General features: G+C 34.7%; 1 protein-coding gene across 4 annotated transcripts; it reads left to right on the top strand.

Moving 5' to 3' along the window:
• The first annotated feature begins 41063 nt into the window (after nt 1-41063).
• Nucleotides 41064-118932, top strand: LOC145303512 (sushi, nidogen and EGF-like domain-containing protein 1). 4 transcript variants are annotated; one of them, XM_080144947.1, is made up of 7 exons: nt 41064-41185; nt 62230-62524; nt 88183-88479; nt 95068-95205; nt 100381-100534; nt 111951-112056; nt 117039-118932. In XM_080144947.1, exons 2-7 carry the CDS (start codon nt 62273-62275, stop codon nt 117247-117249), a joined length of 1158 nt encoding a protein of 385 aa, XP_080001073.1. In that variant the 5' UTR covers nt 41064-41185; nt 62230-62272; the 3' UTR covers nt 117250-118932. The 4 variants fall into 4 exon arrangements, with proteins under 4 accessions (XP_080001073.1, XP_080001074.1, XP_080001072.1 ...); XM_080144948.1 differs by having other exon boundaries at nt 41067-41185; nt 111951-112060; XM_080144946.1 differs by lacking the exon at nt 41064-41185 and adding an exon at nt 58031-58142.
• The last annotated feature ends 2964 nt before the right edge of the window (nt 118933-121896 follow it).

Consider the following 121896-nt stretch of genomic DNA (forward strand, 5'->3'; position numbering starts at 1 on the left):
TTAACTGTTCATGGAGAACATTTCTTTGTCTTAATGCATGCGTTGGCTCTATGTGAGATTGTTATGTTTGAACAGCAAAGAAAATTTCTTTTGTTAATATAAGCATACTTTTTCTTATATATATGACAGTAATAAGTTTATAAATAAGATACACACGGCAAACAATAAAACCAGAAGATTTTTTTATTTATTTTTAATTAAAAAATAATTTTTTAGTTTTTTTTTTTTTAATTTATTTTTAATGAAAAATATTTTATTTTCAATTTAATTTTTTAATCTTTATTTAACTATGGTCTTGTTAAAAAAATATCATTTAACACTAATACTGATGATTATATAACAAATGATGAGCGACATTAGAAAATCGGATAATCCCTCATTTTTTTCTCTTTTAGAAAAATTATTTTAACAGTTGATTATATTGAAGCTGTTAGTTTCTAAAATGGGTGCCAAATTATATCAATTAATTTTATTTGTTTTTGTTGGAGTAAATTAATCCACTGTATTTATTGTTCGATTTTTTTTTTTTTTTTTTTTTTCAGATTAAAAAAAAGAATTTTGTGAAAACAAATTTATCTGCAAAAAATCTGAAAATTAAATTTTATGGAGAAAAAATTAACTCATATGCGGGCTGTTTTTACAAGTACTTTAGAATTGTAGAAATAATAAATAAAAAAAATGATGCACAAAAAGAAAAACAACTGATAAAAAGTCAACCCTTCCTCAAAAAATGGTTATTGTTATAAAATAAGAGAAAAAGTGTTCAAATAGTTTCCGGAAATTGGTGATGACTAAGAAATGGGTGATAATTTTATGTTAAATTTATATAGGAAAGTGATCTCTCACTCTAAGGTCTAAACTATTGGGCAAAAAGTAAAAAAAATCAAATGGAATTCGTTGTAATATCATAGGTAAGTGTACACAGAAAAAAAGAAAAAAAAATTTAGTCTGTGGTGTGAAAATACTGAAAAAGCGCCAAAAAAATGTAATAAATTTAATTTTCAAAATTCTATAAAAATAAACAAAAAATGGCACCACAATTAGCTTCTTATCTATCTCATATATAAAAACTGACCCATTAAATTATTGCTCCATTAGCCTCCTCCCTCATTTTACCAAAATATTGGAGTCCATAATCAACCAAGCTCTAGTCTACCACTTCATAGCTACTAAACTTTTGTCCGACCAACTGTATGTGTTTAGACAAGCCGTTTTACTGCAGATATCCTAACTGTAATCTCTGAATGTATATACCATGCACTGGATAAAGCAGGGGAGGTTAGGGCAGTAATCCTAGACATATCTAAGGTCTTTGACAGGGTATGGCGTGATGGTCTTCTCATGAAAATCAAATCCTATGGTATTACTGGACGAATGCTTAACATAATGAAATCCTTCTTAAATAAGAGAATAATCCAGGTTGTCATCAATGGTCGTACGTCAAAACAATATGATATAAATGCGGGTGTACCTCAGGGGTTGACCTTGGACCTTTTTTATTCTTTATATTCATAAATAGCCTCCCTGATAAAATTGTCTCTAAGATGGGTATATTTACTGATGACCCTGCCCTCTATAACAGACATGAGGGAAAAAACGAATGAACATGCATCCAAGACAATGGCAGAAACATTAGAGGAAGACCTCCAGTCTGTAGTAGAATAGGGTAAAAAATGGATGGTCACATACAATGCTGCCAAAACTAAGCTTGTTTTCATTTAATAACTACAAAAAAACACTGCTCAACCACTATTAGTCATGGCTTAAGATACATTACCTGAAAGTACTTCGTTTAAACTCTTCAGCTCAACATTCACAGGGAACATGAGTCGGAACAAATACATTGAGGGCATTGCTAAGGCTGCTGCAAAGAAGGTGGGCTCTCTTTATTCTTCTAGAAAGGTATTTATGCCTGAGAGTATCCAGTACCTCTACAAAGCTACCATTCGCCCATGTATAGAGTATTGTTGCCACATTTGGGCTGGTGCATCTGCTACTAGTCTCTCCCTCTTAGAGTTCAAAAAAAAATTGCCAACCTAATAGGTCCTGCACTGTCAGCTAAACTTCAACTTCTGTCCCATCGACGAAATGTTGCATCCCTTTGCCTATTTTACAAGTATTTTAATGGTAGATGCTCCAACGAACTACAAGCCCTTGTGCCCCCTTGACGGAAATACCTCCGACAAGCAGCAAAATTCCACACCTACACAGTAGAGATCCCTAGATGTAAGAAAGCCTTCTACTCTAATAGTTTCTTCCCTAGGACTGCTAGACTTTGGAATTCCCTTCCTGGTCCCTGCTTCCCTCACTGTATTGATATGCAAAAGTTTAAGTGTAATGTAAACAGACATCTTGCTGCTCAACTCCCTACATAGTACCCCTACAAATTATGTCCCAGATAGTAGCCCCTGCATCAAAGTGGCACTGTGCCTTGTTTTTGGTGAAAATGCAATAATATATATAAATATATATATATATAAGTGACCATGTCTGTCTGTGTGAGGAATGATCTCTGCTGAACTAAATTTTTGGTCTGCAAACTTCATACTTGATATAGAGGGAATTTGGACCTGTGGAACAAATTCGATTTGGTCTTTAGCCAGTAAAAATATTTTCTAAGTATCAATTTTTTTTTAAAATTGGAACTTGGCAGGCATAAGTTTACTAACTATGTATCTTATACGCATGCAAATATACATTTATATTTTTAACAATGTTATTTTTTTAAGCTTTTCTGTGTATATGGATTTAGGTCATATGGTAACAAATAAAGTTGGAGTGCTAAATGTTTTGGTTTCGATTCTAACTGATGGCACCCAAGTCATATTTTTTTTTCTTTAAAACTTTTGAAATGTCTTCTATATATTGGGTACAATAAAATAATCAATAGAATATTGATTCTTTAATAATAAATATTGAATCACCATGAATTAAAATAATCAATAGAGTATTGGTTCTTTAATAATAAATATTGAATCACCATGAATTAAAATAATCAATAGAATATTGGTTCTTTAATAATAAATATTGAATCACCATGAATTAAAATAATCAATAGAGTATTGGTTCTTTAATAATAAATATTGAATCACCATGAATTAAAATAATCAATAGAATATTGATTCTTTAATAATAAATATTAAATCACCATGAATTAAAATAATCAATAGAATATTGATTCTTTAATAATAAATATTAAATCACCATGAATTAAAATAATCAATAGAGTATTGGTTCTTTAATAATAAATATTGAATCACCATGAATTAAAATAATCAATAGAATATTGATTCTTTAATAATAAATATTAAATCACCATGAATTAAAATAATCAATAGAATATTGATTCTTTAATAATAAATATTGAATCACCATGAATTAAAATAATCAATAGAGTATTGGTTCTTTAATAATAAATATTGAATCACCATGAATTAAAATAATCAATAGAATATTGATTCTTTAATAATAAATATTAAATCACCATGAATTAAAATAATCAATAGAATATTGATTCTTTAATAATAAATATTAAATCACCATGAATTAAAATAATCAATAGAATATTGATTCTTTAATAATAAATATTAAATCACCATGAATTAAAATAATCAATAGAATATTGATTCTTTAATAATAAATATTAAATCACCATGAATTAAAATATCATATTCAAGCGTATTTTACAGCCGGAGCCATGCCAGGGAGTCAATACTATATATTGGCTATAATATCATAATGAATAGAGAATATGCTCTATAGTAATAATAAATACGAAATCTGCATAAATTAAAATATCGTATTTAAGCGTATTTTATGACTGGGAAACACCAGGCTGCCAGCTAGTTATTTATAAACTCTAGTTTGGTCAAATTCAGTTCCTGATATTAAACTTCATCCATAATAAAATTTCCAGCAAGCGGTTCAATTTTCCAAATTTATTGTTAGGTGAAAGTATGGAATGATTAACAAAGCACCCCCCCCTCCACGTTAACAGTGGTTTTCTAAATAATGTCATTTTCTTTTGGCATGATCTACAAATTACAGAAAATTATTTAGAAAGCTGTTCTTAACATTTGGGGGGAGGGGGATTGTTAACTATTCTGTACTTTCACCTAATAATTTATTAAATAAACAAATAAAAATTAATACAAAATTTGGCAAACCACAAGAGTAAGTGCCCCAAAAAAGGAAATCTTTAATATTGGGAATTAAATCTGGACGAACATCATTTACTGCAAATTTTCAATCGGATGTTCTTATGGTTTGCCAAATTTTCTATTGTTTGGTAAGCGTTATCTGGAAGTGTAAGTCATGTTTAGTTTCAGAACAGTTTCCGATGGTTCGTTGTTCTACACAAGTCCTGAGAGGTGACTGGTTTGCAGTAGACAGTTCCACAGAACAAAATGTTCTTACCCTGTCGAGACGGAAAAAGCATGCAAAATTGCTACAGAAAAGGTTTAATATTTATGGAGCAATTCTGGTTTCTGATTGGTTGGTAGCAGAACGTGAATTAATTCGATTCGTCAGTTCCTAGCAGCATCGTTTATAAATAGAATCGTCCGACTGTGTGAGATCATACCCCATTACGAATCATTTGACTTGTGCGGTGCATTATTTTATCAACGATTTCTCTCCTTTCTGTCCTTTTTTTTCTTTTAATTCTATTACCGTCGGATTTTTCCTGCCTTTTTTTTTTTTTTTTTTACTGTTATTTCTAACAGTCTTGTGGACATTTTTATTAACCGTTTTTTAACAGTCCGGCTATGGCTGCTTCTGCGAGCCAGACGCCTATTGTCGTCACGATAGATACAGAAAATGTCACACTTTCTACGCCAAACCCCTGGACTAAACCTCCGAAAGTCGACATTAATGTCACAGAATTCATCGAAAAGGCAAAACAATGCCTGAACCTAGTTACCAAAACAGGACTTATTGTCAACATCCCGAAGCTGGAAGAGATTAAAAAAAGGTGCCTAACACTATTTGTAGTAGACCGGAAGACAAAAAAGGTTATCAGCGCAACAGCAGAGATTATCATCAACCTTTTGGCAACTGCAGGCCTCAGACCCTTACGCGTCATAAAGTGCAAGGGTTATAACACCTAGAGCGCACTCTTCAACTCAACAGAAGAATGCCTTTCTATTTCCCAAAAGGAAATAATCACTCAACAATATGTCCTGAGGACTGAATATTTGTGGAAACGTCACACCAGTCTCAAAGTTTAGAGAAATGGTCCACATAAAGGTCGAGTTTCATGGTGTGTGGTCGTTTGACATCCTTTTAGACAAGGAAGATTTTACAAACATCCCCTTTTTCCTTGAGGTAGGCGAAGAAAAACTGCCTATCATAGTGGTCGGCAGGCGACCAATCTGCTGGAACTGCAGCGAAATTGGGCACCTTACATCCGAGTGCCCCCTGAAAAAACCTCCAAACCTGAAAAGAATAATCGGCCAGCATCTGGGAACCAAAACACCACCAAGTCTTCCCAACTATCCTACCAACGAAACGACTACCAACTCGGATAAGATCCTCAGAGGAGAACCGTGGCAGATCGCCCCTGGAAAAAAGACGCCTGGACGCCTGACCCTTGACCAAATCAGAGAGGAAGCGATGCTGAAAAACGACCCCGGCAGAGAGAAATACATAGAGGTTGTAAATCTGAAAAAGAATTTGGACTTGAAACAGCAAACACCCGAATCACCATGCAAGTCACCTTCACCGAAACAAAGCCCCAAACACATCACTAACCCTATCACCCAGTCCCCCACAAAATCCAAAACTCCCTCCCATTTCAAAATGCCTCCTCCAGTCACAACTCCTGTTCCTCACAAAATGCCAAAACTGATACCCCTAAGCCCCCTTAAAAAACATAAATCCTCCTCTCCTGTTCCAGCCACCTCTGCATCCCCTCACAATACTCCTCCTGCATCCTCTACAAAGATCCCTGCAGACACACACTGACATGGACGTGGATAAAAACCCTTCAGAAAATAAGAAAAAGACCCTCTACCTCCCTGGCAAAGAAATCTGCATTATTAACACGGCAACAACCATAAAAACTTTAAAGGTACTGACCTCACCAAATTAATTGAGTTTAAGGAGGTAGGGGGAAGCTAATAGATATCCCCACCAATTTCCCCAAAGCTAAAAGAGTTCTCACAGTCATACGAAAACGAGAAGAGGCTAAGGACTTGTGGCAAATGCTAGAAGGGGCAAATAAAGCCTGTAATCTTTCCCCTCCCCTAGCTGTTTTTAAAGATTCAGACATTAAAAACCTAAAAAATGTTGTGTTGGGAGGGTCCCGGTAAAAATGCACCCCTCCCTGTATAGGATAACAAAACTAATCTATCCTTTGCATGTCGGCGGTATCTCTCATGACGGACTCATCAATACTACGATGGGTACCTATTCCCTCACGAGAGCCGTCAGCACGCTCACGACCACAATGTTCGTTTCTGATTCTCAATGCTAAGGCACAATCATGGATCTCAAGCTTGCTAGTGTGAATGTCCAACGGCTAAGGGCCGACTCGTGAAAATGGCGCTTGAGTTTGGACCTGCAGCACCTTGGAGTGGATATTTGTTGTGTGCAGGAAACATATTTTATTCCTGGTGACCATTTATATGCGCTGTCTAAGACCTTTAGGATTTACTCAGTGTACTATAATTCTCACTCAAGAGGGGTTTCCTGACTAGTTAAAAGGTCCCTAGATGCGTCGTGTGACCCATGCTACATGGATCCCGAGGGAAGACTATGTGTTTTGGATGTTACCATAAAGGGTAGGGCGTTTTGTCTTATTGGGGTTTATGCGCTCAATAGTTACGTGGAGTTGGCTGCCTTTTTTCGGCAAATCGAGCAATTCATGGATACTTCTCGAGCAGTTATCTTAGTGGGAGACTGGAACGCGGTCCTGGATTCCGATTTAGATCGATTTGGGTTACTTTCTAGGGGAACTAACAGAGATCAGGATGCTGTTTTATTTTGTGAATTTGTGGATAAGTTTGATAATATCGACAAATTCCGAAATGAAAAGCCTCGTGACTTAGTGTGGACTTGGACAGGTAGAGGCGGCTCCGGTCCAGTACAGCTCTCAAGCTATATCGATCGGTTCTTAGTTAGGCGAGTCGATGTAGGAGTATTGAATTGTCCAAATTTCCACAATATAGTTTACTCAGATCACAGACTTGTTCATGTACGGGTAAACTTAGATAGACCTAAGCCTAGATTAGCCGGTTATTGGAAGCTCAACACGTTGTTGTTCGATGTAGAGGGCTTCCGTGATGGGCTATTACTAACCCTACAGTGGGAATTGATGGGGCAATTATTGGGAATGAGTGGTTGGTAAAAATTAAGGAAGCCATTAGGTCCTTTTCTGCCAACTTTAGCAAAAGACTCAACCTAGATTCTAGAGCAGCTAAAGCGACACTAGAGTCTAGATTAGATCGGGCGGTGGAGGAGGAGGATAGTTCTAGCGTTAATGTAATTAAGGCTCATCTTACCTCCCTTACTGAAAAGGAGCACCAAGCTTTAGTGATTAGGGCTAGGTTAAAAAGAATGCCCCAGGAAGCAACAAACATGGCCGCTGAACTGTGTGCAGAGGAGTTTAGGCAAGCGGCCCATAGACACATCGCTCGTGTCACATTGCCAGACAGGCGTACCGTGACCACAAACCAGGGTGTGCTGGAGGCGTTTAGATCCCATTTCCAGGAGCTTTTTTCCATGGAACCTGGTCTGTCATTAGACAGTTCGACACCTATTTGGCTGACTTTTCTTGTCTTTCAACGACCGGTGGCTAGGTGCAAAGGTCGCATAACAGAGGATGAAGTCATTGAAGCCTTAAAGCGGGTCAGCCTTAATAAATTACCAGGGATCGATGGTCTGCCCTACAAAGTGTATTTGAGGTTTTCACACATCTTTGTCCCTTTGCTGACGGTTTTATTTAACTCATGGTTTAACGCTGAGTTAAAGATTTTGGCCAAGATTCTCGCAAATCGTCTGCAGCTTGTCCTGGCTTGTCTTATTAGTCCCAAGCAAACGTGTGCCATGAAGGGCAGGACAATCCAAGATAACTTGCACACGATACGCCTGATGATAGAAAAAGTCAACACTGAGGCAGTGCTGATAAATTTAGATCAGTCCAAAGCCTTCGATAGAGTTGACTATCGGTACTTGGAGGCTGTTTTGTCGGCGGCTGGTTTTGGCCCGCAATTTCGCTCGTGGGTTCATCTTCTCTATGCTAACCCCGCGGTGATGGTAGAAGTGAATGGGAAGAGGTCGAGACCCTTCAGTTTGTCACGTTCAATGCTTTATGTGCTTGCGATCGAGCCATTTTTGCGTAGGTTAAGGTTGAATCCAGTCCTGCGCGGAATCACTTTGCCAGGTGCAGATGCCCCAGTAAAGTACTCCGCCTATGCTGACGACGTAACTGTCCTTGTAACAAGAAGTGCTGAGATTAGTGTCGTTGGTGTAGAAATACGAATGTATGAAACGGTAACGAGCCAAAATCAACTGCGACAAGTCTTTGGGTTTGCGCATGAGTGCCTGCAGGGGTATGCCCCTTCAGGGACACTTTAGTTGGAGCAACGGGTCTTGCAAGATACTCGGCGTCTGGTTTGGTCCTGACCTCCAGCTGGAGAAAAATTGGTCGGAGGTTCTGAAAGCGGTTAGGTCCACAGCTGCGCTGTGGATCAGTAGAAACCTTTCATTAAAGGGGAGAGCGGAGGTGTGTAATACCCACATCTATCCAATCTTCATTTATCGTCTATCAGTGCTTCCACTTAAGGAAAGCCTCTCCAACACTCTGCTGTTGTCCCACAAGGCATTATATCGAGTGTTAGTGAGAGGATCCATAAGTGATGTTATTGGTGAGGGGCAGCTCTTCTCAATCTGGCCTTGGGCGCCTGGGTCGGGATGCCTGACTAACGACGAGATATCCTTGACTTGGCTGGTAATTCGGGATGCTCTCTGTGTTGGTAAGAGACTTTACTCAGCTGGCTTGGCGTTCACCTATTTGTAAACGGTGCAGTGATGAGGTCGAGACTATATGTCATGCCTTCATATATTTTCGCATCGTGGTGCCACTGATTGAGTCTGTTGCAGGTCTCATGGTCCGCATACTGAACACATCATCATTAACTTTGGCTCCTATCAATGTATGTAGCAATTGGGCTCCGACAATGGATAGGCTTAGAAAAGAATTGGTTTTGACCTTGCTAGCAGTGATGAGAGGTGTTATCTGGAACACACACATGAGAGTGGTCTACGGATATGAGGACCGCTCCCCTCGACCTTATCTTCCGTTATCATTTGAAGAGTCGTATCAAGGCCGAGAGAGTTAGACTCTTTTCGTCAGACTTTGTTGAAAGGTGGATGTCAGTTGCGCGTGTATGCGGTGTGAGAGGAGCAAGCATTGATTGGTTCTTGGATGTGCCTTGGACAAAGAATTTTGAGACCCAAAAACGAACGTCAGCCTTGTAATGTTTTTAAGTTAAGAGCAGGTCACACCTTTAGACTAAAGTAGGACCAATTTTTGTAGGCTTTTGTGTTCATAACCTAGCTAGTGTGTAATAGTGATCATTAGGCCCCGTTTTAAGTTCGTCCCCGTTTTTTTTTTTTTTTTAGCCCCATTCCCCTCCCCAATTAGGTGACAGATCGCTTGAGTTGCCAGAGATGCGGGTCCCCTTTCGATATTTTCGTAAGAGGTGTTTAAAATAAAGCGTTCAGACCCGCATCACCCTTTCGACTGGTGAATCAGCGCATCTGCCACAGTTTAACAACGGGAGGGGGGGTCTTTTGTTACTAACATTGTAAATACTTCATTTTATTTTGTATTATAAAATTTTTATATCCCAAACCCCACTTTCTTTCTTATTGGTTTTAATTAGTTTATCATGGTATGATGTTCTTATGGTGACTGATGAAGAATTTATACGCTGATGGATGTATAGTATGAATGTGGTATTATGGTGAAAGTAGAGTGAAAGTAGGAACTAGTAAGGTTAGATTAGTTAGCATTAGACAGCTAAAACCGTCCTCCCCCCTCCCCCCATGTTCGACCTTGTGCCAAATTTTTAAATTGCATTTTACTTTTAAATGAAAATAAATATTTACTCCATTATGAATCCAAAAATATTGCAACATCCCCCCCCCCTATTTTTTATAATGGGGAAGTCCCTTGTGTTCATTCTACTCAAAAATAAATATGTTTTTATATTCAATTATACATAATAAAAATTAGAAAGTATTTGGATCTTAAAATTTTAGCATGTAAAAAGACGCCATTTTTAATTGTGTTTGAATATCAAACATATGTGTACAGAGGAGAGAAATAAAAGAAATGGAAGGTATTTTTACCTTAAAAAGGGGTGGGTATGTGAAAAAGAAACCATTTTTTAAATTTGATTATGCAGTTTTGTTCACAAACGCATACATATAAATAAATATACATAAAATAGACATACATGCAATATATAACCGGTTAATGAGAGGGTTTTTTTTTTAATTTTTTTTTGTTAATTAAAACAATGCAAAAATAGGACATTTTTGAAAAATAAGAAAGAAAACTAATGTGCACAAAAAAGAAGTCAATTGTAATTTATGCGCACCTTAAAATAAAAGAAAAATCACACAGAAAATGTTTGCAAAAAAAAAATGATGCAAAAAAAACAAACTATTTGTCAAAAGGAAATTTACAAAGAAAAAGGTTTAAAAAAAGTGACTTTTTTTATTTCAGCAAAAGTATTAGTTACGCATTAGTAGGTTAAAGTGTTAATGCAAACAAAATGGGTACAGTTTAACGTCTTGTCCAGGACTTTTTTTTTTTTTTTTTGATATATAGAAATTTATATACATACATACATACAGGTCCGTGAAAAAATTATTCAAGTTTTGAAGAAAAACGCTTTAATTTTATTTTTGTTGCAGGTTTCGTGAATACATCAGCGATATTTTGTTCTGATATGTAATTCAAAATAATGGATTCCTTTTTCACCTCGTTTTTTATGAAATGGTATTTTATATCTCTATGCTTTGATCTTTGGTTGATTATCGAGTTCTGTGCTAATACTATATTGGCTTGATTATCACAATTAATTACTACAGGGCTTTTAGTTAATTCTGGCTCTAAAATAGTCTTTAGGATATTTTTAAGGTAAAGTGCTTCCTGGGTCGTGTGTGTGCTCGCGATAAATTCTGCTTCACACGTAGAGAGAGATACAATCTGCTGCTTTTTAGATTTCCATGAAATAATAGGCCCATTTTCTGAGAGGCTGAAACAATATCCAGATATACTTTATCGATCTTCATCATTTCCCCAATCTGAATCCAAAAATCCTTCTAATTTTAGGGGATGTTTTGATTTTCTAAATACTAACTTCTGTTTTTTAGTTCCTTTTAAATAACAGAGGACTTGTTTAGCTTTGTTTAAATCCTTCATTGTCAGTCGTGATAATTTTTGTGACAGTTTTGTTACTGTATAGCATATATCGGGTCTGGTCGCAGTCATTAAATATACAAGACTACCTATAATTTCTCGGTATAATTTATCATTTATTATTTTAGATTCTGTATGTATATTTTTATTAATATCATTTTCGACCGGTGTAGAGCGTTTCTTGCACTCTCCCATTCCAAATTTTAATAGTATTTTGTCGATGTATCTCGATTGATTCATCGTAATGTCCTTTGCTTTGAGTAAATTCTATCCCCAAAAACCAGGATATTTTGCCAAGATCGGTCATTTTGAATCTTTTACTTAATTTATTCTTAAATCGGTCAACATTATGTCACAATTTGATGCGATTAAAATATCATCGACCCACAAAATCAAAATCAGTAGTTCATTGTCTTTGTTTTGGGCATATAAACAGGGGTCTACAGCGATTGTCTAAATTGTTGTATAATCATGAAATACTGTATTCCAACACTGAACACTCTGCTTTAGACCATATAATGACTTGTTAAGTCGCTACACGCTATTTTTATTTTTCATTGTAAATCCCTCTGGAGGGGTAATATAAATTTCACAGTCTATTGGGGCATTCAAATAAGCATTTTTTTACGTCCACTTGATGGATGTTTAGGTCATATTGGGATGTGATTTGCAGTAAAATTCTGATTGTCATTAGATTTGTGGTCGGTGAAAACATAGAAACATATTCTATACCGTGAATCTGAGAGTATCCTTTAGCAACAAATCTAGCTTTGTACTGTTCAACGCCTGATGTAAAGACCCATCTTGTAGAAATAACATGTTTATCTTTTGGGAGAGGCACTACAGTATAGGTATCATTTTCGGTTAAAGCATCTATTTCTTTTTTCATGACAATTTTCCATTCATCACATTGTTCTGAATTAATTGCCTTGTTAAAGCTTTTTGGCGCATTTTCCATTGAATAGCAATAGTCGATTTGATAATCTTTTATATTGTCGACTACAAAAAATCGGGTCGCCTTCTATTTCTTTTGGGATATTTTTCGACTTTATCATCATCATCATCATCATCATGGATACTCTTGTTTCCGTCATTTTTATTATCTTCGTTTGTTTTAATAATTTGAGGAAATATAATTTCATCCTCTTCATATGACGGGTTTTCATCTTTAAAATACACCGTGCCTGTGAATTTTACACATCGGATTCTTTTTATTTTATTTTTCTCTGGAAAAAAATACTAAATTGGCTGGACTGTTTTTATCGTATCCAAGAAATATACCTCTGTCGGCTTTAATATTCAGTTTACTCTTTTTATCTATATATGCGAAGCAAGTTGAACCAAATATATACATTCTGCTTAATTTACCACAGAAAGATTCATATGGAGTTTTAGATAGTGTTTTGTTAAAGCACCTGTTGCGTATATAGGCTGCCGCCATAAGTGCATACGTCCAGAGGTTTTTAGGGAGTTTTGATTCAATGAGTAGGCTTCTTGCCATTTTAAAAAGTGTCTGCTACGCTCTTTCAGCAGTCCCGTTTTGGTGTGGCGATCTAAAAGCTGATTTTTCATGCTTGATATGATGGTTAATTAATAAAAGTTCAAAGTCTTTATTGGTGAATTCTGTACTGTTGTCAGAGCGAATACGCTTTACTTCACCATAGGGAGCCATGTCGGCTGAATATTTTTTAGTTGCTAGCAGGGTATCAGATTTGTTCTTTAGAAAGTAAACCATTATTAAACCTGAATGGTCATCTACGAAATTCAACACCTATCTACAATGTTCCCTGGCCATCTGTTCCACGGGACCATTCAAGTCACAATGCACCTTTGATAGGATTTTTTTGGCCTTCTTGTCTGGTATCTTGCTTTCATAGTTTGTCATTTTCCCTTGCGTACAGACGTCGCAGTTGAAGGTTTTTGATGTTTGTATTTTCATTCCATCAACTACGGTTGGCAATTTTTTGATATCAGGAATATTGCAATGTCTGAGAATTTTATGCCATGTCTGTAGATCATGGCAGGCGGTTTTCGATGGGACTATGCTATTTAAATAATATAGTCTTCCATTTTCTTTAATGTCGAATACAGTTCCATTCGGGTACACCAGTTTTGATTTATTGGGGTTAAAGTTTATATTTGCACCTTGTTTTGTGGCAGCTTGTACAGAAAATATATTTTGTTTAAATTTTGGGATTAGAAGAGCGTTTTCTAGAATACAGAAACACAGTTCACCTTTATTGTTCCTTAGCAAGATTTTAGCATCACCTCTTTTCAAAACGATATCATTTACTCGACTCCCGCCAGCTAGTTCTACAAAATGATTTTGTGGCTTAAAGTTGGGATCAAAATTGATAAAATCAGATTCCTTTGTAATCACATATGCTGTGGCCCCACAATAGACAAGAAAATTATTATTGTTTGTTGAAGCATTAAACATACACGAAAATAAAAATGTATGTTCGCTAACAGAGCTCTCCACATTTTTAATGGAGTCGCCATTTTGAGTCCTGTGTCTACATTGGAAACTCTTGTGATTAGGTCGTCCACAATTATAGCAAATAATTTTTGTACTTTTCTTAGGAGAAAAATTGTTTTTGGCAAAGTTGCGGTTTTTATTCCTGACATGGGTATAATTTAATTTTGGTGTTTTTATGTGTGTATTTTTAAATTTCATGATATTTGTGGATTTGTTTTTTTCTGTGATCATTTTTTTCAGTTTCCTCGTAACTTCTGAGTGCTACCTTGAATTGGCTAAAAGTCATGGGTTTTTCTTTCTGGGTTATCACGGTGGTAAATGGCTTGAAATCACTCGGTAATCCCTTAAGGACCATGGAAATTAACAGACTGTCACTTATAACTTCACCAGACATTTTTAAAGAATTGGCAGTCATTTTGGCTCTTATACTTTAATCAGTAATAGTTTCGGCTTCCATTCGTTTTAGAGAGGTCAGTTCAGTATATAAAGAAATAATTTTGGGTTTTCCTTTCGATAAATAATGCTCTCTCAATATGTTCAATGCTTTGCAGCCATCGTCCAGGGCTTCTCTCATTACCAGTGATAGACTTTGGTCATCTAAACACTGTATTAATTCCGCAAAGACAGTTGCGTTCTTTTCAATGAAGTCAGGGTCATTTCTGTTTTCAGGTTGTGTTTGAAGTACTTTGTGTAGCTTTTGGATTCGTAAATATCCTAGAAATTTAACTTGCCACAATTCGAATTTTGATTCGGATCCATCGAAATAAAGACGCACGCTGGGCCCATAACCTCTAGAAGTGTAAACCATGTTTAGTTTCAGAACAGTTTCCGATGGTTCGTTGTTCTACACAAGTTTTGAGAGGTGACTGGTTTGCAGTAGACAGAACAGTTTCCGATGGTTCGTTGTTTCACGCAAGTCCTGAGAGGTGACTGGTTTGCAGCAAACAGTTCCACAGAACAAAAGATTCTTACCGTGTTGAGACGGAAAAAACATGCGAAATTGCTACAGAAAAGGTTTAATATTTATGCAGCAATTCTGCTTTCTGATTGGTTGGTAGCAGAACGTGAATTAATTCGATTCGTCAGTTCCTAGCAGCATCGTTTATAAATAGAATTGCCCTGGTAGAAGAGCGTAGTTCTGATCTACGGACCTCTGCTACCAGGGCGATTCTGTTTATAAACGATGCTGCTAGGAACTAACGAATCGCCTGACTGTGTGGGATCATACCCCCATTATGAATCTAAAAATATTGCAACATGTTATTTGTTATTTTCTTGACCTCCCCTCCCCCACTTTATTTTATGTTGTTAACTATACTGCACTTTCACAGATTTGAGTGTTTCAAGAATGATTTTCTTTATTTTATTAACATTATTGGTGGGTGTGAGAAAGTTGGAAGGATCGACCTAACGAGGTTTGATCTCTCTGACAGTCTTCATGTTGTTTTCTTTGCTCAAACAAGGAAACATGTCTACGTGAAAGGCTTCTCTCCGACAACAATTTCGTTTTTCTTGACATTTTTCTTGGCAAAGATGATCCGAGTGTAGAACATAACGTAAGGGAGGGGGTGTCTATCATCAATGTGGACGATTGACTTGTGATCCATTGGTAGTTAGTGGAAACGATTTGAAAAAAAAAAAAGAAAAGAAAATAGTTTGCTGTTTGTTTTTACATTTACACTACAGAAACAAAATTTGATTCAATAAATTTGTCCCCACCCCCACTCACTCACAAAAAAATTGTTGCATAGGCAATGCCGGAAAATATTGGGGCCCCACAAAATCAGTTGTAAATTGGATTGCTGGCGATGACATCAATCCTACATTGCGATCGAAATCAGGAAACAATGAGAAATATTTAACTCTGGATTGAAATTGTTAAAAGTATTTCAAATTGAAGATCAAAATAAGAGAAAACAATGACAATCAGATGGAGAGAAGGAACAAAGCCATCGATACACTTCTATAGACCAACCCGCACACCATCACCCCTACTGACTCAAACTCTCTCGCCTATTGGATTATCATTTTGTAAAATAAATAAACTTTGTTGATTTAACAAGTTTTTCTTAATTACAAAAAAAAAAAATATGGTCGTCAGAGTGCATACATTTTGTAAAGGTGCGTCTATAAAATATTTAGATGACATATAACAATCAAGCCAGCATTCTTCAGTTGCCATGTAGAGAAATATAGAGTAATTATTTGAATATTCCTCACTTTTGGGATTGAGTTATGTTTAAAAAATAAACTAAACAAATAAACTTCCATTTTACTTGTTCTAATAAACGATTTGCTATTAATTCGCCGAGCAAACATTTTTTTTTTTACTAAGTTTCTATCTATTACTCTCATCTTCTCTCATTGTATTTGGTTTCATGGCCCTTCCCCGCTCTTATTTTATATACTCTCTCTCTCTCTCTCTCCCTTTCTCCCCCCCTCCCTGTATCTCCATTTATTAACAATCAAATGTAATAAAGGAAAGAATAAAAAAGATAGGAATAGTTCATTAGAAACAAAAGAAAATATTACCACAATGTAGAAGGAAAAAAGCGACGGGGTGAGGCAATATAGCAAGCAAAAAGTGACTAATTTTATCTTTTTATTTTCTATATTTAACTATTTTTAAACTCACTTTTTCATTATTAAAGCAATCTAATCTGAGTTCAAGGTTCACAGGGAACATGAGTTGGAACAGATACATTGAGAGCATTACCAAGGCTGCTGCAAAGAAGGTGAGCTCTCTTTACTTACGCCTGAAAGTATCTTGTACCTCTATAAGGCCACTATTCGCCCATGTATGGAGTACTGTTGTCACATTTGGGTAGGTGTATCTGCTACTAGTCTCTCACTCCTGGACAGGGTTCAAAAGAGAGTCGCCAACCTGATGGGTCCTGAACTGTTATGCTTCAACCTCTGTCCCATCGACGAAATGTTGCATCCCTCTGCCTGTTCTACAAGTATTTTAGTGGTGAATGCTCTGACGAACTACAAGCCCTTGTACTCCCCTCAACATAAATACCCCCAACAAACCTGACAAGCAGCTAAATCCCACCCCTTCACAGTAGAGATTCCTAGATGTAAGAAAGCTTTCTACTCCAATAGTTTCTTCCCCAGAACTGCTAGACTTGTAACTCCTTTCCGGAATTCTACTTTCCCAACTGTACTGACATGCAGAAGTTAACACATAATGTGAACAGACATCTTGCTACTCATCTCCCTTCATAATATCCCTGCAATTTATGTCCCCGATAGTAGCCCCCTACTTCAAAGTGGCACCGTGCCTTGTTTGGGGGTGAAAATTGATTAAAAGAAGAAAAATATATATATCTACACACACACACACACACACACACACACACACACACGCATAAATTTGTTGTTGTTTTTTATTTTTTATTTTTTTTACATAGGCATCACCACTTATCAAGGCCAAGAGACCACTCGAGGATAAGGGTTAAAGAGTGTACAGTTGAAATTGGACAATATAGTAATCGTTAGTAATGGAAATTCGGTAAATTTGTTAACTTATATGGAACGGCTCATCAAAACCTTGTTTACGTTAGACTTTTTTTTTTTTTTACACAGTGATCACCACTTATCAAGGCCCGGAAGCCACTCAGGGATAAAGGTTATTGCAAGTACATTACGTTAGTGTGGAAATTTGATGAAGTGTTTACTTAAGGGGGCGGTTCATTAGGAATTTGTTAACGTTGGACTTGAAGACATCCAAATTGTAGTCCAGTGGGAAGCAGGCAGACGGAACAGAGTTCCACAGGCGTGCAGTTCTAAGAAAGAAGCTTTGTTCATGGAATCCGTGTTTTGATTTAGGCACAGATATAGAGTGGGGGAAATTTTTCACAGTGGATTCAGCTAGACGGGTGTTTTTCGTGAAAGATTGCCGAGGGGGGACCAGAGACTGGAGTTCAGACGAGCACCTGCCATGGAAATAACGATAAAATAAGGATAACTATATTGTAGTCAGCTGGAAAGCAGGAAAACGGAAGACAATTCCATAGGTGTGCAGTTCTAAGAAAGAAGCTTTGCTCATGGAATGTACATTTAGGTTTAGGCACAGATAAAGAGTGGGGGAAATTAGTGATAGTGTTTTCTGCTAGACGGGTGTTTCTTGTGAAAGTTTGGTGAGGGGGGGACCACAGATAGGAGCTCAGCCGAGCACTTGCCATGAAAATAACGATAAAGCAGAGACAAACTTGCAACATCTCTTCTGTGAGAAAGAGGTTGCAGGGAAAAGTAAAGGACATCCTCTACGAGGCTACAAAGTCTGTTTTGAACTCTATCAAGGCAGAATAAGTCCTTTCTAGCAGCTCCTGCCCAGATGTGGCAACAGTACTCTATCCTTGGACGTATATGGCTTTTATATAGATAGAGAATTGCATCAGCAGTGATATATATACTGGATCGATAGAAGAATCCCACCGTTTTTCCGGCAGCCTTGGCAACGGATTTAATGTATGTGTTCCATTTAAGATCAGGAGTAAAGGTCAAGCCCAGAAGCTTGTCAATACATGACGCCTCTCCAAGACGAGAGCCATTCATTTCAATTGATGCCAGATGGGGATCAGAGTCTTGATGATGTAAAGATAAAAGCCTGGTTTTACATGCATTAAAAGTAACAAGCCACCTCTTTCCCCATTGTACCACTTGCTCAAGATTAGAGGAGAGAGAATCGGTGAGAACTTGGTCGTTTACTGTCTTAGATGTGCTACCATAGATAGTAGTGTCATCAGCATAAATGTTTATGAATGATGTAAGGATGTGATTTGGAAGATCATTAATGTAGATCAAGAAGAGAGTTAGGCCCAGGATGGACCTCTGAGTTGAAACGTAGTCCCTTATGTCACTGTTCATATTTGGCCAATACAAACATTCTCTAGCTCTCCTGCAAGGTGTGTAGAATACAGCTTTTCTTTCAACACTCCCTGCTGTGTCAGTAGAACCACTACCCAGTTTCCTCTGAAAATTAACCCATCTTGCACCGTTATTTCACTCCGCATATTAAAATATGTTCTCACCCCTGGGTCAAAATGTATTTTGTCTTCTGGCCATCCTTCCAGAATTACTTGCTGCAACTGCTGCATGCTTCTGTCTTCCTTCGTCACTGAGCGCAGTTCAAGCAGCCTTCTCTCTGTTACAGGAATATATTCTGCTTCCTTAACATCGTCCATATATTTACCGCCTAATCCATAGATGTATGCTCTTGATAGCGTGTCTGCAAGGAACATTTTCTTACCTGGATGGTACAGAACTGTAGCATCGTAAGCCTGTAGTTGCATCAGCATGTTTTGCAGTCGTTTTGGGCATTTCACCAATTCTTTTTTCATGATCGCTTCCAGTGGGCTATGATCAGTTAGTACTGTTATCTGTCGACCAAACGTATATTGGTGAAACCGTTCACATGTGTAGACTACTGCTAGTAGTTCCTTCTCAATCTGTGCATACCGAGTTTCTGTGTCAGTCAGTGCACGGCTGATATAGGCTAGCGGTTGACCCTCTTGCAGTGCAGACTCCGTTGCATCGCATTGAATGATCAAAGATTTGTTGGGGTCATAATATCTTAATACTGGTGCCTCACTCACTAACTCTTTAATTTTCCCAAAAGCCTCTTCATGAATTTGGGACCATGCCCATGGCACATCTGCCTTCACTAAATTTCTAATTGGAGCCATCACGTCAGATATGTGTGGTAGAAATTTTGCCAGGTAATTTACAAATCCAACCAATCGTTGCACTCCCTTCACATCTGTTGGGCACGGCATCTCTTTTATGGCTCTTACCTTCCCAGGATCAGGATGTAAATCATCACTGGTAATCATGTGTCCCAGAAAAGATATAGACGTTTGTCGGAGGTTCAATTTTTTAGCATTCCATCGCATCCCACAATCACAACATCTCTGCAACAGTTTCCTGAGTTAAATCTTTCCACCGGAACCTACCATATGGTGTAGAAAATGTTAAGCAACTGTTGGCTTCGTCTAATTTTACATGCCAAAATCCATCTCGTAGATCCAGGGTAGAAAATACTTTGCTGTCAGCCAGTTCTGGTAGTAAATCGTCCAGTGTAGGTAACTGAAAATGTTTCCTCTTCAAAGCTTTATTCAGTGGTCTTGGGTCTATGCATATCCGTAGGCTTCCAAAGCACTTATCCATGGTGTTGGCTCACTCACTGGCTCAATAAAATTCTTCTTAACCAGTTTTTCTAACTCGACTTTTAGCTTGTCTTTAAGTGCCACTGGTATTCTCCGTGTTGCTGCAACATTTGGTGTTACTCCTGGATCCACCTGCAAATGTACCTCTCCTGGTAATTGACCCAATTCTTCCTTGAACACATCTCTGAAGTCATTGATAATGCTGTCTGAGTACTGTCTGCTGGATTCATTCATTTAGGAAACTTTGGCGACCATTTTGAATTTGTCGTTATTGATTGTGACAATTTCCATTTTCTGGATTGCATTTGCTCCAAGTAAGGGATGGAAATCCTCTTTCACAATGACAAACTTGACTGCATATTTTTGTTCATTTTTGGAGTTTATCATTTTTACTCGACACTCTCCCAATGGCTTTACTTCTGCTCCATTCCACATGACAAGAGTCTTATTTGAATGTTCCAGTGTTTTTCCAATCACGTGTTTCTCATTCAATATGTTCACAGACGCTCCACTATCGAGCTGAAAGGTAATTTTTTTTCCTTTCACCATCATTTCCGCTTTTATCACCTCTTGATTTACAACATTCACCCTTTCCTTTATTGTTACGCTGTCTACATGTCCATAGTCTGAACAACCACTACTATCGTTTTCCTGGTCATAATGTTGGGTTTTGACAGTCTGCACCTTCTTTTTCCTTGATACTTTGCATTTCACGGGAAAGTGTTTTTTTCCCTTACATTTATAACAGGTTTTATCAAATGCAGGACATAACTCTTTGCTCGCTCCATGCTGCAATGCACACACCTAGCTGTCAGATTGTGCCAATGTCTTCTCCTGGGTTTACAATCAACCCTATTCACTCCTTCAGGCCTTAGGATTCTGGACTGGACTGTAGCATTTTCAGACAGCTTATAGATGTCAATACATTTTTGTAAGTCTGTCTTATTTTCAATAAATCAGCTTGTGTCTGGGGGTTGTGCATTCCCAGTACTACCTGATCTCTGAGTACTGATGAAACGCAATTGTCACAAAAAATGCACGTTTTTATCAACGTCCGAAGTGCCGTAATGAAAGATTCTACAGTCTCTGATTCTCCTTGCTTTCTAGAATGAAATACGTAATGCTTGTTGGTTTCATTTGTTTCCCCTATAGCATATTTATCAAATGCCTGAATAATTTCGATGAGTGTTCTTTTGTCCTCGGGTGTTGAAAATTGAAACTCATAGTAAACTTTCAGTGCGCCGTCTCCTAACGTATGAAGCAAAAGTGCCCTCTGATATTGTAATGACTGTTTCGTCAAACATGTAATAATGGCATAGTTATACAATTTCAGTTTAAACAACTTCCAATTCGCCACTAAATTGTCTTCCATACATAGGAGCGCCGGAGGCCTTATGCCAGCCACTGGTCTCTTTGTTTCTTCCATGTCTGCTTCTGACATTTTTTCCCCCCCGTCCACGTGACACACGTATAAATTACAATTCGAAACAAAAACAATAACGTTATTTATCTGTTTCTGCAAATAACTTTCCACTTCTAATTCTTTTCTACATCTTACTTGGACTGTTTCCATCCCACCACTGCCACCATGTGTCGTTATCTTATTGAGGATGTCAATGGATTAGAAATGACAGAACAATCGATCGGCTTTTACATAATAGCGTCTTTATTATCATTGTACACAAAGCAAAATGTACACCGGTAAGGGACGCAACTCAAGACGGTGAAAACTTTTATTAGTCCCTCATGCAACAGATACCATAAAATTTAACTTGAAAATCCTATCTAAAATATAGCATGGTGCGTACACTGCACAAGCACCATTATTATTGTTATTATTATTATTATCATTATTATTATTATTATTATTATTATTATAATAACAACAGCAATGAAAAAAAGGATACTTCACCGGGAACATAGACCCTGTGTAAACGGGTATTAATTTAATGGCTGTCCCCTAAAAAGCACATACGCAAAAGGTTTTTATTGGTTTATTTAATCACAAAAACGTCTTTGAAGGTACTATTTGATGCAAAAAAAAAGGCCAAAAGCATTATTTGAATATGTATGACAAAATAAATGTAACAAAAAATAAAAATATTAGTGTGAAAAATATAATATAATAATAAAAAATAAATTAAAATAAAATGAAAATAGGATAAAAAACAAGCACAAAATAAAAGCATGAATCAAATTTAATTAAAGAAATGAAAAAAAAAATTCAAAAAATAAAATACATGCTCGCTTACAAAAAAAGTGTACAAGATATATACAAAGAAAGTGAAAGAAAACCTCAGAGAGCAGCCATTAAATTAAAACCCATTTACGCAGGGTTCTCATTCCCGGTAAAGTGCCAAGGCAAAAAAAAAAAAAAAATACTAGATGACATCGACTGGCGCCACACCAACTAGTTGTGAAAGGTCAGGGAGGTTGGAAGGTCCGAGGTGGGAGAGTACTAACTAGATCTCCACTGGACGTGTACAGTTCGAATCTGGAACATAGGGAAGGCATTTTGTCACTCAAACCCCAGGAAACACCAATGACTGATGCCAATGAGAAATCAATGGCAAACGGCTATTGCGATAACGAGCAAACAAGCAATCATCTGCAAGAGTGGTCAAGAGGTGGAGAACATTGGAAATCTGGGGAAACTTGTCACTCGGTCTCCAGCGAATACCACAGGTTACTGCCAGTGCACGATCATTGATGATAGCCTGTAAGACAACTCCTAGTGAGTGAAATAGTAATAATAATGTCTCCTCCCAAATTCACCACGACCCTGATTTAATATTGTAGATGTTTACTATATTTTCTTCTTATTATAATTATGCATTCATCATATATTTTCTTAGTTTTTAACCAATGTTCACGTTATGGTATAATTGTCGTTTAGTAGTTATGTGAACTTCATTTCCGTATTCATGTATTCTGAACTGATATGAAAATGAAGACTATATGAAGCGGAGTATAGGATTCCTAACCATGTAACTGATGAAAATTTGCTACACATTTTGATGAAAAACATGGGAAAAATGAACATAGAAGAACAGAAAATCAAAACTTTAAATGTAATTTCTGTATAAAAAGTAATAGTTATTTAAATATTTCAACATATAATCTTGTGGGGAAATCCAACTCCCCAATAAGGGGCACTCTGGATATAAACAAAAATTAAAATTGTCTCAGTCATGAAGGATTTCTCCTCCATCGGCCGAAGACAGAAAAAGTGAATTGTAGCATCAGAACAGATACTACTACACTGTGATCTTGTCCCGAAGGCTAAGAATTGTTTGTGTTTTATGTTTGTTTGTTTGTTCCCTAAATTCATAATTCAGTTTTAGCAGTATTAGATTGTATATTGCTTTAAAATTACGTAATTTTACATAGATAATATTAATATTTTATATTGAATAAAGTTCAGTTTCATTATTAATCGGATTGGGTTCCTTTTTTTTCTTTTTTAACATGTTTTAATGCTCTTTAAAAATGCTGTCATATAGTATCGACAGTAACAGTTCAACAAAGCTTACCTACATTGCCTGTAGGCATTTTTCAGTTAACAGGCCTTCTATATCTCGGTGGCCGTGTTTATATTCCTTCTCATGACGTCATATTCGACGTCACATCTGCCCCTTCCTTTGTATTCAGATTGTTTTCCTCATCCTCTGAACTGCTGCTTGCATATCTCCGGGATTTTCTTATGTAGCGTCTTGCTCATCTGAGGGTGATCGGGAAGTCCGTTTCTTCCGTTTCTTCTTCATCGCTTTTTCGCTCATGTTCCTTCTCCTGTCTTTCAAGGTCGTTGCTTAAAGGGAAATTGTCATCCTCTAGTTGTTGACAGGTATTGTCTTTGGGGATTCTTTTCAGTTGCAACATGTGTCTTAAGATTAGTTTGTTGCCTTGCCTTATACTTGCGGACTCTCCTCTGCACTGTTCTACTATCCATGGTGTTGAGTGGTATACTGGAGTTAGTTTATTATATCTGTTTTGTTTAAGGAGTACTATATTATTATATCTGTTTTGTTTAAGGAGTTCTATATCTCTGGGTTCGATCTTAGACCATTTAGCTTTATGTTTTTGATCTGTGCGATCTTTCAATTTGCCTTTTTTGTTTTGTTTCTTTTTGCCGAGCTGTTCTCCAAGCCTGACTTTCTGCAGTCCTGGTAGGTTGCTGTCCACTTCCCTACCCAAGAGGAGCTTTGCAGGCGTTTTCCCCATCATGGTATGGGGGCTATTTTGGTAATATATTAGGAACTTTCCCAGATGTTTTCTCCAGTTTTTTCCTTCCGTGTTCATCGCTCGAATAGCTTTCAACAGGACTCCAAAGAACTGCTCTATTTCCCCACTAGCTTGGGTTATCTTTCTGTGTTGGATACCCCATTCTTTACAGAATTGCTTAAATTCCGATTATATGAACTGGGCCCCATTATCAGAAACAATGGTTGCTGGGATGCCATGTGTATAGAAACAGTTTTGGATTGTCAATACAATAATATTGACCCTGGTGTATTTTGTAACAAATGCTTCAGGCCATCTTGAGCTATCATCCACCATTCCAATGACGTAATCCCTGCTGGGGAAAGGTCCACATATATCAATGTGAAGAATTTCCCAAGGGCCTTTCATTTCGACCATATGAACTGGACAGTGGGTCCTCTTAGGGTCTAAGGCTATGCATGGAATACATAGACTTATAGTGGCCTCTATATCCTCGTCTATATATAGGCCACCATACTTTAGTTCTAAGCATTATACCCAGGTGTGTTTCATGTGCCAACTTCAAGATTCGCTTCTGTAGGTTTTCGGGTATGATGATTCTGGCTCCATGCATAACTATGTCCCGTTTGGTCGTCAATTCATTCTTCACGTGCTTATAGGGTTCTGTTAATTTACTGTTCCAGTCTTCCCTGTTGTATTGTCTAATTAGTTGCCGAGAGAGTATGTCTGCCGGGTTATTCCATCCATTAATATGTTTTTTGGCATAATCGTATTGTTGCAAGCGTAGGATCCAGCACAAAATTCGTGCAGAGGGGTTACCCTGGGGATTGAAAATAGTCATTAAGGCTTGATGATCAGTCATTATAAGAAAATTTTTCCGATAGAGATAAAAATGGAATTTTTCACAAATCCATACGATTGCTCGGGCTTCTTTTTCTAGTTGGCAGTAACGGTGTTTGCCCTCCATTATGGTTCTCAATATGTAGTTGATGGGGATGAGTATAGCTTTTTTGCTTTGGCAGAGTATTGCTCCTAGTCCTACAGAACTGGCATCTACTAAAACTGATGTTTCAAGTTTGGGATCCAAACGCTTAAGCGTTTTGCTTTGATTATTGTAGTCTTCAGCTTAAGGAAGCAAGATTCCTCTTCCTTTGTCCATCGCCATTCCGTGTTTGCCAGCATCAACCTTTTTAATGGTTCACTAAGTATCGCCAGTCGGGGAATAAACATTCTGAGGTAATTTATTAGACCCAAGAAGCTTCGTATATCCTGGACATTTTCAGATTTAAAAACTTTTTTTATTGCTTTTATCTTAGCGTCAATTGGTCTGATCCTCGTGTTAGACACGATAAACCTGTGGAACTCGATTTCTTCACTATGGAATATGTTCTTGTACTGTGCAATTGTAAGGTTGTTTTCTCTCAATATCTGCAACACCATATTTAGGGTCTTGTTATGTTCTTTTGTGTCTTTACCCCAGATTAGAATATCGTCGGTCCCATTACAGAAGTTTTGGATTTTCTGGAGTATTTGTTCAAGCAATCGCTGCCCTTTTTTCAGCAGCAGATATAATTCCCATAACCAGCACCTTGTAGATCCGGGATTTGCATGGAAAGGTAGTGATATCCCTAGACTCTGGATCCAGTTCTTTTTGGTGATAGTAAGAGTTTAGATCGATTTTTGAGAAAATGTTTGCGTTGCCGATTTCAATCAGTAGTTGTTCAACTGTTGGTATTTGATAGCGAGTGCATTTTCACAGCTTTGTTTGCAAAGGGTGGGTCGGCACATATTCTAATTTTTCCATTTGGTTTTGGCACTGCTACTAATGGCGAGACCCACGGTGAGTCCTTCCACTCGTTCAATAATATTCTCTAGCATTTCCCTGATTTTTCCCTCTACTGCTTATTGGATATGAAATGGTGTCCGTCTTGGTGGTAATGCGACCGGTGTAACGTTATCATCTAATTTTAAGTTGGAAGTTTTTCATCCTTCCTAATCCTGCTCGAGAATTTCTTTTGTTGATTTTGGGGTATTATTTTTAGTAATTGATTTCACCTGTGGGGTGCTAATAAGCCCTAGTTCGATGCTGGCCTGTTTGCTTAATATGTAACCCTCTTGGTATGCCTTTGTAACGAATATTTTGTGGGCTATTTTTTGGGTCCGTTTGTTAGCATTGCAAAAAATTCTCCCTTTAGTCGTATTGGAATATTCCCAAAGATTTTTAGTGTACAACTTATGTCCTTTAATGTTAATTTTGGCTGTATTTTAAGGATTCCTTTAAATGTTTTGCTGTCGATGAGGTTGATATCTGCTCTAGAATCTATCAATATTCTGATTGGTATATCGTTAATGTGGACGATTTTGCTCCCTGCTAAACTAATGGGTTCTACCTGAAAACCCCATGCCTGACTGTCTGATTTCTGTTTCGTTGATATGGGTTGGACATAGTTGTGTCCGTCTGCCATGTTTACTGTTGTTCTTTTTCTTCAAGCATGTTTTTTCGAAGTGATTCATTACTCCACAGTAATTACAGTTCTTCCCAAACACTGGGCATTTTGTTTGACCATATATGTGGTCTGAGCCGTTACAACTGTAGCATTTTATGAATGGTTTTAAAGCACTGCTGTTGTCCCTGAGTGGTTTCTATACCCACTGTTATGCTGTTGTTTGTAGTTGGTTTTAATTTGGTGGATATCCGAGTGCCCAGTTTCATTCCCTTCTATATACTCAGTGGACTTTATTTTGGAAGTTTATTCCATAAAGAAAATAAACAACGCACTCTTAAAAGAGAAATTACGAGTTTTTTATATTTTATTCGCAGTTTTGTGTTAGGGGTGCCAAAAATTCCCCAAGGAATTTTTGACACCCCTAACACAAAACTTGCCATTAAAATAACGATAAAGCAGAGACAAGCTCGCAACATCTCTTCTGTGAGAAAGAGGTTGCAGGGAAAAGTAAAGGACATCCTCTACGAGGCTACAAAGTCTATTTTGAACTCTATCAAGGCAGAATAAGTCCTTTCTAGCAGCTCCTGCCCAAATGTGGCAACAGTACTCTATCCTTGGACGTATCTGGCTTTTATATAGATAGAGAATTGCATCAGCAGTGAGATATCTACTGGATCGATAGAAGAATCCCACCGTTTTTCCAGCAGCCTTGGCAACGGATTTAATGTATGTGTTCCATTTAAGATCAGGAGTAAGATCAAGTCCAGAAGCTTGTCAAAACATGAGACCTCCTCAAGACGAGAGCCATTCATTTCAATTGATGCCAGATGGGGATCAGAGTCTTGATGATGCAAAGATAAAAGCTTGGTTTTAGATGCATTAAAAGTAACAAGCCACCTCTTTCCCCATTGTACCACATGCTCAAGATCAGAGGAGAGAGAATCGGAGAGAACTTGGTCGTTTACAGTCTTAGATGTGCCACCATAGATAGTAGTGTCATCAGCATAAATGCCTACAAATGATGTAAGGATGTGATTTGGAAGATCATTAATGTAGATCAAGGAGAGAGTTGGGCCCAGGATGGACCCTGAGGGACTCCAGCATTAATACTGTGACCTTCTGATTTCTGCCCATCAACCATTACTCTTATGAACCTATCAGAGAGAAATGATTTAATAATTGAGAAGACATTTTCAGCTATAACGTACCTGGAGATCTTGTGAAATAAACATTTATGCCATCCCCTATCAAAGGCCTTTGATATGTCAAGAGCAATTGCCCTAGAAAGGTAGCCTCCGTCAAGAAATTCGCTAATCCTATGAGATATAACTGTAAACACATCTCCTGTAGATCTAGCAGAACGGAAACCATATTGTATGCCACTAAGAAGTTTATTTTTGCTGAGATGGTTGATTACTTCTCTATTTAACACAGATTCCAGCAACTTACTCATGATGCACAGGAAACTTATTGGTCTGTACTAAAAGTGAGATGACCGATCACCTGAATTCTTAAATACAAGTCATACTGATGAGATTTTCCAGGATGATGAGAAGCAATTTTCCTTAAGACAACGTTTAAACAGTTTTGTAAGTACAGGTGGTAGTTCTGGTTAAAGTTTTTTGAGTACTATAATTGGAATATTGTCAGGGTCAGTTGCTTTACTGGAATCAAGGTTTTTGATTAGCTTGGCAATATAATGAACAGATATTTGTATATCACATAGTGTGTTTTCTGATACAGGATGAAATATTGGGGGTTGATAGCCTTGGTCACAAAGGGTAGAATTAGCTGCAAAGTTCTTGGCAAAGAGTTTGGCTTTGTCTAATGCTGACGAGATTACCTCAGGTCCATTGATGATAGTTGGGATAGAGCACACGCTTCTGTTCAGGATCCTCTTTGCTATTTGCCAAAACTAGTGGGAACCAAACTGCTGCTCAGCTACTTTGGACTCGACGGACTGAGCATAAAGCTTTCTTTGCGTTCTTTATTACTTTCTTACAGTAGTTGCTGGCAGTCCTGAAAGCGGCTTTAATCTCAGTACATCTATTATGTTGGAAGCAATGGAAAAAGTGATTTCTGTGTGCAATGACAGCAGCACATTCTGGAGAGAATCACGGCTGGCTGTTAGGTTTTTGCTGGAATTTTTTCGAGGGTATGAAACGGTCTATACCTACAATTAACCATTCTGTCAGGTCTGATACTATAGAGGACACATCCTTTTTAAACATGGAATGCAGAGGTAGATCTGATATAAAAGTATGGAAGCTATCCCGGTCAGCCATAGCATATCGATATACTGTATGATGGAGAGGTGTAGGGGACTAGGATATATAAATACCCCAATCCCGTTACAAAATAATAATGAAACGAATGGGAATTGAAGGAAACAAAGACACAATTAATGGATAAGATAAATGTCGTTTATTTGCTGTTGAAAGAAATGAACATTTTAGTTATAACATGTCCGCGCGTGGGAAGAGAAATAAATGTTGTATGAAAATTGAGAATGGTAGTCCAGCGTGTAGACAAAGGAGAGGATATCAGAGTTGTCATCAGTTAGTAGTCAGCGACGCGAAGGTGTTCTTAGTGGCCAGTAGTAGGTGGAAAGAGAAAGGGTGAGAAAGCCTTTAGCTCGTGCTCCATACATAGTAGGAAGTGGGCGTGAGGTGCGCGCGCCGAAACGGCGCGCGGCTTGTTCGCCCAACCTCTCTAGTTGAGAGTTGGTTCCAAAGAGAAAGAAACAGCTTATCACCTTGTTTTTATACTCGTTTCCAGAGTGTATTTTGCGCATGTGTATTTCCTTAGAAAGCGGAAGTGACGTCGTCCATGTGCGTGATCGTGTTCGCGTGTGTGAGTACATGTGTGTACGTAAGTGTGTGTGTATATATACGTGAATTTGAGTGTATGTACGCGAACGTGAATAAGTGTACATGTGTGGACGTGGGCGCGTATGTTTGTGTGCGCGTATGTATATGACAGCTTGAAATATGAATGTGTGTTTTGTGTGAGACTTGAAAAAGGCTCGTACAGAGGTACATCTGAGGACTTATTACATTTCATTTTTATCTTAATTAACTGATACAACAGAGTGGTCGGAAGATCCAAGTGGAGACAGAATGGAAACCGAACATAGTTCAGGGTAAGTTGTGAGAAAAAGGTCTAGGAGACTCGCATACTGACTGTCAGTATTGGCCACACGGGTTGGTTCGTGAACAATTTGAGTGAGGTCATAAGTAATGGAGAAATCATGACAGAACCTCCCCTCATCGTCTTGTTTGAGTGAGTTAACCATTTCACATTGTGAACATCAAAGTCTCCACAGATATGAATATTTGCTGAAGGATAAGCAAATAGGACGTGGTCAATTTTCTCAGATATGCTTTTAAAGATAGTAACTCCACTATTGTGGAGGCGATAGAGAGCAAATATAAATGCAGTAGTGTGAGCAAGTGCAACCCGGAAGCACATATAGGGTAAGTTAGGATCTTCTCTGGAGATGTCCCTGCCATATGGTAAGCCATCTTCAATATAAGCACATATTCCTTGCCCATGGCGATCTTAGGGGTCAGATTTGGAAGTTAAGTTAGAGTATCCTTTAATTGCAAACTCATCTAGGGAAATAGTTGGTCCAATGCCAGTTTTGCTTAGAAATAATAGGTATGGTTTAGCCTCCTGTAACTGGGTTTCAACCTTTTAAAGGTTAGAACGTAGACCCCTGATGTTCGAGAAGGAGATATGGTAGTGGGGGTCTACGTTAGAAGTTGGAGATCCGGGTTTAATCATGTATTTTTTTAAAAACTTATCATGATTGAGTTTTGGGATTTGTGGACTAGGTCGACAGACTTGCTTGAAGCAGGGCAGAGAGGGAAAGTAAGAAAGAAATAGCAATGAAGAAATATATATTTTTTTGTAGCACATGAAAAGGTAAAGCCGTAACAATTACCCACTAATATGACATCGAGAGGACATACCAGAAGCTACTACATGATCCAGAATCCATTCACCGAATGGCAATACAGCAACCCCAGTACTTTGCACGTGCTGATAGGACAGCCTCCTTAGTGGTTAATCCAAGGTTCGGGTCCCTGACTATCAGGCAGATAACGTCAGCCCCTGGTGGCTGTTCATGCAAAATACTGCCAACTTAGAATACAGCTTTTTCTTATCCCTTTGTCAGAAAAATCACTTATTAAAAAATAAGGCCTGATTTACAAATAAAGAGAAGTGAGAGTAATGGGAGCTGTCAATGCAACCACAATGCATTGTCTACTCTCCATTAAAAAAAACAAAATTATTAAGTATTGTAATTAATAAAAGTCCAATTGGCGTGTTTAAGGGAAGGTATGGTGAAAGATTCTCCTCTCACTCACTGAAAATGAATACAATTGCCTAATCTATTTATGCTATCAACTTGGAAGATATAATAAAACAACATTTATGGACGAGAAAATCTATTCTTAAAAAAAATAAATAAATAAAAACAATAAAAAAATATATATATTCAAAATGAATTTGCCAGATAAAATCAGCAAATGTTTTGGACGAGAAAACCTATTACACAATTAATAAAACAATAAAAAAATTTAATAAAAACAGAAAGAAACCGAAACAAGTGCATGCGAGTATTATGTTTTTTCTAAACAGTTTATTTCTTGTAAGTAAAAAAAAAAAATAATACTCGAGCTGAAATTGAAACCAAAAGCTAAAGACAGTGAGTCAAGTACGATAACCGTTAGGCAAGCTTGACACGTCTTTAAAAAGTGTTTTCAAACCTACTTATTCTTAACATATGTCATGTGAACGATTCATGCATGCACATTTGTATATATATTAACTAGTACATATTGCTAAGATATACAGAGCAGTCGTGTTGAAAAACAGAAAACGTTTCAGACAAGAGGCGCAAGAGGGCTCAAGAGATTGACACTGCTGAATCGTTAGAAACGAACGCTGATGAAACAAGCAGTCAAGACATCATCAATTCTCAAATTCAAATTTGGCATATATGAGGATATAGGGACCGAAGACAAGAAACGAAAGTCAAGGACTACGTGACTAAGGAACAGGAAATAGAATTTAAGACAACGTGAACACATGTGTTGGTGTGCATCATCATCATCATCATCATCATCACATTTGATTTAATTTCTATTTAACATGCTGGCATGTACCAAGCAGTTTTTAGAAATTGACTTTCAAATTCACTTAGCTTTTAAAAAATAGTGCTAGCACTTTCTTCATATTTTTCTTCTTTTTTTTGGATAGGAGCAAAGTGTAGTATCTGTTCTAATACTACACTTCATGTCTTCAGTCAGTAAATGGGGAAATACTTCTTTACTGAAACAATTTCTATTTTTGTCCCAATTAAGAGCGCACCTCTTTGGGGTGGAGTGTCCCCATAGTCTAATGACCCATTTATAGCGCATGCCTATCAATAATTCATGTTTCGTTTTCTTTTTTTCCTTTTTGTAATGTTTTTTTTTTTCAGCACACACACACTCTCTTTCTCTCTCTCTCTCTCTCTCTCTCTCTCTCTCTCTCTCTCTCTCTCTCTTATTTTACCTACAGCTGTTTCCATAGGTTTTTGTTAGTTCAGTTGTTGACATAAAATCAACTTGGCTATCAACTCCCGTTACTGTCCCTTTATCAAATATTATACACTTTTTTTACCGAAAAAGACACAGCATAATGGTTCCCTAGCCTCTTCTGTATAATAAGATTCTCAGACGAGATTTCTACAGAAATTCACGTACAAAACTAACTTTTTAAATTAAACTTTTTTAAAAGTATGTTGTTATTTTAAGCAATTTTATTCAATTAATATGACTATCAAATGATACCTCAAGTAATCCAATTTAATGTGTAAAAAATTCGATTTTAAGAAAAAAAAAAAGAAAAGAAAAATATGACCGGCATGCAACAGCTGTTTATTTATTTATTTTCATACCATGTTTATTTCGTTATTAAAGAAAAAAAAAAACTACTTTGGCAATTTAAATTTAATATTTTGTAAGATGTCCTGTCGATTTTATTGTAGAATCGACATTTTTAATTACATATTTCATTTAATTATCTTCATTTAATTATCTTTCTACAAAAAATCTTTTCTTACAGGAAATTAATTAAGTATATCCAAAAGTGAAACAAAAATGAAAGTAAAAAGTTTTGTTTTTTTTTCCAGGACATTATCATAAAATAATTTCTCATTTGTGTTGTCATCAGATGATTTCTCTGCAGGCTACAATATAGCCATCTTCAAATCAAATGTCATAAACCGTCCTTATAAGTCATAAAATTTTGGATTCCATTCATTATTTCCGCTCCTATCATGATATTCTCCACCATTCAATTGACAATCTATTCATCTAATAACCTGCTATCCTGAAATGGGTTTTAGGCTTGATAAGTTGAAACGCATTAATAAAAAAATCTTTATTTATATAATAAAATTGTTCCACAACATATGTACGTTATTACATAATAGACATTTTTTTTTTTTTTTTTTTTTTTTACTGCAAAGAAAGCAGCATAATGATCCTGCCTTTAATGATAAAAAAGGCAGCTTAGGTCCTGTGGGGGAGGAGGAAGCCAATGCATAGTGTGCATCCTGGCTTGGATATAGATAAGGTATAGACGGCGATTGTTTTTGAAAATGTACTAAAACCTACACTGCCAATTGAAATGAGAAAATGGATAAAAATAATGGTTATAAATAAATGGATCACTATTTAGAAAATTCTAAAGTCACTAAAAGGATGTTGTGAATGAATACAAATATGGTAGATGAATAAAAATGTGTGTGTGTGTGTGGGGGGGTAATCATTTACTTGAAACGTACTCGGTTTGTATATACCAATCGTAATGGGTTAAAAATCATTTTCATAAAGATTTTTATAGTGAAAAAAAACTTTTTGTATATAAATTTGTTAAAAGTTGGGGGAAAAAAAAGCCCAAGCTCAATAAATGCCTTTTTTATTGGGCTCAAGAGCATATATAGTATAATAATTCTCCAGGTTCCAAATATCAAGTTTTCTCAGTTGGTCATTTATTACTTTTCAAAAGGCAGCGAAAAACAGTGCTCGACCCTAAAAGGGGGCGGGGGAAGCGTATATAGTCATCTGCACACAAACTGTTTTGCTGTATCACAGCTTTTCAGTGCAGCTGGACTAGCACCTCTCCTTAGCCAAGGAGCGACTGTTCAACCATTGTTGGTAGATCTATACATTAGGCCAACAGGAGAAATTTACAGTGCAAAGGTGATATTTTGATTGACTAAATTGTTTGTTTGGAAAAGTTCTTGTGTTTGTAAAATTTTCACAGGGTGGAAGAAGACACAAATGTCAAGAGTGGATATGCTTGTTTTCTGTCAGATTTTTTTTTTTGTTATACAGCCTTTGTCATCGTGTGAATATGTGTGTGCATGTTTAGGATACATTGTGCAGGTGGTGAGCGTAGTATTGTTCAGTGTTCTATCTTGTTTCATACGTTTTTTAGACTCTCTCTCCCTCTCCTTCTTTTTTTTTTTTTTTTTTTATTACATTTTCACCTCAAACAAGGCACATTGCCACTTTGGTGTAGGGGGCTACTATCAGGGGAAACAACTACTTGGGTACTATGTAGGGATTTGGGCAGCAAGATGTTGGTTCACGTTGCACTTGAACTTCTGCATGTCAGTACAGTTGGGGAAGCAGTGACTTGGAATGGAATTCCAAAGTCTAGCGGTTCTAGGGAAGAAACTACCGGAGTAGAAAGATCTTTTACATCTAGAGATCTCTACAGTGTGGGGGTGGGATTTTGCAGCTTGTCGGGTCTGTCGAGGGTGTTCACGTCGTGGGGGCACAAGTGCTTGCAGTTTATCAGAGCATTCACCATTAAAATACTTGTAGAACAGGCAGAGGGATGCAACATTTCGTTGATGGGACAGAGGCTGAAGCTTAGATGCCAGTTCAGGGCCTATCAGATTTGCGACTCTCTTTTGAACCCTGTCAAGGAGCGAGAGACTAGTAGCCGATGCACTAGCCCAAATATGACAGCAATATTCCATACATGGGCGAATGGTGGCCTTATAGAGGTACAGGATACTTTCGGGTGTTAGTAGTTTTCTAGCATGGTAGAGAGAGCCCACCTTCCTTGCAGCGGCCCTGGCAATGCCCTCGATGTAATTGTTCCAACTCATGTTTCCTGTGAACGTTAGGCCAAGGAGCTTGAAAGACGTACTCTCAGATAAAGAGTCGTTGGCCATTGCTATAGGTGGTAGAGAAGGTTTCTTGTAATTATTGAATGAAACCAGTTTAGTCTTTGGCGGCATTGAACGTGACCATCCATTTTTGTCCCCATTCCACTACTGATTGGAGGTCATCCTCTAGTATTTCTGCCATTACTTTAGATATATGTTCATTTGTTTTCCTGTCGTGCCTGCTATAGAGTGTGGTGTCATCAGCATATATACCCATCTCAGAGGCAAATTTTTCTCCTCCTCCTCCTCTCTTTCTTCCCTTCTCTCTCTTTTACTCTTTTGGATCTTTAGTTGTTGCATTGCTGTTTTCATAAAAAATTGATATTTAACATAGGTTCATGAAGTTTATTGTTTCAAACGAGCTGGGATCATTTTCAAGAAAGAGAGTAGCTAATACAACTTGGTAACGTTTTACGTTCGTTCGCATCGCATTTGCACCTGAGCACAATCCTACTCAAAATTAATCTTTCTGTAAGGTAAAATAATATTTGCCATTTCGTTTTGTTTTTCTCTTCCGTCTATTTTACAGATCATATTGTTTCAAGAAGTTGAATATATTGGCTGAAATTTTCAATCGTTCATACTTACATAGAATACGAACCGTATAAAGCTATTACCTAGAAACCTTTTTTTAACATTGGGAGGGGAAAGAGTTTTTAACTATCCTGTACTTTCACCTAACAATTTAATAAACGAAAGTTATCATAACAATTGAATTTAATTTGAAAATCATATTGAAATATAGCACTGTCTGTATTCTGCAAAAGTAAAAAATTATTTTTCGATCCTCTCCATTTTGTCAGGAAAAGTGTTAAATCTTTCACTCTGTCAAAATTGCTAAATTTATGCAAGAAGAGACAGTTTTTACTTTTTAAATGGAAATCGCTCCAGACAAGACATGGAGCCACTTGATCCAAGGAGCTAAAAAAATACAAAAATAAAAAATGAATACTTCACGATCCCAAGCTATTTAACAATAAGTGATGGATGGATAGATTCTGACTCAGAAAGCAGTAATCTTTACCCCTTTGTCAGAAAAATCGGTCATGGAATATGAGGTCTTAAGTGCAATATAAGGAAAGTGAGACATACGAAACTACCAAAAGCAAACCTAGGGTCTATTTTCAACTCTGCTTGATGTTAGAAGATATTGCATCTATACACTGTTCGAATGTTGTCCAAGTTGACTTTAAATTTGGATATGGTAGGAATCAGCACGATCTCCTCTGACAGGCTATTCCAGAGAGCAGAAACACACATAGTTGATAAAGGAATAGAGATGAAACAATTATAAGTATATAAGCAATAAGTTATGAAAATATATTCATTACAATTAAGCTATTGAATCGTCAGGCTAAAATCTGTCATGTTATCTTGAAGATTGCCTACAGTCAAGAAAGGCTGAAGCCTCTGTGTAGCTTAAATGTTACCTTACAGACAGATGCTTCCTAACGCCTTGGAAAACCTCGATAGTCTGTTCTGTATTTGAAAATACAGGGGATGGGATCGGTCTTCTGCATTCCAATACAGACCAATCAGCCTCTTGTGCATCATGATCAAGTTGCTTGATATACAGAGAAGTTGTCAAACACCTCAATAAAAACAACCTATTCAGTGACATACAATATGACTTCTGTTCTGAGATATCAACAGCCGACGTGCCAACGGTAATATCATGCAGGACCAGTGAATCTATTGATGATGAATTCGTTTCTAGAGCTCTTGATATATCTAAGGCATTTGATAGGGTCTGGCACAAAGGGTCTACTTCATAATATTTCCAGCTACGGAACCGCTGGAAATATCCTCTCAAATATAAAATCCTTTCTCTCTGAAAGATCTATCCAAGTGGTTGTTGGGCTTTTCTCTGTTATGATGTTATATATGTCTAAAGGAGTTAAAGTTGCTTTTGTAATAGCACTACATTACTGATAGTGGTTACCTTTGTAGTAGATTTCTTCCTCTGCATTGTCTTTGATCTGTGCTGTTCATATTCATTTACCTGTATTTGGTCTGTTGTATTTTGTTATCCAAAATAAGAAGGATCAACATTTGTAAAATGCCGAAGATCTTATGTTGGCTATCTAAAAGAGCTTTGTCGATTATGATGCTCAGATCCTTACTTCTGAGCCCAATGCCATTTTTATATGTTTTTGCTGATGTATGTGGCAACACCAGACCCAGGCTTATTTTACCTGTGAGTCTGTCATAGGCATAATGTTCATCTATTTCAGGAGTCTACAAACTATGGCCCAATGGCCAGATCTGGCCCGCCAAAGTCTTTAATCTGGCCCGTGGAGCTCTTATGGAAAACATAAAAATATTTAAGAAAAATTTTTTAAATGGAAACGTGTAAAAAATAGTGCGGTGGTTTTTCTTTTTGTTCAGAAAATGATTTAAAAAATGAGGTTTTGGAGAACTAGTTTTACAAAAAAAAAAAAAAAAAAAAAAAAAAAAAAAAAAAAAAAAAAAAAAAAAAAAAAAAAAAAAAGCAAAACAGTATAAAACACATCCAGGTCATTTTTTAGCTCTAAAAAGTCAGCAATATGCCCCACCTCTCGTTCGAAACTTTGGAGACTCTTGATCTATCCTATATGTAAAAATAAAAATTCACTATTACATATCTTGTATGTGTTCTATGATAATAAAAAATGTTGAATAGCATTTATTTCAATGGAAACCACGCATTTTCAGATTTTTGCTTATGATGACATTATAATTATTTACACATATCTATCTATCTATCTATCTATCTATCATATAAAAGGAACTGTGTGTGTGGGGGGGGGAAGTGGAATTCGTTCTATAGACTTCGAAAACGACTGGGTCGATTTTTTTAAATATCACTCAAAGGTACTTGATGTGTCTGGGAGTGTTCTTACATAAGGTTTCAATCGGAATGCATCCGATAATTATCGTAAAGGAGGAAGTCCAATTCTTATCAAAGTTAACACTTTTATACAACCTAACATCACAAGTGCATTTGAGAAGTTTTATCACAGCACAAGCAGGAAGGCCCAGCTTATAAAATCAATTGTTATAAGACAGGGGCGCATTCGAAATGAATGTTTCTTTTTAGAGCACAATTGAACCATGATACTTGACTTTTGTACGTTTAACTTTAATTCAAGTATTTATGTAAGAATAATTTCATAAAATCAACAGTTGGTTCTTTGATAAGACAGGGGCGCGTTCGAAATGAATGCTTCTGTTTAAAGCAAAACGAAACCATGCCACTTGACTTTTGCATTTGAAACTTTAAACAAAGCCATTATTTACAGATAATTTTATAACATCAACAGTAGATTCTCTACGGTGCAATGCATTGTGGACTAAATCACTGTGGATAGGCATGTAAAACTTCCTCCTGGTACACTGTGGGGGGGGGTCCCTACTAGAGCAGGTAATCAATCGATTTCATTAAAAAAATAGTCGATTTCACTGATTTCGATGACAATAAAAATAAGGGAGGGTGGAGCATTTGCAGATCCCTATTCAATCCCGGACAACGTCGGATCTCCCTGCTAGTAGAACATAATCCCAAAGGTTTTGGCGTCAGTTTTCCAAACACTCTGTATAAGTTGGAGAGGGAGAGGAAATTGTTAGAAAAGAAAATTCCAAATAAAATCACAAAAATATCCTATTTTATACAAATAATTTCTATTGCATCTTTTTTTTTCAGGTGTTTTTAATGACTACTGCGAGTATTGCTTTCTTTCTAATAGCTTTATTAAGAGATTGTTTGGGAATATTATCCGGCCTTCGAGTTAGGATCATATTTTTATCTTGAAAAAAAAAACAACCGCACTTTCAATGTCCAAACTTATTTTATTTCCTACCACTTAAGTATCACTCCCACTAAGAGATCGACCTGTTTGCTTTCGATTAAAAAAAAAAAAAAAAAAATGAAAAACAGTAGGTGATCTACTCTTATAAAAGGTTGGGAGGTTTTTATTACCCAGCCCTTGATTTTATTTGCTGGATCTGTTTTTCTTTCTATTTTTTTTTCTTTTTTCTCATTTTCCATTATTTTTCATGTAGCTTTTATAAATATTTTTTTATAAATATCTTTTGTAAATATTTTTTGTAAATATCTTTCATAAATATTTTTTTTATAAATATCTTGTATAAGTGTTTGTTTTTTTTAAAATAAATATCTTGTATAAATCTTTTGTATAAATCTTTTTTTTATAAATGTCTTTTATAAACATTTTTTGTATAAATATCTTTTAGAAACATTTTTTATAAATATCTTTTAGAAACATTTTTGATAAATATCTTTTAGAAACATTTTTGATAAATATCTTTTAGAAACATTTTTGATAAATATCTTTTAGAAACATTTTTGATAAATATCTTTTAGAAACATTTTTGATAAATATCTTTTAGAAACATTTTTGATAAATGTCTTTTAGAAACATTTTTGATAAATATCTTTTGTAAATATCTCTTATAAATAAAGTTAATATTAACTTTAAACCACTGGAGATATTTTAAGTGGGTCAATCCATGAAGTAATGTGGTATTGTAGTGACTGCTAAAGTGAAAATGATGGGCAAATCATGAAAAAAAATCTAAGGAATAGTGCTTGTACAAATTGATCAAAATGTATCTAGCTATGAGTAGGATAGACAGAGGACGACCATTTTGCCTACTTTGATGGCCTTGTGCCTTACTTGTAAAATTTAAAAAAAAAATTTAGCAGATAATATTTTCAAAGTGTAATATAATGTGAAAGGAAGAAAAAGTCCTCCTAGACTGATTTTTTTTTTATTTTTTATTTTTATTTTTTTTTTTTGTGTCCTAATTTAAGGTGCTCGTCTTTGGGGAAATGGATTTTCCCCTCATCTTAAAAACTAACATTGTGTCTAACGTTGCCCTCATGAGGTAGAAGCGAGTAACTGGGGATTGTTTTGGAATACACACAATAACCTTTAAAGTGTAACATGCCACATTCAATGTAAGTTAACTATGCAACACAATCATGCTTTGGCTTTTCGTTGTTTTCACAAATTCTCAAAAAAGAATTTGGGGCATTTTTAACAATAAAACAAAAAAGGATTGAAAAAAAAAAACAAATATAAAAAAAATAACTGTTAACAAAAGCAAGATAAATTACTTTTCTACCTACCTGGGTAAGATATTTTTTTTGTGTTTGAACTTATTTTAAAGGAATTTTAATTCAAACCAAACTATACAGTATCAGTTAGAATGGAAAAAAGATAGTTAACATTAGATGGTCACTGAGTGAATCTCTCTATCTTAAGAATCGAAAATGACACAAAAATACTAGTAATAAAAAATAAAATTCAGTTGAACATTATATTTTCGGCACAATTCAGCTGTGATTCTGTTTAATTTTCGATTTTTGAGAGTCTTTGTGACCGTCTAATATAAGCCATTTTTTTTCGTGCTAACTTAACAGAGTTGACACTAGTTTTGTATTGAACTAAAACGATTTAAATTAAGTTCAAACACACAGAAAACTAATGCAGGAAGATAAGAAAGTAATTATCTTACCTTTTGGTAACATTTATTTATTTTGTCTTGTTCACCCACACACATTTTTTTATTTTGTCTCTTGCTAAAAATCAACAATATCCCCCCCACACTATCAATGCCTAAATCTAAACACAAATTCCATGAACAAAGTTTTTTTCCTAGAACTTGTCTGCCTGCGGAACTCTATCCTGCTGATCTGCTTCCCAGATAACTACATGGTCGTCTTCAAGTTCTAGTTTAACCGTTCCTTTAAATAATTAAATTCTACCAAATTTTCACCACATGATCACTGCACTGCTGTCTCCTCAGTGACCACCGTGCACTCATTAACCCTTATCCTCAAGTGGCCGTTGGGCCTTGATAAGTGATGACTCTCTTATAAAAGAAATGCTACAATTGTCCGATGATAATTCGCATAACAGCTAAAATGAATTTAACACCTCCCAAATTGGTAAACATTAACTTACTCCATTTTTATAATTAACTCCCACCACCTTATTCTATGTCAGACATGTACACAATGTCTCTTCTCTTTTCCCAGTTCCCCACCCACCACAGCCTCTTTTTCCTCACCCACATTCTCTTATAAATACCCAAACTCTGATCATTATCTCAACAGTTACTGTTCATTTTGGCAAGTTTTACTCATCGAATGAAGAACCGGTCTTTTAAATCGTCAATGGAAAAACTAAGGTAACATTTCTTGTATTATTCAAGCTTTGCAATTTATATTCTTCACTTTTATATTTTAAAATTTAGAAAAAAGGAGGAATTTTATAAAATCGATCCCATAAGGTGATTTTTGGCGGTTTTATGTTTTTTGTAATGCCCGGAATATGGTACTGGATATTTGGGGGCGGGTTTAATCCACTGCGAGAGATGCACCCTCAGTAAGACATGCATCTAGGAGAAGGGAAAACCGATGTAAAACCTGTGGTCTACTGTTTGTTCTGTCCTGTTGCTAAGACTGAGATTAGCAGTTAGAATACCAAAAGTGTGGTTGGTGCTGCACAAAGCCTTCACTACCATAAACTAAATAATCCACGTGGATTTCTAAACAACTTAGTTGCTATATATATTATTCCTTAATTGGAAATCATTTTTTTTTAGATGAGCATTATATATATTAATTTATTTTTATTTTGGACTATTAGTCTCATCTATTAGTTGTTGTTTTTCATCTTTTATTGGTTGTTGTTTTTTACGACGTTTCGGCCAACTATTCCTCTGGTCTTCGTCAGGTGGTAACCGCGACCGACGGATAGCTGACGAAAGCCAGAGGAATAGTTGGCCGAAACGTCGTAAAAAACAACAACCAATAAAAGATGAAAAACGACAACTAATAAGATGAGAATAATAGTCCAAAATAAAAATAAATTAAACTTAGTTGCTGTAGCAGGCCTCATATGTCAAAATCAACAGGAGTATCACACAGTGTTCTGAGAACGATTTAGGCGTTGAGCCATTAACATTAACGGGCCAAAATATGTAGGAAAAACCGGTTTGGATCCATGAGTAATTTTTATAAAAGTGAACATATATTTTTTTTAACATAACACTAACCCTAAAAAAAATAAACATTAGAGACGGGAGAGATTCTATAAAAATACCCTCAAAAGTGAACATATATTTTTAACATAAGAAAAATATAAAAAAATGTATAAAAAAAAAAATAAACATTAGAGATGGGAGTGATTATATAAAATAACCCTCAGAAGTGAACATATATTATTTAACCCTAACAAAAATGAAGATTAGAGACGGGAGTGATTCTATAAAAATACCTCCAGAAGTGAACATATTTTTTTTAACTATACAATAACACTAAAAAAATAAACATTAGAGACAGGAAGGATTCTATAAAGATACCCTCAGAAGTGAACATATATTTTTAACATAACACTAACCTTAACAAAAAGTAGCATTAGAGACGGGAGTGATTCTATAAGAAAATATCCTTCAAAGTGAATATATATATTTTTTAATATAACACTAATCCTAGAAAATACATTGTAGACGAAAGTGAGTCAATAAAATTACTCTGCCTCACAAAAAAAAAAAAAAAAAAAAAAAAAAGCAATCATTACTGAAGACATTAACCCAACTTGATGCTAAATATTTTCCAGGATCCAAAAAAGAGTCTCTTATCTAATAAGTCCGGCACTATCAACTAAACTCCAAACTCTGTCATATCGCTACTATGTTGCATCTTTGTACCTATTGTAGAGCTCCCTAGATTCTGGAAAACCTTTTATTCTAATAATTTCTTCCCCTGAACTGATAGACTTTGGAACTCCCTACCTATTTCCTACTTCCTTGACTGTACTAACATGCAGTAGTTTAAATATAATGTGAACAGACATCTCGCTGCTCATCTCCCTACATAGTGTATCTGTAGATATGGTCCCAAATAGTAGCCGTTTACGTCCAAGTGGCGCTGCTGTGCTTTATTTTGGGAGTGAATAAGAGTTTTAAAAAGTACTTTTCATTTAGAATTTAAATTGTGTATTCAATGTTGTTTTAAACATTTCCAAGATGTTTTAACAAGTTTGACATTCCATTTTTTTCTTTTCGTTAATTTTTTTTTTTTTTTTACTTTCATCTTCTTCTGTTACGTAGAATCAATAAAGTGCAAACAAAAAAGTCCCCATTTACACCCACCCTCCCGTCACGAAGGTAGAGTTAGACACGAAGACGGTTTTTAATGTAGAGAAAATCAAGATCATCTAAAAAAGAGTGCATTCTAGATTGGAATACAAATTAAAATTGTCTCAGTCAGTGAAGGATTTCTCCTTCAACGACTGAAGGCAGAAAAGATGAAGTGTTGCATGAGAACAGACACGGCACTTTGCATCATTTATTTGCAAAAAAATATATATGTATAATTTAAATTTTAAACAAATTAGGCACAAGGCCATCAAAAATGTGTGAAAAGTGGGAGTTGTTAATCATCATATGTCTATCTTATATTGTCTATCCTACTCTTAGCTAAAATCATTGCAATTACCGAAATACCACATTTACTCTAGTAAACCATCCTACTTAAAATACCTGCAATTTGTTGAAAATTTAATACATCATTCAAACTCGGTAGTGTTTAAATATATGGTTAAGTGGCAGTTTTAGTCATTTAGAACTGCTTTAAAGCTTCACCGCTCACTCATTTTTCAACCAAATTTCAGACAATTATTACAGTTTATAGATCACTTTCTCATCTATATTATGAAAAAAAAATTTCAATTTTCGTTTAGTAAAACAAAAGTTATGATGAATTTTTTGGTGTTCAAAATCGTAAAAATATGTAAGGAGGTGGGCGACGCGTTTTATGACTGGTTTCCATAGCAACCACGTTGCTTCAGCGACTACTGTTGCTACTAATTCACTGCTGTCACGGAAACCAAGTGAAACGGAGAGAATTGAAAGCATGAAAGGGAGATAATTGGAGGGATTTATTGAAAACAGAAAAGTGCCGCACATTGTTATTACATATGTGTTTATGTGGACAAAAAAATAAGACTGAAATTCAACAAAGAACAAGTGAATTTACTGAAAGTCTGGAAAAATCATGGATTACAATAGAAAAATATGAGCATGAAAAGTAATAAACATGGAAAAGTAAAGGACTAGTTGTTAAAACCGGAAAAGAAAAGGACAAGATATTCTAGTAAAAAATATAATAAATTTATAACTTCAACCAGAACTAGCTCCCATACTTACAAAGCTGTTTAAGCATTGTCTTAAAGAAAATTGCTTCCCAACACCCTGGAAAATCTCATCAGTATGCCCTGTATTTAAGAATTCAGATGATTGGTCATCTCCCTCCCAGTACAGGCCAATAAGCCTCCTGTGCGTCATGAGTAAGTTGCTGGAATCTGTGTTAAATAGAGAAGTAGTTAACCACCTCAGCAAAAATAAACTTTTTAGTGACATACAATATGGTTTCCGTTCTGCTAGATCTATAGCAGATATGCTTACGGTTATATCTCATAGGATTAGCGAATTTCTTGATGGAGGTTTTCTTTCTAGGGCAGTTGCTCTTGACATATCAAAGGCCTTTGTTAGAGTATGGCATAAAGGTCTATTTCACAAGATCTCCAGTTACGGTGTTGCTGGAAATGTCTTCTCAGTTATTAAATCATTTCTCTCTGATAGGTTCATAACAGTAGTGGTTGATAGGCAGAAATCAGAAGGTCACAGTATTAATGCTGGTGTCCCTCAAGGGTCCATCCTGGGCCCAACTCTCTTCCTGAGCTACATTAATGATCTTCTAAATCACATACTTAGATCATTCATAGACATTTATGCTGATGACACTACCATCTATGGCAGTACATCAGACTGTAAACAACCAAGTTCTCTCCGATTCTCTCTCCTCTGATCTTGAGCATGTGGTACAATGGGGAAAGAGGTGGCTTGTTACTTTTAATGCATCTAAAACAAAGCTTCTTCATCATCAAGACTCTGATCCCCATCTGGCATCAATTGAAATAAATGGCTCTCATCTTGGGGAGGCTTCATGTTTTGACAAGCTCCTGGGCTTGACCATTACTCCTGATCTGAAATGGAACATATACATCAAATCTGTTGCCAAGGTCACTGGGAAAATGGTGGGATCCTTCTGTCGATTCAGTAGATATATCATTGTTGATGCAATTCTCTACCTATATAAGAGCCAGGTACGTCCACATCTGGGCAGGAACTGCTTGAAAGACTTTATCCTGCCTTGACAGAGTTCCAAATAGACTTTGTAGTCTAGTGGGGGATGTCCTTTTCTCTTCCCTACACCTTTCCTACATTACTGCTTTATTGTTATTTTCATGGTAAATGCTTGTCTGAGCTACAATCTATGCCCCCCCCCCTTACCAAATGTTCACGAAAAATAAACACTCATCTAGTTTAAACCACTATCAATAATTTCCCTCACTCTTTATTTGTGCCTAAACCTAAATGTAGATTCTATGAACAAAACTTCTTTCTTAGAACTGCACACCTATAGAATTTTGTTCCATTTGCCTGCTTTCCGGCTGACTATAATGTGGTCTTCAAGTCCAATGTAAACAAGTTCTTGATGAGCCGTTCCCCTTAAGTAATCCAATTTCCTAAATTTCCACTAGCAATTACTATGAAATTGTCCCATTGATGACTGTATGCCTATTAACCCTTATTCTCGAGTGGCCTCTGGGCCTTGATAAGTGGTGACTCCTTTGTAAAAGAAAACCCTTAAAATATTGCAGCATTAAGATTTTTTTTTTAATTCAGTTTATAACATTATATAATCAATTCTTAATGCTGCAATATTTTAAGTTATAAAGTTATTATATTTTTTACTAGAATATCTTGTCCTTTTCTTTTCCAGCTTTAACAACTAGTCCTTTACTTTTTCATGTGTAAGCTAAACCACATTACTTTTCATGCTTGTTTTTCTATTGTAATATATATGTAGCCATCCACAAACAGTACTGTTTTGCTGTATCACAACTATTCAGTGTGGCTAGACAAGCAACTAACTCAAGCCAGGATTGAAACTTGACCACCGAGACAACAGTCTGCACTTCTAACCGTTACGCTGTTCAGCTGCTGATATGACAGGCATGTGAATTAACAATGTTCAAACATTGTCTAAATGCCTAAGCTCCATTTGTTTACACAAAGAGCATCGCTTAATACACTAATCGTAGTTTGTTTTTCACTTCCCAATATGATCAACCCAAGGTAGGGAGCATTATAGTCAATATATATATATATATATATATATATATATATATATATAGTCTGTTTATTATACAAACGTTATTGGTTACACATGTGCATACATGTTTCAGTAGAATCCCAATTCAAGGATAACACCTCATCAGACCAAAAAAAATAATTGATATTAAAAAGGGAGTCAAAATTACATTAGTTTTTGTTATATCGTAGATTATATGAATAACAAGTCATTACTGGAGTTGTACAGAAAGGGTTTATTTAGGTAAAAAGGTACACACATTTCTAAGCGTCCATTGACAGCTTAGTACTAAATTCTGTCTCCCAAGTGAGGAGAGTTTGCTTGTCTTTTTATAGACGTAACAGTCCATTCATTTGAGGGGTGTTGGATCAATCCATTATATCACCTTCCTCCCAAGCTAAATTCTTCCCTAGAATTTCGCTTCACCATTTTTTTTCTTTTTTGACTTTGTCCAAAAAATTCAGTTCTTTTTCTTTTTCTTTCACTTCTTAAAATTTGCGTTTGCGAATTTTTGGATTTTGGAGAGTGACTTGTATTTTCAGTTACTGGTGCTTCCTTTTTTGGAGGCTCTATGTGAAAAATGCCATACAGTACTTCCATCGGTACTTCATTATTTTTAACTATTTCAATATATCGGGGTCTGAGTTGGTTTATGTTTTTTTGTGGGAAAATGTCTGACCTTTTATAATGTAGACCATTCTTCCAATTCTTTTTGAGATTATGCCTTCTTCCCAAAAACTCTTCCCTGCCCGATAATTTTTGAAAAAAACTTTATCCCCGTCCTTGTATATCTTGTATCGTCCATTATCTTTTACACTTTTTTTTTACTTTTTTACTCGGAATTAACCGGTCAAACACAGAGCGCACTTTTCTGGCAAACATTATTTCCGCTGGGGATAAATTTGCATTTGTATTCGGATTAGGCGTTATCCTATACACTGCTAAAAATTTCTGAAGACTTTTTTCTTCAGTGTCGATGTTATCGTTCTTTTTTAACGCTCGTTTAAACATATCGACAAATCTTTCAGCTTGTCCGTTAGATCGAGGGCTATAAGTTGGTGTTGTGACATGCTCTATGGCCAGTGACTCACAGTAGATCTTAAATTCTTGACCTTTGAACATGGTGCCATTATCACTAACAATTGTTTTTGGTACGCCAAAACGCCCAAATACCTCGTCCAACGCCTTTATTGTGTTTGCCGCTGTAGGAAGGATGTTTGAATTTAAAAATTTCTGGCCATTTCGACATGCTATCTACTATTACCAGGTAATAATATCCTTTTAGAGGTCCTGCGTAATCTATATGGATCCGCGTCCATAGTATATCTGTTTTAGGCCAAGGTTGCGTGTTAATGGGCGGTGCTTTTGCTGCTAGTTGGCAACCCTTACATAATTTTATCATTTTTTCTATGTCCAGATCCATTCCAGGCCAGTACGTATATGCTCTCATTAGTGCTTTCATTCTGGAGATTCCAGGATGTCCCATGTGGAATTCTTTTAAAATTCTCTTCTGTAATACTTGAGGTATTACCACTCTATCTGCGTTCATCGCACTTTGAAAATGGAAAAACTGTTAATCCTTTCCTCTTCTTTTCTTTTTGTCCCACTTGTTTTTTTATCTTGTTAATGTATTCATCTGTTCTTGCTGCTTTCTTTATTTCCTCAAGTGTTACCGGAAGTTCCCTAACAGTATTTATTAATATATCTGTTAGTTCATTTTCTTCTTTTAGTGCAGCTATAACAGTTTCTTCAAGTAATTCAGTTTTATTTGGGATCAACCTGGACAACCCATCTGCGTGTGCAATTTTGCTGGATGCTAGGTGTTTCATTTTAAAATTGTAGCTTAACAGAATCATGCTCCATCTTTGTAACCTATTAGCCGTATGAGTAGGAACCCCTTTTTTGGAACCAAAAATCGATAACAAAGGTTTGTGGTCCGTTTCCAAGATAAAAAATCTTCCATGGATGAACCTATGAAATTTCCTCATGGCGTATACAATTGCCAGACCTTCTTTTTCTATCTGACTATAATTTTTTTCTGCGGGTAGCAAAACCCTTGAGGCATGAATAATTGGTTTAGTCGATCCATCTTTGAGTCTGTGTAGTAGCACAGCATCTAAACCGTATTCGCTTGCATCTGCTGCTACAATTAATTCTTTTTTCGGATCGTAGTGAGCTAGTGCTAAATCCGATAACAGACATTTTTTTAATCTTTAGGAATGCTTCATCACATTCTTTTGTCCAGAGCCATTTTTTATTCTTTTTCAATAATTCGTTTAAAGGTACTCTTAGTTCATGCATATTTGGGATATAAGAATTATAATAATTTGCTAGTCCCAAAAATGACTGTAGCTGCACTATATTTTCTGGTCTAGGCATGTTTTTGATTGCTTCAGTCCTATTAGGATTAGGTTTTCTACCATTTCGATCAATCACTTGTCCCAAATATTCAATTTTGTCCATCCCAAAATTACATTTTTCGAGAGCCACTTTCAATCCATAGTTTGATATTCTCTTGCCAATGTGGATTTTATGCTCTTCCACATTTTTACTTCTTATAAGGAAGTCATCTAGATAAGCCATAGCAAAATCCAAACCTGCTAGCATTGTATCCATAATTTGCTGGAACAAATTTGGGGCTACTTTTAAACCAAAAGACAAACGTTTTAGTGAAAATAGTCCTTTATGGGTATTTAATGTCAGGTACTTAGCACAATCTTCCTGGACTTTTACTTGCCAATACGCTTCAGACAAATCAATTTTTGTAAAAATTTTTCCTCCGCTTAACTTCGAAAAAAATTTCCTCTGGGGTAGGAAGCGGGTAGTTATGCTCCTTGAGACAATCATTTAGACCTGTCGAAAAGTCCGCGCATACCCTGATTTTATTATTTTTCTTCTTAACGTAAACCGTGGGTGAAGCCCATTCAGAGTAGTCCACTTTTTCTATTACTCCAATATCTTGAAGTCTCTTTAATTCTTTCTCTATAGTTTTTAATGCTGAATATGGAACCTTTCTTTTGGGTTTGAAAACTGGTTTAGCCTTGTCCTTTAGTTCAAATTTCACCTCCGTTTTCGTGCAGCAACCCAAACCTTCAGAGAATACCTCTTTAAAATCTTTTTTTAATTCGTCAATAAACTTTCCTGGTAGTTTAGACTTTTCTAAACCCGCCAGACTTACTTTATTGCAAAATGAGCTTATGGGTTTTTCCCATAAATTAAAAAGAATCATTAAGTCTATACCGAACAAATTAGAATTTTTCCCCGGTACGACATATAACTTGGTTTTCACAGCATTCTCCTTTAGAGATACATTGGTAAAAAATTCACCCTTAAATTTTAGTTTATTTCCAGACACACTTCTGGTAATTTTTTTTGTATTTTGTAACTTTGGAAACCCAATTTTCTTCCAAGTTACTTCGTCAATTATACTTATGTCGCTTCCCGTATCTAGAAGACAGTTCACATTACAGCCATTAATTTTAATTTTAATATATTTTCTTTTATCACACCTAGACTCATTTTTAGAACCAATGGTCTTTATTTCTGCTTTTCGGTATTTTCCTTTCCTGCATACCATTGATTTATGGCCTTCTTTATTACATTTGTTACATATTTTGTATTTAAAGTAACAATCTTTAGTGAAGTGGTTTTTTCCCCCACATGTCTTACAGGATTTTTCGTGTGCACATTTCATCACCCTTTCCATTTTTTCCATATTTTTTTCTTCAAAATTTTTTCCTTCGATGCTTGTATTGTCCTGCTTTAAATTTAGCAGTTTCTGACACTCTTCCATAACTTTTTGTAACGTTCTTTCTGTGTCTTGGTTCATAATGGATAATATCCTTGAACGAATATCCTTATCTTTAGAGGCTGTTAAACCTTGCACAAAGATTAGACTTTTAAACATATCCTCTTTGAGGTCTTTTAATTTAAAGGATTCACAATGAGCATTCACTTTCCCTGCATATGTAATAAAATCTTCGTCCTCATGCTTCGTGATATTTAAACATTTATAACGTGTATAGAATAGACTATCTCGTTCACTGAAAATGTTTGACAATATTTTTATTGTTTCACTAAAAGAAATCTCTTCAGGTTTCTTTGGCAGGATAAAATTCGTATACTTTGTATTTTCCTGAGATCCAAGTTTTTGAAGAAGAAGGATAATCTTCTCTTCGTCTGTCCAAGACTGACATCTCTTAGCAAAAATATTTTCGTATCTCCGAAAATATGCCAGAAAAGTTAACCCATTTGTCGACTCGTATACAAATTCGGATAAAGAATTTGCTATTCCTTCAGGAGTGAAACGACAGTCTTTCTGCTGCGTTAAAATACTCTGTAGTATTTCGCTTTGCTTCAATTGCTGTTGAAGTAATTCCATTTGTTTTTGTTGTGCAAACAATGCCGATTGCATAGTTCTAGTGAATTCCGCTAATTGCTCCATGTTAAAAAAAATTTTTTTTTTTTTTTTTTTACAAAACCACACAATTAAACAAAAGATTAGCTCATATGTCCTATAAATTCAATGAATTAAAAGCACAATGTCTTTCCGAAGAGAAGAGGAAGAAAAAAAACACTTCCAGCCGAATAAAACTTGAAATGGGCACTTTTTTTTTTTTAAATTTCTTTTCAAAAAAATGTTCGCTTCAAAATGTCAATCTTTTTTTTTTTTTTTTTTTTTTTTTTAGGATTGTAACCGACTGAAACACTTACTTTTTAAATGTTGGCTCTGTCGAAGTTTTTCCTTTCTTCTTCCTTCTTTGGATTTCTTTTGTTTTCTGCTCGTTAATCTTCTTGTGTGCTTATTCCTTCGCTTTGTTTTTTAGTGAGTTTCGTTCGAATTCTTCGTCGCCAGTTGTTATATCGTAGATTATATGAATAACAAGTCATTACTGGGGTTGTACAGAAAGGGTTTATTTAGGTAAAAAGGTACACACATTTCTAAGCGTCCATTGACAGCTTAGTACTAAATTCTGTCTCCCACGTGAGGAGAGTTTGCTTGTCTTTTTATAGACGTAACAGTCCATTCATTTGAGGGGTGTTGGATCAGTCCATTATATCAGTTTTATAAGATACTAGCATGGGTACCCAGTGATGCCCGGGTCGACATGAAGTTCTGTTTAGAACAAACCTGCTATACTAAGAATGTAAATCATTTTCATCGTGGGCAACGTCGATATCCCACAACAATTTCAAAAATAAAAGAACGGATAAAAACATGTAAATGTAAACGCTCCAAAAAAGAAGTACCTAATACCCTCGCCACCAGATATTTCGGCAGAATGGATACAAAGAGAAGAAGCTATGTTAGAAAATGAATTGAGAAAGAGAGGGAGGTGTGTAAATTATATTGTAGACACGTTGACAGGAAGTGAGGGTCAGCTGATCGGATGCATGTGTCATGTGATCAGGTTAGCTGAATCGGGGAGATTGGGTTTTGGACATAGAAGGCAACGGACGGCTTAACAGTTGTCTCCTCCCCTTCACTGGGGGGGGGACGCTGACGTGTGTGGAAATGAGACCAAGAAATGAAACCATGCAGGCCAGAGATTCACTTCCATCCTTCTGCGGTCGACATCTGGAAGAAGAATAAAAACTATTAAACCAATTCCTTGTCTTGGAGTGAATGAATCTTCATCCAAAACAGGTTCCCGTCTCCCCTCCAAGACACGAGATGATTCCAGGTAGACCAACATCCACAACGCATAAACGTATGTCCAAAAATACATGTACCACACACACACACACATGCACACACAACGGCATATAAGCATTTAAATATCATTTAATAGACAGAACATTTAGACGATCACACACACGTCCCCCTTTTATGATACAACAACACAACAGCTATTCTCCAGATATTGAGCACTTTTTGTTGCTCGTGTGCTGAACCCTACCCCGCCAAAATAAATAAATAAATAAAATAAAAAATAAATGAATCAAAACAATTTTTGTTTCAATAAAAATAGCTGCGAGTGCCGGAGCGACTGAAAAAAAAATAGCCGTGTAGGTAGACTCCAACCTGAAAAGCAAATAAAGGGAAAAGCTAATTTACCCACTGTAGAAATAATAACGTTATAAACATTAACGCGTTTGAAAAGTTTAAGAACAAAATGGAATTCCTTTTATTGGCTTGTTTCTTTTTTTGTTTTTTTTCACGGGCTTTTTTTTTTTTCGTAAATAAAAGAAATTTTCAACTTGTTTCTTTTTTTTTTTGAGGGGGGGGGCGGATTCAATTCCCGAATGCTCAAAGATTCTGTATAGTTGTTTCATGAATAATAATAAAAACAAACAAATGAGATCTTTTCGTTTATTCGTACGTGTTTTATTAATTAATTAATTTATTAATATTAAAAAATGAAACAAGTATTTAAAAATAAAACAAAACATCTTTCTGTCTACACGAAATTATTTTTTCACGTTAGAAACTTATTGCGATTAGCAAATTATTTTATGTGGGGAAGAGTTTCTTTTTTTATATTTCTAACTTCGGAACGTATAAAAAATTCGTCTGGGAAAATAACTCTACCTATTTCTAAATAACAATCTTAAGTAGAACACTTAAAATAACTCTCGCTAGAAATTTAAACTTGACAGCTATTTAATAAAATCGATTTTCCTTAATATATATGCAAATGAGGTAACCTCTAATTGTATATTTTGAAAGAACTATACAATATATAAAAATAAATTAAATATTACATTAATGGACCTTTTGTATATATTAATCAAATTGTAAGCAAACAAACAGACAGGAATACGAATTTATATATATAGATTTAGGTGTGGTGCTGAAAGAAAGTGACGTGTATACTTTGTGAATGTGAGCATAAAGTTTTTTTGGAGAGAGGTGTGATGAAGGAAGAGAGTAGGGGTGCTGGAGGAGGGGGAAGTACGATTTTGTGTGGTTAAGTTGTCGAAGTGGAGAGGTGTTGGTATTTTAACTTGGCGGTTATTTATTGGTCTAAGCTTTCGTTTTGATCTGAAGTCATATTATACTCTTATCGTTGATACTTCCCTATATTCAGTTTTTATGGTTGTTTTTTTTTTTTCTTTTCTGCCGGCGACTTTGAAACTAGAAACAAATGAATGGATGAAAAAACTAGGAATAGAATAAAAAGAATAAATAATTAAACAAAATAAATAGAACAATAAATATATGAATAAATAAATGAATAAATAAATAAAACTTACCAATAGGAAAATGAAGTCGCCACCAAAAAAGGAAAAACAACCAGAAAAATCTAAGGTAGGAAAGTAGCAACAATAAGAGTATAATATTACTTCAGATCAAAACAAAAGCTGAGGCCAACAAATAACCGCCAAGTTAAAAGTATACCAACACCTCTCCACTTTGACAACTTAACCACACGAAATCCATACTTACCTCTCCTCCTTCACCAGCACTCCCTTCCTTTACCACACCTCCCTCCAAAAATCCTACTGCTCACATTCACAAAGTATACACCCCACTTTTTCCCAGAAGGTTAACCACACCCAAATATCTAATAAAACTAAAGTAATTTTGACTCTCATTTCAATATCGATTCTTTTTTTTTTTTTTTTTTTGTCTGATGATGTGTTATCTTTGAATTGGGATTCTACTGAAACATGTATGCATATATGTAACCAATAATGTTTGTATAATAAACAGACTATATACCAGCTGTCCTGCATTGCATCTATCTATCTATCTATCTATCTATCTATCTATCTCGCTCTCTCTCTCTCTCTCTCTCTCTATATATATATATATATATATATATATATATATATATATATATATATCGACGAATTGGAAATGAAAACAAATGTTTCTGTATAACTCACTTTCTATAAGTATCTATCTACAGGGGTCGTTCTAAAAGTAAAGCCTCCTATTTTTTAACTTAAAAATTTGAAGAGCTATGAAGACGGCAGTGGTACCATTAAAAACAAGCGATCTTTTATTCTTCAGAATTTATTTTTCTACATAGTCACCACCATTCTTAAAAAGTAAGGTTAATTCTCTTAATGTAAGGAATTCATTCATAAATCAGATAGGAAATAATTAAGCTGCATTATTTTTCTTTTGTTGAAGATTCCGGAACCAAAATTAAGCTGGCTACTTTATCCTATAGGCGACGTTGTTTAAACATTCCAAATGTGTGTTGCTATATTTGCAGGGAATATACATTGTAACCCAACAGGAAATGGATCAGTGAATTTGTGAAGTGGGCTTATCTTGCTTACTTCAAAGTAATACTGGGCGATCATAATAAAGCATGGCCACCCCATATTGTATGCAAGCAATGTGTTGAGCATCTTTGACAGTGGACAAAAATGGATAGAAAGTTACTCCCCGTTGGGATTCCAGTGGTCTGGCGTGAATTTAATGATGCAGGAATTTAATGGCACCTCACTGTTCCTGACACATGTTTTTTTTTTTTTTTTTTTTTTTTTTTTACAAAGGTGTCACCACTTATCAAGGTCCAGAGGCCACTCAAGGGTTAATAAGTGTACAGTGGTCAATGGGACAATGTTGTAGCAATTGTTAGTGGAAATTTGATAAATTGGATTACTTAAGGGGAACGGCTCATCAAGAACTTGTTTACGTTGGACTTGAAGACGACCATATTATAGTCAGCCGGAAAGCAAGCAAATGGAAGAGAGTTCCACAGGTGTGCAGTTCTTAGAAAAAGGCTTTGTTCATGGAATCTATGTTTAGGTTTAGGCACGGATAAAGAGTGGGGGAAATTATTGATAGTGTTTTCAGCTAGAAGAGTGTTTCTCATGAATGTTTGGCAAGGGGGAACCACAGATTGTAGCTCAGACGAGCACTTGCCATGAAAACAACGATAAAGCATAGACAGGCTCGCATTGTCTCTTCTGCGAGAAAGAGGCCGCAGGGGAGAGAAAAGCTGCATTATTTTACTTTCATTGAAGATTTTCAGAGCAAAAATTAAGCATGGCTACATTATCTCCTAGGCGACGTTGTTTAAACATTCCAAATGTGTGTTGTTGTGGCACTAGGGTACTAAAATGAGCTCTCGGTTGGTTTAAAAAAAAGTAGGCCAATGCTGGCAGCTGGTTTGGCTGCCCCATACCCAGCGTTACAATCTTCAAAGGGAGAAAATTAAAAAAAAACAAAAAAAAAACAGAAAGCATAAATGTAGGTGCATATGCTTCTAACACTTGTAGTTTTGCTCACTATAAACATGTGTCATGTGTCCATGACAGTGGTTGCTTTCTTAGAGTCGCACACCGTCAATATCTGCAAAATGAGTGCTTCAGAGCATAAATGCATTAGTTCAGTCATCATAACAATGCAATTTGCAACCCCTCTGAGTCATTTGATCAGAATTAAAAAAATAGGAGGTATTACCTTTGGAACGCTCTTTGTGTCTATGTATTATGCATATGATTTATTAACACGTATCCTGTCGACTATAGAATTGATTTTTTCGATTTTTTTTTTTATATCAGTTTGTCCAAGCTTAGAGGCTATATAAATACTGTTTGAAGTTTATGTGAAAGCAATATTCATGAACTCTGAAAAGAAATCAAATTAGTTTAGTGCAAATATGTGATAAAAATGGAAATTGGAATAAAAGTATGAACTCTACATTACTTCAAAAATTATATTCCAGCTAAGGGACAATGGTAGGAAAAAAGGTTATGAAAATTTCAATTCTGGCTCATGAAAAAGTAGGAATTATACTTGAAGATAAACACTGAGATTTGAATTGGGAGAGGCAGCTTTTAAAGATAAGGGATGACAACAGTGTATATTAATTGAACTATTCTACTTGAGCAATTCAGTCTAACTGACGTAGTGAAAGTTGGAAAAGAGGCTGAAGCCCACAGTGTTTGAGTTTATATAGACTAGCTCACATGATCCCTAAAAGGACAATAATTGGTTTACTGTTTGGCCAATCCATGCCACTCTTAAAGGATTATAGCGTGGATCCTGGTTTTGATAGGGTATAGACGATTGTTGCATCTTTAAAAATGCACAAAGACACAAACTGGCAAGTGAAAAGCAAGAAATAGAAATGAATAAAAAAAATGAATGTTGAATAAAAGAAGAAAGCATTGTTAATGTATGCAATATATTTATACTGGTAAGGTTACCCGGCGTTACCCGGGGCAAAAGTAACCTATTTCTATTAATACTTTCATCTCTCTACCTCTCTCTGTCTCTCTTTTTCACTCAACATTTTTTCTTCTCTTCTTAGCCCATTCCTCTCTAGCTGGATGCAGATGTTCACACACGCACACATACATGCACACACACATGCACATACACACGTATGTACATGCGCACACACGCATAATCATGTACACACATATACACATGCACACACATATGCATGCACACCCATAGACAAACACACACACATACACACATAAATCTCTTTTATATAATAGATTTCTTGAGTAATGAGTTGGTATTTTCTTTCCAAATAAGTACATAATATAATAACACTGAAAAAAAACGACTTCCCTGACGAAACCCGGTCCAGTTGACTTCAGGAGAATGAATAAAATTTTTCTAAATTTCAAATATTATTCCTCTGGGACAACGCTGATCAAGAATATATCAATATCGTGGGTGTTTATTTTGTAGTTTTTTTTATCTTTAACTGGAATCACAGACACACACACACACACACACACACACACACACACACACACACACACACACACACACACACACACACACACACACACAACTGCCCTTTATATAATAGATGTAAAAAATTTACAGATAATTCAAAGCTATTTTTATGTTATTAAATTGTTTATTTAAAAAAGTTCAATGTTTATAGTGAGCAAAACTACGAGTGTTAGAAGCGTATGTGTTTACACGTATGCTTTCTGTTTGTTTTTGTTTTTTATTTTCTTCCTTTGAAGATTGTAACGCTGTGTATGGGGCAATCAAACAAGCTGCCAACATTGGCCTGCGTGTTTTTAAAACTAACCTAGAGCTCTTTTTAGTATCCTCGTTGTTCCCTTAAGTGTAGTTATCTGGATCTCTTTTGCAATTGGTTCACCAGGAATATTAGGTAAGACTTCAGGTTCTTCTTCATAAGCCTTGTGGCACCTATAATAACTGGTATGATTGATATCTCTCTAATATTCCAGTTTCTTTTCATATCATACATGAGACCTTGATATTTGGTCTGTTTCTCCCTTTCAGCTCTGTTCAGACATCAATCATTAGGAACACTCACTTCAACCAAGGTTGCAACTCTCTCTGACTTATTTCATATAACTATGTCTGGTTTAAAAGTAGCATTTTCAAGATAGGTGGCTTTCGGGATTATATAGCCGTGAATATGCGTGTGTGAGAGGATATGTAACTGACTTCAGTAGGCATTATGTGTGTGTGTGTGTGTGTGTATGTGTGTGTGTGTGTGTGTGTGTGTGTGTGTGTGTGTGTGTGTGTGTGTGTGTGTGAATTAAGAATAGTCATTTACTGTTCTCTAGCCCGAGCATAATATCATGGGAATGACTTGTCTTGTCTCTGGCTCAACTGTGTGGTATGTTTAAGCTGTGTGATCGGATCAAACTGTGAATTTCCTTTTGTTGCCAAAAAAATGATTTTCAAGCAAAAAATGAATGATTTTTTGTGTGTAGAATTAATGACCACTATTTGTTTTTTTTAAATCAATATTTCGCCGCAAGCTTCTGTTTGCACGAAAATTTAATTGTATTTTTCTAGAGTGTCATGGGGCATGGTTTCTTTGTTTTCGCACACGTCATTGATCAATGACTCAATAGGATTGGGATACATAAATAACTGTCTCTAGATTATTGTATATATATATATTATTTTTTTATTTACGATTGCTCTTCACTGCAGCTAGACCAACAAATGTTTCATGCTCAGACTCAAAACCCAACCTCTTGGTCGGAACTTCTTACCTCTTCAAAGTAAGAGAAATTATAATATATGTTTAAATTTGCAGTATGCTATTATTCATTATTTTATTAAGTGTAATGCTTTATGTTAAGTGGAGGCCATTTATTCCCTTTCTAGAGCGATCAAGTCACGAGCGCAAAACAAACATCTCATGATATACACCAAGTCAAATGTTGTCCTGGTGACTGAGATTAACGATTGGAAGAAACGGTATTTAAGATTTCACTACATAAAGCAGAACTGAATGCAATAATTCCCGGTCAGATTTTAGCCTAATTTATCTTTGATGTCTGTAAGATATATGCACACTTTCATTTCTGGTATTTATGTGGTAGAAAATAAGGTGTGCATATATCTTTGTTGACCCTAAGATTTATGAAGATTTGAAGCAGCTTTTTTAAAAAATAGTTCTCCAGATGAACTTCCCAAACATTCGCCCTCTAATAATTTAAAATCAAAGTCAAAATCAGACAAAGAGATAAGCATTTACTAATCTATTAGTGTCTTACAAATTCCAACATTTAAAATGGAATTTAAACCCAATCTGATATCTCCAGGAGATCTCTACAGCTTGTGAGGCATTAAGCCATAAGTAGTTTGTACCTAACTATTAAATTTGAAGAATTAGCAATTTACAATTATATTTGAAACGCTATTCATCGATAATCTACTTGAAATTTCAACTTGTTGTCACCTCATCAGTAGGATTTGCTTGTTCATTCTTTATTTAATCTGACATATATGCTAGAAAAGGTAGCATAAACATACACACTAGATTAGTATTCTAATTTATGATATTAAGAAAATATTAATTTCATTCAAATAAACTATATTTAAAGATTATTTATCTTATTTGACTAAAAAAATTCCATTTCAAAATTAAACAAATAATTTTTAAATGTAATTTACATTTAAATATGATTTTAGCTTATTTGTCTGAAAAACTTACATTTCAAAATTATTTCCATTTTTTTAGTAAAATGATGTTAACAAAATTATTTATCTTATTTGGCTAAGATATGTTGAAATATGATTTGCCTTTTTTGTCTGAGCTTAAAAAATTATTTATGTTATTAAGCTAAGAAACATTATATTTAAAAAAATATTTAGCTTATTTGTCCAAATAAGAAAAATGTATTTAAATGATTCACTGTGTTTATCTTTAAATGACATATACAAATTATTTTCTCTTTTGACTGCAATATAATGATATACATAAATCATTTATTTTTTATGTTAAAATTTTATAGTTCTGAATTTTTGAGATGAGGATTTGTTATTCGTATTATTTGGATTCTTCGGACTACTGTTCTCATCTTGAGTGTTATTCACACAATGTTTCTATTGATGTAACCTCTAACCTTCTGCAGATGTATTTTGTCGAACTTGAGAATCTGTGTGCAAACTAGGATATCTGAACAGAATTTTTTATTTCATTCACGAGGGTTGCATATTTTGTTTCATCAGCCATGGCTGGGTAGAAGTCCTAAGTAATTCTCAATTGTATTTTTAAGTCACTCGCACTGAAGATTAAATCTTCAATCTTCAGATGAGTGTAAATTTTACAACTGAATTTTACCAAGTACTCTATCCACTGCGCCATGAGTCCTTGCAGCTTTTCTAGAAAATCATGTTTGTTAAAATAAATAAAAATTTATTTTAATCCAAGCCATCAAAATAAAATAAATTATTGCATAACAAAACAACAATAATACAAAAAAAGTATTGTATCCTATTTTATAATTAACTAGCAAGACCTGTGTGCCAGTGTTGCTCGGTGGAAGTATGCCTACCACCTCACCCGTAAACATAAAAAGATTAAACTATGGTTATTAGTGGTAGTGACTGGTAGCTATAAAATAGCGGGCACTGGCGCCCAGGGCCAAAATGAATGTACTGTGCCGAAGTAACAATGTTAGTATCTATAAATCCATTCTTAACATGAGAATTTTATTATGTGTTCTGATTATTCTGTGCTCTCACCTAACATGTTAACACTGTGTCACGAGGAAAAGAAACAACCAAGAAACATTGCTGCAGATCAAAACAATGATTCTCCTAACCTTTAAATATTTCCTATCATGGAGTACAAGCTTAATTTTCAAATGAATAAAGAAATTTAAGGTAGTATTTTTAATGACTGTAAAGTCGGGGATCAATTTGTAATTATAACGTTCTAATAAATGGAACACACACTTTTTTGCCATATCAGTTGTTAATACTGCATCTAGCCGTTAAATATTTGCCTTTTCTGTCGGTAAGGTGTATACGAATTTTTCCAAGTTATTTTAGTAACGTGAAAACTAAGCGTGTAATCTATGATAAGCGCCATAGAGATGTGAAAAAATTGAAAATGGAATAATCTAAATGCTAGTGGCAGCATTAACAACGGGAGTGGCCAAAAAGTGTACGTTCACTGTAGTAGAATGTTATTATTCCAAACTTAAGCATTTAAGCGTTGATAATCGCCTGAAACATTTACAAATAAGTGAAAAATAAAACAAATTTAAATAGTAGGGGCAACATTATTCAGGTCCACCAATTCTTTTTTTATTTTTTTTATTTTGCAATCTGAAAGTTATGTGTGTTTTAAAAGTTCTAAAAGGGTAAACGTGTCCAATAGCTGACCCTAATTGGGCTGCCATACTCTACTAAATATTTGAAGCCAAATATTCAACAAAAAAGGCCAAATTGATAACTATGGCTAGATTTTCTGCAAACAGAAAAGCCAAATTGAAAAACAAAGAGTGTGTGTATAAATATATAAACATTTATGCATTTTACACGCCATTATTGTTATTTTTTGTGTGTTTTTGTGGATTAGTGATGTTTTAAACCGATACTTTTTATATATATTTATATAATAAAGAGTTCAGCTCCCAAATAATCACATATTTTTTATTACAAGTTGTGTCGAAATAAAAAAATAATTACGGAGTGTGTTAAAAGAAATATGTTGCTAAAATAAAATTATTGGCAAAAATAAGTTTGTTTTATTTCGTTTAATAAACTTCTGTGTTTTTTTTTTCAGCATAACAATAAAACAACGCAAATATTTGGGGGCTAAAACTTGATAGCAAGGGCGGTTTAATTTTATTGTTGCTATGACGAAGATATCATAATAAGTCTCTTAGTGATGTCATATTTTAGTGTTAGTAAGCATTCGTTTATAAAACGTAAAACTGGATTAAGGAATATGAGAATTTTCAGAGCTCAGCCAATCAGAATCGACAGACTTTGACGAGGGAGTCTTTATCATTTATGAATAGGAAATTGGAAAGATTATGTTAGGGCTATGTATTTATGAGCCAATTACGGTCAGTGTAATCACAGAATCTGTGGAACGTTCGTTCTGGTGACAACTGGTGGCAGTGGTAGTACTATATATTTAAAGAGAAAAATAAGGACTCCTTCCTCTAAAGATGTTGCGATTATGATGGTGTTGTTCGTACGATGCAAAGTAGTATTTTATTATCATGATTGAATGTGTCTAAAATGTTGTTCGAAAGCTACATAAGATAGAAACTAATAGCCTAGATGTATTGAATTTGTATGTGGCATATGTTATTGCAAACCTACGATACTTTGCTTTCGAGGAGAATTTCGGCAATCATTTGGAGAAGATATTTTTTATAATACTAAAACAGATCCAAAACATTGAAAAACATTGTATTCTAAATAAAAACAAAATAAAAACACTGTATTCTATTTTTCTAATAAATACAAAGAAATTAAAGACTATTTAATAAAGTAATATATTTTTATAATAATAAAAAATATTCAAATCATTAAAAAAAATTGTATTCTACTAAAAACATAAACAGCATTCTATTTATTATTTTATGCCAAATTTAATTCAGTATTACTTATTTTTGTAAAATATACGTAAAAAAAATGAAATTGTGTACAAAAGTTTTGCATTTTCTTATATGCTAATTTGTTTATTTGTTTTACAATAAAAACGGAAGTCCGATTTGGTAACCGGACCATTATTTGTTCTACTCAAGGTTTTCACCTGACACTGATATGGTTGGATCTAGGGTTGCCTATTCTTTCATTACGCCTTTATTTTATTTTATTTATTTATTTATTTTTCAGATTATTTAAAAATTATTGGAAACTCATTTACTTTTAAGTCATCATGAGCAAATCAAAAATGATGAGAAAAGAAGAAACAAGTTCGAATAAAAGGAAGGCTTTTTGTTGCTTGATGTGGATTACGTTGCTGGTTCCTCTGACCGGGGCCGAGCCTGATGTGGAATCTCTGACTCCATATGGACAGGCGGAAAAAGATGATGTCGTTCAAGTCGAAAAACTGAGTTCCATGAATCCTTTCGTTGTTCACCTGAATGCCCAATTCACATTCACGGGCAATACGTATGACGAGGTTTACGTAAGTCACTTTTAGTTCAATCCTTTCTGTTATTTTATTGCAGATACTTTTGTCAGGTAACAACAGTCAAAGAATGGTGGCTGTAACAGCCAAAATGAAAACAAGAATACTCAAAGATAATGATAAAATATTTTTTACTCTCTGAGAGCATATATATGTATGTGTGTATGTGTGTGTGTGTATATGTGTGTGTGTGTATTATATTCCAGATTAATATAATATAATTCAGAGGTAAAATATCCAATCAATTTAACGAGGTTTATACAAGAGTACTCAATATCAAGATAGAGCAATATATACTTTTTATTTATTTTTACATATACATGAGATTATATATACACTCTTGAGCAAAAACAAAAAAAAATGGGGCAAGCGTGAAAGAGGGAAGAAATCGATTTTTCAATATTTTTCCATGAACTTTTGTTAATTTTCACTGAAAATTTCTATTTTAATCCTAAAAATGGTAAGACATCGTTTTGGTAAGGACATAAAAAACCGAATTGCAGCATTAAGGCAGTCCAAAATGACTTATAAGCAGATTTTTGATATTTTAAGAAAAGAGAATGTGAAAATATCTCTTTCTGTAGTGACGTGAATTGGTCAAAGGTTCGAAATCGAACGTTTGGTAAAAGGGAAATCTGGATCTGGTCGCCCATGAGTACCCACTTTGAAGGACGACTACTTAACTGTTTTGAAGGATCGAAAGAAAACTTATGTTGACTAAAGCAAAGAATTCAAAACAGGGGCTGGAAATTCTCTTTCTAGATATGCAATATCTAGACCAATGAAAGAAATGGGGTTTTCCTCTAAAAGGTATGCAAAGAAGCCATTTTTATCTAAGAAGAATATCAATGATAGAAAGAGATTTTCCTCGGGTTATGGCAAGAAAGATACAGACTGGTTAGATGAATCAAGATTTTGTCTTGTTAGTGATGCTCCCGATGCTTCTGAACGGTGCAATAGAGGAACTGGAGAAGGATTCTCGCCAAGTTGCATAAAATCGACAGTTAAACACGGGAATGGAGGGATAAGGGTATGGGGAACTTTTACTGCAGCAGGAGTTGAGGAACTTCTTAGATGTGAGAAGTCAATCAATGCAAACGAATACATTCGAATATTAGAAACAGGACTGTTACTAAGTATTCAGAAGCTGAAAATATCCCAGAACATTATTTTTAAACATGATAATGCCCCTGCACGCACTGCCAAAGTCACAAAAAAATGATTTTCTGATAATTCAATTGATATAATATTTTGGTCAGGTCAAAGCCCCGATTTAAATCCAATCGAGAATATTTGGTCCATAATATTTTGGGTATTGGCTGGAAAAACTTTTGAGAACAATGACAAACTGTGGAAAGCTATGCCAAGCGAATGGAATAGCATCTCCTCTTCAGTGTTCCACTTTGGTTGAGAGCATGTCTAAAAGGATTGATCTTTTAAAGAAATCAAAAGGGAATGCGATTCCATCCTAAGCATTTATTAAAGTAAATGTCTTGTTCTGTGTTATTAGTCTCATTTAAGTTTCCTTGTTCAATTGTTCTTTGTTCAATATAGCTTTTAGTGCAATAAAATGTATAAAAACTTTTTGCTCACGAGTGTATATATATATATATATATATATATATATATATATATATATATATATATTATTATTATTATTATTATTATTACTATTATTATGTATATACATAAAATTTTATGTAAATTTTTTCAGTATTTACTTTGACAGTGCTCGATACGTAAGTAGAGCTAGGTAGAAGTGGCTGACTAGCAAACTCAGTACCATGGGGATATATAAAAATATGAGGCAACATAAATTTCATGCAATAGCCTGACAAACTCTCACGACGATAAAACGTGGAAAATTCTGTGTAGCTTATGTATATATATATATATTTTTAAAACTTACTACACACACACACACACACACACACACACACACACACACACACACACATATATATATATATATTCCCAGCTCGCATTTAGGTAAAAATGCGCTTTCGTAAATAATTGAATTCATTCAAAACATATCGCTAAAACCAAAACAAACAACATTTAAGTAAATCGCGATATATCCAGAAAGTTGGTGAGATGGGTCAGAGGTAAGGGCTTAGGCTCATTACCGTGGGATCCCGATTTCGAATCTAGCTATATTCAGCCACTCTGATGAGTCGTAGACGACGAAACACGTGTCAGTGGATTATTACATTTTAAAAATAATATATATACCGCTCCCCATGTGGGGGTACTAAATTGGTTAAAGGGAAAATTATTCCCAGCTCGCATTTAGGTAAAAATGCGCTTTCGTAAATAATTGAATTCATTCAAAACATATCGCTAAAACCAAAACAAACAACATTTATATATATGTATATATATATGAATGATATAGATTTCAGAGGTAAAATATATAATCAATTTAACCAAGTTTATATAAGAGTGCTGAATACCAAAGTAGAGCAAGATATACTTTTTATTTCTTTTTACATAAATATTGAGGTATTGCTACACATTCATGAGTATGTTTTAGTCAACTAGTTATAACTAACTAGAGACATTATCAGGAGATGTTGTTTACAAAAGTCCAGTCCTTAATGGATATTGGAAAAATTTCACAGACGTTCAAGTCTGGAGAGCAATAGTAAAAATTAAAATCAATTAAAAATTAAGATAACCCCGTTTAATTATTGAAGAAAAAAATATAATACAAAACATTAAGACATTAAACAACAAAAAATAAACAGCAAAAAAAAACATAAAATCAAAAAAAAAAATGAAGACTAAAAATTGACAGAGTAGTTTGACAGAGACCGTTCTGCACATACACAGATAAGGTCACACACACACACACACACACACACACACACACACACACACATATATATATATATATATAATCATCCACATACAGTACTGTTTCGCTGTTTCACAGCTCATCAGTGCGGCTAGACAGGCAACTACCTCAAGCCAGGATTGAAACCCGACCGTTTATACGGCAGTCAAGGCTTCTAACCATTACGCTATTGGCGGCTGCTTGAACGAGTAGTGAGTTTAACGATGTTTTGATATCGTCCGAAAATATATATATATATATATATATATATATATACATATATATATATATATATATATATATATATATATATATATATATATATATATATATATATATATGTAATAACATTCCAAGTTGATGTTTTAAATGTTGGGTTATTGTAATTTAATCACAGTATTTATAAAGAGCTCAGAAAATGGAGTTCAAAATTGTTCGAATTATGTAAATATCTCTGGTGTTTCAAATGTTTTGAGAATTTAAAGCTCAGAATTTTGGAGTTCAAAGTTAACATTATATACAAAAATTACCCGAAATCACAGAGCAGTTCTAAACTGCTGCATTTGACGAGAACAGAGGATATCCTTACAATGAATTTATTATATTGGTATGGTTTTGTGGAGCATTCATTTTACTGGATATCCACTGTAGAACTATGGATACCTTAATTTGCAGGAAGTTTCGTCATCTAAATAACTTGAAAGCGACTGATTAGGCAAGACCACACAGAGTGGAATCTGGAAACAGTTGACCCATTGAACCATGAAAGCAGAAGAGTGAGCTTGGGTAATATCAGAAAACGTCTGGCCTCTGAACAAGGAAAAAGTACCATTAAATGCGCTTGATTGCACTTGACATTTCAAAGACATTTGACAGTGTGTAGCATTATGGGCTTCTACGCAAACATTAGGGCTATGGTATTGGTAATAATGTTCTTGACATTATTGTCTGTTCTTTCTGATCGAAGCTTGTGAGTAACTCTGGATGGTGTCTCTTCATTCTTTTTTTCTATCAATGCTATGTTCCTCAACGTTCTATTCTAGGCCCAACACCGTTTCTTCTCTAAACCAATGATTTTTCAAATAATATTCTTCAGAAAAGTAACATTTACAACATACCATGACTATTCTAGTGCTACTTCTCTCCCATCTGCAATTCAACTCATCTAAAGGTTGACCTAGGTTCAGTTATTGACTGGGATACAAAATACAAGGTACCTTCAATAAGTTTCCAGACATTTTTCATATTGGCTACTGTTATTGATAGTACATACATGAAACTCTAGTCCCCTTTGAAGTAATATCCTCTGGCTGCAATGCACTTGTGCCATTCCAATAATTTTTGGAAGGCCCAATGGAAGTCCTCTTGTGTGAGTATATCAATGACCCTCATCATAGCCTTTTTTTCTTCTCATGATAACCTTTTTTTCTCCTCATGATAACCTCTAAGGTTTCCCGTGAGAATAACCAATAATCGCAGGGAGCAAGGTTTGGACTATAAGGAGGGTGAGTAACTGTCTTGATACCCATCTTGGTCAAATAGTCTTTGACAAGGATGGAGCCCCTTTGGGATAAACTTTGCGCAAATCTTTCACATTTTCAGTTCCTTGCTAATAATTGTGTGTACATTTCCCACACTGATATCAAAATGTGCACTTATTGTCTTTATAGACACACGACAGTCCTTATTCATGAAATTCTTTATTTGGCCAATCAACTCTGGTTTTCTAACTTCCTTACTCCTCCCACACCTCTCATCATCTTTCATAGACTTCTTGTCTTCCTTAAATCTCTTATGCCACTCAAAAACTGATGCTCGATTCATGCAATATGATCCAAAAGTAGTCTGAAGCATTCCATATGTTTCTGTGGCATTTTTCCAAGTTTAAAACAGAATTCATTTTTCTAAAGTATCCTGACGTCCAGATTACATTTTTGAAATTCATCAGCTGTGACAATCAGGCTTTAGTAGAGTGTATTCCAATTGCTGTTGTAGCTGTTCATTTGAACCTGAAATCATAAAAATTGGTCAGTCATCTCATAAGATGTATAACAATAATAACATATTGAATTTTCAAGTGTCTAGGACAGTTTTAAATTCCTGTACAAAAAAGTCTGAAAACTTATTGAAGGCACCTCGTGGCTTATTTCGTTTAATCCTATCAAGACTCAGCTTGTGTCTTTCAATTGTAGGTGTGTCCCTGTTTTTCCTGGGATTCTTATGAATGGCTTTGTTTGTGAGAAGAATTCGAATCTGAAATTTCTTGGTCTTTCTTTCTTATAAAATCCTTGAAGTTCATATATTAGATCCATTGCTCTTTCTGCTTCTCACAAAGTTGGTTCTCTCTATCGCTGCAGCAACATCTTTTTTACATCTGAGGTTATTCTCTATCTCTAAAAATTTACTATCAAATAGAGTGTTGTTGCTATATTTGGGCTGAGGCATCTCCGTCCCATTTGAAGATTCTTGATAAGGTGCAGAAATTTGATTAGCCCCCCCCCTTTTCTTCTTCTCTACATCCTCTCTCTCTCTCACAGACGTAATGTTGCTAGTCTCAGTCTTTTCTATAAATACTATTATGGCATATGCTCTTCAGAATTGTCTGATTTATTCCCTGCTTCTTTTGTTCCCGCTTGTTCGTCTATTGGTCTCCATCATTTCATTGTTTTATTACCTCATCGTAATATAAATTCCTATTCCATTAGCTTCTTTCCAAGAACTGCAGACTTTAGGAACTCTCTTCCTGATGACTGTTTTCCTCCTATGTACTGCCTTAATCTTTTAATACTAAGACAAATAAGCATCTCCTGTCTTTGCAATATTCATCTTTCGTTCTTGTCAACTCTTTACATCAAGTGACTTCATGTCTTGTCTGGGTCGATTTTCATAAAAATAATAAATAAAAGAAAAACAAGAAGGAATTATTGAATTTCCTGCTGTTGTTACTCTATTTCTCAATCATTTTTTATAACTTGGCATTTTTGGATGTTCTTTCTGATTCTGCATTCAAATTTTTTTATATGTAATCCATTATTTTATGTATAAGCCATATAGTTAGTATGTTTTATTTTAAGTTGACTAAAAGATTTTTCAATATTTGGATTTTAATACTGCTAATGTAGTATAAAGTATACTTATGGCAAGTAAGCTAAACAGAAACGTTTGCGTTTTATTTCTGAAGGAAATCATCAGGGTAAATCCATGGATTTGCATTCTAAGATTGTTCTTAAAGTTAAAAAATGTCATATTCCAACTTCCAACCAAATAGAGTTCTTGATTTTATTACCCTCTCACAATCTGTTCGTTGGTTGGTTATTTTTGTTTTACAGCATATCAACCCTTTTCAGGTTATTTAATACCTAATCCAGTGATTTTGAAGAAAATTTTTTAATAGAATATATTTTTTTCAAGTCGGTTTTTAATTAGCCCACATTGAAAAGAACGCAACTGTCTTTGTGGAATTAATACAGTGTTTAGATGACTGAAGTCTATCACTGGTAATGAGAAAAGCCCTGGACGACGGCTGCAAAGCATTAAACATATTGAGAGAGCATTATTTATCGAAAGGAAACCCCAAAATTATTTCTTTATACACTGAACTGACCTAATCACAAGAGTTTCCAATGTGGATACAGGACTCAAAATGGCGACTACATTAAAAATGTAGAGAGCTCTGTTAGCGAACAAACATTTTTATTTTCGTGTACATTTGATGCGTCAACAAGCAATAATAATTTTCTTGTCGATTGTGGGGCCACTGCACATGTGATTACAAAGGAATCTGATTTTATCAATTTTGATCCCAACTTTAAGCCACAAAATCATTTTGTAGAACTAACTTACGGGAGTCGAGTCAATGATATCGTTTTGAAAAAAGGCAATGCGAAAGTCTCGCTAGGGAACAATAAAGGTGAATTGTTTCTGTATTCTAGAAAACACTCTTCTAATCCCAAAATTTAAGCAAAATATATTTTCTGTACAAGCTGCCACAAAACAAGGTGCAAATATAAACTTTAGCCCCAATAAAACAAAACTGGTATACCCGAATGGAACTGTATTCGACATTAAAGAAAATGGAAGACTATATTATTTAAATAGCGTAGTCCCATCAAAAACCGCCTGCCATGATCTACAGACATGGCATAAAATTCTTGGACACGGCAATATTCCTGATATCAAAAAGTTGCCGACTGTAGTTGATGGAATGCAAATACAAACATCAAAAACCTTCAACTGCGACGTCTGTACGCAAGGGAAAATGACAAACTATCAAAACAAGATACCAGAAAAAAAAAAATCCTATCAGGCAGGAAACATCAGCTCCTAGATCACCACACCAAAATGGGACTGCTGAACGTGCGTGGCGGACACTTTTTGAAATGGCAAGATGCCTGCTCATTGAATCAAAACTCCCTAAAAACCTCTGGACGTATGCACTTATGGCGGCAGCCTATATACGCAACAGGTGCTTTTAACAAAACACTATCTAAAACTCCATATGAATCTTTCTGCGGTAAAAAAACAAATTTAAGCAGAATGCATATATTTAGTTCAACTTGCTTCGCATATATAGAGAAAAAGAGTAAATTGAATATTAAAACCGACAGAGGTATATTTCTTGGATACGATAAAAACAGTCCAGCCAATTTAATATTTTTTCCCGAAAAAAAAAAAAGAAAAAAATCCGGTGTGTAAGGTTCACAGACACGTTTAATTGTAAAGACGAAAACCCGTCATATGAAGAGGATGGAATTATATTACCTCAAATAATTAGAACAAACGAAAACAATAAAAATTACGGAGACGAGAGTGTCCATGATGATGATGATGATGATGATAAAGTCGAAAGATATCCCAAAAGAAATAGAAGACGACCCGATTTTTTTGTGGTCGACAATATAAAGGATTATCAAATCGACTATTGCTATTCAATGGAAAATGCGCCAAAAAGCTTCAATGAAGCAATTGATTCAGAACATTGTGATGGATGGAGGATTGCCATGAAAAAAGAAATGGATACCTTGGCCGAAAGTGATACCTATACGGTGGTGCCTCTCCCAAGAGATAAACATGTTATTTCTACCAGATGGGTCTTTACAAAAAAGAGTACAGCATCAGGCGTAGAACAGTACAAAGCAAGATTTGTTGCTGAGGGGTGCTCTCAGATTTACGGTAAAGAATACTTTTCTACGTTTTCGCCGACCACAAACCTAACGATAATCAGAGTTTTACTGCAAGTCGCATCACAATATGATCTAAACATCCATCGAATGGACGTAAAAAAATGCTTATTTGAATGCCCCAATAGACTGTGAAATTTATATTACCCCTCCAGAGGTATTTATAATGAAAAATAAAAATAGCGTGTGGCGACTTAACAAGTCATTATATGGTCTAAAGCAGAGTGCTCAGTGTTGGAACACAGTATTCCATGATTATATTATTAAACAACAATTTAGACCATGCGCTGTAGACCCCTGTTTATATACCCAACACAAAGACGATAAACTACTGATTTTGGTTTTGTGGGTCGATGATATTTTAATCGCATCAAATTGTGACATAATGTTAACTGATGTTAAGAACAAATTAAGTAAAAGATTCAAAATGACCGATCTTGGCAAAATATCCTGGTTTCTGGGGATAGAATTTACTCAAAGCAAAGGACTTGTTACGATGACTCAATCGAGGTACATCGACAAAATACTATTAAAATTTGGAATGGGAGAGTGCAAGAAACGCTCTACACCGGTCGAAAATGATATTAATAAAAAGTATACACACAGAATCTGAAATAATAAATGACACACAATATCGCGAAATTATTGGTAGTCTTATATATTTGATGACTGCAACCAGGCCCGACATATGCTATACAGTAACAAAACTATCACAAAAATTATCACGACCGACAATGAAGGATTTAAACAGAGCTAAACAAGTCCTATGTTATTTAAAAGGAACTAAAGAACAGAAGTTAGTATTTAGAAAATCAAGAAATCCCCTAAAATTAGAAGGTTTTTCGGATTCAGACTGGGCAAACGAAGAAGATCGCAAGAGTGTATCTGGATATTGTTTCAGACTCTCAGAAAATGGGCCTATTATTTCATGGAAATCTAAAAAGCAACAGATTGTATCTCTCTCTACGTGTGAAGCAGAATTTATCGGGATCACACACACGACCCAGGAAGCACTCTACCTTAAAAATATCCTGAAGACTATTTTAGAGCCAGAATTGATTACAAGCCCCGTGGTAATTAATTGTGATAATCAAGCCAGTATAGTCTTAGCACAGAGCACGGTGATCAACCAAAGATCTAGGCATATGGATATAAAATGCCATTTCGTAGAAAACGAGATAAAAAAGGAATCCATTATTTTGAATTACATATCATCAGAACAAAATATCGCTGATGTATTTATGAAACCGGCGACACGGATAAAGCTACAACGTTTTTTCTCAAAACTTGTTGGTGAATTCGACTGAATAATTTTTTTTTTTCTTTCACTGCCCTGTATGTATATAGATTTCTATATATTAAAAATACAGACTAGCGAAGTTTCACTTATGAGAAGGCTATTACTTTTTTGCATGAATATCAGCGGAAAACCCTAGGGATAATGCTCAGTATATAGATTTCTATATATAAAAAAAAATATAAAAAAATAAATAAATAAAAATAGTCCTGGACAAGACGTTAAACTGTATCCATTTTATTTGTATTAACACTTTAACCTACTAATACTTTTTGCTTAGGAAAAAAAAAAAAAAAAAAAAAAAAATCTTTGTAATTTTCCTTTTTGACATTTGAACACAATTAAAAATGGCATCTTTTTGAATGCTAAAATTCTAAGACCCAAATGATTTCTAATTTTTGTTATGTCTAAGTAAATATAAAAATATATATTTATTTTTGAGCAGAACAAACACAAGGGACTTCCCCATTATAAAAAAATAGGGAGGATGTTGCAATATTTTGGAGTAGTAATGGGGTAGATATTTATTTGCCCACATCAGCAAAATGTGGCACAAGGCCGGAAAGTGGGAACCCCGCAGGCTCCCCTAAAGAAGGGGCACTGCTGCAATTTAAAAATTGCCTGAGTAACCCCGTCGGTATTCCCCGATCGGGGCGCCTCAGGCAGCAAGCAATAAACTTGCCCCACCGGAAAGCCCGGTGGCAAGGCCTGGGAGGGTGGACCTCCTAGGTATTACCCAGGCGGTGTACCTCAGTCCAACAGGGCTGAGTGTCAAGTGACGAATCCTTGACCAGTACTACCCTGTCTCCCTGCAGCCGAGGCCACTAGGAGACACATTCCATCATCCCGGAGGAGTAATGGGGTAGATATTTATTTGCTGCCCACCTCAGCAAAATGTGGCACAAGGCCGGAAAGTGGGAACCCCGCAGGCTCCCCTAAAGGAGGGGCACTCCTGCAATTTTAAAAATTGCCTGAGTAACCCCGTCGGCATTCCCCGGTCGGGGCGCCTCAGGCAGCAAGCAATAAACTTTCCCCACCGGAAAGCCTGGTGGCAAGGCCTGGGAGGGTGGACCTCCTAGGTATTACCCAGGCGGTGTACCTCAATCCAACAGGTTCTGGACCGGTTCCCGGCCCCTCACCTGTTGGGTTGAGTGACGAATCCTTGACTGGTACTACCCTGTCTCCCTGCAGCCGAAGCCGCAAGGAGACACATCCCATCACAATGGAGGTGTAATGGGGTATGATCCCACACAGTCGGACGATTCTATTTATAAACGATGCTGCTAAGAACTGACGAATCAAATTAATTCACGTTCTGCTACAAACCAATCAGAAACCAGAATTGCTTCATAAATATTAAACCTTTTCTGGAGCAATTTCACATGTTCTTTCCCGGGTTTCGACACGGTAAGAATATTTTGTTCTGTGGAACTGTCTACTACAAACAAGTCACCTCCCAGGACTTGTGTGTAACAGCAAACCATCTGAAACTGTTCTGAAACTCAAAATGGCTTATACTTCTAGAGTTGAGATCCTAACAAGTACAACCACCCCGGGTCAGAGTGGACCTGAGAGCAATGGCAATTAAAGGGTGGCTCCACACTCCCCGAAGCCCGCAAGCTGGGGCCTCACCATCGGATATAGTTTAAGGTCGTATCCAGGACCCACAATCTGTTCGTATTCTTTAACCAATTCATACATGCATGCATATATATATATATATATATATATATATATATATATATATATATATATATATTGTATGATTATAGTTAAATTCTGTGAAGTAAAAATATAGAATTCTTCGGATAAGAGACAAGAGAAGAAATTAAAACTGTAAATGAAAATTTACGATTAACTTTATTGTTCGACAGAATACCCTTTCCCCCCCCCCCAAAAAAAAAACAATTATCAAAGTCCTTATTCAGCGTGTGTGTTTTTTTAAGAATTCTTTTTCATTTTTCGGATTTACTATTGAAAGAGTTTTTATGCAGGCTGGAATGTTATTCCCAATTTATTTTTTGTTCCTTTCCACATTTCCTACAGTTTTTCGCATTTTTTTTTAACTGACATGAACATATTTTTTTTACAATTTCTGACTAAATATCATAAATTGTGGTTTTATTTAATGCCCTAACCAGCAAATTCTACTGCAAGTTTTTCTTTAGTGATTCTGAATTAAGTAGTTCAATTTATATATATATATATATATATATATATATATATATATATATATATATATATATATATTGAACTACTTAATTCAGAATTACTAAAGAAAAACTCGCAGTAGAATTATCTATGTGGATTAATGTGGATGATCTGCAAATAATTGTAAGCTCAATACCATATCAGTCCCACAAATTAAAGCTGTTGTGTTATTATATTGTGTAATGATATTATGTAATTACGTTGTGTAATTATATTGTGTTATAATACTATGTAATTATGTTATCTAGTTATATTGTGTAATTATATTATGTTACTATACTATGTAATTATATTTTGGAATTATATTGTGTTCTTATATTGTGTCATTATATTATGTAATTATGCTGTGTATTGTATTGTGTTATTATATTATGCAATTGTATTCTGTGATTATGTTGTGTTATTATGTTGTGTAATTATATTAAGTAATTATGCTATGTAATCATATTGTGTGCTTATATTATGTAATTATATTGTGTACTTATATTATGTAATTATAGTATGTAATTATATTTTGTTATTATATTGTATAAATATATTATGTAATTATAGTGTGTGATTTTGTTATGTAATGATATTGTGTAACTGTTAGGATTGAAAATACGCTAAAATCAAATTTCAGAACAAAATAATCTTACAAGTCTTTTATACATGTTTTGGATCATTTATTTTGGTTTTCACAAAACTTTTAAATTAATAATCATGGCCACATATAGAACCCTCATGTTTTAAAATTTCAAATCTCCAAACTGAATTAAGCAACGATTTTCTTATTATAGATGAATGCTTTTATGTAAAGCACGAACACAGCAAATTAATAAGTTCAATATTGCTATTGTGGTAAAATAATATTTTATTATGGTAAAAGAATAATTTCATTACTACAAAAGAATAATTGATAATAGTTAAGAAAAAGTTCATTATGATTAAAGGATAAGTTCGTGATGGTAAGAGAATAAGTACATAATGGTAAAAAACAAGTCGATAATCGTAAAAGAATGACTACTCTATGATAAAAGAATAAGTTTATAATGATAAAAAAATTGGAGTGGAAATCGCAATAGACAATTGCTCTTGGTGCAACCACCTCAGCAGAAATAACCTTCTTAGTGACATGCAATATGGTTTCCGTTCTGCTAGATCTACAGCAGATGTGCTAACGGTTATATCTCATAGGATTAGTGAATCTCTCAAAAAAGGCTTCCTTTCTAGGGCAATTGCTCTTGACATATCAAAGGCCTTTGATAAGGTATGGCCTAAAGGCCTACTTCACAAGATTTCCAGCTACGGTATAACTGGAAATGTTTTCTCAATTATTAAATCATTTCTCTCTGATAGGTGCATAAGAGTAGTGGTTGATGGGCAGAAATCAGAAGCCCACAGTATTAATGCTGGTGTCCCTCAAGGGTCCAACTCTCTTCCTGATCTACATCAATAATCTCCCAAAGCACATACTTAAATCATTCGTTGACATCTATGCTGATGACACGACCATCTATGGCAACACATCAAAGGCCGTAAATGACAATGGTCTCTCTGATTCTCTCTCCTCTGATCTTGAGAGCGTGGTATAATGGGGAAAAGGTGGCTGGTTAATTTTAATGCACCTAAAACCAAGCTTCTATCTTTACATCATCAACGCTCTGATCCCCATCTGGTATCTATTGAAATGGATGGCTCTCGTCTTGGGGAGGCTCCATGTTTTGACAAGCTTCTGGGATGGACCTTTACTCCTGATCTGAAATGAAACACGTACATCAAATCTGTTGCCAAGATCGCTGGAAAGATGGTAGGATCCTTCTACCGCTCCAGAAGATATCTCACTGCTGATGTAATTCTCTATCTGTATAAAAGCTAATTACGTCCAAGAATGGAGTATCGCTGCCATATCTGGGCAGGAGCTGCTAAAAACAGCCTATCCTGCCTTGACAGAGTACAAAATAGACTTTGTAGCTTAGTGGGGGATGCCCTTTTCTCTTCTCTGCAACCTCTCTCCCACAGAAGGGTCGTTGCGAGCCTGTCTTTGTTTTATCGTTATGTCCATGGCAAGTGCTCGTCTGAGCTCCAATCTTTGCCCCCCCCCCTTCCTCACCAATCTTTCATGAAAAACACCCGTCTAGGTGAAACTACGGTCAGTAATTTTCCCCACTCTTTATCTGTGCCTAAATCAAAATGTAGATTCCATGAACAAAGCTTATTTCTTAGAAGTGTACGCCTGTGGAACTCTCTTCCATTTGCCTGTTTCCCACCTGACTACAACTTGGATGTCTTCAAGTCCAACATAAACAAGTTCCTGTTGAACCGCCCCCTTAAGTAAGACACTTTATCAGATCTCCATTACTAGCGATTACTACGATATTATCCCATTGATTACTGTATACGCAATAACCTTTATCCCCTCTGGGCCTTGATAAGTGGTGACTTCCTTGTAAAAAAAAAAACTCGAATGAAAGATGATTATAAAGACAGAAAATACTCATTGACATTAGTCATCGAAAAATTCAAGGTTATAGCTAGGAGGAAAACAGTCAGCAGGTGAAGAGTTCCACAAGTCAGCAGTTCTTGGAAAGGAGCTACTGGAATAGGAAGCTGTATTGCAACAAAGTATCACAACAACGAAATGATAAAGACCACTAAACCAACTATGATCTACGGACCCACCCTCTAACAAACGGTTCAAATTCTTGTAATGCAGAGCTAACTCTTTTTTAACTTAGTAGTAAAAGAAGCCTGTTCCCAACCCCCGAAGAAGGTCGCAGCTTGCAGCAACCGAAACGTTGTGCTAATAACACATGAGATGAGAATAATAGTTTGATTAATCAACATAACACAAGTCAAACGAACTAGGAGAAAGGAAGCAACAGACTAGGGGGAAAAAATGAAGGAGCACTATACTGTCTCCAGGATGCGTTTGTTTAGAAACATACAATCCTAAAACAGTTAGCATTAAACGCATGCTAGCAATCAAAACTCTGAAGACAGGAAATCCTATAAACAGGTTTATTGAAGGTACATATGGTAAAAAACTGAAAGGAACAAAAAAAAAACATTGTTCAGAGTACAGAGAGAAAAAGTCCAGAACGAGAAGTTATAAAAGGGCTGAATCGGGGAGTCGTATGCGTAAGGAAATCGACGACAGCTAGAAATAAGGAAGCCGAACACGTGGATAAAGAAAATATACAAAGTTCGTAGTTAAAATGAAATAATATAAAAAATGAAATTAAGGTATTAAAGAAGTGTCTTTAAGAAGGGGATAAATAATGTTTCTTACCGGAGATGGCTTAAAACGGCGAAGGATAATGGGAGATAAAAAACGAGCCATGTGGCTAGAAAGGCAGCAAGAATTAGGGGACAAAACACCGGTCAACCTGCCAGTGTCAAGTCAGTGGAAACTCTATAAGAAAAATGTCCGGCCAAGGGAGATAACTGTTTAAGAGACAAAACTAAGCGACATAATAAACACATATCTAAGGAAATGGCTAAAACTCATGAGGAAGACCTTCAGTTCATAGTGGAATAGGGCTGTAACTGCATAGAAACATTCAATGCTGCCAAGACTAAGCCTTTACCCTTTAATAATTGCAATAAACCTTCTCAATCACTATTTGCCATGGTTAATGGATACACTGCTTGAAAGTACTACCCACAAGCTCCTAGCGTTAACATTCATAGACAACATGAATTGGAGCAAATACATTAAGGTAATTGCTAAGACTGTTGCAAGGAAGGTAGGCTCTCTCTACCACACTAGTAGATTACTCACACTTGAGAGTTTCCTTTATCTCTACCACTATCAACTACCTCCACAATAGGGTCATACTTACTCCTGCCACTAAATCGTTTAAATAACATTTTTCCCGATTCACAAAACCAAACAGATAATGCAGTGCTAATGGAAGAGCACCTTTCAAAATTGAACATGTGTTCATGTGGTGTGCATAGCAGAGAGCGAATAGCATGTACATAGCACGTAGCATCTCCCTCCTAGTACAGACCAATAAGTCTCCTGTGTGTCATGAGTAAGCTACTGGAATCCATATCAAATAGAGAAGTAGTCAACTACCTCAACAGAAATAGCCTTCTTAGTGACATGCAATACGGTTTCCATTCTGCTAGATCTACAGTTATATCTCATAGGATTAGTGAATCTCTCGACAAAGGCTTCCCTTTTAGGGCAATTGCTCTTGAGATATCAAAGGCCTTCGATAAGGAAAAAAAAAATATATTCTATAGAATGTTAATGGGAAACCGTTGAGATTCCAAAGCTAATAAGATAGTGTTTCATATAATTCCATTATAGCGCTCCCATTGACTGTTACCTCTTGTAGTGTTACCGAATCCAATCTCAAGTCGTAGCAGAAATTGCTTGAATTCTCCCGACAAAAATGAAGTTCCTCGATCAGAATGAATAAATGAGGGAAGTCTGAACACAGAGAAAATAGTTATCATACACTGTATCGTGGTTTGAGAAGAGCAATCATGAGAAGAGAAAGTGAAGGAAACAACAGTATGTAATGGCAACCTGACGAAGAGATCCTTTGTAATCAACAGAAATACGTTGAAACGAGGCAGTAGAACAGATAAGAATATAATTAGAGGAATTAAAGAATTGGGGTTTTATTTTGGCACAAGTAGAGCATTCAGAAGTCATGCGGAAATGATTTTAGTTCCTTCAAGGAAAAGACAGCAGCCACACATGTTCGCCATAATGTATCATCAACAAAATTTTCATTCCATGGATGGTGTTTTATATCGTATGAAAAAGAAAGAAGTTCCATTTTCCACCGTATAATTTAGGTATCCATTTTGCATATTAGGCAAGCATACGAATACACCTGTCGAAAGGGAGAGGTCCCAAATGCTCAGGATACGATTAAAGAGTTCTATTATAAATTCTATATCCAAGTATGTTAATAGAACAAAGTGAAAACTTTGACTTTTCCCGGTTTATTTCGAGGTTGTATGTTGAAGCAGCCTTTAAGAAATTCTCCAAATTTACGTGGTACTCCTCCTGGGTCCTACCACAAATTGTTATGTCATCCAAATAAGAAGAGGTTCCAGACAATCTGTTATCAGAAATAAAAGACCTCATGAAAGGCTGAAATGCAGAAACCCTATTTGTGACACTCATGGGTATTCATTTAAATTGATACAGACGATCTGCAGCTTTAAAGGCTGTATAGAGGCGATCTGCAGGGCAAATTTCAATTTGATAGTATACTTTAGACAAGTCAATTATGCTGACTGGGCTATTTTGTTTATAATATCTTCGATTTGTGGCAAGAGGTATGCATCAAGCAAAGTGAATTGACTAACAGTTTGGGAGAAATCGACTACTAATCGTTTCTTTTTATTAGATGAAGAAGTTACAACAACTTGAGCGTGCCATTGAGAATAACTTGGTTCAATTATATCTTTCTCAAAGTAATTTTAGAATTTCTTTTCCAATGAACCGAACATCCTCAGCACGGTAATAGCGAAACTTAGTAGCAATAGGTTTGCAATTAGGGGTCAAATTTCTGAATAATTTAACGGAAGCACAACTGATCTTAGTTAAAGCGTAGATTTTTAGAATATCCTGAGACCCTCCAAAAGAAATACTAATACTCTTGTGCAGTTTTAAGAAGGACACTCCGAGTATGATATCCATACAAGAATTAGGAAGTTCCGTGAAGTCAAGTTTTTATATTCGTTGAAGGTGATGTTGTCAGTACAATACGCAGATAGCCTGATAATAATGGTGGATGATGCCATGAAAATTATGGAATCCTGTTTCAAAGTAGCCAAGTTCATTGTTTTCGCAATACAATTACTGATAAAATTATTGCAAGTGCTTGTGCCAATAAGAGCTATTAAGCGTTTAACATTTAATTTCACAATTTCAGTAATGGGAAGCGATATACCACCATTTTTAACATATATACACCCGAGGCAGAACCTGAAGGTGTCGGTCTTGTAGAATAACAAAATGACCAAACTTGCCACAATTTTGGCATACACGGGCAAGACAATGGCAACAATCATCCTGAAGGTGACAATTGCAGCATCTGTCATGAGTAAGAAGGGCTGTAGACAGTACAGACTCAAACTCCATATGAGAATCAGCGGAGTCAATGAATATGCATTTAGTCATAGTAGCAGTGACAGCATTGGTAGAATCATTTTGAGTTGGAGTAGAAGCGGCAGGTCCAGTTGGTCAAGACGTATGACTCAGTACGAAAATGAGCTTGTACTAATTCCCTAGCACATTGAGTAGCTTCCTTGAGATTCAGCATATTATTTTCTAGAAGTCTGGCACATATCATGGAAGACCAAAGGCCACATATGAAGGCATCGCGGACAGTTTCATCCCTGTAAGTAGCAACAGTAACATCTTTGGAGTAACAGTCAGCTCCAAACGATTCCAAGCCTGAAGGTACTGGTCTAAAGACTCATTAGTAAATGTCATGTGGATAACTTTGGGGGGCTTGTCGTAAACAGCTTTTAGTAGTTTGATAGCATGTTCGAACTCAGAACAACCTTCGATAATGTCAGCAATGGTAGCAGTAATGTTTAGATAAAGGACTTCAAGTTTAGCAGGATTTAAAGGAGCGATAGTGGATAAATAGTAAGTAAAATTATGATACCATAGTTTCTAGAACTTGCTAGCCTGAGGGTCTGCAGAAGATACATCAAATTTGTCCAGTCGAATAATTTTATCCATGAGATAAAATTAGATTTTTTAAAATTCAGTTGAATAAATTGTAATGTAATGAAGACGCAAGCAGAAAGACCTTTTTCCAAGTCTTTATTCAACTGAATTTTACAATGACAAACATGGCAAGAGGTCAGGAATGCATATTAATAAAATTAAAAAAAAGAAAGAGAAAATATTTAGATAAGAAAAGAAAGAAAACGGCAAACGGCAAGCTCACGTGAAAAGAGATATGCAAAAACAGAAAAAAAATCACTTTAATAAGAAAGTTATTATAAGAAAATTAGGGTTTGTATTACTGTACACACAGATTCGAAAAAGTCGTCAAAAAACAAATATATAACAAATAAATGTTATCAAAGGCAAGATAAGTTACTTTTCTACCAAACTGGCTATATTTTTTGTGTTTTTATTCAATGTAACATATTTATTCAGCTCGAAAAACATGCAGTAAGTTCGGGAAAAATAAACTAGACAAAATACTATTAAAAAAACACCGAATATATGTTACCCTATGTCACGGTAATATATATTGAGCGAATTTCTAACAGTATTTTGTCTAGTTTATTATTTATAACACCTTTTCCCGAACTTACCGCGTTTAAGAGAGAGTCGGCCGCCATTTTGAATTTTCCAATACATCGGTAAACACTGCATGTTTTTCGAGCTGAATAAACATGTTAAATTGAATAAAAACACGTGAATTATATCCAGTTTGGTAGAAAAGTAACTTATCTTGCGTTTGATAACATTTATTTGTTATATATTTGTTTTTTTGACAACTTTTTCGAATCTATGTGTACAGTAATACAAACCCGAAAATTATAACAACATGCCATAATAGCATTTATAGAAAACACTGAAACTAGTAACATTATGTCTGTGAGAGAGAGGGTGCGGAGAAGAAGAAAAGGTGGGAGCCAATCAAATTACAGATAAGTTTCTGCATCTTATTAAGAACTTTCAAATTGAGCAGAGATTCCTCAGCCCAAATATAGCAACAGCACTCCATATATGGTTTGACAGTAGATTTTTAAAGATAGGGAATGGCTTCAAGTGTAAGAAAATGTCGGGTTAGTGATAGATAAAACTTTTATAAAAAACAGAAAGAGCAATGGATCTAATTTTAAAATCCTAGAAAGATTTGACGAAAAAGAAAACAAAGAAGCTTTATAATGGTAAAGAATAAGTTTATAATGGTAAAGGAATAATTATTTATAGTGGTAAAAGAATAAGTTTATAATGGTAAAAAAATAAAAATTTATAGTGGTAAAAGAATAGGTTTATAATGTTTTTTTTTTACCTAGGCATCACCACTTATCAATGCCAAGAGGCCACTCGAGGATAAGGGTTAAAGAGTGTACAGCAGAAATTGGACAATATAGTAATCGTTAGTAATGGAAATTCGGTAAATTTGTTAACTTATATGGAACGGCTCATCAAAAACTTGTTTACGTTACACTTGAAGACAACCATATTGTAGTCAGAAAAGAATAATAATTTATAGTTGTAAAAGAATAGGTTTGAAATGGTAAAAGAATAATAAGTTTTAGTGATAAAAGAATAGGTTTATAATAGTAAAAGAATAGGTTTGTAATCAGTGTGTAGTTGTTGATTGTGTCTCTTTGCGAGTCATCGAATCGAGTGTATCATGTCGACTGTGTGCTTGCGAGTTGTAGCGTCGAGAATATGTTTATTAGTCTTTGCGACAAATGAGTTTCTAGTGGGTTGTGTCTGTCTCTTTTTTGTAGGTAGGAACTCTCGTTGGTTCTCGACAGCATGATTGAAATCCCACAGCCAAAATATCGCTCCCCTACAGGTTTATAATAATAAAAGAATAAGTTTATAATGGTAAAAGAATAAGTTGTTAATGTTTAAAAAAATAAGTTTATAATGGTAAAAAAAAGTTTATGATAGTAACAGAAAAATTTATAATGGTTAAAAGAATAGGTTCATAATAGTAAAACAATAAGTTTAGAATGGTAAAAGAATAAGTTCATAATAGTAAATAAATAAGTTTTTAATGGTAAAAAAATACGTTTATAATGGTAAAAGAACAGGTTTATAATTGAAAGAAAAATAAGTTTATAATGGTAAAGAATAAGTTTATAACGGAAAAAGAATAAGTTTATAACGGTAAAAGAATAAGTTTATAACGGTAAAAGAATAAGTTTATAACGGTAAAAGAATAAGTTTATAATGGTAAAAGAATAAGTTTATAACGGGTAAAAGAATAAGTTTATAACGGTAAAAGAATAAGTTTATAACTGCAAGAGAATAAGTTTATAACTGCAAAAGAATAAGTTTATGACGGTAAAAGAATAAGTTTATAATGGTAAAAGAATAAGTTTATAACGGAAAAAGACTAAGTTTATAACGGTAAAAGAATAAGTTTATAATGGTAAAAGAATAAGTTTATAACGGTAAAAGAATACGTTTATAACGGTAAAAGAATAAGTTTTATGATGGTAAAAGAATAAGTTTATAACGGAAAAAGAATAAATTTATAACGGTAAAGGAATAAATTCATAATATTGAACAATAATTATTCTTATTCATTTGTTCGTTTTTTGATTGATAAAAAAAAACGTAAGAAAATCGTTGTATCCATTCAGTTTACAGTTTCAGACCTTCAAAACTGCTGAGAAAACTCAATACTGGACGAAAGTTACCTGTTTAAAGGCGGATACAACACATAAGCAAAATATTGAGTTTTTCCTTTTTGCTACTTCAGTAATTACAGTTTTCTTCTGGGTAGTTTTTCCAAGGAAAATAGAAAATTGACCTTGAGTTTACTGTCAGCAGCCTCGCAAATCTTGCTTCTGTTATTTTTGTTCTTTAGTTATCGCATACCATGAACGTTGTTTCTGACAAAGGGGAAAGAATTGCTGTTTTCTGGGTCGGAATCTATCTATCTAACACTTATCATTGGCTATCTTTTGAACTTGAAGTAGTATTTTTTAGTTCATTACATCAAGTGGTTTCATGCTTTGTCTGAAGCAATTTTTATTTTAAAAAAATACTAAATGCTGTGGTGAAAAATAGAATCGCAATAACACTTGAACAATTGTATTGACGTTTTATTTGGCTGTAATATAATATATATGATACGGGCATCTATATAATCGGTCGACTTGTTTTCATCTCTCACCTTCTTTGCCCTTGATATTCCCTTGATAATTAGTTCACTTTGCTTCTACAAAACGATTGGTAATGCTTTCCTCATGTTTTATGAATGAAATAATTAGAGACAATCAAGCTAAAAAAAATAGAATCAGTATTACTTACACGAGCTTAAATGCATACACATTTATCATTAATTATCCATAAAAATGTCTATTAGCCAATCCTTTGTTTCTTGGAGACCAAATTAGCTAAGCTTAAGTAAGTCAGAAATTATTTGTAACAAATTATTCAATAAAAATCGTTACTAAATTTATAACAATTTTCTTCCAATTTTGACCAAATTCTCTCCTAATCATACTCATTATCTTTGCTTGTAGAGAATAAAAAAAAAACCCACCTATTTTTTGTTGTATTATTTGGAAGTTTGGTTCATGTAAATTGTTGGAATTGTTCTGTTTCCCCTGTAAAATTGAAACAAAAATAATGAGTATATTCCTCTAACAAAAAAATGTCAAATTATATCATTTTTTTACTCTGAGACTAACCAAAGGTTGATAGTATCAGCCTGACTAGCTCTAAAAAGTGACAGTGTACACGCACAAATCTGACACTTACTCAATAATTGTCCAATCAGTACATTAGGAGTGAAGGAAAAACGTTTCTCTGACGTTCTATGCGAACAGCTATAAAAGATTTCACTCAGAAGACCAGGACAGATTTCCATAGCAGACAACCATGAAACTTCCCATTTCCTCGTTGAATCAAACTCCCCCCACCCCCGCCACGATTCACAAACTTCGAATCTCTGGATCTTTGTGATAATAAAAAGTATCAGTTTCAGCTATCCATGCAAAACTTGCAGCAGCAAGCTAATTCCAGCATTTCACGTATGGTAGCTGAAACAATCTCCATTGATCTTGTATGATAGATGAAACGATCTCCGCAGTTCTCGAATGATAGATTAAACGATCTCCACAGTTCTAGCATTTCACTTGAACAAACTAGCACTGTCGACATACCTTTATTATTGCACACACATGCACAAACTCTAACACTCTCTCAAACACAAATTTGTATGCACATTTACTCACAACGTTTCATTTAAATAAACATCCCTGAATAATACGTCATTGTTATATTGTCTTTCTCTGTTTGCTTATTATATATGTGTTTGTTATGATCTTCTGAGACTGATAACTGGACTAATACATAAGGATGTTTCTATAGGTATAGCCCACAATTCATGGTTGCCTCTTATGATACAGAATCCCACCCCTTCCCTTTAGAGGTTCTTAGTTGCTTGAAGGTTTTCTTCTGTAATAGTTTTCTTCCCTGTACTGATCACCTTTGAAATTCCCTCCCTGCATATTGTTTCTCAAACGGTACCAACATGCAGAAATTTAAATGTATATTAACAAACACCTTGCTGCACAACTTTCAGCTTAGGATACCTCCGTAGGTATAGCTTTTTACATTTCAGTGACAATTTGCCTTGTTTGGGGTGAACCAAGGTAAAAAAAATAAATAAAAAGAAAAACAGGATGAAGCCTAATTTCTAACATTTATATCAACTTTATTGGCCATCTTTGTTAACATGTGATAATAGAGACGGTGTTAGTAATAGAAAATAAGTCCATGAGTCTGGACGAAGAAAAAGATTTAAGAGTCCATAATAGGAAGGATAAATATTCTGTTTATAGGGTAAAAGAATTCATAATGGGAGAATGTTTTTAGAATAAAGCCTGTATGTATGTAGGCGTTAGTTTAAAGGTAGACTGAGTTTATATATGACTTTTAACTTAGTCTGTGTTAAAATGGTATAAGTATTAGTCTATGTGTCGCAGATCAGCCATCTTGGATATTGAAGCCTTCTTGTCAACACTGATAACTTTGTGGGTTTTGGTTTGCATCCCAAGAAATGAATTTAGCGTTTGAAATCAGCAATGTGGGTTGATTATACAGTTAGCTAAAGAGATAGAACAATGCCGAGCACTTCCTTAGGACCAGTGTCCAGCTCGCATGAGAGATTGTTTTTGATTGGTCAAATATGAACCAAAATTAAAGTGCCTAGCTTAGTAGTCAAGAAGATAGTTCAAACATTGTGGTATTAATTGTTTTACAGAAAATTATGAGAGAACATATGAGAACATCTTATTACCCTAAACATACAGACAAATGGAACTTTTATTTTGGTTGCTAATCGATTTCAGAGACATATGTGGCATAACAGAAAACTAAATCATTAAAAATGAAGGTGATTAGGCAATTCTTATCAATTACCTCCTCTACACTTCGATGTTGGAATCAACAAAAAATGAGCCTTTGAGTCGCCTTTGACTACAGTCAACAATTTTACCTTTTAAACTGTTGAATATGTGATATTGTTTATAGCAATGCACATGTCAGGTATCTTTTTGCCATTTTGTGTTTTCCATCCTCTTAAGGATGTATTCAATGAGTCGGAATGAAAAAGGTAAAAGATAATAATAAACGAACAGTTTGATTTAAATGTACACGCATACATTCTCACCACAGACAGTTTGTGAAAAACAAACGTAAAAAGGACATACGAGATATGATACATAAAATGGTAAAAAGCGCAGATATAATTACTAAGTGAAGAATACATTAATGTCCCAGTATAATCATGGGTCAAGGAATAGAGAGAGATATGTATTCACAATGTATAAGTACTGGGTGGAACGATAAAAAATGTCGCCCTAAAGAAACAACACTGCAACTTTATTTTAAAACTTTTATTGAAAAAAAATCAATTCAGACAACTTTATTATGTAGTAGAGCTGACATCTATCCATTGTAGCCACCTTCAGTCAATCACCACCTCGATACGGGTTTGGAACTGGGAGCATGCCTTTTCCACGAGCGCTGGCTGGAGCTTGGTGAGCACTCAGTGGATGGTGGCGATCAGGCTGGCTTTGGTATTGTTGGAGGTCATGTTGGTGATGTTCTCGACAAATGACCAGACGAATTAGTTCAGGTTGGAGGATGAAGGAGGCCAGTGAGATAAGGGTACAAAGTCATAGCACTCCTTCTGAAGTCAAGCCTGGGTCTCTTTGATTTGAATTTTGAGGGTGTTGGCAATGGTCCTGTTCTCATAACTTGGATTGGTAGAGAGCATGAGTTGTACAACAGCACATCTCCAATTTTACTTGTTGAACATTGTGTCACTTTCAAACATGATAGAAGGCTCCTATCACTCTTGGGATTTGTACACAACTGACCAACTAGTAGATGGTCTGCAACAAAAAAAAAGAAAACCGGTTTTTATCAAACGGAAATGGAATCATGCCATCTTTTCTATGACAACAATTTTATCGTTCCATGCTGTAAATGTGGCATGTTTAGTTGTTGATGTGGCTGTGACCGGAAGGGAAGCAACTTTTACTGGTGTGAGTGTAAAGCATGTCTAGACAGCGGATTGAATCATATCCAATAACTTGTGCAAAATGAAAATGATATTTGAGTTTATATTCCCCATGTGGATGGAATTATATATTTTTCACTTCTAGTAGAAGCGGGTACATTCTATGCTGATTAGTATGATTCAAGGGAGATAAATTAGTTGTGATCCAAGGGAGATCATTATGGTTAACTTTGAGCCAACATTCCTTTGCTACATGCTCCAATTCGACTGGCTCTCTATGGTTACAGCTTCAAAGTGAAATAGTTCTGCACGAATGTATTCTTATTACTAAAATGGTCTGTTCTCACTCACTGAAACCAAAAGTTATCACCCCATATCTGGAATACCAAGTGTCACGTGACTGTAATCAGCAGAGTCTCAGATTATTTTGTCAAATATTCCAACCTTGAGAAAAAAATTTGCAGTTAGTTTTTCACTCACCAATAGCAGAACTACTATTGGTGGGCTAAATAGTAGTTCTGTTTTAACCTTTCAAAATTTTACCTTTCAGAATTTAACCTTTCAGAGTTTAACCTTTTAGAGTTTAACCTTCCATTCATTTTCTTGAAGTTATCAACCACGATACTGCTTAAGTAAATAGCTGAAACCAAATTTTGAGAAAAAAAATGCTTAATATCTACTTTGGAACTAAAGCAAAGAAACACGATTTTTACAAGAAATATATTTGACCCATCATCTTGAAATCAAGTTATCTAAGAAACTCCATGGTTATAATATATACTTTGTGAAAGTTTTTGAATATGAAATTTATGAGAATAAAATAAAAATAGTTTGAATGGTGGCTAAACTGTTTGATTTTTGAGTGATAAAAATATGAAGTTAATAAACCGGTTAATAATTCTGATTTGTTTCTATTTTCTTACCAGCTCCTAAAGAATGGCGTGATTACATTGGATGGTGTTCATTCTGGGAATCAACAGGAGTCTTTGAATCCACAGCCCTTACCCCTTCCAACTGCATACCCCCTAATTGCACCATTTTGGACCGACGGACAGATGACCCTGCAGGGAAAGGTGTGGTTTCAACAGACAATGAATATGACCAAACTTGACATTGTAAAGCATAAAATTCAGCGTCTCTACTCCGATGATAAGGACATTACTGTGAAATGGGCTTTGGTAGTAACTTGGGAGAATCTGACTTTTGTTACAGATTTAAAAAAGGTGATTAAAATTTTTGCTTCTTTAATTCTGGAAGATTATTTTTTTATTTACATGTTTGGAATGATTAACTTAATTTCAAGCTTGTCCACACACAAAACATTTAATGCAACATTTCACAACATTTTTACCTTTGCATAATCTTTAAAATGAATGACATCTCAAGAAATCTCTGTGCAACAACAGAATTAGATAGTATATTGTTGCAATATTATTTTTTATTTATTTAATGAGAGTATGATTAAAGAAAATTCGAAGGTTCTACTTATAGACACTGGCAATAGGAATTGACCAATCAAATGGAGCCACGTTCTGCTAGTAGCCGATCAGAAACTGGAATCACTCCATAAAAATAGTTGGTCTTTTAGAATCCACATACATAATTTTTTATATCCACACAATAAAGATCTTTGCAAAATTTTAAAATCCAAGACTTATACAGATCAGCTAGCCACCAAAAACTTTTTTCATCTCCAAGACGTGCACAGATTAGCTACCCATCAGAAACTCTTCTGAAATTAAATATGTCTTTCAATTCAAAACATATCTTTCCCATTTTATTTTCATTTTATTTTCATCAAATATTCGGTTTAATGTTTGTTTTAGATGCTGACAATGCTTTATTAACTCCTGCCTCTTTTGAAAATTTCAAGGGTTAGGGTTAGGGTGACCTGCATCTTTGGTCAATCAAGCAATTTTCTGTTACTTAATTTAGGGAGAGAATTATCAAAAAAAAAAAAAATTTTTTAAAAAGACAGAAAAAGGTACAATGAAATTATACGTATTCTAGCTAAATTATGACTTTAAAAGAACAAAAATGGGTCACCCACTCTAGACTTAACCATATCATAATCAATATTTGATTCAGTAACTCAATATTCCGCTCAAGACTATCCCATCTCACTTGACACAATTAAAAATTTCACCCACGTATTACCATTAAATTTCACAGCAGCGATTTTCACGGTCCCAATGCACATTTTCATGCAATGTTTGAAAATTGGAATTAGGCTAAAAGAGGAAAAGGTCTCATCTCCATAAAATAGTTTCATATGCATCAAACATATTATATCCTCATAACTACGACTGGGCTCAAAGCTATATAACATTTTTCCCTATCTATTGTTGGAGTCAATTGTTACTGTTGCTAAGACAATAAATGAAGGCCTTACTCAGATTCTTGACCCTGCAAACGCACCTAAGGCCAAACGACAAATCCATCTGGCTAGTTAAGTCGTTTTTTGCCCAACAACTATTTCAACCAGGCAATAGCTATCTCATTGTAATTAAAACACCCTAACCTGAGCACCTAAAACCAGATTGAGCAAATTTCACCTTTCATCAAACCAAACCCCTAAACTCCTATTAACACAAATGTATCCCCTTACCCTAACCCAATATAACACCTTTCAAAGCAACAGCTGGGTGTCAGAAACACTTTTTTTTATTAGTAAGAGGAATCTCAGCACTTGTTGCCACTCGCGATAAAAGGACCACTGACTTCAAGGAAAATGTGGGTTCTACCCTAATTGCAAGCGTATGCTTTCTAAAACCGGAAAAGCTTTCTTATTGTCTTCTTTACGAAGTGCACATAGTTGATCCAGATAGTAAAACTGAAGCATATGCTTGGTATAACTAGACGGCCTTCAAAAGGTTGCCAATAAAAGATCTATCTATCTGCATGTTTTAAAGATCGTCTATCTATTAGGGACTCTATAAAGCCACAAAAATCTTAAATAAAAGGCTCCACCACAAATTAAGCAGGATGATCAGATAGATGTGCAAAATGCACACTCTTTAATAAAAAATTTCTAAGGATCGATAATCAAGCCCTGATCACTTCCAATATTTCCTACCAATTTTTCTTCAGCTTATAATATCCATCTATCCAGCTTAACCCTAACCCCATATAAAAACATTCCCCCAGGCAGCAATGCACAAGCCCACAGTGTGCAAGCCAACAGACTTATAACAGTAAGAGTTTATCTTGGTGGCTGTTAACGTTTCATACATTCTGATTTTATTGTGAACAATTTTTAATTTCAGCACTACTCATTACAGTGCTTGCAATGAACAGATTGAAGGGCTTCTACTAATTACAATTAAAACAAAGAAAAGTGGAAAAACAATAAAATAAAATATTACTTGCCGTAAGTTTCATGAATAAATAGTTTTATTTTTTTGTGTAAATAAGTAGAAACATTTGTATGTGTGTGAGTGTGATTAAAAACTAAGGTACTATTTCGCCTTACGCACCGGTTATTTTTATTTTATTTGTTTATTTATTTAATTTTTTGGAGGGGGGAGTAGGGATAGGATTTGGGGTTAAGGTTACAGTTTGTTTTTGGGGTAGGGGTTAGGGTTAGGGTTTGTTCAACTCCAATCGAAACCATTGCTAATAAAAGTTCGCTTTTTTTTATGCTACACCTCCTGTCACATGTTCTGCGCCTCAATTCCGAGGGTATTAATTTGTCTTTTAACAATATTTTAGAATTTGCTCCGGCGTCTGTAATATTTTATATTAAATTCATTGTTGTGTGCTTTATTTTTATGACTGCGTAACATTTTTCCTTCCAATTTATCAAAAGTCGTCTGTTTTTCTCCGTGTTGGCTAACCACAATTGTTATCGTCTTTTAATTGACTGATCAACTGGATCAGCACTCGGCATATTGCAGCAGTTTGCATCAGCTTCTGGTTGAGCCTAGCAGATATTTACAAGAATCCAGTTCTTAAAATGCAACTGTACCAAATCTGTTTCTAGATCCAGAGTTAAATGAAAAATTTATCCATAAGATCAAACAATAAAAAATAGAAGGTTTTACTTTTAAAACGTCCGTCGTATATGATCAAACATTGTTAAAATCATGAAATGCTATAGCAACTGAATCTAGATTAAATGTAGTTCTGTAATCTAAATCAGGATCCAGGACTGCATGATAACTGTTTGAGAAAAATTCATGATCCAATCGATTTGCTGAAAAAATGAAATATGGGCATTTGGTTCATAAACTGCAAAGTCTGCAAGAACCCATGATGCAGTGATTAGAGTACTTGCAAAAATCAATTGTAAAACTGATATTCTTCTGAAGGTTGAAGGTTCAATTCTCAGTGTGGACGACCGAAAAATACAATTGTGATTTACTAAGGACCTCTATCCAGTCATGGCTGACTGAACAAGAACATTCTACTCTCGTGAAGTAAATGAAGGACTCTGTTTGTAATTCTGTCCAAATTCTCGAGTTCAACAGAAACATTCCATGGTTCGACAAGATACACCTGAAAAAGGTCGGATGTTACATTGAACAAAACGTTGTCAAATAACACTCAAAATGAGAACAGTAGTCCAAAGAATCCAAATATTAGGAATAACCAATCCTCATCTCCAAAATTTGGAAACGTAAACCCCCAAAAGATGAAACGCCCTATCTTTTATGGCAACACAAAGTCTCCTTTCCAGATCCAAGAGGCAAGGATCATGCAACACATCTAAAGAGTGCCTTACTAACCATGCTACAGATCTTGAGTGAACATTGAAGTATGATAAATAGATATTAGAGTATCTACAAAGCACACTCCTATAATCCCTGTGAATAAAATGAGTCTCCTGTAAGAAGCATATATTCACTCCGAGATGCTAAAAGTTGTATCAACCCCAAAGTCTACAGGAATCGGCTTTTCATGCTTCAACCATTCAAACTTGCTAGGTTGAATGCCATTATTTGGGATTAAATAAACGAATATCAATGAGGTAAGGATGCCTATTGCTCACCAAAAAGACTGAATACAAATGAGCTCATCCTGGAAAATGTCATCTACATTCAACAGGAAGGTTTATTTTTCTGCCCTATACCGAGAGAGATGTAATTTGATGCGGACCTTCCCAAAAAGAAACTTCTTTTTATTTTTTCAAGTTCCCAAATATAGCTGAAGAAAGTGATAAGTTGAATGTGGAATTTGCCTCCTCCAGCATCTACCATCCTTTTTTTTTATCACCATTAAAACTTGTGGAAGAGGGAAGTAAAGGGATTCTTTACCAACCTTCCCTCCACCTCTCGCTTTTTAAGTTACTTAGTTTATGATTTTTTAACTACTTCTTGGCACTTAGCAGAGAGAGAGAGAGAGAGAGAGAGAGAGAGAGAGAGAGAGAGAGAGAGAGAGAGAGAGAGAATGTTAAGATTTTCCTCCCCTCTTTTTATAGGGGTTGAGAGACTCTGGCGCTTCTTGCTGTGCGTCAGAGAAAAAGATGGAAGAGACATGTTTGTTTTCATGGGGGAGGAGTTATTTTGGATATGCTTGTATGATGGAAAAACAGGCACATTCTGTGATTTGGCTAGGGATAGAGGAAGGTGTGCATTAAGGAATATTATTGTACTTAAAAAAAAATTAACTTATATTCTCTTTCTTTTAAGAGGGCTGAGACAGGTTTGGGCCAGTAAATGTGTAAATAGAGTTTTAGATGGAGGATGGGAGCTAAACTTGGGATCATTTTCTGTTAATGTTTGTAGAGGGGATGCAGGGTTGGAAGGCTTTTGAGCTTGTAAGTTCTTTTAAAGGTTTACTATTTTGACATATTTCCAGCCTTGGATCTTAGATATTTTGATTTAACAAAGGTGGGCCTTCCAGGGGTCCTTTTTCAAGGAAATCCTCTTTGGATGTTGTGATAGATTTTAGAGAGACTTTTTTGCAACGGCTCCACAACCTTTGGTCTTGGGTGTTCCCCCACCCTGTTTTTTTTTTTTTTTTTTTTTTTTTTTTTTCATGGCTGTATCTGCTTTCGTATATTGTGAGCATTCAAGGGTCAGGTGCTCCACGGCATCGCAGATCCTCTAAGAAGGCTTCCTCCCTGCGATAATCACTTTATTTTTGCAAGCCTCTGTGAGCCGCTAAAGAAATATAAAAGGCATGGAGACCTTCTCTCATCAGAGAAAGGGATAACCGACACCAACAGCAACGCTCGCTGAGTGAAATTCAGTGGCTGAAATGACAGCTTTTCTAGCACGTCAAAGAGCGGGAGAGGGCAGAGCGGTAGCTCTAGATATATCTAAGGCTTTTGACAGGGTATGGCATGAGGGTCTCCTCAGGAAGATTAGATCTTACGGTATCACTGGTAGAATACTTAACATAATTAAATCCTTCTTAGATAAGAGAAAAATCCAGGTTGTTCTCGACGGTCGTACGTCTAAACAATATAATATAAATGCCGGAGTGCCCCAGGGATCTATCCTTGGTCCTCTGCTGTTCCTGATATTCATAAATGACCTCCCCGATAAAATTGCCTCTGAGATGGGTATATATGCTGATGACACCACACTCTATAGCAGGCACGACAGGAAAACAAATGAACATATATCTAAAGTAATGGCAGAAACACTAGAGGATGACCTCAAATCAGTAGTGGAATGGGGACAAAAATGGATGGTAACGTTCAATGCCACCAAGACAAAACTGGTTTCATTCAATAATTACAGGAAACCTTCTCTACCACCTATAGCAATGGCCAACAACTCTTTAGCTGAGAGTACGTCTTTCAAGCTCCTTGGCCTAACGTTCACAGGAAACATGAGCTGGAACAATTACATCGAGGGCATTGCCAGGGCCGCTGCAAGGAAGGTGGGCTCTCTCTACCGTGTTAGAAAACTTCTAACACCCGAAAGTATCCTGTACCTCTATAAGGCCACTATTCGCCCATGTATGGAGTATTGCTGTCATATTTGGGCCGGTGCATCGGCTACTAGTCTCTCTCTCCTTGACAGGGTTCAAAAGAGAGTCGCAAATCAAACTTGCATCAAAACTGTCGCAAATCAAACTGGCATCAAAACTTCAGCCTCTGTCCCATCGTCGAAACGTTGCATCCCTCTGCCTGTTCTACAAGTATTATAATGGTGAATGCTCTGAAGAACTGCAAGCACTTGTGCCCCCACGACGTGAACACCCTCAACAGACCCGACAAGCTGCAAAATCCCACCCCCACACTGTAGAGATCCCTAGATGTAAAAGATCGTTCTACTCCAGTAGTTTCTTCCCCAGAACTGCTAGACTTTGGAATTCCATTCCAGGTCACTGCTTCCCCAACTGTACTGACGTGCATAAGTTCAAGTGCAACGTGAACCAACATCTCGCTGCCCTAATCCCTACATAGTGCCCCAGTAGATGTTTCCCCTGATAGTAGCCCCCTACACCAAAGTGGCAATGTGCCTTGTTTGGGGTGAAAATATAATAAAAAAAAAAAAAAACATTGCTTGACTCTCTCTTACTCTCACTTCGCTACAACACATAGTCGGACTTTTACTGTCACGCTGTCAAGTCTTTACTTTCTTCCTCCCTTCCTTCTTTCATACCGACTGCCACCTTTGCACACACTAAAAAGTAATTTCTTTTTTTTTTTTTTAACGAAAATAAACAAAAGTTTATTTTACATTATTTGGTAGTGTATTTCTTTTTATTTATTTATTTATTTCAGGAGATTTATGTAAGTCCCCAACAGAAGCGTGATTTGCGTATATAAAATAAATAAAAATGTATGTAAAAATGTACTTTTATCCTTTTCAATAAATGACAATCGTTTAATAATCCTTGTTTTTATATTTCAGTTCATAAACACATTTCAACTTGTTTTGGCAATCACAGAGGATTCTTCATTCATCCTTTTCCAATATAAAAATTTGACCTTGGACAGTTGGCAGATAGCTGATAATGAAACTGACAAAAATCGGACTCAATCAGCTGTGGTTAGTCTATTTATTTCCATTGGTTGTGTTATATATATTTTTTTATTCTGTAGAAATTGAACAAAACAAAAACTTAGGTACAAGGCCACTCAAAAATTGGGGAGGGGGGACTTTGGTCATCCTCGTTACTGTCACTGGTTGATGTTAATCCTAGCTTGAATTCTCATTCACCATAATACCATTAACACACCAGGGGTTGTCCTACTTAAGATTCTCAAATCAACTCGGTTTCTTTTTAATAATAAATAAATAAATAAATAAATAAATATATATATATATATATATATATATATATATATATATATATATATATATATATATATATATATATATATATATATATATATAGTCTTTGAAGTTTTTAACCTTTAAAACTATACAAAAAAATATAAAAAATAGTTTTTATCATTCGTTAGAAAACCATTCAGTCAGTAAGTCATTTAATCACCTGCAATCACTGCATGAACTCGCTCTCGAATTTACTATAGTACTACTAATTTATTTTTAAGGGATCATTAGTTGTATACCATGAAACACTGTTTCTGGGATTTAAAAACAAAACAGTATATTACATCATGGCTCCCCAGCAGTGTTGATCAAACACCACCTCCCTTAATCTTAGGAAGAAGACATGTTACAAACATTTGATCCAATTTCCTATTCTTAATTGCGATTACTAACCTTTTCATGCTATAAAAATGAATTTCTTACCTGTGTGATTCATCAATTTTCAAATTAAAAATGGATATATTTTTTAATTTATCAGTCTTGTATTTATAAGATTATGATTAATCCATTTAACTACTGATCACCCCGACTATGATTAGTATTTTGTATATTTATATTCTTATTTATTTAAAATTAAATATATAAAGGTTAAAAATATTTATACATATATACATTTTTTTTTAAATTTATTATATGTAATTATGAATACATTCTATACATTGCTAATATAGTTTTGGATTTCCTTTATTAATATAGTCTGGTTAATCTTAAACGATTTAAAAGCATCAGGATAACGAACAAATGCTTTATTTAACTGTTTAAATATTTTATTTTTATTCCCACCTTGTTTTATCATCCTTATTACTAAGCTAGAAACTGGTGGTATAAAATCTGTTAATTTTAAAGTAACGCGAGCTATTCTCAAAAACTCTGATATAATGGTTCCATAAAACATAAAAATAGGGCAGGTACTATCTTTATGCGGTATACATACTATTATATATATATATATATATATATATATATATATATATATAACTTTATTCGATTGGCAAAATTTAAGAATAATTATAAAAAAGTGAACCATATCGTAAATTCAATCAACTAAAAAATGGAAACCGGGGTGAGGAAAAGAAAAAAGAAAAAATATATAATGGGGCAAGTTATATGTACAATTAAATAAAATAAATAAGTCGATTAAAAAAGATCGTTAAAATATACCCAAAGCGCTTTTCGTTCAGACAAACATTTTCAAGGGTCATAAGTCTGAAAATTATTATTTTTTTAGAATATTTGGTAGTGATATGGAATACGAGCGGAGAGGTTAAGAAAAAAAAATAAAAGCGCTTTGGGTATATTTTAACGATCTTTTTTAATCGACTTATTTATTTTATTTAATTGTACATATAACTTGCCCCATTATATATTTTTTCTTTTTTCTTTTCCTCACCCCGGTTTCCATTTTTTAGTTGATTGAATTTACGATATGGTTCACTTTTTTATAATATATATATATATATATATATATATATATATATATATATATATATATATATATAGATAGATAGATAGATATATGTAAAAATAAAGTGCAGAGTGAACGAGGCATAAAAAAATGATTAAGTTCAGCATTTGTTTCTCCCCCCCCCCCATTTAGCCCCCAAAGTCCCCAGGGAACGTCAAATCCTCATGAAAATGAATAAACGATACAGTTTTAGGCCTTAACATATGTAAATTTGAGTTCTACACCATGCAGAAAAAGAAATGACTGTCCATTATTTGCCCCCCCCCTCCCATTTAGCCCCAAAAGTCTCCAGGGCCTTAACATATTTCAGTTCAGCACCATGCGAAACTGCTAAATAGACATACACAGAAAATTTTGGACAAATATGGTAAAATAGTCCCAAAAAATGGAGTGTTTTTATTAGCGCTAAAAGAGCCCCTGGGGCACACCCAAGAGTTATCGCAAAGTATAGACAAACAAAATTATATAGAGATCAGTTAATTACAACTTTTCAGAAAGTTTTATAAAAATCCAAGGCATCAATTTTTTTTAATAAGCACAAAAATGTCAATTTTAGCCATTCTAACCTGAAAGGCACCCCTGAAAGGCATCCCGGAAAATCCATTCTGTTACTTTTTTACTCATATCATGTTTAATGTTTGTGGAAAATTTAAAAAAAATTCCTAGACATAGTTATTGAGAAAAATGGTTAAATAGGAGGTGTATTCTTGCTGCGTGGTAATTTATTTTAATGGTTTGTGGGGTGTCTATTTTCTATGGAGTGGGTAATTTTGATTTTGATTGGTGCCACCTAAACGGCAAATGGCGGCTATTTATTTAACCATAATACATATGCCCCTGAATCTCAATACTATGTTAAAGACCATATATAATCTTATATATCATACTATATATAACAAGCTTCTCCTTATTTATTTAGAATTCAATAAAGCTTCCCCCAACATTCTATAATTCCTTTTAATTTCTTTCGTCCCTAATGCTATGTTAAAGACCATATATAATCTTATATATCATACTATATATAACAAGCTTCTCCTTATTTATTTAGAATTCAATAAAGCTTCCCCCAACATTCTATAATTCCTTTTAATCTCTTTCGTCCCTAATGAACCTTACGCTAGACGCCGCATCTTCCCAATGCTACCTAGCATATTCTCTACTCTTCTGATGAGAAGCATTAGGCTTCGAAATGCCCTGGCATAAAGAGTCCCCTCTATCCCCCAAATTTTGCCTGTATTCCATTATTAAATAAATGATCCATTCTATATCTACCAATATATAGTTTTGTGTCTTCATTTCATACTCTTGTTGTCCTATCATATATATATATATACTAGTAGCTAAATTGAATATTGAAATGCTCATATCTTTGGTTCTATGGGACGAAACTACATGAATATTTGCAGGCTTTTTGAAGATTATTATACTAATCTGAGGTTAAAATTTTATGACAATTGGTAAAAAAGAATCTATATTTTGAAACCAATGAAATATGCCCAAATTTGCTTACATTTGTATACATAGTGTCATGGCAAGCTAGCTTTAGTTTTGCTGCTTTGGGATGAATTTTGCTAAGGTTTTTTTTTTTTTTTTTTGCTTGCTTATCTCCCTTGTGGCCTTGCCAGGCTACTAATATAAATTCATTCAAAAGTTAGATTAATAGCTCAATATATTACTAGAACTCAAACATATTGTAATAATTTAATAAATGTTCCAAATTCATTTTAAAAGACCATTTTTATTCATACAACTGTCTCTGCCCAGTTGAAAAAAAAAATTTCTTCTCACGATAAGTTCCAAAAGTTTTCAAGCGTTCTACAGTGAAATTTTCACACCAAATCAAAAAAAAAAACAAAAAAAAAAAACAACAAAAACCGTTAACTGTTCTCTTGATTTTACTTATAAATTCATTTTTTTTAGTCTTAAGTTCTAACCCAGAGTCTCTGTCCAATAGATGACACATGATCCTTTTTGTGAGTATCGTCCATTACAGAGAGACTTGGGATTGAACATAGGCTGCTTACAAGAGAGAATCCTGTTTATTTTGTCCAGTGATGGAAGTTTGCTTATGCAGATGATCATTGCTTTGCATCAGTGAATATAAAATAAAAAAGGGAGTTTTAAATTTTAAGGAATTCAAAACTAAAATAAAACCAGACGAAATTTTAAGAAATTTAAAACTAAAATAAAACCAGGCGAAAAAATTACAATGATAAAATGGGTTATCAGATTTATTAAATTTTTAATTTAATAATAAATTTAACATTTTAATTTCAAATACAAACTATTTCATTTCTATATTCTGTGTCATAAAATTTCGGCAATCCCCTATGGCCTCCGAATTTTCAAATTTGAGTTTGTGACCCCTAAAAATATCTCATGGCTCTCAAAAGTGCCATATGGCCTCTATTGGAGACCTTGATCTAGTCCACTTTATTTGAGGATGATTTTCTTTTTGTTAAAATGGGCATACATCAAATACCATCAAATGCAGTAATTCCTTAGCCTTAAAGTAAAAGTTTCTTGGCATTAACATTTAATAATTATATTTTTGTATAATTATTAAATGCAAATATCAAAAAAAGATTTGCATTTAGGAAACCAAGATACCCGTATTCCTGTGAAAGATTAAAACGTTTTTGTTAGATAAATAATTCAGATATAATATTTCTTTATTTAAGGGAGATAACACTCATGTGTTCTAAAATTATCTTCTTTTCCAAGGGACATTTTGAAGTAGGATTTTTGTGCCCTTGTAGAGGGAAATTTCTGCCTGTAAAATATTACATGACCAAAAGAGGAAAAGCAAAATGGAAAATCCCAGAGCATCGACTTGGCTTGTGTCTGTGAAAAGGTTCACTTCCTATCATAAAGATATATAAACATGGATCATGCTACGATGGGGACAGTCACTCTTTGAATGATTCAAACATTGCTTGATCCATCCATATGATAATATTATGATCAATTCTTGTTTATCACTCTTGTTAGATTAATAAATAATGCCCCTGTAAATATTTTTAAGTTTAAAAGTTTTTAGATAACTTTTTTATATTTTTTTAAGATAATTCTTTATATTCTAAAATTATCGCCTCTGCTAAAAGACATTTTGGGAAGATATTTTGAAGGAAGATTTGTCTGCTTTTGACAGACTGCAGAGAGAGAAATTCAAAATGAAGATTGATATTGAAATCAGCTTAGCAACAGACAATTAGCATCTTCTCATCATAATAATTCCTTCAATTGTAAAATTTTTAAATAAATCATTTTATATTGTTGATTTCCATAGAATCGTTTCCATCCATTTATTTCTTCATATTTGTGACTCACAATTCAACTACTGTTTCACAACAGATTAATAATGAGGATAAGATCCTTTTCATCATGATTTTTTTATTATAACATTTTCTTTTTGATCATAGGCTGGTTACAATGGAGGCGATGGTAGCAGCTATACCATGTTGCCTGGATCCACATCAAAAGACATTTTGAAAATCCAGTCAGAATCCAATGTAAATGTTTCTGGCTTGTGGATATTTCGATGTGATCAATCCCAGAAACCATGTGTCCAGAAAGGTAACACATTTTTTTTACAGAAGTGCCAAATAATTTACCACAGCCACATGAAATAAAAATATATTTAATCTCTCTCTCTCTCTCTCTCTCTCTCTCTCTCTCTCTCTCTCTCTCTGTTATATATATACATATATATATATTATATATATATATTATATATATATATATTATATATATATATATATATATATCTATAGAAATATATTTTCTTATTATATATCAATCCTTATATAAGAAGCTCAATGTGATTACAGAGCAATATATAGAATAAATGACAAAAAGTTATATTCTAAAATTCATGATGTTGACCATCTTAAAATTTATTCCTTTAAATCAGTTGATTTATACAATTCTTGACAGTATCTATTTCGTAGTGCAAAATCAATCACTTAATTATTATATCAATTATTGAATCTATTATGTCCTTAACTCATCAGGAGAAATAGCAACAATCAATACGTCAAAAGGAATTGAAATGTGATTTGACATGGTGAAAATCCGAAAATTGGAAGAGAAGCTGCAATTACCTTTATAGTTTTCCATTACGCCATATTTAATATATATATATATATATATAAATCCTTAAACTGAAGAGGTCATTACAGTCAAAACGAGGACAATGTATCAGAGTTATTGACAATTTTGAATGCTGTATTCAGATGTGCTTATCAAATAATGACAAACAAAGACTGTTGGATATTCATAGCAGAAACTTGGTGGATAAAGCAGGCATAGATAGCATTTTGGAATAATACTGTAAAAATGCATTGTTTTTTGCAACCAAAAACTAAAGTAATACCCTTATAACTTAATAGTATAATTAATAAATTACTAATTGCAAATCTAATAACATCTATATCTATATCTTTATAAAGTAATAGGGTTCGTGTGTTTCTGTCTGTGTGTACAGCTCTCCATCATCAACGAAATATAAAGGAGGTAAGAGGGTAGATCTCTCCTGGTAGAGAAACATTAGAACCCATTTTAGGATGTTTCTGTTATAGGAGACATAAGAATCTTTGCCTAATTTCATTATATACTAGTCTACAAACCACCCCCATATCGAATAACTTATGCTCATTTGCATATCACATTATATTAAATCTCTGTAACTAATTACCTCGACCTTATTACATATTGGAAATATTCTAATCATTTCAACTGTACTATTTACAAAATCTATTTAACATTTAATTATTTAATATATTTTCATTTAATTTTATATTCGATTTATTTCACTTTACGTATATTATCAAAACATTCATTGGCGAGCAAAGCTTTATGTTTTGGGATTGTATTGAAAATGTAATGGGAATTTCAATTTCGTTCCGTTTTAATCTTTTATATTTTACTTGCCAATATAATTGAAAGAATACAATTCAACTATCGTAATTTTATATAAATAAACAAAAACAAATATTTTAAAATAAAACTTTATTAAAAAAGAAATAATTTTATTTTTAAATGAAAAAAATCAATTTAGTAAAATAATTGTATTAAACACCCCCAGCCTTGTCAGCAAACCTGTAAACCTATAAAAGTTAACATTTCGAATGTAAACAGTGATTTTTCGATTTTGTTAGCGCTTGCCGCAATTAAACACAATTAAAACGGAACTAACTTTATTTCCATTCTATTTTTTAAACAACCCCCAAAACATAACGCTCTCTTCCAGTTATAGCCAATGTTTTTTTAATTAAATAAAACAGGTCAAAATAAACAGATAAGCGCATTTTCTTTTACATTTTTCTTACAACCATTGTCATTTAACCAACTGCAGGATATCGTTACTTTTGTGGGGTTGTTTTGAAAATGGCACGGAGATTATAATTTCGTTCCAATTTAATCTTTCTGGTCGAGCCTATTTCGAAAGCCTGTCTTATCATAGATTTGAACTACAAATAATTTATTACATTTTGATTATTACTATCTTAAGACTTAAAGCTTATATTTATTTCATTTTTCTATTTATATATTGAATTAGTTATTTCCAGTCTTATTTAAACTTAGTGCTTTCTTTAAACCGGATGAACCTTTTATAAAAATATGAGTTTAACGTAAAGAACACGAACAAGGTTTTATTCAACTGAATTTCTTCCAGTTTACTAACAAAATATATAAATTTAAAAGAGATATAAATAATAAAATAAAAAGGTTATGTAATTTAAAAGAAATACACGTACTCACAAAAGCAGAACTTTTTTTACACATTTTTTTCTTTAAAACCATAACAATGAGACTAACAATTACCTAGATCTTAGTAATTATTTGTTTTAATAGAACTGTTTTAATTGTACTGTTTACTTAGTTAACCTAAGTTGGTATTACATTTATTTTACATTTACTTTTTTTTTTTAATTATTACTTTTAGACTGTGACGTTTACACCCGGAAGTAATGAGTCACACGTAGGTCGCTTTTATTCATTCCTTTTGGTCAAGATCAAAGTGTAGTATCTGTTCTTCAGATGCTGCACTTCATTTTCTTGTTCTCTTTCGGTGGAGGAGAAATCCTTCACGACTGAGACAATTTTTATTTTTGTACCTTTTCTCCACGTTAAAAAACGACCCTGGTGTCTAACTCTGTCCCGTGGGGAGGCATAGTAAATAGGTACAATATAATTGTTTATAATTGTACTATTCAGAAATATTATTTATAGTTCGTCCATTTCAGTTAGTATACATTTCCTTTACGCTTAATTAATTTACAATCATTAATATCGTTAAACAATTCCGTTTAAAACCGAAATTATGCCACCCAAACGAAGTAGAAACGAAAGTGAGGAAGAAAGAATGGAAAGATTGGAAGCTAATAGACTAAGAGTTGCTGCAGTTCGCTCCAATGAAAACAATTCAGATAGAGAAAGACGTCTAGAACTTAACAGGATACGTCAAAGAGAAAGGAGAGCAAGACTGTCAGATTTGGAAAGAGAAACCCAACGTGAAGCTGACAGAACTAGACATGCTGTAAGGCGGTTAAATTCATCACAAGATGAAATTCAAGAAAGGCAAAGATATGCACTGGAAAGAGAAGCAATATTACGATCGAATGAATTATATGAGGTAAGTAGACGTACACAAGGTCAGTTGAGAGTGGCTCAACGACATCAGAATGAATCGGAAACCCAACGAAGCTTTCGCCTATACCAAGGGCAACAACGAGAGGCTGCATGGAGAGAGAGTATGACTTTGCCCCAGCAATTGACAGAAAACGAGGCAGCTAGACAACGAATGACTGCTTTGAGACACCATGAAATAGAACACTGCAATAGAAAAGGATTGCTCTACAACAAAAATGACTCTCTCACTACAGCTGATATAGGAAAAATGGACAAAGTATGTCAACATTGCTCAGCTGTAAAATTTAAAGGAGAAACCCCTGGTTGTTGTTGTTCTTCTGGCAAAGTTGTGCTTGATAGCTTTCCACCACTGCCTCAGTTGCTTCAAGATTTGCTCTCCGGCAATGGTCCCATCTCTAAAGATTTTCTGCAAAATCTACGCAGTTATAACAATTGTTTTGCAATGACATCATTTGGTCACAAAATTGTGGCAGTACATGGGTGGAATCCTTCTTTTAGAATTCGAGGCCAGGTTTGCCACCAGATTGGGAGTCTTTTACCACCTGAAGATGAAACAGCAAAGTTTATTCAAGTCTACTTCTTGGATAGTCTGGAAGAGGAACTACATAATCGGGGACGTGACAGTAGACTCAATAGAGACATTCTCCAAAGTCTGACTGAATTTTTACATGAGAACAACAGCTTCATTTGTCAGCTGAAAACAACAAAGGAGAGGATTGAAGAAGAACACTTGGTAGAACATAAAGTTGTCATAAGGGAAGACCGAAGGCCGCAAGAAGAGCATCCACGGCGATTCAATGCTCCAACAACAACGTATGAGATTGGAATATTAATGGAGAATGAACCAACAGCTAACCGGGATATTGTCTTGCGTTTTAGAAATGATACATTAAAATGGATCTCCGAACTACATCCCCTCTACGATACTTTAATGTACCCGTTAATGTACCCCTATGGTTCTCCATCTTACAACATCTACATGAAGGCATCCAATGGGCGAAAAGTTACCCAACAGCAATTTTATTCATACCATTTAATGACTCGGCCTGGAAACTATTTTCTCTGGTACCGAAGGCTATTTCAACAATGGCTGGTGGATGTGTACTGCAAGATTGAAACAGAACGTTTACAGTTCCTGAGGCGTGAGCAACAGACCCTGAGAGCTGACAATTATAGCAACTTGAGAGATTCAATTCTTAGGGAGGATGGGAATCCAGAACAGTTTGGTCAACGAGTTGTTCTTCCGGCAACTTATACAGGAGGCCCTCGATACATGTTTGAGCGTCAAAGTGATGCCATGGCATATGTTCGGCGAATGGGCCGAGCCGACCTCTTCATCACGTTCACAACAAATCCAAAGTGGACAGAAATTACAGAAAATTGTCTTCAAGGGCAAGACCCTCAGGATCGTCCAGATATTGTTGCCAGGGTTTTCAGGCAGAAGCTAAAAAAGTTACTTGAATTTATTAAAAAGGGAGGATTTGGCAGGTTGAGGGCTTTCCTGTACAGTATTGAATATCAAAAAAGAGGACTGCCGCATGCACACATCCTCACCTGGCAGGCCCCAGAGGACAAACTTCTACCAGAAAAAATGGATCTCTGCATATCTGCAGAGATCCCTGACAAAGAGGAAGATCCTGATCTTCATGCTAAAGTGATGGCACATATGGTGCATGGACCTTGTGGACCATTTAATCCAAATTGTCCATGTACGATTGACAACAAATGTTCCAAAAAATACCCAAAAGAATTTCTTCAGTGTACCGAGCAAGGCCAAGACTCTTACCCCAAGTACAGGCGAAGAAAACCAGAAGATGGAGGCCAGACTGGTACAATAAGGATGAAGAGAAATGGTCGGTATGTTAATCAAGAAATAACAAACCAGTGGATTGTTCCGTACAACAAGGTCCTCCTTCAGCAGTTCAACGCTCACATTAACGTAGAAATTTGCAGCTCGATCTAAAGCATCAAATATGTCCTCAAATACGTGAATAAAGGATGTGATCAAGCAGTGTTTGAACTACAAAGAACTGATGGAGCAGCTAACCAACAAGGCCAAGTACAAAGTCACATTGTGGATGAGATCCAGCAGTTCCAGAATGCAAGGTATGTCGGCAGTTCAGAGGCGGCCTGGAGGATATTGGAACATCCCATCCATGAACATTTCCCCCCAATTGTACAACTTTCTGTTCATCTTGAAAATGGGCAGCATGTCATGTTCTCAGCTGATACTGCTCTGGAACGAGCCCAAGGTCCACCGCCTGCCACAACTTTGACACCATTTTTTCAACTCTGCCATGAGGATGACTTTGCAAGGGGTCTCAAATACGTAGAAGTCCCTGAGTTTTACACTTGGAACAAATCGACAAAGAAATGGATGAGAAGAATGCGTGGGGTACAAGTTGAAGGTACTGAAAATGATGATGTATGGAAGGCACCATGCATTGGGAGAATCTACACGATTAGTCCAAAAGCAGGGGAGTGTTATTTCTTACGCCTGTTGCTCAATGAGGTTGCTGGTCCAACTTCATTTCAAAATTTGCGAGCATACAATGGTCAGGTGTTTGAAACATACAGAGCAGCGTGCCTTGCTCGAGGCCTTCTAGAAAATGACCATCACTTGCATCAAGCAGTAGGAGAGGCAAGTGCCACTCAATCACCTTCAAATTTGCGAAGCCTATTTGTGATAATTTTAACAGCCTGTGAGCCAAGAAATCCTCTTGAGATCTGGATGGCTTTTCGTGATGTAATATCTGAAGACATTCTTCACAGATACAGGCAAGAAGTTAACAATCCAGAAGCAGATTTTAATGAGGACATCTACAATAAAACTCTTTGTCTAATTGAAGAAAAAGTTCTCCTTATGTGCGGTCAACCATTGGCAAGCTATGGATTACCTGCACCAACGCAAGGGAGAGATGAAAGACTCGCGAGAGAGTATCAACGTGAAGTTACTTATAATCTTGAAGAACTTTCCCTACAAGCAAAAAATATGCAAGAAAAACTGACCGATTCTCAAAGAGAAGTTTACAATTCATTCATGGCAATGTTGGAAGCACAAGGTGAAATGAACAAAAACATGATGTTTCTTGATGCTCCAGGTGGTACGGGCAAGACTTTTGTAATCAATTTGATCCTTGCAAAGATTAGATCCATGAGAAAGATTGTGCTTGCAACAGCATCCAGTGGCATTGCTGCTACTCTACTACAAGGTGGCCGCACTCTTCACAGCACTTTTAAAGTACCCTTGGATACTCATCGAATGGATCAGCCAGTTTTCAAAATTACTGGTAACTCAGCCTTGGCAAATGTAATTAGAGACACCTCTGCAATCATTGTAGACGAAGCCCCAATGACGCACAAGAGTGCTTATGAAGCAATTGACCGAACACTGCAAGACATCACAGGAAACAAGAATCCCATGGGTGGCATTTCAACCTTATTTTGCGGTGATTTCCGTCAAATCCTCCCAGTGGTTAAAAATCGCACAAGGGCTAACATTGTCAATGCAAGTTTGAAACAATCCTATCTCTGGAGGCACGTTATAGTGAAGAGACTGACTACTAATATGAGAGCCTATATCTCTGATAACACAGCTACAGCAGACTTCTCAAAATTGCTTCTCCAAATCGGTAATGGTCAGTTTCCTATCACTTCTTCACCTGACACAATTAAGATTCCAACTGCGCTTGGTAAATGTGTCGGTAATCAGAAGCAACTGAAAGACAAAGTGTACCCAGACCTGCAAAACAATGGAAAATCACCGGATTGGCTTGCTGAGAGGGCTATTATTTCGCCATTAAACAGCAATGTGAATCATTTGAACAATTCAATAATGAATGAATTTCCAGGAGACACAAAGCAATACAAGTCAGTTGATTCGGCTACTAATGAATATGAAGCTGTTCACTACCCTGTGGAGTTTTTAAACTCTTTGGAGATATCTGGAATGCCTCCACACATTTTAAATCTCAAAATTGGATCGCCAATCATGATTCTTCGATCCTTGGAACCGCCAAAAACAACAAACGGAACCAGAGGTGTTATCACCAGATTGCACACCAATGTACTTGAGGCCACCATTTCCTGTGGTCCCTACAAAGGCGAAACCGTTCTACTGCCAAGGATCCCCTTAGTTCCATCGGACTCAGAACTTCCATTTAAATTCCGGAGACTCCAATTTCCTGTGAAGGTGTGTTTTGCAATGAGCATAAACAAAAGTCAAGGTCAGACATTTAACACCATTGGCGTAGACTTGACATCAGACTGCTTCAGTCACGGTATGTTCTACGTCTCCATCAGCCGGACAGGAAGTTCAGAAAAACTCTACATTCTGGCTCCAAATCAAAGCAGCAGAAATGTAGTTTACCCTCAGGCTCTTCAGTGAAAAGTTCGAGAAATGGATATGAGGAAAAACTGACATGATCTGATTGTGGTAAGTTTTTAGTATTGAATGTGCAAGATAAAATTTAAGCAAGAGTTGAAAATTACTTCAATGAAAAATTTACTATGTAACATCAAGTAACCTTCCTTTTTGATGAAAATGTTTTGTGAAGTTCCTGATTGAATTTCAGTCACTACAAGAGGTAGTTAAAATGTTAATCACCTTATGCAATCGTTGCTCTTACAACATCAACTTACTGGAAAGGTGCCCACAGATTTTGGTACCCGAGTGCGCAACAAAGCTCCGTGCGAAGCACGGGTATCTTTGCTAGTTATAAGATATGTTTCCACAGATTATTCTGGATTTATTTCTCTTGAACCATATCCAAATTATCTTCCTTTAATTATACTAAACAACTAGAGAATGCACTCTTCTACTTCCGGAAACCAAATTAAATTCCACACATGTACGAAATTACAAATGTGATATCTATCTCTTTCTTGGGTGTGTTTCAAGCCCGGTGGAGATAGTCTGCCTGGTCTGCCATCTTGGTATGCCTTCACACCATTCCTATCAGATCCCTCTTTGGACATAGAATCAGGCTTCCAGCAAATAAATGACTAAGTAATTCATATTAATTTGTACATCATTTATTAAATATCTCTTTGTAGTTGTTTATCCCGACAATACATGTTCTTTATTGCTTTTTCTTTAGTAAATCCGTATGTTGTTACCACCTTCTTCACATATCATGTTTAGCATACCTTTGTTACGATTGACCCTGACAAAAGATAACTGTGATAATATATATATATATATATATATATATATATATATATATATATATATATATATATATATATACATATCTCTATATATATATATATATATATATATATATATATATATATATATATATATATATATATAACATTTTCACTTGTGCTGACTTGCAAATATAATCTTGATAACAAAAATTGCATCTGATTTTTAAAGACTATTTTGCTTTGGTTTTATAAGCAATTCTTTTATCTAATTATTTTCATTTAATTTTAATTTAATTTTATTTGCCTGTCTACGGATATCTTTTGGTTTTTATTCACAAATTGATTGAAAACTTGAACTGAATTTTTAAACTGATATATGAAATTTTTTTACCGGATTGATATAATCAAAGATTTGCCGGATATCCAATCAAAAAACTATGGAAATATGTATATATTGGATTGTTACCAGCTTCCTTGGATTTATTACAATACACGTTGGATTTTTTTACCTGCCGAATATCAAGAGCTTCCATTACAGGATTTAGCATACACTTTCGATTTGAAGTTCAATATTCTTTTTTTTTTTTTTTGCTGCATCAATATCCAATTTCCCTTATTCTATGTAACTAAAATGATTTAAAAACTTTAAAAACATTTAACTTAATTTTCTATGTTTATTACCTTTAGCAAATTAGGTGCAAACCTTTTATAATATTTGCTAATATTTTTCCTCCGAGGAGATGTATAAACATCAAAAACTCATGGGTTAAGGAAATATATTTTACTATACTCTATTCTTTGTCTTGCATACAATAAAATTTCTATATTTGAAATTTAACTTTTTCAAATCACAAATTTTAAATTCCTAAATTATGATATATATATATATATATATATATATATATATATATATATATATATATACACACACAGTTATTTACATACACGTATTTTACTGTACTACGGTTCATCAGTATTGTTTTACTGTTCTAGAGATCAAACCTTGAACCATAGGTATTATGATTGAGTATGTATACCATTATGCTATGAGGCTCCAGTTGAAATTATGTGCTATTCTTATTGCACCAAAGTTGTGCCAATTCTTTTTGTTGTTCATTTTTTAACGATAATTACATTCGGTATTAGTAAATATATAGGTACACATACAAGGTGGAATGAAAAGACAACATGATTTCATTTCCGTTTGATGAAAACCGGTTTTCTTTTTTTGTTGCAGACCATCTACTAGTTGGTCAGTTGTGTACAAATCCCAAGAGTGATAGGAGCCTTCTATCATGTCTGAAAGTGACACAATGTTTAATGAGTGAGATCAGAGATACGTTGCTGTATAACTTATGCTCTCTACCAGTCCAAGTTATGACAACAGGACATTTGCCAGCATCCTCAAAATGCAAATCCGGATGGTTCAACGCTTAAGAGCACAACTCAACAAAGTCTCCAGCCACGGTTATGGTCTTTGGCATGGTTTCAAGTGGGGGCCACATTATGCCACCTCAAATCTTCAAAGTCGGCTTTAAAATCAACTCCAAAGTCTACCTGAATATGCTGAAGAGTGTGGTGATCCCCTGGTGCAATCAGGTGGCCACTGGCAAACCTCAGGTGTGACAGCAGAATTCAGTACTGGCCCACAAGTCCAAAGAGACCCAGGCTTGGCTTCAAAAGGAGTGCTACGATTTTGTACCCTTTTTTCACTAGCCCCTCCCCCCAACCTCCTCTCTCGACCTCAACCGACTAAACTACTTGGTTTGGTCATACATCGAGAAGATCACCAACATAACCTCCCACAACACAAAAGCCAGCCTGATCACTGTCATCTGCTAAGTATTCACCAAGCTTTCACCAGCGCTTGTGGAAAAGGCATGCTTCCAGTTCTGGACCCGTATCGAGGTGATAACTGAGGCCGAAGGCGGCTACATTGAATAGATGTCAGCTCTACTATAGTTGCCTGAATTGATTTTTCAATAAAGCTGTAGTGTCGTTTTCTTTAGGGCGACAAATTTATCGTTCCACCCTGTATATAAATGTGTCTATATATACATATACACGTGTATGTGATAAGAATAATGGAATAAGTATTTGTTCCTTTTTATTTCTCTATATGTGTATGTGTATGAACCCTTTATATATATATATATATATATATATATATATATATATATATATATATATATATAAAATACGAGAAATCTATGCATATATGTAGGTAGGTATGTATGTATGTATGTATGTATGTATGTATGTATGTATTTATGTTCATTCGTCGTTTTGCTTGTGCTTTGATGATTTTTGACCTTGAAACTTGAATAAATGGTATCTTAGCAAATGGTCATAATAGACTGAAAGAAAAGAAGTCTCATTTGAATATTTAATAAACAACTTTATTTGTCATCCTCGTTATTAGCATGTACAAGAGAGAAATGGGTTAGGAGGTGGAAGTGTTCTCGTGTAAAGATAGATTTAATATTTTGCCGTTTTATAGAGGAGAGAATGGTTCCATTTACAAATGTTTATAGCTAGTAGTCGTTAGGAAGAAGGAGGCTGGTTAAAGGAGAAAGAAAGGGCAAAGTTTTTAGCGTATTTGCGTGTTTTCATGTGTGTGTTTGTGTGTGTGTGTGTGTGTGTGTGTGTGTGTGTGTGTGTGTGTGTGTGTGTGTGTGTGTCGATTTATTGACAAGAACAGTTCTGTAGCATGATAAAGAAAGTTCGTGTGGGTACCACACATGGAAACATATGGGAGTTAGAAAGTCGCCATGTTAACTTGTTATACTCATGTTCAGCCTGGAGCCAAGGCCTTAGGCTAAAGTTTGCTGCCAGCTGAAGACAGGAGGAAAAAGTGTAAGAGAGACAGAGGGTTTGTGATTTCGCCTTTTATCTACTCAGTCACATGATTGAGAGCTGGCATGTGATTGGACAAGCCAGGGAGAAAATGGATTTCAAATCTCGAGCTACGAGAATTAGCTCCTGCCTGTGATTGTAGCAAGTTTCGGCTGCTACACCAGTGCATTTGTCTTTAGTATCACCATCCTGCAAGACTATAATAAAGATTATCAGAATTTTCTATTCCAATATTTTAAATATATTTTGAATAAAGAATGTTTAATTACCTAAATTAGGGATGTATTAATTTTGAGTCTTATATTCAAACTTGTTTTTCTTTTTCTTTCAGGTTTAGCAGTGATGCTTCTGTTTGTTATCTTGTTGTCAATTTTAGCAGGAATTATAGTCGGTCTGCTAATAGCCTGGTGCTTTTGGAATTGGAAACACAAGACGAAGTAGGTGTGTCCCTTGATTTCCAAATAATAAGAAACAAAATGAGCTAATTCATAAATCTAATAAGTTGTATCACGTGTCTGGTATGTCCGGTGTATATAAAGTCCGTTGGTGAAAGTGCCATACTACCAACGGACTTTATATACACTGGACATACCAGCAACTTGGTTATAAAATAATTATACATCGAGGTGAGGAATGATAGATGAATAAACAGTTAGATATTTCTCTTCTCAAACCCACTCGTCTACACATTTATTTGCTTTTCTTTTCTTTACTCTCATGATTCTGGTCTTTTTCGCATTGTTTTTGGCTTTTAAAACTTATATATATTTATATATATATATATATATATATATATATATATATATATATATATATATATATATATATATATATATATATTAAAACAGTCTAATAAGGTTTAGATTAAAATGTGCAATAAAGAGCAAGAGAGAGAACTCTTTCTCTGACTGAGGCAGAATGTAATTTTTGCAGAATACATGTTATTTCTTTTTTTTTAGGTAAAGCAAAATAAAGTTTGTTATTTTCATTAGTTTCATGAATATATCTGATGTAATACAAGGTTATATATTTTCTTTTGCGAATTAATCCAGAAAGAACTATAAGCTTCAAGTGTAAAGTGTGCAAAATGATTTTCTGATATAAAATATTTATTTTTTGTCTCTTCAAAACGGTATTAAAATCCGTTATATTAGTTAGTTCAGTATTGTTAATCCAGTGTGATTCTGATGTTAATTTGAGAAAAAATTTAGCAAGAAGGAAAAATATTAATTCTCACTGATCTGGTACTTCCATGTGGAGAATTTAGATGCGTGATTCACGTGAAATTATGTCGGTGGTATAATGTCAGACCTCGACACAGTCAGTGGTGATTACAGCATGCTGGCTTGACTTCCACTGTCTAGGTTTGGTATGCAGTGCCCTTTTTATAGGTGACAGACCGCCTCCGACTAAAAGCTGTTAGAAAAATCTTTTAAAAATTGCTTTCTTTGAACCCGATAGGATGAAAAGTGAACACATTTGTCATGTTGAGTGCATTAAATTACATCGGTGAGAACAGACAGAATCTTAGTTTTAAACCCTGCAGAATTTGCATGAGTGTATATAATAGATGTGCGCGCAACTAGAATGCTACTGGTTCAGCCACTTTTAATGTTTGTGGCAAGTCGCTACGATATTATGAATATGCATGAATATTATTAACATCCATACATATTATAAACATCCGTATGTATTATGAACATCCATACATAATACGAGCATTCATGCATATTATATAACATCCATACACATTATGACCATCCATACATATTATAACCATCCATACATATTATGAACATAAATATTATTAACATCCATCCATATTATTAACATCCATCCATATTATTAACATCCATACATATTATTAACATCCATAATATTATTAAAATCCATACATATTATTAACATTCATACATATTATGAACATACATATTATTAACATCTATACATATCATTAACATCCAAACATATTATTAACTGCTAAACATATTATTAACATCCAACATATTATTAACATCCAAACGTATAATTAACATCCATACATATTATTAATATCCATACATATTATTAAAACACATACATATTATTAACATCCATACATATTATGAACATCCATACATATTATGAACATCAATACATATAAACATCCATACATATTATAAACATCCATACATAATATGAACATCCATAATATTATTAGCATTCATACATATTATTTACGTCCACACATACACATCCATGCATATTATAAACATCCTACATATTATTAACATCCAAACATATTATTAACATCCATACATATTTTTAACATCCATACATATTATTAACATCCAAATATATTATTAACAGCTAAACATATAATTAGCATCCAAACATATAATTAACATCCATACATATTATTAACATCCATACATATTATGAACATCCATAATATTATTAACATCCATACATATTATTAACATCCACACATATTATACACATTCATGCATATTATAAACATCAAAAGATATTATTAACAGCCAAACATATTATTAACATTCATACATATTATTAACATCCATACATATTATTAACATCCAAACATATTATTAACATCCATACATATTTTTAACATCCATACATATTATTAACATCCAAATATATTATTAACAGCTAAACATATAATTAGCATCCAAACATATAATTAACATCCATACATATTATTAACATCCATACATATTATGAACATCCATAATATTATTAACATCCATACATATTATTAACATCCACACATATTATACACATCCATGCATATTATAAACATCAAAACATATTATTAACATCCATACATATTATTAAAATCCATACATATTATTAAAACACATATATATTATTTACATCCAAACATATTATTAACATTCATACATATTATTAACATCCATACATATTATTAATATCAAAACATATTATTAACATCCAAACATATTATTAACATCAAAACATATTATTAACATCCAAACATATTATTAACATCAAAACATATTATTAACATCCATACATATTATTAACATCCACACATATTATTAACATCCATACATATTATAAACATCCATACATATTATTAACATCCAAACATATTATTAACATCCATACATAATATTAACATCCATACATATTATGAAAATCCATACATATTATGAAAATCCATACATATTATGAACATCCAAACATATTATTAAGATCCATACATATTATTAACATCCATACATATTATTAAAATCCATACATATTATTAAAACACATACATATTATTTACATCCATACATATTATGAAAATCCATACATATTATGAACATCCATGCATATTATGAACATGCATACATATTATTAACACCCATATATATTATAAACACCCACACATATTATTAACATCCACACATATTATTAACATCCATACATATAATTAACATCCATACATATTATTAAAATACATACATAGTATGAACAACTATATATGTTATGAATATCCATACATATAATTAACATCCATACATATTATTAACATTCATAATATTATTAACACCCATACATATTATTAACATCCATACATATTATTAACACACATACATATTATTAACATCCATACATATTATTAAAATCCAAACATATTATTAACATCCATAGATATTATTAACATTCATATATATTATTAACACGCATACATATTATGAACATCCATACATACTATGTTATCCATACATTATTATGTTAATAATATATATGAATGTTAATAATATCTATGGATGTTCATAATATGCATGGATGTTCATAATATGTATGGGTATACATATTATGAACATCCATGCATATTATGAACATCCATACATATTATTAACACCCATCCATATTATTAATATCCATACATATTATCATACATACATATTATTAACATCAATACATATTATTAACATGCAAACATAGTACTAACATCCATACATATTATGAACATCCATAATATTATTAACATCCATACATATTATTAACATCCATGCATATTATGAACATCCATACACATTAATAACATCCATACATATTTTTAACATCCATACATATTATGAACATCCATACATATTATAAACATCCATAATATTATTAACATCCATACATAATATTAATATCCTTACATATTATGAACATCCATACATATTATGAAGATCCATACATATAATGAACATCCATGCATATAATGAACATCCATACATATTATTAACATCCATACATATTATTAACATCCAAATATATTATACACATCCATACATAATATGAACGTCCATGCATATTATATAACCTCCATACATATTATGAACATCCATACATAATATGAACATCCATGCATATAATGAATATCCATGCATATTATCAACATACATACATACATATTATTAACATCCATATATATTATTTACATGCATACATATTATGAACATCCATGCATATAATGAACATCCATACATATTATGAACATCTATACATATTATCAACATCCATACATATTAGGAACAGCCATACATAATACGAACAGCCATACATTTATGAACTATACCTTACATTAGCATACATGCTCCAATACAACTTTTTGGGAGCAATTATTAAGGATTTTTTTTTCTAGGATCTAAAAATATTTTGAGTAAAAAAAAAAGATAAAATCAACCTGAATTCTATCTTTTCATTAAATACTGCATCCATTTCCTCTAGATCCTTTCCTTATGATGCTGTACCATTTCCTTACTTAAGGTGGTATCAAGTAACATTTTTTGAGCTATTGGTTTACTGAACCAATTCTAGTTTGATATGAATTCAATTTGTTCCATAATTCTGACGTATCTCGGAATAATCGTATCTCAAAATGATTATTTCCATTTGATTTAAAAGAAACAAGCAACATTATTCCATTACAAGAGTAAGAAATCTACCCAACAAAACAAGCTCAAATTATGCTCAACAATCACTAGGGAAAGATAAATTCAACAGTTATGACACGAAAATTGATATATAATAATAAATGTTAATAAATCAATAAAAAATAGACTTGTATACACCGCCTAGGGATGCATTCAAGAAGGGGTGGGAGAGAAACATATACGTAATATGGTAATTAAAAATGGCAAGATTATATACAATTAAAAACGTTGAATGAACTTACTAAATTCTTAATATTTAAGTCTTAATATAACAGAAAGCATAAATAAAAACAATAAACTAGGAGTGCCGAATCGGGTGATGATCGGCTATCATTATAAATGTAGGTGCACGAAATATTTATCTGGTTATGATCACAATTCTATTATTTGCTTACTAATCTCACAATACATTTTTTTAAAATCCATTTTACTTTTAACCGACTTTTTTTATCGACGTTTTTGTTTTATTTTTAATGCAGTGACTATGAAAATCTTGATTCAGTGACTTCTGATCCGAAGGGACGAAAATCTTCTGGAAGCAAGGAGTCGCCTGAGAAGCAGTATATTTTGCCTAAAGAAACGACGTCTGTAAGCCTGGCACCTATGTATACTTCTCATGCTGAGGTAGACCCACGGAATGAGCCTGAAGAAATTCCACGACGAAAGATTACTGTCATAAAAAAACATTAGTGTTTCTTTGAATCTAAAGTAGAACGAAAAAAATGGTAGAACTGTATTGTGCAAATAGCATCCTCTAATTTTAAATGCTAACTGTCTGAATTATATTCTGAACTAGAAGGATATCTACAAATGTAAGATCGAATATGACTTTTACATAGAATTTAATACATAAAGTTATATTGTCGGATTTTCCATGTTGGACATAAATAGCTATGCATCAAACCAATCAATATTTGATTCTTACTAGCTTATTCTGCTTCCTTTTTATCCTTGCGGCATATCCTTGACACTTAAAAATATATACATTATATATTCTAGATGCATACCATGGTTTCATTGACACTAATATTCCTGGTCTGCTCGTGGAAATAAGACCATGACATAGCTCTGAAATATGTAATGTATAGTTTTTAAACAGATTATTTGTGTAGCTCTAACATTATGTATAGTGTATATCTTTGACGCTTAAAAAATGTAATTCGCTTCAGTTTATTTCCAAAAATAATTATTCCAGCAAGGAAGATTGTTACAATGAAGACAATTTTAAATAATGATAGAAAAAATCAAAATGTGAGAGAGATGATTTCTATTTTAGCTTAAAGGTAAGAACATATGTTACCTCACTTATATTTTAAGTTATCTTGTTTCATCTTTTTATGGCTTATATATTATTTTATTCATATTTAAAAATGTAAACTAAAATGACATTAATGTATCCCGGGCGGTGTCAGGGAGGGACAGCTAGTTAATAAAAAAAGGAGTTACATGCATATTTGGCGACTATCTGAAGTGGCATTTCTGTAAAGCATAAGAAGGGCTTAAAGTATGGACATCCCTATAAACAGACCAGACTCCTTGTTAGAAAAAAAAATCAACTCTTTTACAGCAGACGATGTGAATTTTCTAAAATAATTGATATAGCAAAGAGAAAGTCATTCTATAAAATTAGTTTGACGTTTCTGTGTGTTTTAAATACCAAATAATAACCACAATGAGCAAATTGATAAATTCAACAACTATTAACAAATTTCTATCAACGAAGAAACAGGCAACTTTGAATAAACAAAGGCAAATGCATATTTCACTGAGTCATTTTTATTCCAATATGTTTTTTTTTTTTAGAATTTATACTTAACCATGGCCATGCTTACAATCCTTTCAGAATGTACATACTTTTCTAGGAGCAATGACAGTAAAGTGTTAGAATAATTTTTGGTAATTGGTTGTAACACTTGCCTCCAGTCAGATGCTCCAAATGTTGGCCTGTTATAGGGATAGTCGTGCTTTGAAGTATTTCCTAATGATGTTTCTATGTCTCCTGATCAGCCTTGCTGGATTTCTTCCAGTTGAAATATTCATGTTCTTAGACTGTTTGTTAAGCCACCATTTTATTACAATTCGCTACCTTTATTGCTCTCTCTCTCTCTCTCTCTCTCTCTCTCTCTCTCTCTCTCTCTCTCTCTCATGGATTGGATTAAAATCGTATATAGGACAAAGTTTTGCCAAGGAAACATTTATTCCTTGGCAACTGCTACTGCTACTGAACATCTTGAGATACTTCAAACTGGATGACTTTTTAATCTCACCGGTCTCTTTGACGTTTTACAACATTGCTACACCTTTCATTTTCTCTTATTCCATTTGAGCATTATACTGTACAGCACTGAATCAATAAAATTTGTAATAAACGAATAGCTATTTTTATGTCTATTTTATAGAATTTTTGCAGTTGATTTCTTTTGAGAGTATTCTGTTAATTTTTTTTTACCCTTCCTCTAAACACCCCCTTTTATTAGAGTGTCCCAAAAGTTTGTAAACATTTGCAAAAGAATTGCAATTTTACTTGCCAAGTAATAACAAAAAAAAAGGAACAAAAATTAATCCTCCAAATAAAAACCATAATTTTCCAAAACATTCTGCTATCGATCTGCAAGCTTTCAGATCTAGTCAAAGTACCATTCATTAGCTTTGAATAAAAGAATTCTTGACACGCTTACTCGACTTCATAAAACGAGTCAAATCGGCAGTCCTTCAGAAAGTGTTACATTTAACGGAAAAGGCACAGTCAGGACTGTAGGCTGGATGTGGCAGAATCTCAACGCCGTCCAGCTCTTCAAACTTGTCTTTGGTCTTTCTGGCAGTTTGTGGCTTGACACTGTCCTGCTGATTCGAAGCACACTTTCGGTTGATCAGAGCCAGGTACTTTAACTTTTACTTCAACTTTTTGTAGACCTGCTCCAGTTGCTTACAGTAAAGTTTGACAGTGATGGTATAACCATTCTCAACCAAAATGCACAATTCCTTCAAAGTCCTATCAGACGCACAACATGACTTTCTTGCCGAATCGATTTTTTTTGGAACCGATGGTGTCTCTTGCCTTTTCTAAACCCATCGCTTGTCTCGATTATGCTGGACCAGATAGATCAATTTCTCGTCCGGTGTCACAATGCACTCCCAAAAATGCTTGTCCAATGGATTGCTGAGCAATTGACGACAAATTTGAACTAGTCTGTTAGCTTGTGCTTGGGTGAGTTCATGCCGATCTTGACGTGGCTTTTTGTGAACAAAGTCAAGTTGCTTCAAGCGTTGGTGAATTTTCGATTTGCCAAGTTCATCAACTAATTCTCGAGTACTTGATGAAGGCACAATGTCCAACCCAGTTTTCAAGTCTCCATCAACTAACTTTAATGGCTGTCTTGAACAAGGCTTATCTTCAAAACTCATTTTGCCAGAATCGAAACACTTGTACCACTTTGAGATTGCTGCGTATGCAAATGTTCCTTCACCTTCGGCAGCACAAATTTCTTCTGCAGCTTTCCTGGTAGAAAGCCCAGCAGTAACGAATCCAAACTTGCAGATCAATTTTATCAATTGCTCTGGAATAGAAAGATGAAGATCACTATAACAATAAAAAAAAAACAATTAAAAATTGCATAAAAATTCAATTTTTTGCAAGTATTTACAAACTTTTAACCTAATAAAAAGAATAATCGTAAATAAAGGTATGTCTGTTGAAATTGTGTTATATCTTCCTTGATTAAATATTATGATTTCATATTTATCTTCCTTGCCATCTTGTTTGAAAATGCAGTAAGGAACGGTCGCTCATGTGTTGATTTTAACATGTCTTTGCTTGCCACAGAGATAAGCAGAGAACAACGGCTCCTGGTGCTGACACCTCTTGGATTTTCATCAGTCCTAATACTGTCATGTTTCGGCCCTTATCCTGCTGAGTGCCCCAGCCAAGAACTAACGGTCCAGACAGCATAATTCATACAGTGCCCTTATCATGGGGGGAAGGGTTGAACTTTAAATTATTCGGAAAAAAATTTAATTTTTCATCCAAAAACAGAAAATTGTTTCTGTCCATATCGAATTAACAGAAAATTGTTTCTGTCCATATCGAAAATATACATTTATATTTATATAAAAAAAATTTACAAGTATTCACAATGAGGCTTCGCCAGTCAAGATGAAATATTCATTCAATTTATACATATGTAATTTTTATATCTCTTGCTTTAATATATATATATATATATATATATATATATATATATATATATATATATATATATATATATTATACAGCAGAACGCAGAGATACGGCATTAAAAATTAGTAACAAAGTACAGTACAGTATATAATACACATTTATATAATCAAAGAGCATTATAAATAACACTGTAAGGTGGGGTAAATACCGTAATCAGGGGCAGGAAAACAGCGTATTCCATATCGTAACCTGAAACAAACGTATCCTAGGACCACCGTATCCTAGGGTTCTACTGTATATATATTTTGCAAAAATATCATATGCATGCTCGATTACGAAAACCGATAATCATGAAGCTTGATTAATTGTCAATTAATATCGACTTTGATTTTATTGGTATACTAGCGGGAGGATCCGGCGTTGCCCGGGTGTTTGGAAAAAAAGTGTTGGTAGGCAGGCAGGCTCGAACCCATGACACGATGGTGGAAAAGAAAGTGAAAGAAAAGCTGAGATCTTACTGTTATGCTAAGATGCGAGAGGAAGTGAAAAGCGTTCAAATTTATCGATGTCATTAAAAAAATTGACTTGAAGTGAATAAGTTAAGAATCACACAGTGGCAGAAATGAAGGTTGACTGCAGGCCAAATTCTGCTTCCCCACGATGTTGGGGAAAACCAGCTCCCCTCAAGAAAGGGGAGCTCCCAAATGAATAGCAATAGTCTGATATGAAGGGTTTTCCCAACATTGATCAAAGGTAAATGTGTTTTTGAAGGTCCTGGCTGGAAAGCCGGCAAACTGATTCGATTCGATTAGTTTCGCTTTATTTATATGACAAATACACACATGGAAGGATTGGAATTGTATAAAAGTCGCCCAAAATTAATGTAGAGACGATGTCTATGCACTGATCGTACATATTATAATCTAGGGAGTATATAAAAAGTTCTCCAAAATAGTAACCCTCTCGAGAACTCCCCCCCCCAAAAAAAAGCCGTTCTTGGACATACAAAAGCACGCGCACACGTTTTGGCTTTTTTTATATATATAGATGAATGATACCGAATTTTAATATATAAAAAATTTTGTCATTGAACAGCTCAATGAAGTTTCCAGCCACAGTTATAGTCTTTGGTGTGGTTTCAAGTGAGAGCCACATCATGC

The sequence above is a fragment of the Euprymna scolopes genome, chromosome 19 (genome assembly GCF_053919585.1).
Source record: "Euprymna scolopes isolate OS-2025 chromosome 19, ASM5391958v1, whole genome shotgun sequence".
NCBI classification, from domain to species: domain Eukaryota; kingdom Metazoa; phylum Mollusca; class Cephalopoda; order Sepiida; family Sepiolidae; genus Euprymna; species Euprymna scolopes.

Excerpts from the sequence above, each read along its gene's own strand:
- LOC145303512 (XM_080144947.1), top strand. The coding sequence starts at position 62,273 with ATGAGCAAATCAAAAATGATGAGAAAAGAAGAAACAAGTTCGAATAAA. Across the intron at positions 100,535-111,950 it reads GAAACCATGTGTCCAGAAAG|GTTTAGCAGTGATGCTTCTG; the intron begins GTAACACATTTT and ends TTTTTCTTTCAG. Across the intron at positions 112,057-117,038 it reads AATTGGAAACACAAGACGAA|TGACTATGAAAATCTTGATT; the intron begins GTAGGTGTGTCC and ends TTTTTAATGCAG.